Here is a 144,179-nt window from a genome sequence, read left to right as displayed (position 1 = left end):
GGCTATTTCTGCAAGTCTACCCTGTTGGACCATCCTCACTTCACGCCTCCCACTCCCAGCCCTCCACGACCCAGCCACTCACCACACATACCACATCCTCTATGCCCCCAGTCAACCTGGAGACCGGGACCCAAGGTAACTCAACAGTGACCCCCAGTGGCCTTGAGAACCAATACAGGCCCTGCCCCTTTCAGGTTGACAGTGGTTCTCAGCCTTCCCAATGCTACAACCCTTTAACACAGTTCCTCATGTTGTGGTGACCCCCCAACCACAAAATTATTTTTGTTGCTACTTCATAATCCCTTAACTGTAAATTAATGGTCATGATGTAGCCAGGTAGTGATGGCGCACGCCTTTAATCCCAGCACTCGTGAGGCAAAGGCAAGCAGACTGCTGAGTTTGAGGCCAACTTGGTTTACAGAGTGGGTTCCAGGGCAGCCAGATCTACACAGAGAAACCCTGTCTCAAAAACACAAAAGCAACAACCAAAAACAAAATTAATGTAAGTATGTGTTTCTAATGGTCTTAGGCGACCCTGGGAAAGGGTCGTTTGACCCCTAAAGGGGTCGAGACACATTTGACAAACACTGGGATAGGACGGTCCTGGAACTCTAGGACTGACTTCTCTTGTGGAGGGCTTGGAGCCTCAGTTTACCTACTGAATCACTGAGAGCCATAGCAGGGTAACTGAATGCCTCAGTAGTTGTAAGGTTTATTATTTGGTATTTCTACGTTACTGCCACGTTATAACCCAGCCTTTTCTACTTTTGAAACTGGCCTTGAAGTCACTCAGCAGCTCAGGTAGGCCTTAGACATGATATCCTCCTGCCTCAGAATCCTGAGGAGTTTGGATGACAGACCAGGGCCACCACAGCTGTGAAATAGCATCCGGTCAGTATGAATGCAGAGGGATTCGAGAGTTTCCAGACTCTCCTCAGGCCGATGGGAGCCTGACTGCGGACTAAGTGACTGCTCTTTCTGCTTTGTGAGTTATTTCTGGTCCAAGCATCTTAGCGCATGCGCGTCCACACACGTACACGCTCCGGCATGCGATACTTGTGGTCAGACAATTGAAGTTGCTCATATTCCGAGCATCTGGAAACGTTTAAAAGCATCGCATCGTATGCGCTAGCAGTACCCAGCCAGACGCGTAACTTCCTGTGGTGTGGCGCATCCCTCCAGGCCGGCCACAGCCTTGCGACACCAGGCACAGGCTGGCTTCAGGATTTTCCACTAGACAAGCCACTTCCCTGGCGGCCAGCTCAGAGATCTCCCTACTCTCCGAGTCTTGGTTCAGGTCTGTGGAGAACTGCCAAAAGCCTTGGGAAACCCAAGATGTCTGGGTTGAAGGCAGAGGGAGTCCCTCCACTGTCTCCCCACGCTCTTCATCAGTGTCTCGAAGGTGGTTTCTAAACCTCTAAGTTTCAATGTGTGATTAGGCATCGGAAAACAATGGGCCAGCGAGAACTGGCCAGGCCCACTCGGATTGGAAGCACAGGGATGAGGGGACAGCCTTCCTGAACCTGTCAGGGCTTAGGTGTCAAGAAAATGGACTGGAAGAATTGACTGCAGAATCTAAGCTCCTAGGCCTGCAGGAGCCGGTGCCTGAGGCTGGGAGGTGCTGGGTCCTCACATCAGCTGGAGGGAGGGACAGGTAAGGAGTGAGAGGAGCCAGGACAAACCTGAGCCCTGAGGCTAAGCCCTTAAAACCTCCCTGGTCTCCTGCCATCACCCCTGAAAGTGACGTCTGTGTCACAGGGACCTAGAGAACCTGATAAAGGATTGCAAGAGCTGTGGACCACAGACTCCCAGCTGTCCTTGCCAATTCGTAAGCCAGCCATAGAATGCCCAGGTGGACAAGCCGCACCTCACCTCCCCTGGAAGGTTCCCTTGCCCCATGTCAACCAGAACTACGCAGGGAAGAGACTCCTGGGAATCCCAACCCCACTGAATCCACATCATCCAAATCCTCCAGTTAGTACCTTGAACAGTAAATGGTGGACAGTGGGTTGGGACACCTGGCTTCTTAACTTTCCCTTTAAATGTCCACATGGTGCTCATGCAGTCGGAGAGGCCAGAAAACCTAGACGGAAATGACCGTGGGGTCTACGGCAAGTACCTCACGCTCTCCGAGGCTGCACAGCATCACCTATAAAATGGCATGAAAACTGCCTGCTCCAGGAGGTGCTGATGAGGCCCAGTGAGCGACAGAACACAGGCAAGCATGCGCAAGGCCCTGGGTTTGAATCCCAGCACTGCAGGGACAAAACAAATGACCAAACAAGACCCCACTGCCTGGGGACAAGATTTGTAAGTCTAGCACAGAGATGGTGCCATAGGCCTCCAATAATTCAAACAGCAATTTGTCATGACGTAAGGTAGCGTTGTTTTCAAGCTGAGGGGCCGGGGAGATAAGGTGGCTTGGTGAGCAAAATGCTTGCCGCAAAATTATGAGTACCTGAGTTCGAATCTCTACCATCTACAGAAAAAAGTCAGGTGCAGTGGCATGTACCTATAACTCCAGAGCTGGGAGGCGTGGACAGGAGAATCCTAGAATTTGCTGGCCGGCCAGCCTTGCCAATTAGTGAGCTCCAGGCTTGGTGAGAGATACACTATGGTTGTTTGAATGTAACTGGCCCCCATAAGTTTATAGGGAGTGGCACTATTAGGAGGTGTAGCTTGATTGGAGTAGGTATGGCCCTGTTGAAGGAAGTGTGTCACTGGAAGCAGGTAGGTTTTGAATTCTCATATATGCTCAAGCTACACCCAGTGTCTCAGACCACTTCCTGTTGCCTGCTGGATTGAGGTGTAGCTCCCTTTCCACTCTCAGCTCCTTCTCCAGCACCATGTCTGCCTGCACGCCCCCATGACCTGCCATGATGATAATGGGCTAAACCTGTAAAACTATAAGTCACTCAGTTAAGTGTCTTTCTTTATAGGAGATGCTGTGGTCATGGTTATCTCTTCACAGCAATAGAAATCCTGAGGCAGACACTGCCCCAGATGAAACAAAGTGGTGAGTGAGAGAGGAGAACATGCCATTGACACCTGGCCTCTACATATGTGCATCACAGGGATATACAGTTCCCGTTCACACCTGCATGCCAGAAATGAATGTGTGGGTATGCTAGAGCACCCGTAAAGCTGTGAGCCCCATTAGTTGGATTTCTTATCAGATGGCCAACACGGATGAATGTGTGCATGCGTGCACGGGTGATGTCTCTGTCCCTAGGGACCAGACAGTACGGGCAGGACCACTCTGGGTAAAATATAAGTCCTGTGAATTTTAGTAGTAGGGATGGGTACCTGCCTTTCTGAACCCAGTACCACTTGCCATGTCTGTCTCCCCTTGCATGGTGGATGTTCTGGAACTTCTATGATCAGTGAGTTTGTGTTCAGAGCTGTTGCCCTCTCTGCTCTCTTCCTGATAACGTGAAGCCACAGCGGCTTCTCCACAGGCTCGTTCTAAAGGTTCACACCACATCTGTCTGTCTCCCGAGAGCTGTGTCAAATTGACAAAACAACCAGGACTGCCATGACAGCCGGCTTCCATGATAATCCTGGCCATCCTTCCTGCTGGTATCTGTCCAGAACAGGGACGACCAGCTGAGAGAGTGGCAGTCAAAGGGTGAAGTCACAGCTCTCGTTACTTCTTGTTCTCTCTGGTCACCTACTATGAAGCTGTATTCCATGTCAAGGATGAGTAGGTACTAAAGGTACCAAGGCAGGTAGTCACATGAATCAGGGATTAGGATAGAGGCCCAAGCAGCCAGAATAGGCAAAGGGGGCAGACGCAAGAGAGAAGGCCAGAGAGGGGACAAGGTGCTGTACCTGGAGGTCCAGGAAATGGCAGAAGAGAGGACAGTCACAGAGGACCATGGTCCAGTTCATGTAGTGATGGTCACAGACCTCACCGAGTAGGACAGACACAAAGCCCATCCCATTTGGATAGATAAAGATAAACTGAGGCCCAGGGAGATAGCATGGGTTGCTCAAGGGCATGGAATCAGCCTGTGATGGGACAGTTGGAGTTGGGTGTCATGGGACTATTTCCTCTGAGGAGTCAGAGCCCCATGAGGCCCTAGGTCTGAACAAGGACCTGAGGTGTCCACAGTAGACATCAGTGTGTGTATTTCAGGGATTAGATGGGGCACTGAGCATGTCTGATGTTCCAGGTTGCCATACAGAACAGGCCCAGGATTCTGAGAGCAGAGGTCAGCCGGGGATGCCTGGCCCCCAGCAACATAGGAATAGCCGAGACCCACTTGGCAGCCAAGCGTGGCAGCCTTGGTCTTTGCTGCCCGTAGACACACACATGAGTCACCACAGGCAGCCTGGTATGCTCTGCCTGGGACATGTCGTTCCTCAGGGACCACAGTCTATAGCCCCATCATGACTTGTGGTCATCCAGACCCAGCGAGTGGAAAAATGCAGCGGGCTGAGGGAGGTCCTCCTGGCACAATGGCATGCTACCCACATTCACTCTGGGCCTCCTGCCAACCTCATGGGATCCAGAATGGTGGGTTTTTTAAAAGCCAGCGAAGCATCCTAGGGCAACCCGAGGCCCTGGCAGGAGAGTTCTACTGTCTCTCTTCAGGCTACAAAAACAGAGATATTGGGTGACATTTGGATGCGTTCTTGGTGCCAGATATGGTACTCTGATGCTCCAGCTGTCACATGTGATCTTAACCATGATGTCTCTGTGTTAGTCCACTTTCCTAGTGGGGAAACTGAGGCACCATGGAATTAAATAACATGACCACCATTAGGAAAGCAGATCCCCAATGATTTTCTCTATAGCCCTGAAACCTAGACAGGCCCTGAATTTATGATCCTTCTGCCTCGGCCTCCCAAACAGTTGGTATTACATTCCTGAGAGTCCAGGCCCACCGGTGGCTTTCACAGAGTGTGTCATGGCTCCGAGGTGCAGTGGGGTTACTTCAGCATGGTGCCCCCTTCCTTCAGGGCTCTCTTGATCTAGAGACCAACTCCTGTCAGAGTATTAGAACAAAAGCTGAGGGTGAAGGCGCAAAGGCAGGAGTTACTCTGGGTCACAGTTGCAGAGGTTTGCGGGTTCTACCGTGAGAGGCTGTGATGAGGACAACGTCTATGACAGAGCGCCGAGGGGCAAAGCCGCTCACCTGGTGGTAGACAGGAAGCAGAGACAGGAAGGGCCGGGAACATGATCCTTCCAAAGCTCCCAACTTCCTCCAGCCAGGCCTGCCTCCTAAGAAACCCCTAGGCAGGAACTCATCAATAGATGGAGTCAGGGGTGAGCTCAGAGATTCCATGATCCAATCACCCCATGACATCCCCATAGTGCCCCCAGCCAGACATCAAGACTTCAACACAAGCCTTTTAGGGCCTTGCTTCTGTTGTATGAGTTTTCCCTGGAGGAATTAAAACAAGGATGTACTTACTAGACTGGATACCAGTGGCAGCCCAAGTCCAAGTCCCCAACTAGCTCTGGAAACACTGGCCTCCCCAGTGAGAGGTCACTTGGAGGGGGATCAGTGACCCCTGGAAAACCCCATCATCAGAAAGCCTAACCCCAACATGGGTGACGACTTTCCTGCAGCTTCATGGACAGAACCCCACTTGCCCAACACCCACATTCACTTAACCATCCATGCTCCATGTGGTCTACACCTCCCAGGACCGTGAGACCATGAGGCCACATGCAGCTCGGACAGAAACTCATACAGCTGGGACAGAGATAGAAGAATGAGCGATTGGGATCACCAGTGGGGGGGTCTACTGACCCTCTCCTGTGAGGGACGGTCACCCAGGCAGGTCTGAAGGGTCCCTTCTGGGAAGTCCAGGCTGCTGTGACAAAGGTGGCAATGTCTGTCATGCCCAGAATCGGCTGTCTACAACTCCATATGCAAACACAGACATGAAGGCTAGTTGTCTCGTCCCGTTTTGAAAACAGAATCCTGATTTTATTCACTTTGTGTTATGCATTGCTAAAAGTGCAGAACACCAGCCTTGTTTGCAGTTGGGGGGTCAGCGAGGTGGAGAGGAAGTCACCAGAGGGGGGTCTTGGAAAAGCCCTCTGGAGAGCGTCCCTTGTTGGTGGGAGCTCAGCCCTCATGTTCCTTCTTCCGCCTGGAATGTCACAATGATGGCTGGACAGTGAGGTACAACATTCATCTGGGGCCGTGATTTGTCATTGAGTATGGAGATTCCATGTGGAGCAGAGGTTTCGGGCATTAATGACATCACAGTCATGCCGTGTCGGGACTAAACTGCCTTCTACAGGCAAGGAAATCAGCTCTTGACTTTTTTAGCAAGTACTTGGGTTTCCAGTGTCTTCTGCCAAAATCAAACTCTGCTGTGCAGAGGACCACATGGTGAGGAAGTCCTGTCCCCCCACCCTCCCCTTCACCCCCAGGCTGTAGGGCCCAAGGAAGGAGCTAGGTCTCTTTCTGTCAGGTCTGGCGTTGACTCTGCCCTGGGAGACCCGTGGAGCCTGAAGAAGCATACCTGGACCTTCCTCCTGTGGATAGAAAGAGAAATAAAATGAATAATTTAATGTTACTGTACTTGGGGGAATTTGTTATTCACGCTTAGCTAGCCAACACAGAAAGGCAGGACTAGCCTATGTCATCAGAGAACACGGAAAGAACAGGGGTGATGTCTCTGGACCTCCTTGCGTCTCACAGACTGAATGCCCACTGGAGAATGTCTACTAGAATGTGAAGAGCAGACACATAGTAGGTGCTTAAGAAATGCACGCATCAGGCATGCAGGAAATGTCCTCTCCTGGAATGCAGTCAATGAAATATGGCAAGAGGGGAACTGTGAGCTCTCGGGGCCTAGACTCTGTCCTCAGAACCCCAGGAACCTCAACTGGCATTTCAGGGCTAAGACAAACGATGCTGATTGTAGCCTGCCCATGGTGTGCAATACAGGCCACAGAACCAGAGGAGGTCCTGGGGACAGGGACATGTGTGCATACCAGCCCAGGGACAGGGTGTGAGTGGGAAGGGAGAGATGACATTTAGAGACACCTGCCACTGTGGTCAGGGACCACATGGATGATAGTGCCTGTGTGTGTGTGTGTGTGTGTGTGTGTGTGTGTGTGAGAGAGAGAGAGAGAGAGAGAGAGAGAGAGAGAGAGAAAGAGAGAGAGAGAGAGAGAGAGAGAGAGAGAGATGAGAGATACTGGATCAGGCACCTGGAAAATCCCTTACCTCTCCGTGAGCTCATCTGGAAAATAGCATCTGTAAAACACCCCCATTGAGGTTGCTGTGGCAGTTAAATGAGATAACGCAGGAAGACACCTCCAACAAGACAAAGCAGGATGTATGCCCACGCATGACTGATACCTGTGATTTGTACGTCATGAGTGACTTCTATGTTATCTTTTGTATATGTCATCTCTATACTGTACCTGTATTATTTTGAAATCCTGGTGGCAGTCCCGGGCACCGCGGAGCACAGGGAGGTGTCTGCTCTGGAGACCGTTTCTCTCTGGTTGTCTCATGGAAAAGAAGAAACCACTCAAAGAAAGCAAGCTCAGTCTGGGTGCCCTTCTGAAGCCAGCAGCGGCTGCCAGATGGCATGGTGTTTCTGTCAAAGGCAGCCTCGGGGATGGCCTCTGCCCATTCCCACAGAGCCCGGAAACAGGACACTTCTTGAGCTGATTAAGTTGTGGCCAGAGAATCATGACATCACTTAGGGTTTTGGTGTCCGTCTCACCGCTTCAGGGGGATGAGTTCTGGGTTTGAGGAGCGGGCAGAGGCTGGTAGCATGCTTGTGGGCTGGAGTCACCACGTTGCAATCCAGCTCAGTCACTCATGTCCCTGGTATTCAAGGTCCTGACGTAGGTACTAACCCGGCTCGTATGTCTGATGTCCCATGCCAGTCACTGGGACTCAAGCTTCTGAGTGGCCAGCTCTGATGGGACTTAGCTGTAGTGTCATCCCAGGTCTCCACACCAGTGAACCTTAGCTGGGGGCAATTGGGAGTGGGAGACAATATAGTGGTGGTACATGTAGGTGGCATTGCCCTCCCCTACCAGGTGGAGGCCAAGGATTTGACAAAGTGGCTTGCATGCTCAGGAAAGGGGTCACCCCAAGTATTGTGTATACAGAGGATTCCCTTGCTCAGGCTTGTTGCGTGTCGACTGGGCACACTCTGGCACTTGCCACATTCCGGTCCCGTTGTCCCAGGAAGAGGAGGATGTGGTGCCTCCTCAAGGTCCTCTTGCAGATTCACGTTCTAGTGGAGATGACAGATTTTGAGAACTGATTGACGCTGGAGATGTAAAATAGCTGGTAGAAGGGGCATTGGATCACCTGAAACTGAAGTTACAGATAGGTGTGAGCTGCCATGTGGGTGCTGGGAATGGAACCCAGGTCCTCTGGAAGAGTAGCCAGTGCTCTTAACTGTTGAGCCATTTCTCCAGCCCCTCGGGACATTTTTGGTTGCCATGCTACATGAGAGTGTTCCTGACACCAGTCGCATTGCAGGGACACCCTGAGGTCCCTTCACCCTGTCCAGTGTGTCAGAGACATTGGGGCAGGGACACCGTGAAGCCCTTCCATCCTGTCCAGTGTGTCAGAGACATTGGGGCAGGGACACCGTGAAGCCCTTCCATCCTGTCCAGTGTGTTAGTGACATTGGGACAGAGACACTGGTGTTCAAAGAAAACAGCTTGGCGGGGGAGGGGAAGCAGATGGAGGGTTAGCCTGGGCCTTGGAAAACCTTGAGCCTTGGCTTCTGTTGATGCAGGAAGCTCCTGGGGCTTGGGTGGAAGAGGGTCAAGCCCAATTGACTTGAGCCAGTCATTCTGCAGTTGTGTGAAGGGCAGGCTGAGGGCAGGGTGGGAAGAGCAATCAGTTTGGAGGAGTGCCATGGTTGATATCTGAGGTGCATTGAAAAACTGAGTCAGGGGATTTGCTGGTGGAGAGGGGGCGAGCAACAAGAAGGACCACTGTGGGATTTAGGGTGATGCCGAAAGTTCAAGGCTCAGCTTTGTAGTGGTTGAGTAGAGGCCCCCTACTAAATATGCCCAGAGTGTGTCCCCACACCCACAATGTGGCCTTGCTAGGACAGGGGCCTATGCAGGTGTTACTGAATTAAGTTCACTCTGCCCCTGGGGTGAGCCCTCCCCACACGGGGACAATGGCAGGCATCCTTAATGAAGAGCAGATGTCATATGAAAATGGGGATGGAGGCTGAGGTGGTGACTTGATGAACTGCGGACCCCAAAGAACCCAGCTCCACCACAGTGGAGAGAAACCCATCCTGAGAGAGACCTAGTGGCTGGGTCCCTGGCACCAGACTTGTAGCCTACAGGACTCTAAGAGACTTCTGTGACTATGAGCTGCTAGGGTCATGGTCCCTCATCTGGGCAGCCCTGGTTGGGATGCAGACTCAAAAAGACAGAGCTTGTGGTAGTTTGAATATAGTTGGCCCCATTAGCTCATACAGACTGGCACTATTAGGAGGTGTGGTTTTGTTGAGTAGGTATGACCTTGTTGGAGGAAGTGTGTCACTGTGGGGCTGGGCTTTGAGGTGTCCTATGCTCAAGCTACACCAGTATCACAGTTCACTTCCTGTTGCCTGTAGATCAAGATGTGGGACTCTCAGCTCCTTCTCCAGCACCATGTCTGCCTGCAAGCCGCCATGCCCCACCATGATGATAATGGACTAAACCTCTGAAACTGTAAGTGAGCCAATTAAATGTTTTCCTTTATAAGAGTTGCCATGGTCATAGTGTCTCTTCACAGCAACAGAAACCCTAACAAAGACAGAGCTGTTGCTTATTAAGACACAGTTGAATGAAAAACAGGTTGTGGGTGGGGACAGGACCAGTCCTGTACACCGATGGGATGGGAACTAGAGGAGGAGAGGGTGACAAGTGGCCTGAAATGGTCCTTCTCCCTGGTCCTCAAGCCCTGATGTCTCAGCTTCCTCATCTGTGGTCTACAGCGCCCCCTACCCTCAGCCCGACACCTCCACACCTCTCGTGCCCACTCCCACCCAACACCTCCCCACCTCCCATGCCCACTCCCACCCAACACCTCCACATCTCCCCTGTCTACTCCCAGCCCGACACCTCCACACCTCCCCTGTCTACTCCCACCCCGACACCTCCACACCTCCCGTGCCCACTCCCACCCAACACCTCCACACCTCCCCACCTCCCATGCCCACTCCCACCCAACACCTCCACACCTCCCCACCTCCCATGCCCACTCCCACCCAACACCTCCACATCTCCCCTGTCTACTCCCAGCCCGACACCTCCACACCTCCCTTTTCTTTCCTGAGCCTTTAGCTTCAGGAACAATCTGAATTTTGTTTGCTTTGAGACATCTGTTTCCCCAATACTGAGACACACCCACAGTCCCCAAACTAAAGTGAACCCAAAGCCACAACTTTCGGATTTTGTTTTATTTGTTATTTTATTGTTTCATTTGTGACTTTTAAAATATAAATGTTCAGAATCCAGGCAGTGCCTGGCCACTAGCTGACCCCTAGTAGTGTTCACTGAAGGGTTCTCCGGAGGTCGTGGGGCCAGACATGACCTTCATCACCCTGGGCTACAAGCTCTACCCCTGGCCTGTGCCCCAGTGTCATCTGAGCCTCCTGCTAAAGTACACTGGACCACATCTCTGAGTCTCTAGGTCTAGATTGTCTAGATTAGAACTTGCTGATCTGCATTGAATGTCAGTGTTAGGGTAGGATAGGGTTAGGGTTAGTGCTGGGCTGATAGGCTATGCTACCATGCCTGGCTTTGGAGGCAGAGCCTTAGGGAGTTTCTTCTTCCGGTTGCAATGTAGTGGCGCACACTGGGGGACCATAGACTGTGTACTATTGTTCCCTTCCTCTCGGCACCATTTCGCCTATGACTTCACATCATAGGGGCCCTTCTCAGATCTGGGGTCAGCACGCAGACTAGGTGAAGGCTCAGGAGTGACTCCCAGGAGCCTCTGAAGCAATGTAGAACTCAGGTCACTGTGACAGAGCAAAGCTGCAGGTGACACTCCCCCAGGGCTACACTATGTTCCAGTACCTCTTGAATTGCTAACCCAGGCTGGGCTGGGATTTGGCAGGATCTGTCCACTCTGGTCTAGGTAGGATACTAGAATCCAGCCCACACCAGTGATGGATTTCAAAATTCAGATCCGTGATGATGATGGTGGTGGTGGTGGTGGTGGTGGTGGTAGTGGTGGTGCCTTTAATCCCAGCACTCTGAGGCAGAGGCAGGCAGATCTCTGTGAGTTCAAGGCCAGCCTGGTTTATAGAGTTGGTTCCAGGACAGGCTCCAAAGATCAGAGAAACCCTGTCTCTCGGGGGAAAAAAAATTAAAAAGTTCAAGTTCAAGGCTGACCCACTTCAGCAGTGCTGTGGCCCAGCATAGGAAGAGGCATCCCCAGGAGGGACCCTCTGGATAGAGAAGAGGTATCACAGTAGGTGACATTGTGGGTCCCAGACTTGAGTACTGCAGACACAGGGGAGCCTGACTCCATGACCCCTCATCACCCCATTCTTAGGAGGGAGCCAGGGAGTCTGGGCCATGGAGGGTGAAAGCTCGGGTGCCTGCAGCCTCTGCGGGCACTCAGCTCTGGGTCTGCAAAGCAGGGAACAAACCCTGAAGGGAAACCCCTTCCTCCAGTGTGTCTTCCCTGTCACCCACTAGGCAGAGGGAAGGGCTTGGCGGGAGAAACAGCGGGGACTCTAGATTCTCTTCTCTTGCTACACTCCTGAGGATCCAAAGGTCAGCTAGGGTCACTTGGCCGGGTCCTGCTGCCTGCAAAGACCCACACGCGCAGTGCAGACTGTTCTCGAAAGCTCACAGCCCTGCCGCCAATGGGTTCCATGGTCTCCGCTCAGTACCAGGGGCCTGTGGTTTGCAGGCAGATAGTTAAGAAAAAAAAATCAACACCAGCAATTTGAAATTTTAATTTTTTATTACAGCTAGTGGGGAAGCAGGATGTTAGTCTAGGGTTGTAACCCGCCTGGCTGATCAGTTATTCCAGGGTCCCTAAGAGGCACTATCTGAAAAAGACATGGGCAAGAGAGAGGAACGAGGCCAAACAAGATCTGTTGTCAAAGCCTCTGTTTATTAGCATAATGGCAGCAGCTTATATAGCCCTTGGATGAGGAATTTGGCTTGGAATGGGGGCAGGGAGCAGGAAAATGGGATCTTTGAGTCGGGGCAGCAATGGTCACAAGTGGACACTTGGTCACGAGTTGACACACCTAGTGTTCTCTATGCAAGCAGAATTGTTCCTTTTGTGATTCCAACCATAAACAGTTCTCTAGATAGTTGGAATGTGGGGCAGGTTCGGCTAACAGATAGCTCTCAAGATAGTTCTGGGTGAGGGGTGGGCTCTGCCAACAAACAGTTCTCAATACAGTTGGGGTGTGGGGCTCTCTGCAAACATCCCCAGGACAATGGTCCCTGCAATACTTTTTGGGGGAAATGGCTCCTGACACAGGATGCCAACCCGAGGGAAACCGGAAGAGAACAGAATACCCAGCTCAGTGCCCTGCATGGCATATTTTGTCCCACGTTTCCCAGGGGCCCCTGTGAGTTCCTCTTTCCATTGGCTGGAAAGTGAAGGAGCTGATGTGTGCACACCTGAGACCCTAACAGCCGTAGTGGGGCCCAGAACAGGGGCTGAGGGCGTGGGTGGCACCAGGCCAGGCTTGCCCCTGCCCACTTTGCCCCAGGAAGGGCTGTATTTGTTTGCATCCATTCAGTTCATCTCGCTGCCGGCTGTACCAGCAATTGTAGACCATATCCCAACATTTTCTTTGGCTCCTAGCCTCCTCTTGACGGTGAAGTTTAGCAGGGCAGCTGGGGCTCCTGGCTGGCTCCCTGGGGTCCCAGTAAAGGTATTCCGCATGAAGGAAGCCTATTTCTCTGACTTTTAAAAACAACCAGGCTTGTTCCCTCTCTAATGTATTCTTTGTTTTCAAACACAATTTAGAAAGGGCGGGACTCTTTTCCCTGGCAGAAGACGCCTATGGGCCCAGCTAAGGTCCTGACACCTTGCCTCTAGGTGGCCCTGGGTGTCTCAGCACCTCCCACAGCCCCTCACCCAGCTCTCTAAGGATTCTTCCTTCACCTCCCACCATTGGGTGCTGATGGGTGGGGACAGTACTGGGCACCCATGATGACTTTTCCAATCACCAACAGTTCATACAGCCCCTTCCAGGGTTCCAGCCCAGAAGGCCTCACTGGTTGGTAGGAAAGGACACGAGAGGGACCTAGGGTGGGAGACAGCTTGTCATATGCACCAGAACAGACATAGATGGTGGCACTTTCTGGGGCTCCAGTGGGGAGGAGACTGGTGACCTTCCTGAGAGGCCATTTCCTGACTCCCTTCAGTGTGAGCATTAGCATGCTGGCAAGGGGAGGTTGGGCTTCCCCACTAGGAACTTGAACCATAGTTCTGCTATTGACCTCCCTGAGCCTCAGTTTTCCTCCCTGTAAGTGGGGTTCATGGGAGACTATGGAAGCAAACATGCACAAATAAATGTAAAAATAAAAGCATTGAGTCCTGAACCAGGACATGCTCAACCCTGTCAGAACCCTGGGAACTGAAGGCCCTCAGGTGGCCATAGGGATCTCTGGCATGATGTATATGCCATATGTCACAGTTCTCACAGGACAAGGCAAGTCCAGGGCCTCCGAGTATGACCAACCATGACCACATTGGGTGTCAGCAGAGGCAGCTCCATAGTGGAGACAGAGAGGCCACGTATGTGAGGGACTAGGGATGTGCTATGCCAGAGTGGTGGCCACCATGCCCTTCACCTCCTTTGTGATAGACCTTTATAGAGAGGGGTCCCAGGTGTCTTGTGATGGGACAGGGGCCCTGTCCCCAAAGATTCCTGGGCTCAGTAGCTCTTAGGAGTCTCTCACCCGAGGCTGTGCCTCAGGCCCCCATCAGTACTTCTGACTCAGGCTTGTGATGTCACAGGACAGCCGTTCCAGAGGTCTGCGGTGTGCTCAGGGCAGCCACAAATCAGGGGGCTATTTTTAACCAGGAGGGAGAGGGGTGGGGGAATCAGCCCGGTGGCCTGAGAAGCTGGAAAAGCTGTGGTGTTGTTTCCCCGGGTTGCCTGCAGGGCAGGGCTTTCCTCATCATTGTCCCTGTTCTGGCCTTGTAAGGTTTTCTTGATGCAGGGGGAAATGGGGACTGGTGATAGCTCACTGGGGAAGAACACTCGCTGTGCAGGTTTGTGGAGGCCCTGAAATGTGAGCCTGTTTCCAGATGACCAAGGTCAGAGAGTGGGAACTCACCTCTAGTTCCTGCGAGGTTTTTGTGCTTCTGCCTCAAGCGAAGGTCCCACCCTGAAGTTGGTCAGAGAGTTGTGCTCTCTCAAGGTTATTGTCAACAGGTACGGCTAATATCCAAACCTTGTGCTCCAGGAATAGGGAAGTAAATCTGTGCCTACCTCAACAAAAGTCTAAGGCCGCAACTAAATTCCAGTTCCCTCCATGGAGATAACTCGGGATTCCACCCAGGGAGTGGTTTGCCTGCAGAGTGTTTTGGTCTAGGGTGTGAGTGTGACTTATTTTGTTCTAGCAACAGAATGTTTTCAATTGATTTGTTCAGTACCTTGTATCATATTAATGTAGGTTTTTTTTTCCCTTACTCCTACCTTTTTGGGTCAGGGGTATTTTAGGCAGTTGGAATTCCCTCCCGATACTATCCTGTATGTTTCTCTCTTTTATTATTTTCTTTCGCGTCTTCATATTCTTTACTAATATTTTCTAAATCCCCACGCCTCTACCCTGGCAAGAGGCATTTTTGTCGAGGCTGGTCCCCAACACTGGTTTGAGGTCCTGAGTTCAAATCCCCAGTATGCGTGTAAAAAGCTGGACATGACTGGAATTTCAGTAGTGCTGAGGATAAAGACTGGAGGATGGCTTGGGCTTACTGAATCTCCAGGTTCAGGGCAAGAGCCTGCAGGGAGGAAGAGTGTGATAGAGCGAGACAGCCTGTGGCCTCCTGTGACCTCTACATGCTTGCGCAGGTGAACATATTTATACATGTGCACATATAACAAGTTCTCTCTCTCTCTCTCTCTCTCTCTCTCTCTCTCTCTCTCTCGCTCTCGCTCTCACTCTCTCTCTTTGCTGTCTTTCTACCTCCCAAAATGGTCTGCAGCTGCATCTATCCCATTGGTCAAAGCATGCTCATGTGGACACAGCTAGAGGAGGGTGAGGCAGGTAGCTTCCCTCCCATGCCACAGTGCTGCCTCACACTGTGGAAATTCTGTCACTGTAAAGAAAGGGAGGGGACACAGGTGGAAACCAGTCACCTCCTTGCCCCAGGCAGGCAGAAGGGAGGGAATGGAGAACTCTGCTGTAGACTTGGGACTGGTAAGGAAGAGCAAGCAGCCCCTCCCGGCACAAAAGCTACAAAGTCCCATCTTCTGTCTGCCCATATACAATGGCACATTGTAGTATGCACATTCCAGGTGCAGGGCTCGATTAAAAAGCTCCGTCCTGCTGGGTGTGGTGGTGCCTGCCATTAATTCCAGCACTCAGGAGGCAGAGGCAGGCGGATCTCTGTGAGATTGAGGCCAGCCTGGAGTTCCAGGACAGCCAGGACTACAAAATGAGGTATCTTTTCTAAAAACAAAACAACAAACACCACCATCTGCTTCTCCTAGTCCTCCCTGAGACCATGAGCTAGTAATAGACACACCCCAGGGGTTCTGAGATGACTTTTGCTCCTATGGCAAAGGGGTGAGCAAGAGGTGCTTGGGTCCTTGATGTCATTGTTTAGCTCTTTCCCTTGGGAAGAGCAGATGGTATGGTCTGACAGTGAAGTGTCCTTCACACACTCCTTGTCAATGATTGATGTCCCGGAGGTAATGCCATGGGGAAGGCTGTGGGAATTAGGAGGGAGACCGGCCTCCACTATCTGATCCCACCCCTGTGCTGGTGTGAACCATGGGGCAGAACCTTCTCGATCTGTGAGGCAGAAGGACTCTTTCCTCCAATGAATTATTTTCTCAGGCATTTGGGCACAGCAAAGAAAAGACCAAGAAATACAACAGATGCCCCTCTGTGTGAGAAAAGCAAGACTTTCGTTAATCTTTGCTTGGGGAAGGCCATCTCCCTGGCCTGCCCATATACTCTCTGTCCTTGGGGCCTCTGGGAAACCTCCATGGTTGGTGTTTCTGTCACATGAATGCTGATTTTTCCTGCCCGTCTAAGGAGGGAAGAAAGAGGAGACCATGCCACTTACAAAAGCAGACAGCTGGCTCCCTTATTATAAATACACATCATAAGACAGTTGGAGGAAACAAACATTCTAACATGGAAGGATCAAAGCAGACGAACAATTTGAATTCTTCACTCTGCAATGGCAGTGACCATTTTTGGAAAAGAAGAAAAAAACCCCACAAAACCAAACCAAACCAAACCCAAAAATCCAAATGCCTTCATTCTAGTTTGTATCTCAAGGAGGATTTGGGAGATTCGAATCAATAAAACAAGAACAGGTTATTGTGCAAAAGGAACAGTTCTTGACTGTAAGAAAAATAATCACTTTAGAACTTTCCAATGAAATTTAAAGTAGATGGTGATACAATTAGTGTAATAGTCTGTCCTGTCTCTTTAAGAGACAAGTCATGCCCACTCCCTCCCTCATCTACTGAGGCAGGCAGATCTTCCTTCCAGCTTGCAGCCTGAGCCTCTTCCTTTTCCATCTCCCTCTCGTCTCTCTCTCTGCCCCTCTGCATTTCTCCCCTTCCCCTCCATAATCCACTAAATAGATATCCAACCTCACTCTGTATGGCATGCCTATCAGTCTGTCTCTTGCCCACCGCGTGGTTCTCTGCCCTGAACGTGGTCTTGTGCACCATCCCTGTCTGGAACTGACTGCTCTTGGGACCTGCTACCTACTGCTGCCTCTTGACATGCAGTGTTTCTGCTGTTGCAGCTGCTGGTGGTCCACAGCATTTTTAATTAATCCATTACAGTTAGATATCTGAAAGGCGAAGGTGAGAGGATCCCAGAGTGGAGAAGGGACAAGCCGCACTGGGAGAGGAGTGGAAAACTGAGACAGAGATGATATGATAAATCTGGGAATTCCAACCTTAGGATGTTGAGAACTTTCAGAGGAAGAATCAAGGGAGTCGATAAAATGAGTGTTTACACATGTACACACATATGCACACATGTTTGCACACATACAAACACATGTTTAAGTACATGTGCATCCCATGTCATACCTGGAGTCTTCTGCTCTCTGTTCCACCAGCTGCCAATGGTGGCCCTGTAACAATGGAGAATGGAGAGCCCCACCCCCACCCATTTGGAAGCAATCCTGTCATAAGTGGTCAACTACACAGGACTGAAAGTCTGCTTCTCACCAGATTTGCCTCAACTTCAATGCCAGGAAACAAAGAGGCCGCTTCTGTGTTCTGCAGGGAAAATATTTTCAATGAGGGTTCAAATTGAGCAAAACAACTGCTCTCACCAGACGTGGAAGAATCTGAAAATTCACAAGCCACGTACTCCGTGAGAGAGTGTTACAAGCCTGTGTACTTGTGGCCTCAAAGCCACCGTGGAAGGAGAGCAGCAGAGATACTGGTGAGTGTGCTCAGATGGCAACTCCATGGGAGAGGAAGAGGGTACGGTTCAGAGCTCGGCTGCCCCCTCCCTCGAAGATGAGGCAACCCATTTCCCTCCCACAGGTCCATCCGCCAATGAATACTATTTCCTTGGTCCTTCATGCACCTTTTTGGTTGTCAGGTTTTGAGAATCAGTCTACAGTAGTCAAAGGTTTAGCTCTGTGTCCCAGAACATCCTAGTGAGACTACAGCTGCTTGATTTATTCATGTTTACAGCTGAGGTTCTGCTCTGAGAATGAGGCAAGAGTGAGACACCCAACAGCAGCATCTGGCTTCCGTGAGCGCAGGTACACGGCATCACACACATGCATAAATGCATCAAACACACACACTCATCACACACACATGCAATGCATCACATACATGTGTGCGCACATGTGAAGAATGTGTGCCCTTTTTCTTTATTATGAGATGTTTTGTGCATATGTGTGTGTTATTGTTATCATTTTAGGAAAGTTTTTCAAAATCACATATTAATCATACACGTGCTATGGCACCTCTGGGCGACTCTGAGTTGGAGTCGAGGACTCTGGCTAAGATATTATGGTAAGGTGACAGAGAAGTCCGGAGTCACCCCTCTGCTCTCTCCCAGGGCCAGTCTGCCTGCAAGGAGCCCTTGCACTGGAGAACTCAGCAGATGTGGCATCGCAAAGGGCGCACAGGATGCCTGGACAGTGACTGGGTTTGCCTGTCCCCTCTCAGGGAACGGGGATGGTGGGCCTGAAGATGGAGGATCCTGCTGACAGTGACCTTTGCTGACACCTGTTTATCCACCTGGACTGACAGGGCCCTTCAGGTTCCTAAACACATCATGGAGATCAAGTCCCTCCAACTCTGGGGTCTTTTCCATTCTCCCACTTAGATTATTCCCTTGGTCTGTCATCCGTCTGTCTCCTGGCACCTGGTGTTGGAGGAGGGCGCCATTTGTTGGTTCCTGGCTGCTTAGTCCCGAAATAAGCACACAGAAACTGTATTAATTAAATCACTGCTTGGTCCATTAGTTCTAGCTTCTTATTGGCTAATTCTTACATATTAATTTAACCCATTTCTATTAACCTGTATATTACCACGAGGCCGTGGTCTACCAGCAAAGTTTCAGCACATCTATCTCCAGGGGTGGCTCCATGGCATCTCTCTCTGACTCTGCCTTCTTCCTCCCAGCATTCCATTTAGTTTTCTCCGCCTAGCTCTGTTCCCCTATAGTTCTGCTATAGGCCCAAAGCAGTTCCTTTATTCATTAACCAATAAAAGCAACACATAGACAGAAGGCCCTCCCACACCACTTGGAGTTTTGGCTATCACTGTAGCATGATTTATAAAAACCCAGAGACAGAAAATGGGGTTCAACCTGAAGGTCAGAAGAGCAAAACAGCAACCACTGGCTATCACCTCTACCTCAGTCCAAAATGGCGATCCTGCTTCCATGAATCTCAGAATGAGACTGTGACTGAGAGCTGTCTCCTCCTGTTTTATACTCCTCTCTAGGGCTGGGATTAAAGGCGTGCACCACTACCACGCATTTCTATGGCAAACTAGGGTGACTACTGGGATTAAAGATGTGTGTCACCACTGCCTGGTCTGTAAAGCTGATCTGTTTGGCTGTTTTACTCTCTGAACTTCAGGCAAGCTTTATTTATTAAAATATGAATGAAGTAGTACTACATGTCACCCCTGCTGCCTGCTCTGCTTGAGTCCCAGTGAGGCTCACTCCGTGTCTCTGTGGTCCTCTTCATGGGTCATACTGAGCTGCCTTCTCTATCTGGGGAACCCAGGATCCATCCCCTAATTCACTCCAGCTGCGTCTCTGTAAGGCTGAGGTCATCCACTCTGGCATAGGAGGAAAGCCCCGCTTGTTGTGTCTTTGTTTCATTCAAATGGCTGGGACGGTGACTCATCGGGCTTCTCTCTCTAAACCAGGCCACCGTTCGGGAGTCGTGGTTTTGATTAGACGCAGACCTCAGAAATATGTTCACATCACTTTGGAAACATCCTCCAATACCACAGAACTCAGCTCTGATGGAGAAAGGATAGTGAGGGGATGGAAGCCAGGGCAGGGGGCATGCTCCACCACTGCCTAGGACACAGTCCTTCTCCTGAGCTTGTCAGAGACTGCTGGCCTGGATATGATTGGGGACATCTTCCTTGTCATGCCTTAGGATACACAGGTGATCCAGGCCAGCGTTGGACTTGATGATGATGGTGATGATGATGGTGATGATGATGGTGATGATGATGGTGGTGGTGATGGTGGTGATGGTGGTGATGGTTATGATGGTTATGATGATGATGGTGATGATGGTGATGGTGATGATGATGATGGTGGTGATGGTGATTATGATGGTCATGATGGTGATGATGATGAGGATGATGATTATAATTGATGACAATGGCAGTCATCAATACCGTTCCCATCATCACCATTATCAGCATTGACCACCGTCACCAAGTGTTCCTGCTGGATCACACAGCTAGAGCTGCGTTAAGTGACCTCATTTTATTCTAAACAGCTCCTGGAGTTGCCTCTGGAGTTGGAGGTGTGAGTGGCTACATCCAGTCCTCTCAGGAGCTGTGTTCAGCCCTGAGGCAGAAGGTGTGAACCCATGGAGGGTAGGGAGGGAGAGTGGAGGCTGTGAACAGTCATGCGAGTTGAGTGTGTGGTCAGTGGTTCTGGGGAAAAGGTAGCAGGTGGTAAGCAGTTGGCTGTGTGGAGAGGAGGGTATAAAGGTGTGGCTTGAGGAGAGTGTCATTGTCTGTATCCCAGCTCCAGACTGACTATGAGTGTGACTGAGTTAGCAGATGGGGGTAGCATGGACCAAGTGTCCTAAGACCCACAGGCTACAGGACAGACCCCGGGCAGATAGTACATTTCACCTTGAGATAGACACAGAGCATCCATTCGGGTGATGAGGAGTGGGAGTCAGGGGATCTCCACAGGGAATCAGAGCTCCTGTGCTCAGGGAAGGGGGTCAGGGGTCCATTTGGCAGAGTTCACATTGAGTGGAGAGCTGAGATGAGATGGATAGAGGTGCTTTGATGGCCATACTTGTAGGGAGTGTGGCATCTGCTTCTGCTGTCTGAGTGGTGGCTTGCCCAGCCAGGCAGAAGGACTTGACTCCCCCTGCTCAGCCAGAGGATAGTTTATCATATAGCTTCAGTGACTCGTAGCTCTCTGGGAGGTGTCTGAGTGTTGACAAATTACCTGTGGTTGACCAAAGTACGGTTGAGGACCCCTCCATTTGAAAACAGAAAATACAAAATGTCCTCAAACCAGAACCACTGTGCAAAACATCCTTGTGGAAACTCCCATAGCACAAAACTTTTACACACAAAGGTACAACATATGCTCGCTGCAAATTCCCATCAGGTTGAGTGTGCAAATATGAAAAACATACACATTTTAGGTTTAGACCGAAGCCCCCTTCCTAAGAGACCTCATGAATATGCAAGTGTCCCAGATCCCCAGCAGATAGTAAAGGTATCAATGTGTGTTCGTTTCAGGGTTGCTGTTACAAGTCCCCCACCAACCAAGGTGCCTAAATTCTCCCTGCTGGAGGTGAGGAGCCCAAAAATCAAGACATCCCAAACCATGCTCCCTTCACAGAAGAATGTCTGCTTCCTTTAGCGCCCCACCAGCACGTACCCCAGCCTTTTAGCATTACATAGAGATGGACTCTAGGGAGAGCCTCGTGAGAGCTGAGCAAACACTAAGGGAACCCTCCTTTCATTCTTCATTTTGAGACCTGGTCTCACCAGGTTGCCCTGGCGGGCATTGAACTTTTCCTGTTCCTGCCTCTGTGTCAGAGGAGCTGTCATGAGAGCCTGCATCACCAGGAGCTGGCGAGAGCCTGCATCACCAGGCCTGGTCCTCACTAGCTTGTGGCTGTGGAACTCCTGTCTCTGGGTCTGTGTCCCCCTCCTCTCATAAGGCCACTTGTGGGATTTAGTTTGCCTGAATGATCAGGGATGGCCTCCCCTGAGATCATCAACTATATTACATGTCTAAAGACCCTTTTTCTAGACAAGCCACCTTTATAGGTCCCAAGTGAGTATGGGGAGCCGGGGAGTTGTCATCATCTGACCCACTTCATCGGACTTCCTGAGAACAGCACCTGTGCCCACTCATTCATTCATCCATCCATCCACCTACCTTCATTCATTCATTCACTCATCCATCCTACACATACTGATGGAACTTCTGTATTTCCCATGCACAATGGGAGGTTCTATGGGGAAGGGAGATGAGCCTGGTGAGGAAATGCAGATAGGGCTGCAGAAGAAGGCATAGAGGAACTGGAGCAGTGGGGTGGCCTCTAGTTGGGGAGGGCAGAGTCCTGCTCTCTGTGGAGGTGGCAGACAGATTGCATCCTAAGGGCTGAATAGGAGCATCCATGGTAACAGTCTGTCCTGTCCATTTCTGCATGTTGGTGCCTCATATGGGGCTCACACAAGATGTGGGTGCAACTGTCCCATGGACATGTGTGTGGAGGTGCCCCATCCCACACTACCCACAGGGCCTAGATGAACGGGAACATCAGAACAGAAATGAGTGGACAGTGGCTATTTGGATACCCTGGGCACCTAAGGGGCTGTCCCTCCTCAACTATGACTCCCTGTCACCAGAGAGATTCAGAGGCATCAGATGAAAGCCTCTGTACCTTTTAAAACAATGTGAAAATGTAGAAGCTTTAATGCAAATTTTTAAATTTTTATCTGTTTTTTAAAAGGAGGAAAGAAAAATTCACTGTGTAATAAGTAGATAGATAGACAGGGAAGAGAGAGAGAGAGAGAGAGAGAGAGAGAGAGAGAGAGAGAGAGAGAGAACACCTGCAAGGCCAGTACAGGGTAAGTAGGACCAATTCAGTCTTTGGGCAGTGGGTGGAGGATGGGGATGTGGTGTGGAGGGGTGCTCTAGGGAGAAGGAACTGGGGAGACAGAGGCTGAGGTGGCAGCTGGGAAACAGGAAACTCTGCTGTGAGTCTGAAATCAGAGCTTGGCGGGTACACGGGAAGGATGCTGGGAGTGTAGTGACAGCCTGCAACCCTGCGCATGACGAGCTGTTCCGCTGTCCGCGCAGGGTCTCCCACAGCCCTCTGTGTGCCTCACCTCTGGCTCCAATGCCATTTCTTCACCAAGTTTCCTGGGACACCTTGTTCCACTGAGATGGGACCATAGCTCAGAACAGCTCAGTAGTTTTTTCTTTCCTTCCTTTCCAGCATGTCCCTTTACTGAACAGATGTTTGCAGAGTGTCTGATCTGTGACCCACAGTGCAGGGTAGGGGGTTGGTTGATCTCTGGGGACAAGAGCATGGGGATACAGAGGGAGCTGGAGTCCAGAGAAAGATTTTCCTGGGGCTTGAGAGACAGGGCTGAGCACAGGGTTTGTGTTCCCAGCTGGCTCCTCTAGGGGGCAGTGGGACACCACTGGAAGCCTTCTTCCAGCTTCTCCGAGGCCACTTGTCACTTTTCATTTTAGAATGAAGCCTCCAAGTTCAAGTTTGGCATGAAGGAAACATCAGTACACGCAGGTAGCTGGGCCCTGGGGATGCGTCTCCCACACTGGTGCGTGCGGAAGCTCCCTGCGATGCAGGTCTGCTGCCACTGCAGAGCATAAAATCTGACAATAAACTTACTTGGGTACACTGATGTCCCAAAGACACAGGCTCTTCCTACAGCTGAGCGGGAAGGGGGTCAGGTTTCTAAGGTCCTGAAGGGCTCTAGCAGGCCTTGCCCTTCTCTCCCATTCTCTCTGCCTTGCTAAAATCTGTTAGATTATATTCCTAAAGCTCCTTCCTCCTCCAGAGACTGACTACCAAGATTCAGCTATCAAAGTATGGAAGTCCAGCGAGCAAAAGCCCACTTTGAGTTGGGTGTGGCTTTAAAGGAAGATGTGCCTCTCTCTTTAACCCCAGCACTCTGGAGGCAGAGGCAGGCAGATCTCTGTGAGTTCAAGATCAGCCTGGTCTACAGAGTGAGTTCCAGGAAATCCTGTCTTCAAAAACAAAAAAGCAAACAAAAAACAAAAAGCCCCCTTTAGTTCACATACTTAAACATGCCCAATAAAACAAAACACCTCATCCTACCATGGAGTTTTCCCTTTCACCTCTACAAACCGTTATAGGCCATGTCCGTCTCCTCTCTATTAAGAAATAGTCCTTTGTCCCTTGGGGACAAATATCCCTCCCCCTCCCTCATTTCCTCCCCTCTCTTCTTTTGTCCTCTCTCTCCTGTCTTTGTCTCTTATCCAGTGCCCTCTGTCCCTCTGGGGCAAAAGTCTCCTTTGTCTTAGGGTGTCTTGTGCCAGTGCCAGTCCTTTCTGGTCACTCTTGGGTCCTGCCAGAGTCAGGTGTTAAAAGGTCCCTGAAAACAGATCCCCTTGGCCATTTGTCTTACCTGCTCCACCCCAGGATTCGGGGGTGGGGGTCCTGGGAAAGTCCTAGGACCTAGCGTATGCTAAGCAAGTCCTCTGCCACTGAGATATCCTTATCCTTTCTTGTTTGGAGACAGGGTCTAAGTTTCTCATAATGGCCTTGCACTCTCTCTGTAGCTCAGGCTGGCTTTGAACTTTGAATCCTCCTGCCTCAGCCTCTGAGGATCTGAGATGACAGGCTGCTTCCTCCTCCTAATTCTTATATGGTTATTAAAAAAAAAAGTTCCTGGTTGTGTTTCAGGTAGACCTATGGATCCCTGAAACTCCCAGGCCACTCCCCCTATGGCAGTGTGGTTAGGGTGAGGAGCTGGTACAGCAAATTTGGTGACACTTCCCAGCTAGCTGCGTGGTCATGCATTGGGTCCCCTGAGCCACCCGTTCACCTGGGTAGTGAGAAAGGCATTTTCCTTCAGGCTGCCTATAAGCCTCAGTGGCAGGATCATGGACCAGGCAGAGCCGGTGTTAGCTGTACCTCCCTGACCACCCACTCCTGCTACCCCTTCTTCCATGGCAGGGTTGCTCATGCCCATGCCTCTGGTACCACCTGTGGATAATGGCTAGCCACCCAGCTTGTTCAAAACACAGGCTCTGGGCATCTGGATATAATTAGTCAGTATCTGTGGCTTGCATGAAAAATACATCTGTGCTTGCCACCCTCTGGACCTCAGTTTCCCGAATTATACAGGGGGCTCTTGCTATTAGGAGTCTCAGGTGGCACAGGTCTGCCACCCCAGACACTTGTAAGGCTGAGGCGGGGAAGAAAGCAAGTTCAAGGCCCATCCAGGCTATAGAGTAAGGTCAAGGCCAGCTGGAGAGCAGCGGTGGCAGCACTTGGGAAGCAGAGGCAGGTGGATCTCTGAGTTCAAGGCCAGCCTGATCTACAGAGAGTTTTCCTAGACAGGACCTTACAGAAAAACCCTGTCTCAGAAAACAAACAAAAAATTCAAATGGTGCTCGGGAGGTAGTTCACGGCTTGAGGCCCAGGGTTCAACTCCTTTAAAAAAAAATTTCCCCTCAGAGGTAGTATCAATGATGGTCTGAGCACATGTGGGCCAGAGTTACTGCCCAGGCAACAGATGGTTTAGATTCCCTTTCCAGGTGAGGCTCAAGGTTAAACGAGCTTTACCAGCCAGCAGAATCGCTAGCTACCTGCCCAGCAGCACAAGCTCTAGGGTAACCAGCTGACCATGGCTACAGGTTCAAGCGTGGAGGACTGCAGCTAGACGCGCCCTCTCATGAGGATGGGTCAGGGAGGTGGGTCTCCAGTGTGCCTGGTAATACAAGGTCTGGACTGCCCCAGGTGTTCTGAGGGAGTCAGCAGGGCTGTGAGACTCCAGGGGAGTGGTGGCCCTGGTAGGTGACAGGGCTCCTGGGATGGCCAAGGTGAGGCCTCCTGACCACACAGGTGGGTGTGCCGGGCTCTGCTCTCTATTTCACCAGCTAGCAGACTGTGGTGGAGTGATGTCTCGCCCTCCAGCCTCAGTTTCCTACCAAGAGGATCTACTGCCTAGGTCTTCTTCCCAGAGCCGGTGTGAGGATGCCATCAGTGGGGTCAAAGGGAGGTACGTGGAGGCCTTACGGTTGGGGCATGGTAGCGTCTCCCCCCCCCCCAGTACTCTCCCCCTACACTCCAGTCACACACACACACTCACCAAGAGACATCCACACACTCCCTGCTGATCTCATGAGCCGATGGACACTCCAGATCTCGGAACCTTCAAGAGAAGAGTGAGTTGGTCTGTAAATGCAAGACTTGGGGTGGGGGTTACAGTAGGTACGTTCAGGAGGCGGGGTTACTGGTGAGCTTGACCGTCCCTCCCTCAAACTCTGGGGCAGATCTGCCAACAGGGCTGTGGTTCACAGCCTGCTGGTTCTCTGTGATGGTCATGTGGGCTGACATTACCAACCTTGGCATCTCCAACCTTAGTCCTGAACCACATACTCCTCCAAACAGTCCCATGGATCAAGCACCCTGGGTGAGACCATCTCTGTTGTTGCTTTTTAGGTAAACATAGAAAGTAATGGGTTTCGTTACAGCATTTTCCTCCCCTCCCCTCTCCCTCTCCCCCTCTCGTCCTCCCCTGTTCCTCCTTTGTGGTTATCAATATCTTAAGCAGTCTGAGAAGTCCTGCTTGGAGGTCGGGGAGCGTCTTTGAGCTCATTCCCTCCAAAGACAATTGATCTACAAACTTGTTCCCTTAAACATCCACATGTGTGGTGAGACAGCCAACCCAATCAAATATTAGTATTGGTGCAACCATTGGAGCAACTGGGGGCTGGGGCTGGGGCTGGGGCTGGGGCTGGGGCTGGGGCTGGGGCTCAGCTGCTAGGGCGCTTGCTCAGCATGCATGAAGCCCTGAGTTTGCTGTCTAGTACTGCATAGCAATTGTGGGGCTACATAGTTACCATCCCAGAACTGAAAGCAAAGGATTAGGAGTTCAAGGCCATCCTTAGCTACATAGTGAGTTTGAGGTCAGCCTGGGCTGTGAGATACTAGCTCTAAAGGAAAAAAAAAATGGGAACTAAGAGGTGGGGCATTGGATGGAGCATGTTGGCGTGGCACCATGGGGTGTTTTGTAGGAAGGCAACAAGGCAATGAAGGGGATTACAACCCACACTGCTTCTTGAAGGCAGAAGCAGCTGCTTGCTTGTCCTCTGGTGGGTTGCGAGGGTTGGGGGAAGAGAGGAGCCACCGAGGGCGGGGTGGGGGTGTTGCCTGTGGGAGACAGCTCATCAGGCAGACTGTTTCTGGTGCCTTCTGATCTGTTCATTATAGGATGCAAGGTGATGATCAGGAAAGGGTGGGGCCAAGTGAGGTTGGGGAGCAGAGGTGAGTGCCTCCAGAAGACTCCAGAGCAGAGGACAAGGAGGAGTGGTCTGTAGTTCTGCAGCATGGACAGGAGTTCTCAGGCTGATGCCTCACTAGCTTCCAGGGACGTGGGCAGGAAGGGACGGTGCACTGGGAGATTTAAGCAGCTGGGGTTACGTGACAGCCCTGAAGCGTGCAGGTTTTTCTGGGAGACATAGAAGTTCAGGGAAGAATGGCGGAGGGTCAGTGCATCGCCGGCTCCAGGGGTGTGTGGTGACTGGATTTGGATGGTAGAAAAAACACTGTCAAGAGCTGGAGCTCCAAAGGGAGACGGCAGCCTGAGGTCAGTGTTGATGCCCTTTTTGTTTGTTTGTTCTTGTTTTCGAGACAAGGTTTCTCTGTAGCTTTGTAGCCTGTCCCAGAACTAGCTCTGTAGATCAGGCTTCCTCTGCCCCTCCCGAGTGCTGGGATTAAAGGTGTGCGCCACCACTGCCCGGCTTGTTCATGCATTTAGGATGTCACCTGGGACCTTGTTGGAAACAAAACTCCTCGGCCTCCCCAGACTTTCTGCTGACAATCGGAAGCCGTGGGAGTATCCTATGAGCCTCCAAGGTGGCCGTGGTGCACACTGAGCCGGGAGACCCCTGTGTAGAGCACAGGCATTCTGGATAAGAGGAAGATGAGACCTGGAGAGTCAGAGTGTGGGAGGGACCTCTCTGATGATGGTATGACCCAGCACCAAGGACAGAGATGGAGGAAGGACCCGCGTGAGAATCATTAGGGAATAAGAAGAACGGTCCAGTGAGAACAGTTTACAGTCCAGAAAGGAATAGGAGACAACTACCCCTCAGAGCCCCAGCAGCCCTGAACCACTCTGGCTGGCAGAGAGTATTCCTCAGCCCACAGATGTCCCCCCCCGTGGTCCCTGAACTGTGGGTCTACTGCCTTCTATATCAAGGGATAGTAAGTTCATGTGATCACGTGAGTTGGGAAGGGTACCTAGGCTATGCAGGTGTGCCCCGCGTGACCCAGGCTGCCCAGGTGTGCCCCGCGTGACCCAGGCTGCCTAGGTGTGCCCCCCATGACCCAGGCTGCCCAGGTGTGCCCTGTGTGACCATAAGAAGATGAAGTAGGCTGGGAGACCTGCCCCGAAGTCAGCTGTGTTAATTCCCAAGAAGCTCGAGAAAGCAGGAAAGAGTCCTCCCTGGAGGCTCTAGGAGCACCCTAACACCCTAACCTGCTGACCTTCCTTGTGAGCCCTACTTTGGACTTCTGATCTCCGGACCTGCACGACTATAAATTATTGATGCTTTAGGCACTAAGTGTCCTACAGTTGTCCCTGAGGTCTGTAAAGGTGGGAGTGTGGATGGGGTGGGGTGGGCTTGGGAGCCGATGGGGTACGATTCCAGAGAGGGGAGCATGATCTTGTTTACTGTGGGCTGTATGAGGCAGGAGACGAAAGGTGGCATTTTGGAGAGGAGAGGTGCAGAGAGTGGGGTCTAAGGATTCATGGAAGCCAGGAAGGGGAACTTGACAGCCTACTATGAACAGAATGAAAAGCAAAGAAACAGGGCGAGGCTATGAACATTGGGAGATGGGAGGCCACGGCATCCAGGATTGCGCGTTTCGGCTCTTAAAGTTCGTCCCAACCCAATCTTGGTAGGTTGGGCCTCAGGAAGGGCTGGAGTCATGCAGAAGACCCTGTGGTCCTCAGAGGCCATGGGGACCCCTAGCCTCAGGTGGAGGATAAAGGAGAGCCTGGGATAAAGGAGAGCCTGGGAGGCCATGTGCCTTGTTCTCATGCAGCCTGCAGTGGGCACTGCGGCCCCATTGATCACCTTATGGACCGTCCTCCTTGGGGAAGTTCAGTTTCACATTGTCTGGTAAACAGCAACTGGTTGCCTGCCCTTCCTTTGCCTGTCCCCTAGGCGCCATTGAGCTCCAGCAGAGAGAGCTTTACAGGCAGGAGGGCCACAGGTGACTGTATGCTGCCGGGAGCAGATGACGACTTGGCAGGTTGGGGACCCGAGGGAGTCACGTCCTTATTACTTTCTGCAGCGAAGGGAGCTGGCTCTTGCCAGAAAACAACCACTGTGTAACCAGAAATGAACACACCGAGCCCCGTGGGGCTGGGACAAGGCCTCTCTTGAGTCCACTGTTTGGTTTTGAAAAAATGGGTTAAATATTAGGAAGTTATTAATTTTCCTGTTGCGGCCTGCCTCTTGTGCACTCCAAAGCTGGTCGCAACTGCTCATTCACACACCCCATCCCCCAAGGTCCTACTGTGTGCTGGGCTTGAAGCCAAGGCAAGCATTGTCCTTCTCTCCCAGGACCCACAAGGTGAAACAGTCGACCCCGGAGTTCCCATGCACAGTGGGCTCAGCATGGTGGACTTCACATGGTACCTGGTAGTCAGGTAGGAAGAGTTGTGTGTGTCTTTTTATAAGCTCTTCCGGAATTAGGAGGGGAGCACTTCTGGCACTAAGAACACAGAAACTGAACTGGGAGATGGTGTGGTCTGAGAGTCAGGAAGGAAAGCTGCGAGGGGCAGAGATGGTGGCTGGGCATGTCTGGAATCCACGGGGAATCTCGGGCATGTTAACTAGAAATGCCTTGTGGCTAGCACCGTGAAGCCACACAGATGTACTAACATCTGGAACCGGGGAAGGGGAGCTGTGCAACCCTGTCCAAGGCGGTCCTGGAAAGCCTGCCCTCGTGTCATTAGAAGCAAAGGCCATGAGACAGACCCTTGTGGGTTTACTCTGTGGGGTGGGGAGTTGGGGGCTCGAGGGAACTTGGCAAGTCTGTCATGGAAGTTATAGTTTACTGTCCCTTCCTGAAATCTGGCTAAGGACCAGATGGCCTGGCCCTGGCAGTGCATCTGGTGGTCGTGATGCACCTGTAATTTCAGAGTATAGAACAGGCAGGAAGAAGGCATTCTTGGAGAGGCTGGGGCAGGGCAGTCTCGGGGGGCGGGGGGAGCATGTACGCATACCTCAACTTCTGAGCATTACCAGGAAGTGGGGACAGGTGGGCTGAGAGAGTGGCCTTCTGGGAGGAAAGTTTTGTCCTAACTTACTCATGTTTGTACCACAAAATGTCATGAGGCCTGTTCCTCACCGGCCTCGCCGGGGCTGTGGCCTTCACTTTCCTTTATCAGTGACTCCTGTGGTTCCAACCTTCTCACTGAGACTCAAGCCTGGCTCTGTGCTTCCCTCTGGTTTATGAGCCCAAAGGGGCTGCGCCGGTGTCCGTCCACTTTCTCCCCTAAGTCTTCTGAAGTCCCCACTGTTACCAACCCAGAGTTATGCTTCCCCTTGCTGAAAAACTGCCCCTGGCTGCTGCAAGTCACCTGAGTGACAACAGGTACTTCACATTCTGGGAGTTTTGAAAGATGGAGAGACTCATTTCTGGCTCCTATGGTCTGGTTACCAAACAACCCCAAACCTCTATTATGTTTTTCCAGACCTCACGGTAGATGAGGTCCCAGCAGCAGCTCGAGGCTCAACCGAAAACGGAGGGCTGTTGATGCTACAGGGAACTGACAGAAAATATGAGCCAGCTTCTCTCACGTTCCTGACACCCGGGAGGTGCCAACTACTGCCAGCATTTTGCAGCAGGAGAAATAGAAGAATGGGTCAAATTTATGTTTGCCAGGTGAAGTTTGCATGGAGATGATTAGTCTCAAACCCAGGACAAATGGCTAGTTGAGGTATCTATTTAACATATCGAGCTGGGAGGACTTGGCCACCGCGTTCTCCCAGTATCCTTCAGTTCCCACTTGTACCCTAAACTTCTCCAGCCCAGGGGCTGAGCTGCCCTTCCCCATATAATCCATCCATTTTGGTTATCTGGCTCTTTTTTTGGTCTACTCTTTACAGTCCTGGCCTCTTGCTCTGGCTCTCCCTTCTCCTCAGTCCCTAAGGCTCAGGATCATGCTCACTCTGGACTCTCCCAGATGTTCCTGCCTCTGGCTACGCTCTACCTTTTCACTCAGTGATGCAGAAGGCAGGTCTACTTAGAATGGGAGGATAGTCTTATCCTCGTCTTTGGCTGCTGCTGCCCTTCAGGAAAGGCACAGAAGGGCTTCAGAAGTGAGCAAAGGAAAGCCAGTTGCTCATGGTTTCAGTAAACACCATAAAGGGTAGAGCCCGCTTGCAGCGTGTGGTGCTGGTTGTGTGATGTGGAGGTGGGGGTTTCCTACCCATTCAAATCACACGAGCCATTCCCAAGAGTGCATATAAGTGGCATTGGGTAGACCCTGCCTCACAGGGTCCTACGTACAAAAATGGAATCCACACTAGCTACGTGGAGCCATGGATACTTGGATACTTCTGGAATCTGGACCCTCTGGACTGTGGGACTCTTTGGGCTTCTGATCCAAGCCACCAGAGGGCCCTGTGGCCTTTCAGGCAGGGTAGGTATTTGCAGCCACAAGGACCCATGCAAGCTCCTGTCAGGCCTCGGGACACCTGTCCACGTGGTCCTGCTGGTTGCTGGCATTGAAAGGAGCAGGGGTAGAGTCTAGAACATTCCAGGAGCAGAAAATGGTCGAGTGGAGAGGTACAGGGCCCAGGACTTTAGAGCAAAGCTCTCAAGGGTAGAAGATGTTTAATATCAAGACTCAAGAAATAGCAAATCCTTCCACGTCCCTGGAGCCCTTTAACTCTGAAAGGGGAAAAGCTGTTCTGACCAGGAAGGCAGATAGAAAGTTCTAGAACTTTCTGGAATATTTGTTTTCAGGTTTAAAAATATCCCTCCTCTCTTCTCTGGTAATTTGCAAGATGCTCAAGCAGAAAGCCCCCAAATGACTTCAGATGCTCTAGGACTTTCTGGAAGTTAGCCTAAGGCTGACTCATAAGTCTGTTTCTGCCTGTGACCCCTGGAAGATGACAGAGACTTGGGTAGAGAGGATGGGGCAGATCTGAGTTGACCTTGTGGCACTGTCACTTTGGGTAAGTGGACAGCAGGTTCCTCTTGAGATGATATTCTTTGTGCACACATGAAAACTCCCTTGCTATCTAAACCCCACTTCTGAGGCTGCTGCAACCCTGCCTCCCAGAGAAGCAGACACAGCCAGGGAAAAGTTGCTCTCAACTGTTTTATTGCTAAGCTGTCATCATACAAGCCGTATAAAAATACTTTACATATAGCAAAAATAAACTACATGAAACTGGAGATTAAAATTATTTTGCATAGGAATGCGATATATTCTGACTCCTCAAGACAGTCGGGATTTTTCCCAAACCCTGGTCTTCAGGCATCACCGGGGCAACCTCTAGGATGGTGAGACTCCCTGTGAGGGCTGAGAGGTGACAGGGGAGCAGGGGCTTCTCTGATAGGATGGCTGGGATGCTCCCACAGTGAGCTCTGGCCAACCAGAATGCTGTGGCTCCTAGTCACACAGCAACTGCACCATCAGCACCCAGTCCGACCAAAACCTGAAAGGGCGGGGGAACTTTATTCCCATCTGCCCCAGGGGCTGCCTAGAGACAGCATTAACCCTTTGACTGCCAGGACCCCTCTGTGATCCCAGAGGGGCAGCTCAGGGAAGCACCGCTCTTGCCCAACACTGGAGTTAGGTGTAAACGAACCGGGTTAAGACGAGAATGGCGGCTGTATGTCAAGGCACGGGTGAGTCGGTCAGCAGTGAAGGTGATGTCGCCTCATTTTAGCAGCGGGCAGGACTGCAGGAGAAGCTCTCGCTCTGGCTGGTTTGGGTCCATGAAGCTTGATGGCCAAAGGTGTGTCAGGTTCCTCAAGGCTGCCCTTCCCGCATTGTTCAGGAATGTCTGGCCTGGCCTGGCCACTTCTGTGTCTTTTCCGGAGTGCCTAACGAACACAGCAGCTCTCTGATAGTCTGTCAATGCAGTCTCTCTTTGGTTCTGAGTGACAATCAAAGCACATTGCTTCCAACCTCTCTGTGTGGCGGTGCCACTGCTGGCTGAGGGTTGATGGTGATGCAACAGATGACCAGACCACTGGACGTGAACGAGCTATCCCAGGTCTTGGGAGGAACCAGCTCACTTTGTCCATGGCTGTGATGTGCTGGACAAAAGGTGGCTGTCCTTTGGATGCCGCACGGGGGGTCTCCTGTGAGGACTCCACACAGTTGGTTCTGACAGCATCAGCCTGCCTTTAGGATCTTGTCAATCCATGAAAAGACAGGATTTGGTGGCTTTAAATCAAAACTACCAACTAAACCCTTTGTGTACAATTCTCAGGGACAACCCAGGCTTGAGGTCGAAGGAGTCGGTATCTTTCTCAAGAAAAAGATGCTCTCTCGTCCCAGTTCCCTCTCTCCCATCCCGAGGTCCTGATGGGGACCCAAGCCAAGCCTTTGGATTTGTTTTTCTGGAATGAGAAAACAATTCAAGAATACACCATTTCTCTTACAGAAAATCAAGATATATATGTTTAAAAAAACTTAAGAAGACATCTGACCATTTATAAATGTGTTCTAACTCCAACAGGGATGAGATATTTTGAGGGCAGATTAAAAAGCGCCAAAGTCCAGGTAAGAAAATAAAGTTTAATACCATCCTAATCTGGGTGGATATATAAACTCCCCAGCAGCTGTCTTTGTACAATCAGGCAGATGTGCGGACTTCCAAGAGTTAAGTACCACATTCAGCAAGACGAACCCGTCCGAGTGCCACACTAACGTCACTGCGGATTTCACAAGGACACATTTCTGCTTCGACCCTTCAGACTTACATACAACACACCCACCCTCACGGACTTAGATTAGACTACATCTTCCCACTCTGGGAATGGTGAATAAGCCATCACTACTATCCAAGTTTCCTTCTAGCGTCTGCGACTGACCAAACCTCCTTGATAGCTGTCTGCTGCTCGTATACTTTCTCTGTTGTGTCTGGGAACAAATGCTACTTTCTCTCCTGGTTTCCTGATCTACTTGTGTATGAGAAGGTTTCTTAGACTACTCAGCTAAGGTAGTCTAGGGGGAAGGGCACACACACAGAGGCACAGGAGTCTGAACTAAGGGAAGCCCTCTTGCACACATGCGTGCACACACACACAGGTACAGGAGTCTGAACTACAGGAAGCCCTCTTGCACACAAACACAGGTACAGGCATCTGAACTACAGGAAGCCCTCTTGCACACACACACAGGTACAGGCATCTGAACTACGGGAAGCCCTCTTGAACACACACACAGGTACAGGCGTCTGAACTACAGGAAGCCCTCTTGCACACATGCGCACACACATACACAGGTACAGGAATCTGAACTACAGGAAGCCCTCTTGCACACACACACACAGGTACAGGAGTCTGAACTACGGGAAGCCCTCTTGCATACGCACACACACACACAGGTACAGGAGTCTGAACTACGGGAAGCCCTCTTGCGCGCGCACACACACACACACACACACACGTACAGCAGTCTGAACTACGGGAAGCCCTCTTGCACACACGCACACACACACACAGGTAAGGGAGTCTGAACTACAGGAAGCCCTCTTGCACACACGCACACACACAGGTACAGGAGTCTGAACTACGGGAAGCCCTCTTGCACACACACACACACAGGTACAGGAGTCTGAACTACGGGAAGCCCTCTTGCTGACATGGTTAGAAGATGAATAGGAAGCGAGTTAGCCCTTTCTCACACCATACACAATGCAGCTGAACTGCTCACTACAATTGCAGGAAGGCACTTGGGTAAAACATTGAGATAATCCGAGGAAGGGCCCAATTCCTCATGTGCAAAAAGTGGCTCCCAGCCAGGGCAAGTAAGAACTGATCTCTAAGCCCTTGTCACCCTTCCCCAGAGAAGTGGGTATTGCTTCACAGAGGCTTCCTTTGTTCAGGAAGTGCCTCGGACCAGAGGCTTAGTGCCCAACTGCTTGTGGACATTCTGGGTTCAAAAGAGAATTCTGCTCCGGTGTATGCTTAGGGTGGCTGGAGGGAGCCCGGTGTTGCTGCTAGGGGAAAGAAAGGCTATATTAGCCAAGAAGTCACACTTTCATGCTCAAGCTAAGCCCTGGGTATGGGTCTCTGTCTGGAGAGCTAGCTGTAGCTGGCTCAGCTCCCAAGAAGATTTACCCTTGGACAGCCTTGGCAAAGCCAGAGTGTAAGAAACCCACGATGGGTATTTAGCCACTGTGGCTTGCTATTTGGGCCCTCTACCTAACAGACAGAGCCAAGAAAGTCATTGACATGCCTGCCCAGTGTGTACAAGCGGCTCTGTTGGAAGGAAGAACAAAAAAAATGAAAGCAAAAAAAAAAAATTGCACCAGGGGAGGAAGACTGTGGAGACCTGTGGCGTGAGAGCAGAGGACACCATAGGACACACGAGCCAGCCTTGATCACACGAAGGCACATGCTGGGGTCTGAGTTACGCATGCAGCTCACATGGCAGCGTCTCGGATTCCACAGTGACGTTATTTGCATCCAGGTAAGAAACAGAACAATGGGGCTATGCCAGCGCGCTCCAGCTTTGAGTTTAGGGTAGGGGGAGATTTCAGCCCCGTCGTTCTGTTTGGTGGCAGTCATGACAAACACCTGCAGGTTTTGATTGGGTTAGGTAGCTTCAGCTCTGTAACAGTCAATGCAAGGACCCAGAAGGTTCTTCCGGCTCCAGGGAGGAGGAGGCTCTGTCTGGGAGGAGGGTGGAGAAGAGCCTTTGGAAGCTTTGTTCTCAACAGGCAGCCCGAGCTGGATCCCACCAGAGGTCTGGTGCAGGCAGCAGGGTTAGGGAGTAGCTGGCTGAGAGGGCCCAGCCTGCGGACTCCTTGGTTGGCTCTTTGAAGCAGAGAAAAACAAAACAAAGGCCCAGAAGCTGGCAAACAATGTACACGGGTTATAACTTAAGGCCAGGAGTTGGAACAGGTGGTCCTGTCAGGGCAAGGCAGTTTGGCTTCGGAAAGAAGACTGAAAACAAGCAAAGCTCTGCTATGGCCCAGCTGGGGCAGAGATGAGACGCTCCGGTTTTGGCTCCTACAGAGACCTGGGGTTCTTGAGCCCAAAAGTTGGGCTCTTGGGCCATGTTCCTTTGGTTGTTCTGTCGAAACACCCTTCAAGAGAGAGAGGAGCCATGTCCGTGGGCTGGGGCTCTATCAAAGTTCCCCAGTTTTCTCCCCCAGGCCAGCTTCCGGGTCTCTGGCAAGTTCAGCTTCCTGGTGAGTTGAGAACGGGGCTTTGGTCAGCAGGCAGTGGCTTTTTCATCCAGTCACCATGGACATCAGCTTGGCTAAGCGTTGAGAGGCAGCAGGCTCCTACACCAACAGCCTTCGCTGTGCCCACACACAGTGTTCCAGTCAGAGAAGGCGGGGGGAGACAGAAGGGGTCCAAGATGGAAGGCGTCTTGCGATAATGGCTGTTCTAGGTCTGATTTCGGGGGGCAGGTCCTGAAAACTCCTTCCTGATGATTTCATTAACTAGAAAGGGGGAGACAGAATAAAACAAACACGTGAGATGTCACCCCAACCAGGCACCCAGTTAGATGCCACTTCCTGTGTTAGCCATCTTACCTATATCACTGCGCCTACCCAAGCCCCCCCCCCCCTCCCAAGCTGGCTGCTCACATGGTAGTGTGTCCCACTGTCCCCTTTCTGTCCTTTAGCTCAGGTCCTTAAGTCACTGTGTGTTGACCAAACTGCTTCTGTGCCTGTCTTGTCCTCAAAGCACTGAGTATGTGATCCTGTCACATCAGACCAAAAAGCAAAATCCCAAACTCAGGGGCCCTTAAAAAGACAGCAGGGGTGGTGGGGGAAGAGGGGTGAGGGGGACAGGGGGTGGTGGGGGCAGAGTGAGGTGGGGGTGGGTTCCACAGTCATAGCTAACTGGCTGTCCACTTGCATAAAATTTCTTTTTCTTTTCTTTTTCTTGGTTTTTAGAGACAGGGTTTCTTTGTGTAGCCTTGGCTGGCCTCAAATTCACAGAGATCCACCTGCCTCTGCCTCCCAAGTACTAGTTAAAGGCGTGTGCCACCACTGCCCAGTCAAAACTCCTTCCTTCCTTCCTTCCTTCCTTCCTTCCTTCCTTCCTCGGCACAGTGAGGGGTCCACCACCACTCAAGGACTTTGTTTCAAGGCTCCAGAAGTGGAAGGGGTCCTCGAGGGGCTTGGAAGCCAGTCACCTGCCCTGTACATATGTGGTTCCAATAGGAACTGTGGGCATAGTGCCAGCCCCTGGCATGGAGAAGCTCTTTGGCCTGTGCCAACTGGGCAGCTCATCTGAGGTGTGAGTTACTGGGATGGGGTGTGAGATCCTAGCACGGAAGATCTGGTCACGGGTTTTCCTTGGCATCCCCAGAGATAAGCTGTTCTCATCACCAGCACACACGGGAGGCTGCAGAGCCTGTCCCCAAACTAAGTGCACATCTTTGGCAACATTTATCAGCCAACCCCAGGATGGAAAGGAGATTTCTCCCCATACCCTCCTCAGTTTCTCATCTGTGCTGTTTCCTGAGCGACAGAGATCGAAATGGCGTGGAGGGCAGAGAAGCTGTGGAGATCTTCCTCATTCCAGGTTCTGCAGTCTGAGGTGCTCTGTCCTAGGGGGCCCCTGCCTAGGTGAGTCTGTGACCCCATGTCAACAGGGATGGGCATAGGTACAGTTTTTAAAAAGAATGGGCTAATCCAGGTTTGTCTCTGAGTCTCTAGCGCGGGAGTCACAGCAGCGCGGTCCCTTTAGGATCATTCTGTCTTCTCTTATACATTCAGCATGTGTGTTGGGGGTGAGGATTTGTCATGGCGTGTAAATAGGTCAGAGGGCAACCTGTAAAGTCTGTCCTCTCCCACATGTGGGTCTCAAAGACAATTCAGGTCATGGGGCTGGGCACCAAGTGCCTCTACCCGCTGAGCCATCTCGCTCTACCCGCTGAGCCATCTCGCTGCCTGTTTTCGCTTAAAACAAAATATGTTTGAGATGGGGTCTTGACATATAGTCTAGGCACTCATGACGTAGCCAAGGCTGGCCCTGAACCGACAGGCAATCCTCCTGCCTCTGTCTCCGAGTGTTGGGATCATAGGCGTGTACCACTGTGAGTGGACTTCTAAAATCTGCTGTGGGAATGTCAACTGCGGAGTGGATGACATCACCAAGCCTGGTGTATGGCAGTCAGCGCTTTTAGTGGTCATAGTCAGGAGCATGCTGGTGTACCCACAGTGCTTTGCATGAGAAGGTAGGGCTCAGTTCAGTGTTCCGCATGTGTGCTGGAATCATTGGGGGTCAGAATACCACTTCTGCTGTGACTTGATCATGAGCCTGGCTTTACTGACAGAACCGCTCTGTGCTTCAGTTTCTCAACCTATAAACTGGGTCCAAAAATATTACTGCTTCCTGGTGCTGTGAGCATGCGTACATCACCAATCAGTGACTACAGTGCCCTGGATAGAAGATGTGTGGGCCTGCAGAACAGAGCGCTAGACGTCAGGGATGTTCAAGAATGAGCCTTGGGAGACCATCGTAACGAACACTTACGAGATGGTGAATAGCTCTGTTAATGGGACCCTAGGGGCTGGACTCCTACAATCAGCTGGCTGGGAACGCATGTGCAGGTACTGTATTTGGTGTTCTGGTACCAGCTCACTCACTGGGGCCTAAAGCGGGAAGCTCAAAGAAGGATGCCAATTCCGGCTCTGCTGACACAGCACTGCCAGGGCCCAGGGAGCTGCCAGCCCTCTGGGGATGGAATGGAAGCCAAATGCAGAGGGAGGGACTAGCAGCTTCCATGAAGCTTTTCAAAGTCGGGATCCTAACGGCCTTCCTTGTTTGCTCAGCCTCCGGGGTAAGAGCAGGCAGTCAACCCCTCATGGACCTTCCCACAGCCCAGGTATGCTGAAAATAGCTAATAGATATTGCTTTGTGCACCACGGGCCCTCATACAGGGTCAGCCCCCTCCTGAGGAGTGCAGGCCTGAGAGGCTAGCCAACCTCTCGACAGCCAGGGAGATATGCTGTTGTCCTCTCTTGAGGTGCCGTGTTTCCTAACTTCAGGCAGTGGTTCCCATTACAGATCTTTACACTGAGGACTTACATAGAGGCAGCTATCATGTCAGCAACCTCTGTGGTAGTGGCTTTTCTTTCTGAAATCCTATGTAGCCCTGGTTGCAGGGGAGAAAGTTCTAGAACATACACCAACCAGATGATGGCAATTGCATCATTCTTTGTCAGGCTAAAACTTGAGCCCTGAGTTCTGAGGGGCTCTGCTCAGTCTCTCCATCCAGGTGTCCCCTTGCAGGCCACTAGGGTAGGGGACAGCCTACTACCCTTTGAAGTGAGTCCACAAGGGCCACTGTGACTATCTGCCCCTTATCTTCCCCAATTAGAAAGGAGAGTCCTGCTCAGCCCCATCACTGTCTTGTTCCTTTCCTGTCCATCTTTCTCTCTCTTTCATCTGGATTTAATTCTCCTATACCCCAAACTCCTGCTCTGGGCCAATCCCCCACCTGCTTTTCAGAGTTCCCCTGGAGGACCTTGTCATCTGTCCCTTTGAGCCACCTCACTGCCTACCACTCTCTAAGCATGCGTAGTTCCTGCTCCCACCTTCCCATTCATGCCACCAGCAAACCTCTATTCCTCTGTGTCCCCCGCCAGGCTGATGCCATCCCTGCCTCTTCTGGCCGTGCCAGCCACAACTTGGACATAGGCTCTTCTGTACCCTCCCTTCCTGGCAACTTGCTACTGCTGTTGCATCCTGTGCCCCAGACACAGGAAATACCCAGCAATGACATAATGACACAGATCGAAAAGGCTAAACACTTCGGGCTCCATGTTAGACTTGGGTAGGGCTCCCAAGGGTGACCCAGAGTTCTGAGTCTGCTCCCCCGTTTTGTCCATCCCATGATTCCTCTGTATATCTCCTTCCTCTGCCAGCTTATCTTCCCACCTTGGTCCATGTGCCTCCACACAGGCTCAACCCACTTCCAAATCTAACTTCTCGTTTGTTTTTGTTCCAACAGTACCTATTGCTTCCCTCGCACACCCCCTAGAAGTCAGTGGATCCGCAAGTCTCACAGATTGTGCTGTGCATAGGACCATAAGCACAGCTGGTATTTTGGGTGGCTAGTACTGGCCGAGAAATTTCATCTACAAGAGGATGGACCATGCAGATTTTCTGAGCATGGCAGGACTATTTAATTCCTACCTCAGCACTAGGAACATGGCTACGCTGTGGACAGGCGCTGTAGAGCCTGGAGGTCCCTTGCCGCAGCAGGCAATGGGATTTAGATTTAGATGTGAATCCAGCCCACTCTTTCAGTTTATTTAATCTGCAGCCTACATGCTGGTCAAGAAATTGTTCTGTGAGGTGTAGCATTCACCCCCTTTTGTTTCTGGAGACCCAGAATCCTCGCTGTATTTTGTGCAGGAAAAGGCCAGCTAGCGTCTGAGTTTAGTGGTCAGGTTTGAGCCAGGTGGTCTGCCAAAAGCACCATATTCTAAGAACAGGATGGGTGAGGGACAGCCCGTCACAGTGCTGCTAACCCCATTAAAGACAGGGCTAAGGATGAATGTGTCTCTAACTTCAGTGTGACCCAACGCTGCCACCAGGAAAGAGAAGATGGATAGGTTTAAAATGCATCAAAATTATAGCATCTTCCCTTAGCAGAGATAACCATTCATATATAGAGGTAATACAGCTATAATACTATGAAGCAATAAAAAATGGCAACAGACAATATTGAAAGGGCCATGCCAGGGACCAACAGGCCCTTTTGGTAAAGGACTAGATACTACTTTCAGATTTGTGGGTGTTAGGGCCTCTTTCCACTATTGAGACACCTATAGGCAAATCAACATCAATATGTCGCGATAAAACTTTATTGACAGCAGGATGGGGGCCAGATCAAGCCTCACCACCATAGTTTGCCAGTGTCCGAGAGGTAAGAGAGTAGGGTGTTTTCTCTGCCTACTTTGGGGAAGTCAGAGCCTCAACTACTATTACTTATAAATTAGTCTGGGTTTGTTTAGTGGTAACATTCTAGTAGCTAAAACCGACTTGTCAAGGAATTTGTTAAAGAAGGGACTCTCAGGGGCTCTTCCTACAGCCACCTCCACCTTAGCTGCTTACTCCAGAATGGCAACTGCAGGAAGGAACAGAGAGGCTTCACTGCTTCTCTTCCAAACCTCAACTGTTTTCTATCATCCAGCCAAACTGTAGCCAGAGAGCCCCTCTGCAGTCAGGACAGGACTGGAGCACCCCCCACCCCGGCTCTTCTGCTGTGCCCAGTCAGGAGGACATCACTTCTGCTGATGTAGGAGAAGATCTCAGGGGAGTGTCCTCTAGAGTCAAGGCCCAGTTCTGGGCTTGAAGGACTGGGCCTTTCCTGTCACTCACAGCTCAGATGTCACCTGAGGATGTAATCATGGGGCTTACTTTCTGGAGAAACGTACCTTGCATCTTTTCTCTGTCCCCTTCCTGGGCTCTGGACACCTAAGACCACTAGAGCACGCTCTAGAACATAGCCAGGCTATCTATCCAGGCCCAGTGGAAAGGACAAAATCCCTGAATTGGTCGAGGGCCAGGTCAGTGTTGGGGTCAGAGGGAGGCTGAGAGTTGGGGCATCTCCCAAGTTTCCAGGCCCAAGAAGCATGGTGCACCCTGGGCCTTCTAAGTGACTTTGCTCTCCACAGAAAACATCTATTTTTATCAGCCTGATTCCTGGGCTGTGGACAAAGCTCAGCAGGGGGTGGCTGGTACAGTGAATGCCCTTGACCTCAGCGAAGTCTGAATCCTCTTGTTGCCTGAGATGAGTACGTGGCCTTCCCAGGAAGGGTGCATTGTAGTGTATCGGGACGCCTTTATCCCTTGTCTTCAGGAAAGTGGGGACCAGGGGTCTGAACTGCCAGCTCATTGGTACACTTGCAAGCATGGCTTTTATGCACTGATTTTTTTTAACTGGGATTTTTAGTGTGACTCTGCCAAGGGCATCTGGACCTTGCCTGGGTGGTAAAGGGGCTGCTTCCACTGACAAAAAGAAGTGGGGAGCCAGCCATGGCCCAGCACCCCAGCAGTGCCAACTTAATCGCTGTCCCAGAGGGCTCAGCGGGCCAGCCGCAAAGTCAGGCTGATCACGTGGCAAGGGCACAAGAGAGTCGTCACTTCCACCTTTACCCTAGGGACTATATTGTCAGAGACAAGCTTGCCCCAACCAGTCTGATTCAGCCACCTGATCCTTCTCTGCAGCCCCAGAGGTCAAAGTCAGTTAGTCGAAGCAGACAGGAAGCCAAGCAAGGTCATCTGTGTACTAGAGAAGGCCACACACACTCTCTTGCTCAATGGGCTTCCTAGAGCTTTTACTCAATACAGAACCCCCATTCCTGAAGGGTGCAGGGTCCCCCAGAACAGCATGCAAACCCCTGCATCCACCCCCATCTCAGACTGAGAATCTTGGCACTGTCAGGAGTGGGATCTGCAAGGACAGTTGGCCAGCGAGCAGAGAGCCTTGTGGTTGGTGCTTTCTCTCTGACTTAACCATAAATTTGAGGTAAGCAAACATAGCTGGTGACCCCAGGGAGAAGTAGAAGAATCCGTTACCTTTCACTTTGATTTCTCGGATCAAAGACCAGTCACTCGGTCTCATAATATGTTTTGTATCCAGCTAAGGTGTGTGTCTATCAGTTCTGAAAAAGATGTGCAAAACCATTTTTGAGAAGAAAAGGAAAAATTACCTTTGAACTCTATCATACTTCAAATTTGTTCCTAGCTACACAACCCAGGACAGAGCTTCACCCTTGGACGAGAGTTTCTGGCCATTCTGTGTTAACTTCCTGGCCTGAATGAACCCAACAACTGGGGTCAGTACCACTGAGACGAGGGACTTTATACAAAGCGGGGGTAGTCTCTTAGGCAAAAATGCATCAGCAAAACGAGGAACTATACACGTCCCTAAGCAACACGAAGGCCTCTCACCAGCCTCTGTGGCTGTCTCAGAGAAAAAGTTGGCTCCCCCTGGAGCCTACAGAAAAGGAATCCCAGGAGGGATCCACCTACTGTGATGTAGCACCTCAGGGTTTCCATGCTTTCCTAAAGAGTTTCCCCTAAGTTAATTCTCTTCAAAGCCTCTTGCCCCTCAGAGCAATGAAGATGCCCTTTGTTTTTCAGAGAAGGAGACCTGCTGTTGTTTTTAACCCCATCTATTGTCTTTTCTCTTCCACTTGGAGTAGTTTCTTGCCACTCAAGCTATCAGAGTCCTGTCTTCCCTGTGCCCTCTGGAGGGTACACGAAGGCCTGAGCTTCCTTTGATGCAAACAACTGCGCGTCTCTGAGGTTTCTGTTGGATTGGGGGGGGGGGGGGTGCAGAACTTGAATCCACTCTCAAGGAGAGCCAGGACCTCCTGGAGCCTCATCCGAGAGGAGGGGCTTCTTTTCAGCACTACAAGCCATGCTGGAACTTCCAACTAGGGCTGAGGTGGGTCCAAGGCTGACCTGGGACTACACGGCCCATTGTTGTCGTCCATCTGTTCTCACAGTGACAGTAGGAGATGTGGGGACCCTGTCTTCCCTAGTCTCTCTAGAGACACAGAGGGCTGCTTTCTAGTGTTCAGGGAGTACCAGGCCCTGAGACAGCCCTGTCTGGCCTTTCATGTCTACACTATGATAGCTCCTCCAAAATCTAGAGCAAATGTTATCAGGCCATTCCTTCTGGTGTTAAAGACATTAACAACCTTGACAATGGCCATGTTAGGAGTTTTACCTCTGGCCAGCACCCCTGAATGGCTAGTTAGGATGTCTACTATAAAGCTCAAACTACACGGCTCAGACTCGTTTCTGGACCCTCTGTCTACCAGACCCAAAAGCCCCAATTCCCCTCATTCCCAGTGTACTGTTTCTAGTTCCATTTACTATTTTTTTCTTTTGAGACAGCGTCGCAAAGCTAAGGATAGCCTTGAACTTCTGATCTGCATACGATGAGATTACAGGCACGTACCAACAGGTCAGTATATGTGGTGCGAAACCCAGAGTTTGCAATGCAAGCACCAGCCTTGTTCCCACTGTGAGAAATGCAGATGACTATCTCCAGTAATGCTGACACCTTCTCACAGCTTATGGCCCCTGTCTACTCAAATGCTTCTGCATCTGTCCTGGAAGAGGGACTAACTGCCCTTCCACAGCCTCAGCCTCCAGCTTAGGCCCCTGCCTACCAGCGGGTGATTTCCCCTCCTCCACTTGTCGCTCCTAGAAAAAGAGCTCAGAAATACCACATGGCTAAGGGTTTCAGTGTGCCCCCATGACACCAAGCTAAGCAGCCCACAGGGGATGGTAGAGTTACCAAACTGCTTAGTGCTATAGTCGGAGTTCCTGCCTGCCCTACCTCCATGAACTGAAAAGCTGGTACACCAAAGCAGGGAAGTCTGCACCTCAAAAAGGCAGTACCCCTCACTGTGTGAGTTGGGGTGCTGCACCTCTTCCTGTTAGTGATGAGGTTTCTCACTGCTGTTGGTGGAAGCCAGAGGCAGGGCCTCTCTCAGTCTGAGACATACAGCTCAACTTGGGTCCGTGATTCCAACCTCTTACCATAACCCCCTGTGCTGGTGAAGTGCAGGCAGCCCCAACCGCAGCCTCGCAAAGGCTCCAGGTTTAATGGAATTGCTGTTCTCAGGCCAAACTATTGAGGGCAAGAGAGGGTTTGTCCCTGCCATGACCCAAGCCCTATAGTCCCCACTAACCTTTCTCTGGTAGTGATGTACTAGCTCTGGTTCCTAAGGAGCCCCTTTGGGGTTTGCACCAACCTTGCCTTCCTGGGGCTGGAAACCCTTTCACCCTACACCCCTCTCCTGACCTGCGGAGCCCTCAGTCAGGAGCCAGCCCCAGGGACTCCTATTTAGGGTTTTCCAAATCTGAAAGACCTTCAGGATGCACTGAGCAAGGATGCTAACTGCTTCTGGAAGCTTCTGGAATGAAAGCACGGTGACAGTCAAATTCTTGCATGGTCTCTCATCTGATACCGCTGTGGCATGAGCTGTGCTCAGCAATGCTACCTATCATCTCTAGAACCCTCTGGGAACTAGGACTACTATCCTGTCTCCCTGCGAGTTACACAGGAAGTAGGCTATATGGAGCCCTGTGAGGGCTCTGGGAATATGAAGATGGACATTAAGAGGCATCCTCCTCATATGCTCCAAAGCCATTGGTCCGAGACTCACTGCCCCCTCTGGGGGTCTCCTACAAGGCTACAGGAAGACAAAACAGGACACACTATTCTGCCATGAGCACTGTGATTCAACAGTCAAGAAGTGATTTGCTTAAGCTACAGTGATTACAATAAACACACGAGAAGTTGCCCAAGTCAAGGATCTGCCCTCTGGCCGGCTTCCTGACTCCTGGAGCCACAGGCACACGTGGCTAGAAGGCCCAGAACATGTTAGAAAGGTCTGTGTGTTTGTGAGTTGTGAAGCCAAAGGGAAGCAGAGGCAGGTCAAGGGGCCTGCTCAGTCTGATGGCCCTAAGGTTCCAGTAGGCCAGGGGAGGAGCCTGCTCCCAGGACACCAGCACACCCCACACCTGGATGCTTGCACATGGACTTGAAGCCCGGGAAGAAATGCCAGGAAGTGTAGCCTCTCTGTCAAATCAAGACCTAGGCTGAGTTCACCCTGCGGCCGGCTTCTGCTCCCTCAGCTCAGCAGAAAGTCTCCTGAGCAATGCCTCTCCTGTCAATCAAATGACCACACAGCTGTCTCAGCAGCAAGCCTAGCAGAAAGGCTCTGAACGGAGCCACGTGCCAACTTCCTCTCCCTTCCGCATGCTCGCTGTGGCCCACCCCAGGCTCTTCAAGAAGACGGGCCGTGAAGCAAGCCTTAACATCAAGGCTGATGCAAGATTCTGTGAACCGGAGTTCAGGAAGCAACCATCCAAACCCACAGAGCAGCCGTGACCGCAAATGAGATGAAACAACTAATTGTTTGGGAAACCGTGCATCTCAGTGGCTTGAAAGGCTTAGGCAAAGGCTACTTGGCAACTTCTGAGATTGTGTGTGCCTGCCAGGTGGGACGGAGGCCAGGGGAGGGCAGCTCAGCCCTCCCGCCGGAGGAGCAGGTGCAAACCACAGCAGCAAGCAAAGCTCTCCCACAGTCCCCATGCCCATCACAGGTCAGCGTCTCCCCTCACTGAGGGTGAGATCCCCAACTCCTGATTGGACTTCAAGAGACCTTACCATTATATACTAAGTAACTGGGTAGTTTCTGCTCCTCTCAAACTCACCTTCTAGATTCTTCTATGCCCTGCCACAAGTGCCACCACCTGCTCACAGCCGAGTCCCCAACACAGGGTGCCCTACACAGGTATCCATAGACTTCAAGTGCCGAGGTAAGCCCACCTCCTGTGCACAGACTGTGCACGGCTATGCTGCACTCGCTCCTGTGTTCTGGGCACTTAAAGTCTGCCCTTTCCCCAGATGGCTCCAGGCACACGTGCCTCCCTCCTACACTCCAGATTTATTACGTGTCTGGAAAGAAGCCCCGCAGGACCCAAGTGAGGCCTAAACCCCATCTTAAGTCTCCTCTAATGGGAGTTGTTGGCCCAGCGGTGGTACTTATGACCCAGTGGTTGCCTGGAGTGACCAGTATGGCGTACATGTGCCCTTGTCCACTCTGTCCAACCCTCCTCATGGCTACTTGCTGGGGACTGAATTCTCTCTGACCCCCAAGTTTGTACTGTGAGCTGTTAGCCCCTGTGTGAGGGCATTTGAAGATGGGGCCTATGGTCTAGGGATGAAACTAAGGGATCGAGAGCTTCCCTAGCATGCACAAGACCCTAGGTTCTGTGCCAAACCTCACCAAATACAAGATGAGGTTGACATGAGGGAACAATGCCTTCCCAAGAGCCCAGGAGCGGTCTGTATGTTTCTCTTACAGATGCAGCAGAAAGGTTTAACTGTAAACTCAGCAGAGCCCGGCACAGAGCTGTCTACACTGGTACCCTGATCTTGGGCATTCAGCCCCCAGGACTGTAAAGAGATGGATGTCTATAATCTTGTTATCCAGCCTGCCTGATGCTACAGTCTCAAGAGGCCTGTTTTGTCCAAGTCATTTCTCCATAATGTCTTGAGTCAAGCTCATAGGCAGGCATCAAGGTTAAGGGACTGCCCCGTCCAGGGCCACAGGGCTAGCCTGTGGCAAGGCTCTCAAAGAGCTGCTGTCACCTCCACATTGCCTGTGTACATCCTTGCCCATCTTCCCCTTCCTCTGTCCCTGGCATCTTTATGGGTTTCCAGGTCTCTCCAGTTAGCAGCTTCACTCTATAGCTCTCCCTCCTACTCAGCCATTACACTCGAAGGAAGGGGCTTGTAATTCAGGACAGGCATCACGGCCTGACTGTTCACAGTCAGACTGCTGTTGTCCAAATCTGCTGTGTCCCTTCATAGGCTCATCCCATGCCATGTCTATAAAGACAACAGTCATTACTAACTTCAGGCTTTGGAGGCATCAGCGATGCAGCCTCCTTACCCACAACATGGCAACCTGGGCAGAAGATGGCGGCTCTCAGTCTACATCTACCTCACACAGGTCCTCTTCCTTTGGAGGGGGAGGGGAAGAAGTACAAATCACATCCTGCCCCCACGGAGTACCAGTTGTCTCAGGCTGACCACGTGTGGAATAAGATTCTGAGTCACCCCCTGCTGCAAACCAGAGACCTCGGGAAGCTAGCCCCAGCAGCAGCCAGCCGCCAGACATACAAGGCCTCAGGTCTTCTGAGAAAAGTGCCCTGCTCCAAACTGTCCCCAGCTCTCAGGATGAGTAAACCCAGAAGTTCTGAGCCTCCAATTTCAAGTGAGGCAGAGGTGCTAGCCAGACAATGGCATGTTGCTGGGTGGGGGTGGGCGGAGTAGTTTGCACCAAGCCCTAAGGTGGTGAAGGAACTGTCTCCCTTCAACTGTGCCCTAGAAGATACACATCTGCAAGAATCAAGCAACACAGGATGGTGCTGTGGGACCTGACTCCGGCACCCTCTGACCCTAGCCACCCACACCCACCAGGCACCCTGGGTAGTGTTTTCAATAACCCAGAGCTCTGTCTGGGGCCTAAAGAAGAGCAGGGCTGTGTGTCTGGGGTGCACAAGAGATGCCACTGGGATGGGTGGCTGGCCAGTCAAGCTCACCTCTGGAGTATCTAGAGAAGCATGGCATGCGGGTCTTGTGCAGGTCCCAGGATTGGATATGTCACCCTACTTTGTCCCATACGAGACATGTTAGCAGGAACCAGTGTCACAGATACCTGGCTGTGGATGGGTCAGAGCGAGACCCTGGGCATATGGCTAGAAAGAGCCTCTGGAAGGCAGCTCCTAGCAGTACAGGGACTGTGTGGGAGAGACAGATTGTACAGGTGGCTGTGGAGGGCAGATGGAAAAATCTCTGGTATTGATGTTCAGGGCTGTCCTCCTTGGATGTGTCCTGGTCATAAGGCAGAGGACGGTGCCCTGAGCTATTCCTCTGCTGGGCAAGTTCTTTTCCTTAACTGTGTTAAAGAGTCCATGATCTAAGGTTGACCTAAAACTCAGGGGAGTTCTGGGGGCCGGAGAGCTGGCTCAATGGAGAAGAAGAAGACACAGCAGAAGACAGAAGAGAGTCAGCTGGTTCCAGGACCCACAAGAGGTCTAACAAGTCAGCACAGCTTATGCACCGCCCCCCCCCATAAAGGGTTGACACAAGTGTGTCATGGTGAGACAGAAACAGATGTAGGGGACAAGGCCCCAGGAGAACCCTGTCTGCTGTGAAGAAGCCAATGACAGGCCCATGGGGAAGAAGGACATCTTAGCAGATGGGACTATGAGTGAGTAACTCAGAAAACCATGGTTCTTGACGCCAACCCTAAGTAGAATTGTGCAGGGTGATGGGAGGGGCTCCTATGCTAGAAGGTGACTTAGTGATGCCAGGGGAGAAAGAGCCCTTCATTGGCCCTTAGGCTTGGTGAACTCAGAACGCCTGGTCGGTTATAAAAGCTCAGACTGAGGCCCAACAGTGTTGATCCTGCAGCACCGAGTGGGGCCCTGCACGTCTTTCAGTTTCAGATCAGAAACAAAAGGAAGTGACGAGCATGGAATTCAGGGAGCCATCTCTCTGGTGGAGTGAAGGGTGTGTTTAAGAAGACATGCCGAGTTCAGGCACAACACTTACCTGAAGCCCAGGAGCTGCCACTCTGATGAGGCAGACTGGGCACCATCATGGCTGAATCAGAGCCAGCCACTCACTGATTGAAACGCCCCACACCGTCCCTGCGTTAGGGGTAAAACCCAGACCCTGGAAGACTATATAGCACAACCACCTCTTACAGAGCGTGAGACGTCACAGACAGGGGCAGGGCGGGACTACGTAGAAAGTGACCAGACACCAAGCTGGCCAGAGTCTGTGCTCTGCTTGACCCAGGATGAAATGTACATCACACACACTGCAATGTAACATATAATATGCAAAATACATATCCTTGAGTATATAGCTATGTATTATAAATGTTATTATCCATAACGAGCATTTACAGAGCAACTGAAACTGAGCCCTGCATTTTATGTGATTAAAATTCTCTCACTGTTAGAAAGGACAATGGTAAAAGTGGAGAATTTTTTTTAAGTCCTTAAGTTTTAGAGACTAGGTCAGGAAAGCCAGGCTAGCCTCAGACTCCCTCTGTAAGCCAATGCTGATGCTGATCTCCTGATCCTCCTGCCTCTACCTCACCGGATCTGGGATGACAGGCACACCCCATCGCCATGTGGTGCTGAGATGAAAACCTAGAGTCTGCCCGCACTCTGCCAACTGAGCCACATCTCCAGGCTCTTTTAGGGAGTCAAGACTGAGGGGTTATAGCCAGCCAGCCTTCTCCAAACAATCAGAGGGGTCAAAGGGCAGAGGCACCCTGGGTTAAATTTGCTCTCAACGAGTATCAATAGGTAGTATGTAATTTTGGTTCTTTTTGTTCATATAGTTGATAAAACACGCAAGCCTCAGTCTACACATAGGACTCTTTCCTGCCTGATGCCTCAGGCACATTGCTAAGCAGAACAAGACAGGGTAGGAAGTCCTTATTTAGACCCAGCCGATGGCAGGGACAAAAGGACCTGCTCAAATCGGCCATTCAAACCTTAAAACATCAATTATGTTAAGGCCATGAGTTCATAATGGCTCTAAATTAGTCACACACGCACACACAACTCCAATTGATACCAGGGAAGGATGTTAATAAACCAACCTATTTTTTTTTAAAGTGGTAAATAATGGAGAAGAATCGGGGCATTCATCTTGCTTGCCCGTCTCGCTGAATTCTCCCATTGTGGGTGTAGGGAAGCTTCCCTTTCCAGCCCTTTTCCAGCTTACCGGAGAGGAAGGGTTGGCTGGATGGGAACAGAGTGTCACCCAGCGCTGATAGTCTACCAGGGGACTTGTTGGGGGAAGCATTCCCTAGCAAGCACTACTAACTTCCAGGGACAGGTCACCTGAAGTCACACCCCTCCCAGTGAGAACACACCACCGCCTGGGAGGTAGCCTTTCACACCTCTCAACTGGCATGCTACCATAAACTACTTCTAGAGGCAGAGAACCGGGCTGAACCTCCCCCACCAGAACAACAGAAGCAGAAAGAAGCTGGGCCAGGAGAAATTCCACATAGGACAAACCACCACGTTCATGTTTCTTGCAGTAAAAACGGTTAACTAAACTCTGTGATAGGCCCCTCCTTGTGAAACATTTGGGGCTCAATAGAGGAGCAATGGAGCAGTGTGGGGTAAGAAACTTAGAACACAGGCGGTCACTCTCTCGAGCTAATTCTAGTGTAATGCACGATAAAATCACAAGTGAACAAGGTGGGCTGGGAGGCGGCTCGGCGTAAATTCCTGCTGCACAAGCAAGCGGACCCTAAACCCATGTAAAGTCTGGATGTGCTGGCATACACTAATAATCCCAGTCCTAGGAAGAGAGGTGGACCCCTGGGGGTTGCCAGCCAGCCAGGTCAGTGATCTCCAGGTTCAGCGAGAGACCCTGACTTGAAAAATGTAAGGTGACAAGTGAAAGAGAAAGATTTAGTATTGACCCTCTGACCTCACAGACACAAGAGCGCTCACAATTTCCTGAAGGTCCCTCAGCCATAAGGAGGAAGGCAGCAGACTGACAGAGGCAGTGAGGACTTCCAAGATCCCCACCTGTGCAGGTGCTGCCTTAGGCAGCCACAGGAGTCAATGATGCCCCTGAAATTACATGCCTATGGGTCCCCACAGGAATGTGACCAAAGCCAGTCAGCACAGGACAGCCAGCAGATGCTGTGCTGCTAAGTAGCTCAGATGCAGGAGGCAAACGGTGGGCCTGTGGATTGGGCAAGTGGCTGCTTCTACAAGACAGTACCATGCCTGGGCCTTCCTTGCCTTTGACTCCTGACAGCTGTCAGGGAAGGGGGGCCAAAACAATGCCTCACTTCTTTAACGCTGACATCTAATCTAAATATTAAAAAACAAAACAAAACACTGTGTGTGTGGGCCAAGCAAAATTTTCAGGCTAACTGCACCCAGGGAATATCAGCGGGCCACCCCTTTCCCACATCTGAGAGCTGACAACAATTCAACACATGTGTAGGAAGACACAGAACTATTGAATCAGTTTGGGATCAGTTCATTTGTCGGTGCCCAATAAAGCTGAAAATTCAAAAGACGCCATCAACTCCCAGAAATCTGTGCACCCCGGCTGCTGGAATCTCACAGGCACTCCGCCATCCTCAGTTTGTGCAACAGAACCTCCACTTTCTCCAGGCTTTTGGAAAACCAGCAGCCAAGGAGTGTCCTTCCAGCTTTTCTGGGACAGCAGAATCAAGGGGCCACAGAAAAAACTCATTTGTTAGTCCAAAGGGCCTGCACTCAACAGTTCTGCCATAGACTCAAGCTAGGTGCCCCACACTGGATGCAATGTGACCCAGGGGCTACCTGCTCTGGCTCACCTGCCCAGAGATCTAGTTTCAGAGCAGTACAGAAGGTAAAACAGACATCAGTCCAAGCCCAACAGGCTTTGTTCGTAAGCACCAGAACAGACAACCCTCACGCCCAACCCTGAGCATCTTCCACTTCACCCAGAGACAGAGCAGACAGTGTTGATCAGCAAAGCAGGCCTGGCCCTTCCTTTATAAACGGTCTCAATGTGACTGGATCCCCAGATCAATAAAAAATTAAAGAGGTGTCAAAAACCCCATGGGAAAGAGCCAAGTTGATGGTTTAATCATTCCCCAAGACCCAAGCCCTTCTCCAGGTGCTAAAATCAAGTCCAGTGCATCCAGGGCAAGAAGCAAGTCCAACAGAAAGGTAGAGGGCAAAGCCCAAGGAACAAATCCAAACAGCACTCAATGTGATGGGAGAAAAAAAGATACAAATTCTTCACAAAAGAGGCACAGGGTGGTGCTAAGCCCCTGGGAAAACAAAACTCCACCAGCTACCCAATATGAATTTACTGGTGGAGAAGGAAGAGCGGAGAGAGTACAGAAGGAAGATTCGGCTAACTGCTGGTCAGTTCCTAGCCTTGAGGCACGAACTTGCTTTTTGGGGATGTACTTTTCCATAGAGAAGTAGGCTATAGCTAGAGTAGATATTTGAGGGAAATAGATTCATATATTACATAAACACACAACATTATTTTAGGTGTGGCCTGGGAGACGGGGGGCCCAGCACGGTCTACAGGGTGCTGGCAGGTGGCTCAGTGGATAATGTACTTGCCATGAAGATCCAGGCTGTCATTTTGGGGTGGCCCATTTGTAGCACTACACTATTAATTTGGGGTGGGTGTTAATATAGTTCAATATTTAAATACAGTGGAAAATACTCAGTTTTTACCCAATGTCTACTGCTCATGCATTTCCTATGAAGAACAAGAGCCAAACAGCTTTCAAAACAGCACTTTCGACACCCATAGATGCTTGGTCACATGCATGCACAAGCTAGGCTGTCCCCGCAGGTCACCTCCAGGCTCTGCCCAGCACAAGACCACATCCTCTCTCCCCAGGAGGGAGAAAGACAGCAAGGATGCCTGCAGATTTGGGCCCTGGTCCTTCTGCACCCACAGTCTCCTTCCTGTGGCTAAGACCCAAGGGCACGCCCATGCCCCCAAGGCCTGTGGTAGACTTGGTGGTGAGCTGGCCTGATGACCCTCAAACCACAGTTCAGCTGTGGCATCACCATGGCTCCCAGGAGGCGTCATCAATGGTGAGGGTCACAGGTGACAGTCACTGCTTCCCTGGCATTGCTCCCAAGGGTCTGCATCCAGGCACGGAAGCACAGCCACCCTGAATTCATACTAAGGAAGTGGTGGAGGTGACCTACACTCTTGTCCTATTTTGGCACTTCTAGACGCATCTCGAACAACCCAACTTGGGGAAAGATGCTCACCTCGGCTCCATCTCCTTCCTGCTGGGGATTCACCTTCTCCAACGTCAGCTGTGTCTAAAATGAATGTGCACCCCAGGGCCACACTTTGAGGTTCTCAGATTACAGACCTTGTTGGGCCCTATGAATATACTTGGTGTTATCTAAATGTGCAAACCCATGAAAACACTTAATTTACCACCCAGGTCAATGACAGTAAAAGAATCATAGGAAAAATTGTGTAAAAACTATTTCTTTCCAGAATTTTCCACTTAATATTTTGGACTGGAGTTGAGCATAAGAACCTGAACTGAAGAACAAAAATCCAAAGATAAGGGAGGTGACTATAAACTTTTGGTTGTCCTGGAAACGGCACGTGAATTTGACTCTTGCCTCCCTCACATCTGTTTCCCAAGGGCAGCCAGAGCCACCTTCTCCAAAGATATCCAGGTCACTGCTGCAGAAACCCCCCCCCCCCATCACCTGCTACACTGACTTCCAGGTCACCTTCACCTGCTGTTCCCAATCCCCCCACCCCGAAATGCTCTCCCTTCAGTCCTTCCCACGGCAGTGCTCACCTCCCTGCTGCCCGCCAGTCCCTACCTGTGTGATGTCCCTCTCATCATCATTCAACCCCCTTAGACACTGGCATCTACACTGCATCTTTCCCCGAACATAACAAAAACACTTCAAGACAAGGCTTTCTTACCCCTTCACACACACAAAGCCCAGGACAGTGCCTGGTTCAGGCAGCAGGCAGCAAATATTTCGAGGTCTGGGCATGACCAGTGGGAGATCAGAGGCCAAGGACCACTGTGGAGGACGAAGTGGGGGGACAGGGAGAGCTGGAGAGGATGGAGATGGGATGGGGGAGGGACTCGGTTACTGGACCAGCTGCCATGTGCAGCCTGAACTGCCCAGGCACAATCTAGAGCTTCAGGGGGAGAGAGTAGATCCATGACACAGGACAAAGCAGGTCAGCATTTACAGATGACATGTCAAGGGCGGTTGGATGGGACCCACTGCACCCGGAATGTTACACATTTCCCATTTTGAGGAGACTTTTGTAAGCATCTTTAAGCACCAAAGTGGGAAAAGCAGATGAGCTCTCAGCCCAAGAAGGAACAGCCCCAAACAATGAAGAACATGCAGGAATGCAGCTCAGAAGAGGGGCACAAGGCAGGACACTTGGTCATGGGCCAAGTTTGGAGACACTGGGGTGTGGCGCTCCTTGGACCCAGGGGAGAGGCTGGGCAAACTTCCAAGGTCAATGTTTGCCTCTGTGCAGAGACTCATGTCTACTGTGCTCTGCTCACACTGCCAGTGTGTGCCAGTTCTGGGTTCACTGCCTCTGGCTTCAGGGAGTGAGACCCCTTTGAATGACAACCGAAAGGAGCCCAAACCCAGTCACCCTCCGGCAGATGGAAGCATGTCTTGAGTCTGTCTGTCTGCTTTAAACCCCAAACAACAGATCAAGAACCCCACACCACAGAGGAATGTATGCAAGGTTCTGGGTGCAGGGCCAGGTCTCTCGGGAGAATCCAAAGCCCTAGCAAACAAAAGCCAAACTGCACCCACATTTTCTGAGTTCGCCCCAGAGCACAGCAGGCCACACCAAGCAGAACTTTGGGAACAAAGCAAGCCAAGCACCAAACTGGCCAATGACACCTTGCTGCTTGGGGACACATGACTCAGGCCAGGGAGACAAAGTATAGATGGAGAAATCTGAATATAGTGTTTGAGGGACCAGCGCTGGGCTGCAGGACCAGACATGCTGTGGGCCACACCTAGAGGGCTGTGGACAGACAGAGGACAGAGACCGTGGGAATGGCTCCCCTCAAAGGGCACCTCCTGGTCTTAGATTTTTTTTTTTTTTAATGTCAACCAGGACAGTCAAGGCTCTGAAAAGTCCCACAACACCCTAACCTTTTCACCTTCTAAAACCACAGAATCTTCCTACAGAGGATTCCCCACCGAGATTGGAGATGGGAGGGGGGTCACAAGCATGGTGAAGGGGTACTGAAGAAAAGCTTCCTGCAGTGAAAGCCATCTGTGCCCAAATCTGTGTCTGAGAGCGGAATCATGTTGGGGGAGGGAAGCTCACCCCAACACACCTGTGAGCCTTCCTATAGATTCCCCATAGGACCCCCAAACCCAGCTGCTTCCTCTGTGGCACAAGTCATCCCTTCTGCACATCTGTGGCAAACACGGACGGCCACCTCTGACTCACTGAGGCATCTACCTGCAGGTTCCATAACTGAGGTGACTCGCGTTCATCTTTAACGCAAGATGATGGGGAGGGGGAGGGGACATCTCTGCTCCCAGAGACCAAATCAACCCATCCACGGAGGCTGCTGGGAAACACCCGCCCTGTTCAGACACTCATCCCTAAAGCACCTTGCCTCAATGGGGTCAGTCCCCTGCCTCCACATGAAGTGAGGCCAGGTACACACTGAGGATGGTGGGAGCTGCAGCTCTGTTGAGTGCTCTTTGCCAACAGCCCTCTTTGAATCAAGCAGCGAGACTGGCTCTCACTGGGATGTCTAATATTCACAGGTAGAGCGTACAGAAGTCCCTCACCACTGCACTCAACTCCCAAGCCCCATCAATTCACAAAGCATTGCTATTGAGTTGGTCTGCCCAGGCATGCGGGGCCACGCTTTAGTAAGTGTCCCAAAAGGTCGTTGCTTTGACTTTGGTTGATAGTTCCATCACACAAAGATAGATGCTGTCGGAAGTCTCAGAACACCCAGGTAGCCTGGCTGAACAAGAATTCAAAGACTCTGAGCAAACGCAGCATAATTTCCTATCACCCACAGGTCTCCATGGTAACCGTGGCAACTGTTCTAGGGCATCCTTCCTTGCTCCCTGTTGGGTTCCTGGGAGTTAACGGTCCCAAGTTATTGTGTTTTCAGGGGTTGCTTGAACATTCCTAATCTAAAAATCCAAAATGCTCTGAAATTCCAAACTTGAGGATCAAAATGATTCCCAGAAAATTTCAAATTCTCGATTTCTCCAGATTGCAAATTTGGGAGTTAGGGAGGCAGGAATGGTATCGCAGCATTACAGGGTGTCGCCAAATACAAACCACTCTTGTTCCTGGATGTTCTGGGTGTGGGACCCTCTACCCTGTGTCAGCTGCTACTGCCCATGAACTGGATGGAGCTGGAGCTGCAGGCAGGGAGCAACTCGCCACTTAGAGTTTCTTCCTCCACTTCAGAAACCTCCCTCCAAGATTTCTGATTTTCTGGAGCCTCACAGGGAAGAGAAGGCTACTCCACCTGCCCCACCCTCTCTGCCCTCGGGCACCCTTTGCTCATCTCAGGTGAGTGTGGCCTTCCTCTGAGACTAACCCCTGTCTCAGCTGCTCTGACAAGCCATGCCTCTGTCCAGGCCATGTGCCCACAAGCTGAGGGCACCTTCACACAAAGCCTTCTTCCACCCTCTCCCTGGCCCTGCCCCCCATCAGCTGAGCTCGCCCCAACGGAAACCCATTGCTGCCCCCCATCAATGGTCTCTGTGTCCCAGCAACACGTGCCAGAGCTGCCCGCAGCCCCCATTCATGCTCCGGATAGAGCCCCTTTCAAGGCTGTGCTCCCTGCTCACTCTGCACCCCGCCCCCACACACAGAAGAGGGCCATAAAGTGGGATTTTTCCTCCACGGGAAAGAAAGAAATCTTCCTTTCTGATTTCCTGCCGTTCATCTAAATCTGGCCCCGGAAAGAGTATGGAAGTGGTGGGACAGGCCCAGTTCATGACCTCAGGGGACACTCCAGTGGCCAGAACTCCCTTCATTGGCTTTTTCTACTGCAGCGGTTGGAGGGGACACCTATGACCGCCAGCACTCACCCCAAGCTCCTGCAGTGAGCTGGTAGGTGTGTGACAACACAGGTTATCTTATATCATCCCTCAGGTTAAAATGGAGATACTAAGGCCCAAGGAGGCAGCAGGGTAGACTGGGCTGTATGGGGGGGGGGGGGGGGTCCAGGATGGGGACATGGAGGGCTCCTTCCTCAGGGACACTGAGCAAGCACAGCTTCTTACCGTCATCCAGGTAGGTCTGGTCCAGGTTCTGTTCCTGTTTGACTGTCACTCCAGTGGGCATAGCGTCCTTCTGGTCACTGACTGGGGGTCCGTTTTTGGTAGCTCTGTGGTTCAGGGCAGTCTGTGGTTGGATGACTGTGGGGTAGGAGCCTGGGCTCAGCCTCTGGCCTTGGTTGATGGGAGGTGGGCCAGGCCTGGCTGAACCAGGGCCAAAGTTCTCACAGTACATGATATGCTGAAACTCCTGGTGCCCCCCGCCACGAAGCTGCTGGTTGGTGGGTGAGTAGTGAATCACGGGCGAGGCCTGCTGGGTAGCCGAGGATGTGTGTGGCAGGGTAGAGCCCTGGCTCTGGCCCTGAGAACTAGCATGCACCAGCACAGAGCGGTGGGCATCGGCCAGGCCCAAGGGTGCTGCCAGGAGGGCCGGCTGCTGGTAGCCCAGCAGGCCTGGACTCAGGCTCTTGCTCCTCTGGTAGAGAGCTGCTGCGGGGCTCTGCTGCTGGTAGCGGGCATCTGGGGATGACAGCCCCGAGCGGAACTGTTGGCAGGGGGCCATGGTAGCCACGAGACAGGAGGGGGACTCGGCCAGCATTGGGTGCTGTGGGTAATATGGCTGGCTCCCCAGGCTTCCATGGGCAGGGCTGCAGATCAGAGAAGGGTCATACTCATCGGGCTCCGTCTTGATGGCAGGGGCTGTGGAGAGAAAAGCGCAGGGCTGCAGCAATCATGGCAACCTGTGAGTGTGTGCCGAGGAGGAGGGGCACTTTGAGGAGCCCAGTGGGTGGAAGCATGGCTGGTGTGTGGCTCACTCGCCTTGGGCCACAAGATCCCCCCTGGAATTGTCATCAGGTGAAACTCGACCTTGGCAATGCCCTTGAACTGCAGACTTTGCCAGCTGTGGATGGGTGGAGGGTGGGCTCGACTGGGTGTTGGAGTCTGTGTAGCCTCGTTCCTCAAGGTGAGAGCTGAGAGGAAAAGGCTTGCTGTGACTCCCCCGCCTCTCGAGCCATCTGTCCCCATCATCTCCCTGCAGTGTCCCCTCCTACTGGACACTGTCCCACATAGTCAGCGATGTTCAGTTGTCACTGTCGACAGGGTCTAGAGTCACCTAGGAGACACTCCTCTGGGTATGTCTATAAAGGAGTTTCTCCATGGGGGTGCGTGTGAAGACCCACCCTGAATGAGGGCAGCAGCACCCCGTGGGCTGGGTTCCTAGACTGAAGAGTCTCCTGTTTCCTGGTTGTGATGCAGTGCGACCAGCCGCGTCCCTCTCCTGCTGTCCCCACCATGAAAGGCAGTACCCCTCTAAATGTCAGAATAAAACCTTCACCCCTTAAGTTGTGTTTGTCGGGTATTGTTCACAGCAAGGAGGAAAGCAGGCCACCCCCTCCCAGCATCCTCCCTTAGCATCACCAGGTTCAGGAGACAGGGACAGCTCCATGAACGGACAAGAGGACTGTCACCAAGGGTGAGTGGGGCAGCCTCCTCAGAGTCAGGGTTTGAGGAGACGACTATGTCCACAAATGCCATGCAAAGGCCAATGTCTCAGTTCTAGACAGCTAGAGACCTTAGGGTGGACCTTACTAGGGTTCCATTCCGCCAGCCGAGCACTGACACCCAGCCCAGGGAGGCCCTGCTACCGCAGATCGGGGGAGAACGTCGGAGCGTAGAGGCGACAGCCTTCTTGCTGAGAGGACTGCTCCACGTGCAGGGTTTGTGCGAGGTTCTCTCTCTGCAGCTTTGGGGCCCATGGGAAGCCACTTCTGCTGCCGACGGCACAGCACATCAGTCCCTGTGGTGCCTCCCTCATAGGGATCTCACAAGTCTACCATGCACCCTGCTGAAGCTGAGCTGCCCAATCAGGGACAGTGGGGTTTCAGAACCAGGACTGCAGGGTCCTTCCCTGGCCTGGAGTGGGGCAGGAGCGGGCTTTCCCCCAGCTGCTGTAGTTACTAGTTAACTACTGCTGTAGTTACCTAACCTACTGGCTACCTTGGAGTTGTAACTAGAGCCACTCTATGAGGTTAGTTCCGTTTCTGCAGAATTTCACGAATGAGACCTTCTGGTCTGGGTGTGCCTCTAGTAATCCCACCCATATGGGGACAGTTAAGGACTCAGAGTTCTAGAGCAAGTCCACTTTGACCCTGAATGTGGTCAAACCTAAGACAGGGGTGAACATAGGGGACAATGAGGAATACTGAGAATTCAAGAACAATTGCAGTGGGTTTTTGATCCTATTGCACGTACTGGCTTTGTGGGAGCCTAGGCAGTTTGGATGCTCACCTTATGAGACCTGGATAGAGGTGGGCAGTCCTTGGGCTTCCCACAGGTCAGGGAACCCTGATTGCTCTTCGAGCAGATGAGGGAGGGGGACTTGATCGGGGGAGGGGGAGGGAAATGGGAAGCGGTTGCGGGGACGAGGCAGAAATCCTTAATAAATAAATAAATTTAAATAAAAAAAAACAAAATAAGACAGGGAGGAACAGCAAGAGACACTTGCTTAGCTGTCTGCTTCCAAATGCCCGTACCTACCACCAAGGAAAACACGCATGACAATGGCAGCTGGCCCCTGGCACCAGTGGGCCACACAGGGAGCTACTCTCACAAGGAAGTGCCTTCCAACACAAGAGGAAACTGAGGCTCAGAGTGGGTGAGTCACTTTCCCCAGGTAGCCCAGCCGGGAGCAGACCTTGGGACTCCTGAGTCCCTGGCCAGTGCTGTCTGTGACCTTGAAGGGTGTCAGGGAGAATGCCTCACCTGGATGGTAGGTAAAGTGTTGTGGCTGACTTCGTTTTCTCTTTCCGTTGATGACGTAGAAGTTCACTTTTACGGGTACTCGGATGTGCTTGTTCCGATACTCGGGGATCTCAACGAAAAGCATGTTCTAGAAGGAAGCAGTTGTCATGAACTTGACTGTAAACAGCACGCCACTATTCCTGCCAGGATCCCAATCAAGTCCACCCAGGCCCATCATGGCAGGCCCTCTGGCTTTGTTCCCCACATCTACAGCGAAGGGAATTTAACTTTTCATCCCAGCAAGGAAAGCTGGTCTAGCAAAGTGTGTCAGATGTCACGGTCAGAAACCAAAGGGCCTGGGGCTTCGTAAGTGGCAAGCACTCATTAAGTGTAGCTTGTACTTGTGAGTAACTGTGATGTTCAGTGTGGGGAGGAGGGAGGGAGGATGGAGGATGGAGGGAGGAAGGAGGGAGGAGGGAGAGAGGAGGGAGGGAGGAGGGAGGGACAGATGGAGGAGGAAAGGATAGAAAGGGGAGAGGGAGAAAAGAAAAAGAAGGAAAGGAAGAAGAGAAGAAAGGGAAAGAGGGAGGAAGGAAGGGAGGAATAGAGAAGAGGGAGGAAGGAGGGAAGAAGAAGAGGATGGGGGAAGGGGGAGCAGGGTACAGAAACCTCAGCAGGGACTCTGAGCTCTTGGGGCCATTTTGGGGGCTTACAGGCTGGCTCTTGTCTTTATCCACCGTGGCTTCCATCTCCCAAACCTGCTGCCCATCTGGAAAACACAAAAAACAACAGTCTTTGAAGGACCCAGAAGCCAACGACGTAAGACAGAGCTGACAAATCACATTCTCCATTGCATCACTGTAGTGAGGTGTGTCGGTGTGCCCGTGTGCCTGTGATGGGGGACAGGGAGGGAGGGAGGGAGGGAGGGAGGGAGGGAGGGAATGTATGTGTGTGAGAAAGAACATGTAGATATGAGACAGAGTTGTGTGTGAAAGAAGAGTTGTATGTAAGAGTGTGTGCATATGAGACTGTGTGTGAGAAAGTGTGTGTGTGTGCGCGCGTGTGAGTTATGTGTGTCTGAGAGAGCTGTGTGTGTGTCCAGATAGTCAAATAGTTCTCTTTGCAGGAGAGAGACATGGTGCCAGTAGGAAATTCAGGATTAAAAGAGCAAAGACTTGGAGGAACCGCAGACTCCGCCACCGTGATCTCTTTCCATCCAAACGCCCATTTCCCTTTCTTAAAATAAAATCAGTGTTCTCCCAGGCACCTGGTCACATTTGTCTATTTCCAGAAGGTCCTCAAGCCCAAGGCTGTCTCGGGAGCCTCGTGATGGTCCTGGCTTGTTACCAGCGTCCCCTCATCAGAGCACAGATGGTTTAGCTATCCCACTCTTAATCGGGACAGAACAGGTGGCCCAAGCGTGCCTGACTCATGGGTCATCAGGAGGCGAGGGAACCCCTTAGCCCACTCCATGCTACCATGTGAGTCACCATTGCAGTGAGAGGGCTCTGTTCAGCAGTGGCCTCTCCTTCTCAGGGGCAGAGGGCCCTTCATTCCCCTAATCTGAGGCCAGCAAACGGGGCCAAACAAAACTCTTGATTTTCAAATTATAGATTTCTCCCCTGACCACCTACACTGAAGCTGGGCAGTTCTCACTGAAACAAAACATTTCCGTGAGGGTTTCCAGGGTGTTTGTGGAGCACGAATGCTGAAGAATATTAAATGGTTTTATGAGAAAGGGAACATTCTCGAAGCTAGCACATGGTTGGAAAATGCTGAGTCAAAGTCCACTGGGTTCTTGACTCGGCAGAGGCTCCAGCATGCTCAGCACAGTGGGCTGCGCGACAGAGCACAGACCAACATCTGGCCTCAGAGCCCTGTCTCTTCCTGGAGCAGAGCTGCTAGTGTCTGCTGTAATCACTTAGGACCCCCAATTCTGAGGGTTAGCCAGAGAGACGTGGGCCATGAGCAGCATTTGAACTTACTCGCCTAGGAGTATGCCTCTTCCAAAGTAAAATCCAATATAACAAAACTCCTGTAACTGCTACAAAGTGGGTGTGACTGGAGGTTCTCACGGCAAAGGAAAAGAGGGAGTTCTTGGTGACAGCCAGTTCGGTCCTGGCTTTGTGGTTCAATGGTATGCAAGTTTGAACGTGGACTCTAGCAGGCCCATGAAAGGCAGGGTATGGCCACACGTGTGCCTGTCTCCCCAGTGCTGTAGGAGTGAATACAGGAGGGTCTCTGAGGGTCACTAGCCACCAGCCTAGCTCTAGGTTCAGTGAGAGACCCTAGCTCAAAACAGTAAGGTGAAATGTGATGAGCAGGACACCCAAAGTTCTCCTCTGCTGCTACGATGGTACACACAGGCATGTGTGCATGTGTGTGCGTGCACACACACATACACGCATACACGTGTATATACTCCACACTCCCAAAGTGAGATGCAAAGTGATAGAGGAGGACACCCAACATCAGACTCTGGGGATATGGAACACCCTTCTGTAAGCCAACAGCCAAGAAGAATATAGCTAGGTGGGAAACCCAAGCAAAAAGACAGGAGAAAGAAGGCAGAGTCAGAGAGATGCCAGCAGCCACTGGGGAAGCAAGATATGAGGCAACAAGTCACAAGTCTCATGGCAAAATATAGAATAGAAATGGGTTAAATTAAATTAAGTTCTAAGAGCTAGTTAATAATAAGCCTGGGCTAATAGGCCAGACAGTTTATAATTAATACAGTATGCGCTCACACATATGTGCTCACACATACACACACATGTGTATGCCACACACCCAAAGTAAGGTGGAGGACAATAGAGGAGGACACCCAACATCAACCTCTGACTTCTACATGTACACACACAGATGCAGGTGCTCACAAACAGGCACAGGCACACACACACACACACACACACACACACGCCACATACACACAGAGATAACAGAGGGAGGCGAGTACAGACATTCTTCCTGGTCTTAGATCCCTATGGAAGAGACCAGGTGACGTAGTCTTGGCTGTCTATCGACCATATTGTAAGAAAAAACAAAGAGCCATATGGGATATACAAAAAATGTCATCAGCTGGAATGACTGCCAAGGGCCAGAAGAAACCACTCCAGAGGCAGGAGAAATGGTGGCCAAAGGGACACCAAAGGCACCTGGCTGGAAGCCATCAACACACAGGCTCCACAGTGTGCAAAGAGCCAGACAGGACTAGCCCAGGGTTATCCTGTTTTTATGTCAAAGATCGACCCAAGGTCATTGACAGAGACCCAGGCTGCATAGCCAGGCTCTGTGGGTTCCAACCTTGCTCAGTGACTGCAGCCTGAATGCTGAGCTAGAAGCCCATGTGGGAAGCAGTAAGGGGGTCCCCCTCTTGCCCAGCTTCTCACTGCCTGAGCTTAATTCCATATGAGCTCACTGCTTGGAGAAGGATGTGAGAGGATGAGGCAGTAGCCAGCCGGGCTACAGAGTGACTCTCAAGAAACAGACAAAAAAGACAGAGGGGGAAGGAAGAAGCAAGTGGGGCGGACCCAGTTTCCGAGCCCATCCTTTAGAGGTGCAGACAGAATTCCTTGAAGAACTGTCAAGAAGTTGAACTAACCCTTGATATTGTGGCACAAGAAATCCTGACATGCAGAAGAGCAATGTTCACGACAGGGTATCTCATAGGCTATGTCAGATATGGTTTTTGGGTCTATAGACCCAGGAGAAAAGGGCAGAGCCCTCCCTACCCCTTGCCGATGGGCATGACTACCCAAGGAGGCAACTGCCAATAGGAGCTTGAGTACAGTCTAGAAGTGAGTCAGCTCAGCACCACCAGAAGGGGAACTAAGGCCCAGAGGAAGTTTGTGAAAAGACACAGCTATTGAACCACAGCCTCCAAATGACAGTCAAGCCCAAGCAAACAGCAAGGGAGAGGCTCCCAGAGAACCAACAGAGGAAAGTGGCCAGCTCTGAGACACTGAGAAGGGACATTTGTAGGCAGGACCTTGCAGTCACCCCTGCTGCAATGACAGATTCGCCAGCCCTCCTCAAGTCCTTCCTGCCTCCTGTGCCCAGTGACATTGCCACAGCTCTGTCATGGCCCTCAAGGTCCTGTCTATTCCAGTTCCCGCCTTGCTACTCAGGGCACCATTATTAACTAAATCTTAATGCCTGCCCTGGTCCCAGTATCCTTTGTCCCTCAGACTTCAACCTGTTCCTACATATGCTGCCCCAAAGCATGTCTGGCCTTTACCCCACTAGCTGAGTTGAGTCCCAGTCAGAGAGGGGAGAACTGGTAGGATCGGGCATCTAGACTGGGCACACTTAAGTGGCATCTCACCCCCCAGAGCTTAGGTGTCCACTCCTATCCTTAAGACTTGGGTTTCCTGTCTTAAGGGTTTCCTTGCTGCTATGCAAGGCTGGGCCCCCTGGAGCTGGCAGATGAGGGCTGTGGGACAACGAGGGTATAGGAGGAAATGCCCGCCCACTCCAGTGCACTGGCAGAGCTGTGCGGCATACTCCCTAGAACCCTCTTTGGAAATGCCCTGCAACAGTGCCAGCATCTCCTCTCTGTCCCCGGCAGCATTCAGCCCTTTTATCCCAAACTTCACAACTTCAGACCTGGCCTGAAATCTTTGCTTGCCCCAATTAGCTGTGCAGCCTTGGATAAGATGGTAAGTCTCTGTCTCCAATTTAAAACACAAGGGTTCTAGGCCATGTACATCTCCTAGTGAGCATACAGATCAAAGTATCAGGCTCCAGCACTGTGTACGCACATGGGAGATGTTCACAGGAGCTCTTATGCTGGCATATATATATATTATTTGAACATGGGCACATATCTCAACATGAGTTAAAACTGAAAATGCACACATTTTAAAGTCAGAGCTTATCAAGAATTTTCTGTTTGCAATGATAAATATATCTACCTGCAAGGCTTGGCTGGAATCTACACTGGGGTGGTGTCTCTTACATGAGACGGCAACATGACTCCCTGATGCCTTGAAGAATGGGTCTTTTTAGAGGATTGGAGAGACAACTCAGGGGTTGGGAGTACTTGCTGCTCTTGCAGAGGACCCAGGTTCCATTCCCAGCACTCACAGGGTGACTCACAACTGCCTGTGACTCCAGTTCCAGGGGACCCAACACCCTCTTCTGGCCTCTGTGAGTACTGCACACACTTGGCATGTATACACATACATAATTTAAAGATAAATATTTAATATATATAATATTTTAATGGATCTTTTCAAGCTGGGTGCCATGGCACACACCTGTAGTCTCAACCTTTGGGAAGCTGAGGTGGGAGGATGTGAGGGGAGGGCAAGGGAGGAGGGAAATGAGAAAGAGGAATGGGGAGGAAGACAAAGAAGAAAGAGGCTAGGTGCAAATGAAGACGCACCCAGCAATGACCAAAGCCAACTGAGTCAGGTTCTCTGTTCTGTCTTTTGATTCTTGTGTGCTCACTCACAGAGCCCACACTATTCGTGGCAGAATAGCTTTCAGTGGGAAGTAAAAACTGGCCACAGCCATCTTCTCTACTGAGCCCCATCACCCTGAAGGCTCACTCAGAGGCTGGGCTCAAGAGGGTGTGGTCTGCTATGGGTCTCTGGGCCACACTTTTGAGCAACCCTTGTTTCTTGTACCCACACTAACAGGCACACACGTCCTTGGGGTCATGGGGGAGGTGATGTTCTGAGTGTGGCTGAGGACTGCTGTCTTGAGGCACCGTCTTCAAAATTAACCCCAGAGACTTCCCTAAGGCTCACCTCACTCTGACCAGGTTCATCCCACTGCCAGCACTGACTGCCTGTGTGGCCCAAGTGGTCCCTAAGCCTCTATGTGCTTTAGTTTCCTCCAAGAATCGGGTTGAGTATTAAGATAGGCAGTTCAAAGAAATGCTCAACCAAAAGCTCAAGCCACCATGGATGTCACCACCACTCTACTTTAGAATTTGGGGTCTCACACTGGCCTCTAAGGAAAGAGAATTGGCTGGGTTTGGGGAGTGGGATCTTATTTGCATTCTTGGCTCAGTGAATAGAATGGTCATGGATGGAACTCACAGATAAGGTCTGGCTGAATCCATTATGGCAGCCTATAGCCAATAAAGGAAGAAAAGATGGGCAAGTGAGTGGATTGACGGGTGGGCATATGGGTTGATGTAGAGTGGATCAATGGATGATCGGATGGGTATATGGAGGGTAAACAGGAGGATGGAGACATACAGACTGTGGGTGGATGATAGGTAGATGAATGGGAAGACTATGGAAGGGTAGGGGAGTGGATAGATGATGGATGTGGGTGGGCAGATGGATGGGTGGATCAGTGTGAACATAGTGAATGATAGTGTATGGATGGGTGAGTGAGAGGTAGATGGATGGGTGTGTGGGTGGTAGGGAGATGGATGAGTGGGTGGACAGATGAACAGATGGGTGCATAGACAGATGGAAAGATGGATATGTGGATGGACAGATGGATGGGTGGGTGGAAGGATGGATGGGTGGGTGGGCTGATGGATGGATGGATGGATGGATGGGTGGATGGGTGGATGGGGTAGGTGGACAGAAGGGTAGGTAGATATCAGCTATGCCAATATTCGGCAGTCCTTAGAATAAGGTAGATATATTTTTTCTAACTAGAAAACACACCCCTATTTTACAAGAAGCACCCTGGCTCAGTATCTACAGACCAGTATATGTATCATGAGACCATCTTGTGAGTCTATAAACATGGCTGCTTAGACATAGGCAACTACAGGTATGGGGAGGGCTGGTCTGTAATCCCAGGACTTGGCAGACAGAGGCAGGAGGATGGTGGGTTCCAGAACAGGCTAACCTATATAGCTGGGCCCTGTCTCAAAAGCAAAGCCCTAAAAAGCAGGGAGCCTGGGTCCCAGCCATTCCCAGGTCACACTTCTGGCTGAGAGGACTTTATGTGTATCTGCTGTCCTGAGATGAAATAAAGGAACTTGGTCTTGGAGCAGATATTTGGGGGAACTTCCTAAGTCTAAAGGGAACAGGGCTTGGTGGCCAACACAGAGGAGGCCCTTCCAGCCTTAGTCAGAAGAGAAGGAAGAGCCAGGCATTTTGAGCAAAGGGGTTGGGGATAGAAAATCAAGGCTAAAAGGGAAGGGGGGGCGTGGGGGCTCAACTCAGCAGACATCACAGGCTTTGAGAACCCTCATTAGGAGACCTGACCAGAGTGCACAGAGGACAGAAGGGCATGAGGAGGGAGGGCTGATGGGATGGCGTGAGGATGGAGGAGATGACTAGATGGATGGAGGGATGGAAAGAGGGAAGGATGGATGAACAGACAGACAGACAGACAGACAGGACTAGCGATAATGCTTGGTTGGTAGAGTGATTGTCATGCCCAGTACTGCACAAACTGGACCCCATGGCACATGCCTGAAATCCTAGCACTCGGGAAGTAGGAAGTAAGAGGATCAAAAGTTTAAGGTCATCAGCTGCATGGTGAGTTCAAAGGCAATAGAGGCTATTTGAGACTCTGTCTTAAACAAACAAACAAACAAACAAAACAGATGGGTAGAAGGAGGAAGAAATGGGGGCAGAGAGAAGGGAAAGGGGGATGGGAGGGAGGAGGGAGAGAGAGATTGGTGTGCAGGCCTGTGACTTTATGTCTGCTGGCAGCTCAGAAGGGTTAGGGATATGGGCGGGGCTAACAGGAAGCAGCAGGCCTGGGGAAGGGGGCTGAGCCCCAACTGTCTGCCTGGAAGAGCGGGCGGTGTCATCACTCCCAGGAGGGGCCAGCCAGCTCTCACAGATGTGTAGCACTTGGACCCTGAGCTGCTGCTGCCCGGCTGGAACGTGTGTGGAGAAAATCCAAGAGTCAGTTCACTCAGGAAACCAGGCCCGAAGCATCCCCAGCTCTGCCCTCAAGCACCAAATTAATGAAGGCTGCTGAAGTCACCTCGGCCTACACTTCATGACCGTTAACCAGTGTAAAGTGGGTCCTTCCCAGACCATGGCACAGTTTGCCAGGCAGACGCACGGAGGTCAGGGATATCCTGGTGACACTGCTTGGACAGACTTATACAGATCTGCAGAGGAAGCCACTAGATGCCTACACCAAACCTCTCTCTTGACTCCCTTGGCTTGGTGGGGCACACCCCAGGCCACTATGGCAGCGCCTCTCCTATTTCCCAGTATGCACTCGCCCCTCTTCCTGTCCATGCTCTAAAGATATCTGAGCAATCTTGAAACAGTAGCCACATTATACGAAACCTCCACCAATGTCCCCCTGCACTGGGGATAAAGCTAGACTCCTCACCTTGCCTAGAGTCCCCAGAGGGGATGTCTCTTTCCAATGCTCCTCACCAAATCCATGGTCCACAGAGCCCATCCCCATCATGGTCTGAGCTCCTGGACAGACCCCTGGCCTGCCGCTTTTCCTAACAGGGTCTATGCATCCTCTGTTCCCTCCTTTAGGGCTCTTATCAGAGCCGTGTCTTCTGGAAAGTTCCTTTCTGATCTCTCTGCCCAGAGTTGCCAGATGTCACCAGTGAAAGCCGGGGTGTCCAGTCACACTCAGATTTCATAACACCAAGTTCTGCGATCTACAAGCATGCATGCTCCTCTCTTTCGCCTGCCTGGGATGCAGGGGTGAGGGCAGCTCAAGGCTTGTCTGAGGGCCACAGGAAGCAGGCATTCTGCACCCCAGCCCTTCTGCAGACTCTGTGCCCTGCTTATAAACAAGCCTGAAGTGTTACACAAACACACACACACACACACACACACACACACGGCAGGGACCTTATCTGTCATGCTGCCCTTGACACACAGTAGGTGCTTAATAAATACCCAAGGGTGGATGTGGAAGTCCTGGGGGCCAAGTGTGTACAGAAGCCCATCTTCCATAGAGGCCCCTACCCCTCCTGCAGCCTCTGTTCTCAGAGCTGAGCATCATCTATAGACAGCTCTGCAGGCTGCAGACGCCAGGCACTTTGGGAACCAGGAAACTGGGGTTTTGGGGCCCTGCCCTCCACTGCTAAGTTCTGTCACCTCAAGGAAGTCTGTGGACAGCTGTGTGACTCAGCACCCCCATCCGTAGAGGGGGAAGGGAGGGAGCTCTGCTGGGCCAGGATGCCAGAACCTAAAGGCTCTCCATGGGAAAGGGAGAGAATGTGCCAGGAGGGACGGTTCTGATAGCTAAGAAAGAGATGGGCCCTGCCTTGTAGACTCCATGTGGACAGGTCAGAATCCCCCAGGGGGGGCAGCTGCTAACTTCAGGGCACCCACTGTGTGCCTGTACCTGCAGTCTCCATCTCCTGATTTATATTAAAACACCACTGACTCCATTTTAGAGTTTGGGAAACTGAGTCCCAAGGAAACAGCAGAAGACAGAATGGGGATTTTAACCGACACTCTGAAAGCTAAGCCACTGACCAGCAGGGTGGCTCACAGAGACTACTGGCATCAAGGACAGATTTTTTGTTTGTTTGTTTGTTTGTTTGAGTTTTTTCTTTCTTAAGATGTGTTTTTCATTTTTGATGTTTTTGGACAGGCTATTATAGAGCTCAAGGAACCTAGAGTTTGCTTCATAGCTAAGGGTAACCTTGAACTTCTGATCTTCCCAACTCCACCTTCCAAGGGCTGGCATTACAGGTGTGCACCAACATGTCTGGATTAGTGATTAGCCCATGCCGGGGATGAAACCCAGTGCTTCATGTGTGCTAGGCAAGTGCTCTACCAACTCAGCCACATCCAGTTCCCTGTTTCCTAGCACTGGGATGAGAGACATGTACCACCATGGCTGGCTCTGCCAATTTCTGAAGGCACAAACCCTTCGACTCAAGTTAACCAGGAAACTCCTTCCTGTGTTGCCTCTTCCCAAGATTCCATACCGAGTGAGGATGCACAGGTAGGATCAGCTCTCCAGGAAAGTGGGAGAAGGGACAGTTTGATCCCCTGAAGAAGTTGATCTGTGCAGGGAGGCAATAGGCTCGGACACACATGCAGCTGTCTGAAAATAATGCATTTTCTGTCACCGCATAGGCTTCAGAGCTGCCGTCTGGACTATGTCTTTGGAGGGGGTTGAGAGAGGGTATGACACCGGCCTTGAGTGAGTCACCTAGGGCAAAGGTCTCCTGAGCCTTAGTCATGCCATCCAGCCTGGAGTCTAGTTTCCAGAGATCCTCCCAGCCTGGAGTCAGTATCGTCCAGAGAAGCCCACCCAGGCCCTGGGACCACACCCCAGGGGAGAAGAACAGGTGCAGAAGGGGCTGTTGATAAGGTACCTCGGATCTGCTTGTCGCATACATTCACAGAAAAATACTTTCTGAACAAAAAGGTTTCAAAATATATTTTAAGCACATACATAATTCTATTTATTAAACAAAGCCCAAATGATACAGCCTTTGGGAACCTGGGAGCAATAAAGTGAGTCACGGCTGGCTTCAGTGACTCAGTGGGGACGAGGGGATTCCACCGCCCACGCCTCCTCTTGAAAAAGAAAAAAAAAAAACAATTTGCCTTCTGGACAGGTGATGGGAGCCTCTGCCATCAGACCACGCCAAGAAATCCATCCAACAAAACAAGAAACCCGCTTCAAAAAATTTCAGTTGTGGAGCTGAGTAATTCGAGGTGGGCCTGTGTCCAGCCTACGCCCCCGCGGGACACAGAGAGCCCGGGAGTGGCTTGGCTGGGGCCAGGGGCCTGAATTAAGAAGGACTTACCAGCTGAAGAATTCCAAAACCCTGTGTCACATGGAGGAACCTTCCAAAACACTGGGTCGCGCCAGCCTTGAGAGTCACTCGGAGCCATGGTAACCCTGTCTCCTCAAGCAGACCGCTTGTGTTTTTGTGTCCTTAGATTTTTTCCTGTTTTGCAATGTTTTGCTGGGACCCCCGACTCTGCCTGAGGCCAGGGGCCAGGGGCCAGGGTTCCCAGAGAGGGCAGGAACAGCCTGCCTCCCAGCCTGACCTTCCCTGGAAGGCTATGCATCTTTTGCTTTGCAGAACACATGGGATCAGAACTGTCCTTGGTCATTCTCTTAACTTCTCTCTGACCCGACAGGAGAAATCACTCCAGAGCCCAGGCAAATAGCACTCTAGGGTTCCAGAGCTTTCCCCAGTTGAGGGCTAACCCAGGGTTCCCTGTTTGATATCTTTGAACTTCAGTCAACTTGTCTGTAAAATAGGGCTAGTAAAGACACTTTTCAAGGCTGGAGGGACAACAGAGGGGGATGGGACTTTCCTTCAGCATCACACACACACACACACACACACACACACACACACACGATGCACAGAGACTGTTCTCAAAGTCAAGAGTGCAGCAGCAAACAGCAAGGCCCTGCTCCAAAGCAACCATCAGCATCAGTCTAAGGTGGGAACCAGTGGCCAGAGACAGCAGACAGGCAAAGGAATCACTGAGTGCCACCTGGAGAACCAAGCATGTCAGTGGGACAGGACGAGATGACACCGGGTTAGGGGTTGAGCCATGAAGGTTTAAGAAAAAAACACCTCTCAAGGAAAGTGACTTCTTTGTAGTAGGAGACACCATGTGTGAAGGAACAAGGGAAGAATGTTCCAAAGCCAACAGCACATGCCAAGGTCCTGGGGCATGAAGGGGCATGGAGCATCCAAAGACAGAATGAAGAGGGATTCTCTGCAGCCAGGGGAACCAGCGAGAGAGGATCAGCTGAGATCAGAGGGATGGGCAAATGTAGAGTCTCACGGGTCCCTGCAAGTCCTATGAAGAATTAAAAATAGGACCGAAACTCATAATAATTCTTATTATGACTGCCACTATAAATAGGACCACACTTTCCAAAACACGGGGCTCTCCTAGCTCAGGCACCCCGCGGCCCCTCTCCTCACCGTTTTTCCACCTCCTCAGCTTGTCCTCTTGATGGAGTGGAAAGTGCCAAGCCCGTTTTAGCGGACAGCTATAAAAAGCATGCTGAGGCTCCCGGTGCCGATGACCAAACTCTGCTGCTAAGATTAGCCCAGCGCTGTCACCTTTCCTAATGAGAACAGCAGCTGGGATTCCCCTGCCTTGGAAAACTTCGGCCACTCCACCCTGTGTGCAGCGCCTACTGGCCAAGTGTCCATGGAGATGGACACAGGACCGGTTTTGGAAAAACCAACTCCAGTTACATGGATCTCCCTTGCAGGAGGTGAACCCCGGGGTCAAAAGAGCAGGCTCTGCACCTTGCAAATTATCAAGGTCCCCCCATCAGAGAAGAGGGGAGCCACACAGCCCTCTCAGGGAAGCCTACTTCTTGGGGGATACTCAGGGTGTCTCACTGGTGCCTGATGTCCTGAAGTTGGTGTGTAAGAGTCTCAGCAATGAAATAGAAACTGTGCCAACAGCTCAGCAGAACTCAGGGTTCTCCATCACTATGACTGGGTTCAAGTCCATACTTTGAGGAGAGAAGGGATCTTTAGAGCAAATCATCCCAGGTCTGAGCTTTTCTAGACCCTGGAGCCACACTGCCTGAATGTAAGTCTTACACCACCAAGAACCAACTGTGTGATCTTCATCACATCATCCAATGTCTCTGTGCTTACTTAGTCTCACTGTAGGCTCAGGGAAGAGTAGTTCCTTTGCAGGGCTATCATGGGAATCAGATCGGCTAACCTAGGCAAACGCTTAGAACAGAGCTTGGCTCAGGATGAGGGCTGTTGCTTCTGAACATCTCTGGCTCTCTGGGTGAGCTCATCTTTGTTCTTCCCTTACAACATGTAGTAACGAAAGGAAAGAGTGGTTTACTCAGCGTCCAATTGTGGATCAGAGCCCGTCATTTCATGGAGGTCACAGAGGCTGGAGCCTGAGACAACTGGTGGCCCAGCATCCATAATCAAGAACAGAGAGAAACAATGGCAGCCATGCTGCCTGTTTGCTTGTTTTTTCTTCACTCCTGTGCCTAAGGGATGGGGCCGCCCATAATGACTGTATCCTCCCACAGCAGGATCAGTCAGCCCCATCTAGACAATTCCTCATGAAAACTCTCTTCCTGCCAGATGGTGGTGGTGCAATCCTTTAATCCCAGCTCTCAGGAGGCAGACACAAGAGGACCTCTGAGCTCAAGGCCAGCCTGGTCTACAAAACAAGTTCTAGGACAGCTAGGGCTACACAGAGAAATGCCCTCTTTAAAAAACAAAAACAAAACAAACCACCTCTCTTCCCAGGTGACTCCAGGCTGTGACAGGTGGCACTAAAAAGTAACCATCACACAGTTTAACCTCAAACCCGGGCTTGGGACCATGCAGCTGACAGCTGCACCCCCACTCCTAAGCTTGTCCAATCCAAACTCACACACAGACAACATGTGCCTTACACAAGGCCTGTGGCCAGAGCTCTGGGGAGGCTGGAAGGCCACAAAGATCACAGGTGTCCGATGACCACAAGCTGTGCCCTCAGGGCACAGAACTCCCATGTGAACCCTTACTCCAGGGGCAGGGCTGATATGCCAGCTTACAGAGGGAGGCCAAACCACAGGCCAGAGTGGTTTACTCAGCCCTGACCTTGATCGCCAATTTATTAATAATGGCATAATTATAAGTCAGCATGCCGGGTTATATGGGGAATGTGCCATTATGATGGTTCCCATTGGTTCAACTTGACTTTCCAAGGCCAAATGCTTCTCATGGTGAGGTCAAGGTATGGATGGCTCTGGAAACCAAGAGAGCTATGCATCAGCCAACTGTTGTGGGATAATCTTTTCTACACGGTGGAGATGTGTCTCTGTTTAATATCATCTGCCAAAGCAACTTCTGATTGGTTTACTAAAGAGCTGAGCAGCCAATAGCTAGGTCAGAGTGGCTAAGTGGGACTTCTGGGGAGAAAGAGGAACAGGAGGGTGGGGGTGGAATCTCAGAGGCTGGAGATTTGCCAGCCAGATACAGAGGAAGTGGGATATACAGCACGGAGGAGAGGTAATGAGCCACATGGCAGAACGTAGACCAATATAAATGGGTTAATTAAGTTATAAGAGCTAGTTGGGAACAAGCCTAAGATATGGCTAAGTTTTCATAATTAATAAGAAGTCTCAGTGTCACTATTTGGGAGCTGGTGGTCTATGAAAAGTCTGATTATAGCCAATGCCACTCCATCAGCACTCTCTCATCCACTCAGGAAGCAGTTCATCAAAACTATTGACCCAGACACCTGGAACTCGCTGGCAGTCCCCAGCACCAGGGAATCAGTAGGATCCATCCTCCCGTCCTTTTTTAGACGTTCCTGTCAACACAGAGGCTCTGTCACCTTGGACATCAGTAACCAAACGTTTGGATCTTATTGGCTGTTCCCCCATGGTGCTTTAAAGCCACATTCGTCTTGTCAATATTCACAGCGGGCAAGGATAGCATCCTGATCCTGGAGCTGCATCCAACCCAGAGAATGTGCTGTTACCTGGGCGTTAACAGTTCCTGTTACCCACATCCACTAGGGCAGCCGATTACCTCACCGCGCTGGGATGGTTAATATTGTCTGCTTGAGAAGATCTCGAACCGACTAAGAGGCAAGCCTCCAGGGGTGTCTGTGAGGGGTGATCTAGACAAGGTTAAATGAGGCAGGAGACCCACCCTAACTGCCTGATTAAATTAAGAGGACGGAACTGAACACCAGCCTCAAGACGCCCCCAACTGTAGATGCAGTGTGGCCACTGCGCACGATGGGCTGGACCCATGAACCGTGAGCCAAAGCAGACCTTTCCTTTGGCCGTTTTTGCTAAGGGAGTCAAAGAAACTAACCTTCAGGCCCAGACCAATTAGAACCACGTCTCTACCTGGACTCGGTAAGAAGGAAATGGATAAAAATGAAATGGGCTGATAGCCTACTGTGAGACCCTACAGTAGGATGAGCCATGCCTGTTTGCAGCCAGCTGCTGAGAGACCAGGAAGCATCGGCACAGATGTTCACGCAGCAAAAAAGCACAAGTGAAAATACAGACTTAAAACTGTGTCCATGTAAGCAGAGAGACTCGGCCAGCAGAGTCCTGCAGGGAGTGGGTCAGCCCTGCCCCTGCCTCTCCCTGCTCTGTAGGAGCTCTCCAGTGGGGCGCATGGATTTGTGACAGGCAGCTGGTTGTTTACCCGGTCGGAGACTCCCTAACACTCACGTCTGTTCTTTCTCCACCTTTCTCAGTGACCTCTGCATGTTGCTGATTTGCACCAGGGTCAATTCTGCCTGTCGGGACACACTGGACAACGACTGCAAGTGTTTCAGTCCTTGGGACTAGAGCAGAGCTCAGAGCACCAGGTGGGGAGTGAGGGATTCTGGGAACACACTCTGCTCACAGAAGGCCCCACCACTCTTACCCAGCAATGGTGTCAACTGTGTCTAGGAAAGGACATGATCCTAAGCCCCTCCCACCTGGGGACAGGCTATGTTGTCACTTTTACTTTCCCCTCCTACCCCAGTGTGTCTCCTGTCCTCACAGCCACCTGGACACAGGTGCCTGGGTACATCCATCGCTCAGACCTCAAGTTTTCACAGAATTTGCTCTGCTGTCCCCTCCTGCTGCGGTGACCGCAATGGGGCTTCCTGCATCTGCTTGCTGCTCTCCCTTCCCCTCTGGAGGCTATCCTGTGAGTCATCTAGTCACAAGAGTCCAACAGAGACCTCCGTGCTACCCCTAGCCAGGCTCTGCTGCTCCGTCTAGCCCTCAAGACTGTACACTCCTAGTTACCTTGCCTTCAATAGACGAGACCCTGGTTTGTCTAAGGAGGTCAGAGTTCATCAGACCCAACGCTCACATTTCCAAAAGGGAGCTCATGTTCCAGCTCAGCCTCTTCCCACGCTGCTTCTCCTGGGCAGCAAACCTCAGTGACAGGAGTGCCCACTTCACAGTGACGTAGGCACCCCAACACCGGCCTCAAAGCAGCAACTCACTCAGTTTCTCTTCTGAGAAATAGGAAAAGGTATTTTTAAAAATGTTTGCCTATGTGCAGAAACGATATCAAAACAAAAACAAGGTTGATGAAAAGCAACAAGTTTAGTCTCCACGGAAACATCCAAGGACCAATCCAAGCATGTCACCCACATCCACGGTGACCTGTGAGGCTGTGGGTCACTGGGAAGTGAGCCAGAAGAACGGGAAGTTACACAACAGGCTGAGTGTGGTGCGAGACTCAGTTCCGTCTGGCTCAGAGAAGCAAGAGAAAGTGACTGACCTGTGGTCTTCTCCATGAACACCACCTTGGACTCAGCCGTGAAGTTCTGGCCTGTGAGGATCATCTGCTGGCCCCCATAGACCAGGCAGCTGTCCACGTCTTGTCTCTCCACCATGGGCAGCTCATGGGCAGAGCGCTGAGCTGAGGGCAAGAAGAAAAGAAACATGGTGACCTAGAGAAATCTGCTCCAGAGACGCGGCGAGAGGGCGGGAATAGAGTCCCAAGTGGGGACCTCCAAACTTCACATCCCTGAAAGAACCACACGCCACTTAGCCAGTTTGCTGTCACAGAGCACTATTTGCAGGAATCCAGGCTGCCTTCCCTGCAGGAGAGGTGGGAGCCAGACAAACCGGGTCTTCCTTCTCCTCTGTGCAGGGATAGGCCCAGCCCACCCACTCATCATGATCTCCACTGCTCAAGCTGCTTCTTCCTTCCACTTCTCAGCCCAGACTCACAGCCCGGTGTGAGCTGAGTGCACGGCCAGATGAAGCCTGTGGGCGATTCTTTTTTGTTTTTGTTTTTGTTTTTCGAGACAGGGTTTCTCTGTGGCTTTGGAGCTTGTCCTGGAACTAGCTCTTGTAGACCAGGCTGGTCTCGAACTCACAGAGATCCGCCTGCCTCTGCCTCCCGAGTGCTGGGATTAAAGGCGTGCGCCACCACTGCCCGGCTCTGTGGGCGATTCTTACTGAAAGCTGTAGATTCCAGGAGCTGACCTCGTGGCTTCCTTTCCCAGAGGTCCCCCTTCATCACTATGTTCCCACCATGTTTCTGGAACTTCTAGAACCTTCTATTTCCCCCGTCTTTCTCTCTCAGATAGATAGATGGACAGACAGACAGACAGACAGACGGTGTGTACCTGCATGTGTGTATTTTGCAGTGCTGAGGGTAGAACCCAGGCCCCCAGACGTGCTGGGTAAGTACGGTGGTACCTCTGCTACCCCCTTGCTACCTCTGAGGCATGCTCCCACCTCTGAGCTCTATGCTTCCCTGAGCTCTGCTCCCCTCCCTATGTGGGCAGCTCCTTCCTCATGACCTCAGGTCCCACTCAGCCTGGCCTCCTCTGGTAGGTTCTCTCTGGGCCACACTCCTCCTTCTTTGACCCCCACCCCACTTCCTCCGCTGCTCCGTCCTGTTGAGTCCTTCTCTGGAGAAAGGCTCACTTTCAGAGACCCTTCAGGAGCTCTCCTCAGCCCCAGGACAGAGGTGCCAGAGGTGTCTGAGTTCGGGCAGGCAGGTCTTTCCTATTTCTGTTCATCTCTATCCACAGCGAATGAAAGCTGGGGCAGGACAGGCCAGTGCTAAGCTCTCTGCCAGTACAATATGCTAAAGTGCTCCCAGCAGCCTTCGGAGGACATGAGCACAGAGTTTCTCATTCAGTCATGGACCAGTCCCCACCTGGCTGAGACGGGAACCCTTCTCAGCAGGCCCAGGCCCAGGAGCCACCCCTCAGCCCTGTGTGGAAGGCAGGATACAGGAGACAATGAATAGAGGCAGGTGTAGCACCAGCCAGGTAACAAAGGAACTCTAGCTGCAGCCAGGTCCCTCCTACTCCCTTAGGCCCCTCCCTCTCTCCACAGCCCTGCCTTCCTGGTGAGTCAGCTTGAGCTTCTGGCTCTTGTCCTAGAGTTTCAGGCTGGGCAGAAGGCCAGGTCTTCCCATGCCAGAGCCCCTGGACCTCCCCATCCCCTCCCCATCCGGAGCCGGGAGCTAGTCTGGAGCCTGAGCAGCAGCCTTGTGAGGCCCGAACTTAACCATTTCCTTCCATGTTCGAGTACAGATCACCCTCCTCCTCTGTTGCCAGGGCTGGGGAGCCTCACTGAGTAGCAGGTGCACTTAGGGACTTCCAAGACTTCCACCCACTTCCTAGTGACTTGCCCAGCTCAGCCCCATGGTCCTGATGCCTGGCTCGGTACTCAGGAGCAATACCGCACCCCGCCGCCTGTGGGCTCTGGGACATGTTGAGAAGCCTGGGATAAAACTGCTAATTCCTCCCACGTGGGTGAGCTGTTAAGCCTGTCTTTCAGTGTGGAAGCCCCTTGACTTTCTAATTGAGCTTTTGTTAAGGCCGGTTTACTAGCAGTGAAAACAGCAGCTACAGAGGTGGCTTCTCAGCCTTGCCTTTGATGGAGTAGGGGTGGGGGGGACATGGTAGGGGCTGCTGGGGCTGGGGATGCCAGCAAGAGCCACCCCTCCCATTTTACAGGTGGAAAACCTGAGTCATTGCTACTGGGGCGGCCAGCCAAGGGCTTGCAGCCAGCCAGGCCAGGGCCAGGCTGGGTGAGCTCTCTGAGGGGTGGGGGCCTTGCCATGAATCACCATGCACTGCGCAAACACACCATTTGGGGCAGCCTCTTCTCTGCAGAGCTCCAGGTCTCCTGCAGGCAGCAGCAACTACCTGGGCACATCTGCAATGCTACCATCTTCTCTCCAAAGGGGTGGTGTCTTTACCAAAAAACCGTGAAGAGAGCAAGTCAGCTTCCTGGAGGTCTCAGTGTCACAGCCAAGGTGTGACCAAGCCTTCTGAAAGGGATTGAAGGGGAAAGGCAAGCTTCTGGCTCCTCCCCAGGCCCTCTGCACACACATGTGCAGGCTGACAGAGATGCTGAGCAAAAAATCAGCCCGGCATCCCATTGCACTTCTGTAATGAAGATTCTCGGCTTTGGTGTCTCCAACTTGGGACCTGATCCTTCTTTACTGTGGGGCTTCAATCTGTGCACTACTAGAACATTCAACAGCACCCCAAATCTCTGGTCTCTTCCCACTGCATGCCAGTAGTGCCCCACCTACAAGCTATGATACTCCAAATTGTGTGCACACATGGCCGGTGTCCTCTGGAGAACGGGGGAGGGGGGCACAAAGTCACTCCTAGCTAAGAGTGACAGTTATAGAGATTTTGACTTAAGTCAGGGAGGGGGGCAGGTGTGATTATTTAAAAGACAATCCTAATGGTCCCGGGGGTCACAGTCATTATTGCTGCGGAGGATGGGGGGGTCCTGCATCTGCCACTTTTTGGCTTAATAACCCTGGGGACAAGTCATTTCAGCTCTCTGAGTCTCAGAGGCCTACTCTGTGGCTTCATAACAGTGACTGCTTCACGGGTAGCTTCATACAGATCACAGGTATAAAGTAAGCACGGTTAGAGCCCAGCTGGCAAACTCATCCCAGCCATCATGTCCAGGGTGGGTCTGTGCAGGAGCAAAAGGTGCTGTGCCCTTTCAGAATATTATCCGGCCAGAAAAGGGAGCAGAGCCCTGGCGCCTTGACGGTGCTGTCCCACATAAAGGGAATCAGGCGTGAAAGGACACATTTAGTGTTACCAGGAAGTGGCCCGTGGCAGTATGTGATAACCTCTTAATAAGCTGTAGTATATGTACTGCTGTCTGCTGTTTGGTACAATGAGTCCCTCTACGGGGTGAGCGACATTTGTTCCGCGCATGCTCAGCACGCAAGAACGTTCAGTGCTGAGCTCAGTGTGGGCTCAGGGTGCAGCTTCCCGGGAGACACCAGTGTGGTGCCGTCCATGTGTTCTGTTCACACCCACGGTCTCCGATGCTCCTCAGAGGCTCCCGAGACCCTATGGCAGGTTGGCTGACTCTAAGCACTGGGGCTTCTTAAAGGGGCCTCCCCGGATCTGCAGAGGCATAAGGTTGAGGCGGTGCTTAACGGAACTCCAGAGAAGCCCCCACCTGGTACTCCCTGGGGTCCCTGCATCTACATATCTCAGGGCGAGGCCAGAAGCGTGCATTTTACCCGTCTTCTCACATGGCTTCTCACACGTGCTTCACGTTCCACGTGGCAGAGGACATGGGGATCTCCTTCCAAGCAGTACCCCAGGCCTTGGAGAACCCCTCAACAAAGCAAAGCAGTCCAATTGGCCTCCGAAAGAGAAACCAAGGAGAGGTGAGTGGCAGCCAGAACAGCCCTCCTGAGGCCCGCAGTTCTGCCTGATGCAACTTCCACCAGCTACTACTGCTAATTGGAGCAGCATGTAGGACCAAAGAGGGCTCTCAAGAAGTCCTGGGTTTCCTGGGCTTTCTCCCAGGGGTTCCCATCAGCCCCTGAAGCTCCCGTTCAGCTATTTAAAGATTCCAAGCCATCCAAATGCTCCTGACTATAGTTCTCTCACCAAATGCTGCCTGGGTTCAAATCCATCCTTATGAATTGGCTCCATCTTGGGGACAATCCAGACCCAGGCTCCTGTTTAAGCTTCCAGGTGGCCTCAGGCCCTCGGTGCTGCTCCCTCTGGTTTCTGGCACCTCATAAATTGTCTCGGGGTCCCATATTTTTATGAGTTCTGAATTCACCAGGCATACTGGTTCACTTTCCCAAGTGCCAGGGCTGACCTGCAGCCAGGCACTGAACACCTCAAAGCTCTTGAGGGAAAATTCACGGGTCTATTCCCACGCCTACAGGATTGAGCGGCCAAGACTGCACTCTGCCCAGGAGCCTCTCTCTGGAGGGAGACAGGAAAGGCTGGCTGGGGGAAGGTGTCTCTGCAGAGCCAGGATTCTGTCAGCATGGGCCAATCACTACCACAGAGGGGACCTCAGGTCCTGGCATGTTATAAATATGTTTTTCTAGACTACGATGCACATAGCACTAAGAGATGAGGGTCCTTTGTCAGTATGAGGATGCTGCAATATGTCTACAGAGTTCCAGGTCCAGCCTGATGGCATCTACCATTGGGCCCTCAGGAAACCACTCCATCCCTCTGGGCCTTTCCATGGTACCAATGGCATTTACTCTGATTGCTAATGTCATGAGCCCAGAGAGCAGAGTGGAGGACATTGTGTCAAGGGACACACTTGAAAGGCTATGGGTGAGAGAGGCAGATGAAAAGGGTTTGGACCCAGACTGAAAGACTCAGATTGAGCCACTGGGAGAAGGACCCTGTGGAAAACACAGGCCGGAGGTGTCTCTGTCCCTCCAGCGATGGTCAACCAGCCCAAACTGGCCTCCCCTGATTATGGTACCTCAGGGCCCCCTCTTCAAATAGCAGACCTAGGCTGGGCCAGAAGGAGCGGTTATATCCACTGTTCAGTGTGACCATTCGCTACGTCTTCCCTGAAGGTTCTGCTCCAGTGGGGACCATGTGACCATGTGACCTTAGAGGTCTCAGCCTCCTCATATAGAAAGGGGACCACACTTAACCTACAGGGAGGTTCCTACCTGATCATCCCATCCACACGGCACCTGCTGGAGACCACACTCTGTTCTTTTTACTTCCTGGCCTGACCTTGATTTTTCTCTTTCCAGTGCCATGAACATTCTCAAACATCTCTATAGTCAACAAGATTCTCCCTAGAGGTTGAATGAACCCTAGGTGATGGATGGGTTCCCCAGTCACTGAGACGGTGAGGAGAGCCAGGGCTTTAGCCCCTTCCTATGTAAGCTAGGGGTGCAGTAAGCAGTCAGGCTTTCCGGACCTCAGTCTTTGAGAGGATGGGCTCCGAGGATCAGGCCTGCCTGACTCACTGGTACATGGCATCGCTCAACAAATATGTCCCAATATTCCTGGATGAGGAAGCAAGAGGCCCACGGGATGAGGCTAGGCTAGAGAGGGGCTGGCACACGCAAGTCCGTGGGCACACTGGGGACAGTCTGTCAAGGGTGGCTCTGCCTGCCTGTTCCCAGGTGGTTGGATCAGGAAAGGACGTGTGTGTGTGTGTGTGTGTATGAGAGCAGGAAAGCCACCCGGTCCAGGCTCCCAGCAGATCAGTTCTCTTGGCAACTCCTCCTCCACTCCTCCCCCAGCTGGTAACCTGGTTTCTGCTGAGTGACAGACTGTGTGACCATTGAGCTTCCCTGTGGTGACTCTTGTTTGCTGAAGTCTCATGTGCACCTGCTGTTTCCCAGGCTGTGGTCTCCCTGTGATGATGTGGCAACAGCCAGAGGCGTGGTTAAGTCTGCTTCATAAGGCTACAGGGACTGTCACAGGTGACCTGTCCACCCTGGACCATCACGGGGTGGGGGTCACAGCTGTGATTACAGTTATGCTATTATGCCATACACATTCACTTAACCATATCCCTGCAAGTGGGGATACTATACTTACTCCTATTTTACAGATAGGGAAACTGAGGCATGGACCATTAAGTAACTTTCTGAGACTGAAGGGTCAGTAAATGGCAGAGGCTGGATTTGAACCCAGGCCTTTGGGTCCTGAACAGATTCCTAACTACCATTTCAAACTCTCCTCACCCTCCTGTGGCCCTGGTGTCATTCAAAGTGACCTTATGTCACAGCTGACAAGTCTCTTGGGCAGCAGAGGCTGACAAAGGCCTGGCCTGTGTGCCCTCTCCCAGGTTGTAAATTGCTTGTTCTTTCTATACAGGGCCTCAAAGGTGACACTCGATCACCCTGCAATGGGAAATAAAATATACATATGCAAGAATGTGTGATAACCAAGGACCCAGCAGCACTGTCTCAGGACATTTACAGGAAAAACGAAAGTCTTTGTCCACCAAAGAATGCTGACATATTTACCCTAACACCCACACTGTGGGACAGGCCAGTACCCATCACTGATAACTAAGCCATTGTATTCCGACAACTGAACACCGCTCAGCCACCCGTGAGGACAAACGGTTGAGTTAAGCAACAGAAACAGGCTCAGGGGAAAAAAAAAAATACTGGGAGAAAACAGCAGAACCCCAAAGCACACAGTCTGCATGTTGATTCTCCTCTACAAAGTCACAGACCTGGGACAGGTAGCAAATCTGTGACTGCCTCTCTGTGTGGCCTGATGAGGAGCAGCAGCTGAGGGGCTGAGGGGGACCTGACAGACCCAAGTGCTCTGCATTTCGGTTGGAATGGTGCTGACGAGGGTCTCTGCCATTGCCAAGAGTCACTCAACTATATGACTCTTCTGTGTAACCTACTGTTTCATAATTATACCTCAATGGAAATGCATATGTCAAAGAGACAAGGCCACACCTCCCTCCCACTCTGCAAAAGGAGCAAAGTCAATTCTGAATTCGCGTTGCGCCCTGGGTGGGTAGGGCCTGGCGCACAATTGCTTTAGGCGTTTCCTGCAATGTGGTTGTGGGGAAGAACCCGCAGGTCCTGGAGAGAACCCACAGGTCTTGGGTAGAGCCTTAGTGGGTCACAGGCAGCTCTGCAAAGGTTGCGTGGGCCCAGCTGCAGGCACCTGCAGACACTGCCTCTCGCCTCATGACCCACTGGGAAGTTTCTGGAGGCATCGTCCCTTACTTCCTTAATGTCCTAGACCACTCCTAATGACAGGTCCCCAAAACACCTGCCTGGCCTTGCTAGAAGGACATTAGGAGTGTGGTGGTGAGTGCTCAAAGAGGGATCTGAGGCCTTCTGGGCTCAGGGACACTTTCTCCACTAGGAGGCTGTGAGTAAGGAGTTAGCTAACCACGCAGAGGGAGGGAGGGAGGAAGTTCACAAGTTCTCTATGCCCTACTTCCGACACTTGGGGGCTCCCTAAAAGTCTCTATTCTAATCCTAAATGGTGACAGAGTGTATATGTGTGTGCTTCTGTGTGCATATGTGTATGTGTGCACATATAAATGTTTATGTATTTTATGTGTGCATATGTATACATATAAAGGTTTATATTAATGTGTATACATATATATTTATGTGTGCTTGTGTGTGCATGTGTACACACATATATGTATACATGCATTTATATGTGTGAAAGTATTGCACACATACATATATGTATTTATGTGTATGCATGCATATATACATGAATATATGTATATGTGTGTATATGTATGTGCATGTATATATGAGTGCACTGTGTGCATATGTATAAATACACATGTACAAGCATGCATGTGTTATGTATGTGTATGCACATATGTGTATTAAGTATATGTGGTCTTTATACATATGTTTGTGCATTCATATCATTTATATATGTATGTGAATATACATGCATGCATGTGTTATTTGTGTGTGTATGTTATGTGTGTTATTTGTGCATGCATATGTGTGCTGTTTGTGTACGTGTGTGTGTATGCACAGGTACATGTGTTTTTGACCTACATTTGGGTCAAGCCTGAGCACCTGCCTGAGTGGAACAGTCAGCAAACAAACCAAGAGAAGGGGAGGAAGACTAAGCCCCTTGGAAACTCTGGAGCATCCGGAAGTGGAGGACTACATCAGAATGGGCTAAACAGTGCCCACCCCACCTCTAACCCAGACCCCACCTGACAACCCAGAATGGGTTTATTCGAAAGTAGGGTCTTTGCACGTGAGCAAGTTAAAAATTGGGTGAGACCAGATCTGGGGTGGGGCCTGAGCCCTTATCAATGACAGAGCTGAGGACACCAGCGGATATAGACAGGAACCCAAGGAGATGGAGGGTAGAGAGCAACTCTGAGATATGTGTGAGGTGTGGTCCTCCGACCCAGCAGTTACCCCCTGGCAGGCTTCTGGCCCCACATCTAGGAAGCAGAAATGCCTGAGGCGGAAGCTGCTGCACGGCAACAGCTCAGACAGCCCAAGGGCAAAGTCACACTTTCCCTTGCTGTGGAATCACAGCTGAGACCGCAGGGCAGTCTGGGAAGTGCCTGGATGCTGAGAAACACAGGTACCAGGCTGTGCAGCAGGGAGCTGTGGCTCCCAAGGCTGGGGTCGGCAGGAAGGACCTCAAAGGCGCAAGCCCACTGTAAGAACAGTGGCATCCGTCGGCATGTTCACAAACATGTTCTTGTTTGAACTGGGGCACGGGTTTGCCTTTCCAAAATAAATAAGTTAGCCTTGTAAATAGGGGTCAGCCCACTCTGTTTTTCTTCCCAGCTCATCCTCCCCAACAGTATAAAGTCAATTAGACAATAAATATTTATCCTCCCCACTCTGTGTCTACAGGTGTGAGTCACTAATTGTCAATATGTATTCATTATCTCCCTACAGGCTATAAACTGAGCCAATCAATCAAGCTAACAGGTATGGAGCGCCTTTGCATGGCTCTAGAATAGAACAAAGCAGGCAATAAAAACCAACAGGGGACTAGAAGTGAGGGACAGCGGCTGGCCAGCAGCTGAGGGTGGTGGCTTCACCAGAAAAACTGCATTATAAAAGCCAAAAGAAGGTATTTCACGGAACTGAAAGTTGGAACTCCAACTTTGCTACTGAGTAAAATGGTGTATCACATTACCAAGAAAGGCTGGGTCTCCTCATCTGTCAGGAAGAGGAAGATGAGTGGCTGACCCCAGTGAGGAACAGATTGCAAGGCTCAGGGTTTTCAGATGTGTTAACAATTTCGCTGAAGGCACTTGTGGTTCGCGATGCTCCTGAAGACCTCAGGGTGACATCAGACACGCTGGCTTGAGGAGCCCAGAGAAGGAGGCAGGGGACTGACAGACATCCTCTGTTCCCTACCGTGCAGCCAACCACAGTCCGGCCCTAAGGGTGAACTGCTGGCCTGAAAGAGGAGAGCCCTGTCTGCTCAACGCCTCCAAAAATCACGAAGGAGTCTGTGTTTCCTCCTAGAAAAATCCTGAGACATTCGAAACCAAACAGGATAGGGGCACTCCTGAGGACAGCGGTGAGAGGGTGGCTGTCACCCTGTGTCTCTCCTTCCCTGCTGGTGGCTCTTGTCTCCCAACTCTGATTACAGGCTCCCAGCACCCTAGCTTTGCCTGGCTGAGCCACAAGCTTCCGTGGGCCCTTTCCTGGTTCCCATTAGTACTGCCCAGGCCCTCTGACCTTGCTTCCGGCCCTGGTGGTCAGTTCTTCTGTGCTTCCTTGTACCACAAGGCCCCACGCTCTCCGTCTGTGTGTTCACAACTCAAGACCACCCAGATAAGTAGAAGCCTCTCGAAGGTTCTGCCTGGCCCTCTGAGTCTCTTGGATTTACGGCCATTTTTAATCAATTCTGCATGTGAGCGTTCTGGGAAGCCAGAGCCAGGGCTTCCTGCACGCTAAGGGCAGAGTCTACGTTTGAGCCTCGGCCTACCTTCCCCGGTTGCCGTTTCTAAGTGAGGAAACGTTTTTGTTCCAGTTAATCTTTTAGCATCGGTATTGGCCATACAGACCATGCTGCCATGTGAGAACACCGGCTGCTGTCAGTTCACGATGCCTACTGAGAAGGTCCGGGTACCCTCTGGTCCCCAGTCTCCACCGCATCCCGCTATCTGCCCTCACTCAGCCACTTCTCTCATTTCCACCATCTCCCTGGCCTCTGAAGGAAACTGACATAGATCAGCAAAGTCAGCTTTGACCACGCCCAGTAAAATAACAAATGAGATGGTCTTGAAAGCAATTTAACGTGAAACACGATTATAACATAAAATTACCTTAAAGACAGACCGGAAGAGCCAAATAAACAGTTTTTAATCCCTGAAATAATGTTTCCTTTCCTTTCCTTTCTTCTTCTTAAAAGAATGGCTAAACTTTCAAAAACATAACAGATATCTGGCTCCGTGGTGTAGACCTATAATCCCAGCTGTTCAGGAAGAGGAGGCAAGAGGATTAAGAGTTCAAATCCAGCTGGAGCAATTCAGCAAGACCAGCTCTTCATCAAAAAAAAAAAAATGTTTTAAAAGTGTTGCAGATGAGCCAGGCGATGGTGGTGCACACCTTTAACCCCAGCACTAGGGAAGCAGAGGCAGGAGGATCTCTGTGAGCTCAAGGCCATCCTGGTCTATAAAACAAGTTCCAGGATAACTAAGACTAGAAACCGTGCCTTGAAGAAAAAACAAAAACAAAAAACAATCAAACAAATTTTAAAAAAAAACTATTGATGAGGTAACTTGGTGGAAGAGCACGTGCCCAGCATGTATGAGGTTCTGGGTTCAGTCCCCAGTACTGCAGACATGTGGACACACATGCACATGTGAAGCCTGGAAGACCTCTGCCATGTGCTCAGCATCTTTCCCAAGGAAAATTCTTCAGAACTTCATGCCAGGTTTGAAATTTTTCTCTAACTTTACAACCATCTTTGGGGGCGGGGCCTTATCCCTACTAGACTCTTAAGATTCTTGGGCACAGAGAAAATCTTGCTGTTCTGTGGATGCCCAACACTTGCCATGACCCCTGACCTCGACTCCAGGGACAGGTGGAAAGCTGGAGAACCACTACTGTCTGCAAGGCTCTGGAGTTCTAGTCCTGGCCCTGCTTCTTCCGGGCACAGGCACTGAATACTCAGTCTTCTAACCTGTGAAATGGGTGTAACAGCCCCAGTCAGTGACCCAAGCCTTCACAGGGCCAGATGCTTCCCACAGCATCTGCAGGTCCACAGCTCAGAGCCAATGCTGTGCTACTGTGAGTCTCACTGAGTGGAGGGAGGGATGAAAAGAAAGAAGGGGGTGTGTGTTCCAGAAATTTAATTGCAAATGTACCCATATTTCAGAAGACCAAAGCAATATCTAAACTAAGCAAAGCCTCCAGCTCCCATTATCTGTCCTTATTTTTTATTTCCCATGAGGCCACAGAAGTCTCCACAAAAGCAAATAGAAGCAGAGACCAATACTTCCGTGGGTGCAGTTTCTGCCTCTGGTCACCACAGACCAACTAACTGTACATTCTTGCAAGTCCCATGAATTCCCGGGGACGCTCATGTACGGCCCCTTTCGCCAGAAAGACCCAGCCCTGAGGTCTGACTTACAGCACTCAATGGGGTTGGATGCTGCCTGCAGGGAGATGATGCGGCCACTGGGTTCCGGGACGTGCACGCGGAACACCAGGCGCACTCGTGTGTTCTTCCTGCCGATGTCTGTCTCGCCCTTCCGCAGCTCGATGTCGGCGTTCCGAAGCTTCAGGATGCCAGCACAGTCGATGCTGCACAGAGGGGAGACCGGGTCACTGAGCAGAAAAGATCACCCACAAACCCGCCTAAGGTGGTCACAGCAGGGAACTGCATATCCCCCTGGGTTAGTGACAACCAGAACGCTATGCCAAGAGGTTGGATTTTTAAAAAAGAATTTATTTTATTTTATTTATTTATTTTTTATTTTTTTTTTTTTTACAGAGCACTCAGAAAATCTCCTGAGTGGAGATTGTTTCTTTGGGGAAATTTTCCTCATCAATGATTTTGTTCTCAAAAGCACTGGGAAAACTCAAGTAGGCAGCTGGTAGAACTGGCCAGGGCTACTCCACAAATATCAGAGTACCAGGGTCTCTTGAATTCAGCAAACAAGAAAGCACCCTTGCTCTTTGGAAACGCCCAGCAAGATCTGTAAAAGCCAAGGGCACTGTCGACCATCTCTCGAAGGACCCAGGGCTATGGCGTGAGACAGAAGAAAGAAGGGAATGTGGACCTGTTAGCAATGGGGGACAGCATGACCAGTGCCCAGGGTCATGTACCCTACCTCCCACAGCCTTCCTGTAGGCATGAGCTTACTTCCTCATAAAAGGTTCTTTGATGCTGACATGTATGTGCCGTGTGGTGGAAATGCTACATGCATGACCTTCTGTGTTGTCACTGAAAATTTTCTTTAGGTCCCACCAGTCTTAGTCTTTGTTTTGATTTTTGAGAGAGGCTGGGCTGGGACTCAATATGTAGCGGAAGATGGTTTTACCTACAAACTCCAGAGCTTTCAGCCCCCATGCACACTCCTTAGTGCCAGTGTTACAGGTGTGGGCCACCACGCAGATGGGTGGCTCCAAGATTGGACAGGCCCAGTAGCGGCTGTGGCAGTACCCTCAGAGATGCCCCAATCCTATCACTCAGGCCCTGCTCACTTTCCCAGGAAGCCCCACCACTGCCCCAGCCTTACGTGGCCCTCATGTTGTTCTTTGGCTCCAGGGGGATTTCCAGGACCTTGGTGTTGCCCACAATCTTCTCATAGCTGGTGGTGGTAACGGTTTTGCCCGTGATTCTGTGTACTTGGTAGAAGGCATGCGGCTTAAGGATTCTCTCATCGGCTGTCCCAATGAAGATCTGAAGTCCCAGGGGCTTGTTCTCCATGTAGCCGTGGAGCTAAGGAAGGAAAAAAAAAAAAACAATCTTTTTTTTTTTCGGGGTGGAGGGCAGGTGAGACTTCTCTAGTCTGACCACCAGAGACGATCAGAGAAGTAGTACCTGGAGTGAAAGAGTGTAGGGCTGCTGTGTGACCTGGATGGGCGCATGGCCAGAAGCTGCCTTGGTGTCCACCCAGAGCAACTGCTCAAATAAGTTGTAGGGATCTCCTCTAAAATGGATGCTAAGGAGCTGGAGAGAGGGCTCAGCCGTTACGGGTGCTGGCTGTTCTTACAGAGGACCCGGGTGGGATTCCCAGCACCCATATGGAGGCTCACAACCAACTGTAATTCCAGTTCGAAGGAATCCCACGCCTTTTTCTGGCTCCCACATGCACCGGGTACATATATGGTGCACAATCGTAACACAGGCAAAATACTCATATATACGTGTGTACGCATGTGTGTCTTCTAAGCAGCCACAAGAAACAATATAGATGGGTACTTAGTCACTGGCAAAGGGCTGGGAAAATGGGAACAGAAACAACCTGCAGACCCTCCCGCCAACCACCCTCAGGATCCATTGCCAGGTAAAGGCAGTTATTGGGGCTGGATTCATGAGGGCAGGCCCTCTCTGAGTATCTGCAGGAGATTAACGGTAGCTGGGGAGGGAAGGACATTCTTCAGAGGTGTAGACACTATAAGGTGCCCTTGCTCCATGTACAGAGCACTAATGACACAGGATTGTCAAAGTAAATAAAGAGATGTGAAAGCAGGAGGGGACTAAGTGGGAAGAGAAGCAGGATGAGCTAGCGAGGGTGGATGGGATAAAAATACACTGTTTAGCTGTAAAGATGCCATGATGAAACCAACTAGTGTGTGCAATCAACACAAGCAAATAAAAATAAAATGCTAGAGAAGAACCGAGCAACCTAAGAATAGATACGATGAAAGCATAAGTCCAGTGACTGTCGAGAGAGACAGACAGACAGAGGAAAAGTAAAACTCTGGTGATTATAGAGAGATGGACAGACAGACAGAGGAAAAGTAAAACTCTGGTGATTACAGAGAGACAGACAGACAGAGGAAAAGTAAAACTCTGGTGATTACAGAGAGACAGACAGACAGACGGACGGACGGACAGACAGACAGAGGAAAGGTACAATCCCAGTGATTACAGAGAGACAGACAAACAGAGGAAAAGTAAAACTCTGGTGATTACAGAGAGACATACAGACAGGAAAAGCACAACTCTAGTGATCACCAAGAGAGGCGGTGGTGGCACATGCCTTTGATTCCAGCACTCAGGAAGCAAAGAGACAGTTGGATCTATCTCTGTGAGTTCTAGACCTGACCTGCTCTACAGAGCGAGTTCCAGGACAGCCAGGGCCGCACAGAAAAACCCTGCCTCTGGAAGGCAGAGAGAGAGAGAGAGAGGGAGAGAGGGAGAGAGAGAGAGGGAGGAAAGAGGAGGGAGAAGGAAGGGACCTGGAGACAGGTACACACAGCTCTTGTTGACAAAGATCACCAAGGTCACCTAAGAAGGTCTATAGACATAATTCACTTTTCACAGGACAATATTGCAGTTAGCATAGACTGATTTTATACTTTTCAAAAAGAAAGAGCAAGACAACAGTGCAATTGATCAAGTCAAAACTAATTAAGGACCAGAAGAAAGTGCATGCCACGCTTAATAGGCAAAACGTCAGCCTGTGAGGTAAAGACTCTTGAAGACATCCATAGAGAAGGAGGATGAGACTGGGTCCCACCTCTAACAGATGCCCTAGACTACACTGGACGGTGGTGGCACATGCCTTTAATCCCAGCACTAAAAAGGCAGAGGCAGGCAGATCTCTGAGTTTGAGTTCAAGGCCTGGTCTACAGAGCAAGTTCTAGGACAACCAGGGCTACACAGAGTAAGTCTGTCTCGAAATTTTTTTTAAAGAGCTTTGGAGTTGAAGCATACAAATTTGACAACAGACGTCCTATAACCCAGGCATGCACCCATCATTATACAACCTGAAGAGCCCCATGCAGACAGAGAACACGCTAGACTAGAGAGGTGAGCCCAGACAAGGTAACACAGCAGATCAAAAAGCATGTATTCTATGGACTGACCCCAAAAGATCTAATCTATGCTGTTAGGGGTGGGGAGTGGGGCCAGACAGAGAACCCTGTGGGCAAAGGTGCTGGCTGCCAACCCTGATTATCTGAGTTGCTCCCCAAACCCACAGCTCGCATGGTTTCCCCCCAACATTCACAAGAAAGCTGTGGTTTGTAAATAAATGTATTGTTTCACTTTTTAAGAGAAAAATGTGTAAAACCCTACAATCTATCAAACAATACAAAACATTTCTTTCTATTTACACATTCACAGATGCAAGAGAGAAGGGTGTGGACGATACTCTCCACATCGACTACACCGTGACTCCCATGAAGGAAGAGGAGGTGTCCAAGACCGCAGAGGTGACCAAAGAGGACAGTGACTTCACACCCCATGGCACAAGAAGAACATATGATTAAGTATGCACCAAATAACAAAAGACAAAGACACATGGAGCTGAGAACCTGGCCCTGAGTTCCAGCCACTTCCCAGCATCCTCTTTGATCATTCAGTCCCTCTGTCCCTATATTTGCAAACCAAAGAACCTATGACAAGGGACAAGTTCCACAGAACTTTGGTACAGTTGCCTTGGTCACTTTCCAACCAACCAACCAACCAAAACAAAAAACAAAAACAAACAAACCAACAAAACAAAGAAAGGCTTTCAGGTGATGGGCATGACCTAGAATGACCCTGCTCCGTGCGGAGCCACCAGTCACATACATCCACTATCATGGTGGACACAGCCTGGAGTCAAGCGAGTCTCAGTTGAAGGGATGCCAGGTCTAATCGGCTTGTGGGCAGGCCTATGGCGGTTATCTTTACTGTTAATGGACGTAGGAGGACTCAGCCTCCTACGGGCACCACTGTTCCTTAGGCAGGTGATTGTGGACTACGTAAGAAAGCCAGGTAGGCATGAGCCTGTGCCAGCAAGCAGTGGTCCTCCAGGTAGGCAGGAGCCTGTGCCAGCAAGCAGTGGTCCTCCAGGTAGGCATGGGCCTGTGCCAGCAAGCAGTGGTCCTCCAGGTAGGCATGGGCCTGTGCCAGCAAGCAGTGGTCCTCCAGGTAGGCATGGGCCTGTGCCAGTACGCAGTGGTCCTCCAGGTAGGCATGGGCCTGTGCCAGTACGCAGTGGTCCTCCAGGTAGGCATGGGCCTGTGCCAGTACGCAGTGGTCCTCCAGGTAGGCAGAAGCCTGTGCCAGCAAGCAGTGGTCCTCCAAGGTTTCCGCTTTAAGCTCCTGCCCTGAATTCCCTCAATAACAGGCCACGTGTGACCTGGAGGCTGAGAGAAAAAACCCTTTCTCCCCGATCTTGCTTTTGGTCAGTGCATTTATCACGGCAACAGGGTAAAGCTAGAAGTTTCGGAGTCCCACGCAGCATATGTTACATGTTTGTTCTCTGGCCACATGTGGCTAGCAGCCAACCACAGTGGACAGTGTGACCTTCAGCTTCATCCATCTTTCTAGGGCATGTCCTAATGAATGGTATGGGAACCAGGGCTCGGGCACTTCTGCTGGAAGCCGTACAGAGACAGGCTAGGCATGAGAGCTGAGCAGGAGGATGACCTGCCCTCAGGACTGACGCCCACAGTGTTGACAGGTGTGGCAGCCTCAAGCAAAGGTGAAGTCCCAGTCAAAGCCACACATCTGAAGATCACCCACTGCTCTCAGGTGGCACGGATCAAACAGGAGGAAGGCCACACCGAGAGATCACCTTCTTGTTATGAGGGATTTGTGTGGGGACCCAAGATAAGTGTGTTTCCTAATTGGCTTCCCTGGTTCACCAGAGGTGGTAAACACTGTCCGCGGTGCCAGAAGAAAGGCGGGCAGGGCGGCAGTGAGCATTCATGCCGAGCTGCTTCCTCTTCCCGTGACAAGAGCAGAAGTGTGCCCGGGAAGGGACACATGGGGAACAGCTGGAGGGCATGTGCTAATCAAGGCCAGCCACTCCATCCCCTCCCTTGTTGGCACTCCAAACCAAGCTGCCATTGCCTTGCCTCTCATTTGGGCGACTGTCAACACACTGCTTGCCTCTTCTGGTCTTTCAGAGAGTGGTTGAGTAATCTTTTAAAAATGCAAATCAGATCCGGGCACTCCCCTGCTTACAACCCTCCGAGGACTTCCTGTGGCCTCAGACTGAAGTGCCAACTTAGCTGCCACCGCCTGAAGTCACTGAATTCCCCCCAAACCCAGCCTCAGTCCAGCCCCTGCCTTGCCTCTCCATCCTGCCAGGCTTTTGATTTCTCCCTTAGCTTCAGCATACCAGGATGGATCATTTTGACCTCAGGGCCTTTGCACAAGTCACTGTCTCTGTCTGGATGCACATTTTCACCTCTTTTCCAGATAAACCACAAGTCGTACCTATGCCCAGGACTCATTCAGCCTTGTGAGAAGCAACCATCTAACGCCCAGGGATCTCAGAAGCCAGTTGGGCACCACAGGTGTCTCCAGCCTTGACAGGAAGAGTTTCACAAGAAAATTAACACATGTTAAATGGAAAGGTATATTTGAGTATATATGTGTATATGTGCGCATGTGTGTGCATGCATGTGTATATGTACATTTGTGAGTATGTGTGTTTATAAGTGGGTGCTACTATACCCTCATTTTATTTTTCATGGGTCCTGGGGATCAAATCCAGGTCTTGTATGCAAAGCAAGCACTGTACCTGCTAAGCCGTTTCTTGGGTACCTGAGAGAAGCTTTTCTCTCTTTTTTTTAAGAACCAGATATTGTGTACTTCTTATCATGTCCCCTAAACAATGTCCCCATTTAGTCACATGCTCAACGTCCATTCATCTCCCCATGTGGCTCACATACTGGAGGCTGTGTTCCACAGTAGTGGGGACCTCAGACGCCTTGTCCTGATGGCTACTGTGTATGTGGTGGTGGAGCTTTTCACCTTCAGCAATGACATGGCAGCTCCTGGTGCCACCTCCCTCACACCAAACATGGCACTCAGTGGCTCACAGCTTTTCCCTGTGGCAGCTCCTAAAGGAGCCAGCCCAGCCCAACCCAAGGAAATGAGGCATTGCACTGGATGACGGTCACTCTGCGTGTGTTTGCAGGAGCTGTTGGTGGAACAGGGCTGGGGGAAAGCAGTGATCCTGCTGTAGATGAAAGTGACATTGAAAGGCCTCCCCACAATCCTGGGGAGCAGGAGCCGCATGTGAGTGGAGTGTGGGGGTGTCCTCCACTATTGCACATCAAGACTGGCTCTTGTATAATCCAGGCTGGCTCTGCAGCCGAGGCTGGCTTTGAACTCTTAATCCCCCTGTCTCTACCTGCCAAGTGCTGGGAAGGCAAGCATGTGCCACCACACCCAGCCTCTTGGCAACTTTAAACGTACAATGTTTTATCAATCAGTGACCACTGTTCATTGGAGCCTAGAGTACTCTTGCCTCAGTGGAGATGTGTGCCCTTCTGGGCCTTTCTCCTAGTTACATGGATCCACATTTGGGGGGTTGTGTTTTGCATATCATTTCATCTAACGATACAGCGTGCTCGTTCTCTCTCATCAGAGGATCTTGTTTTATGAGGCACCAAATGGCTGTGTAGAGAAGACGTCTCCTAGCAGGCGAATCAAAATGCGAAGTGATTGTGAAGAGCCCGGGCATTAGGGACACGGACTCCACCGGGCCCCCAGCTCAGCCACACAGCATGTGCAGAACCAGGGTGTAGCTGGAGCCTGCGCCTTCCATTGCTGCCCAGCATCAAGAGCAGATAAGAGCACACACTGTCAGGCTGAGGAAAGATCCACGCTCAAGTCCAGAGTCCCCCGTCAAGGGCCTTCGTATTGCTTTTGCGGTGCCATCGGGCTGAGACATTGCAGCCGGTGCTGGCGGCCATCGAGGACCACATCTGTGCTGGGAGCTGGGTGATTCAGCCCTGAAGCGAGGGGTTGGTTTTCAAACTGGCGACCGGCCAAAGGAACTGGTTTGAATTTGCCTCAAATCAAACGTGAACAACGTTAAGTAGCGTTTTGTGTGTATGTTGAATCGGGACTATTAGGAAAATGGTATCATCCTCAAAGCTTGCACGCAGGAGGAGGAGAGGCACCCCCAGGCTTCGGCCATGGGGCCTGTGGGCAGGACGTGACCCCACAACACAGACAGACCCCACTTCTGAACTTCATTCTGGATATGAAAGTTGAAGCTCTTATCTGCCACCCTAACCCTACTCCACCCTCAGCTCACATGCACACGCTGGAGTGGACAGACAGGCAGGCAGGCAGGCAGGCAGGCAGATACACACACACACACATATACTTACACACATGCATGCACACGCTGGAGTGGACAGACAGGCAGGCAGGCTGGCAGGCAGATACACACACACACATATACTCACACGCATGCACACCAGGCACTCTTCCCTCTTCCTCCAACCTCCCAACAAACCCTACATGCTCAATTAATGAAGCCTCTTCTTCTTCACCCCCATTGGATCACCTCAAGAGTCCTGCCCATCTAGTTTCCTAAATGCCACTCAAATCAGCCACCCTGTTCTCGATCAAAGGAGCTGCCTGGCCACCCTCTTTCCATGTCAGCTACCCCATGGTGGCTAGAATGGTTTTCACTACCTCAGGACAGAGCCTCCTGCTGCTCCACTTGAATCTCTAGAGAGCAGATGTCTCACTTTCTAAGTCGTAGCTTGCAGAGCTCCATAATCTTGCTGCGTATAAGCATGAGGACCTGAGTGTGATGCCAAGAATTTATTGTTTAAAAAAAATCCAGGTGTAGTGATGAGCACTGGAAACCCCAGTGCCAGAGACAGAGAAATGGGCAGATCCCCGGGATGCTCAGGGTCAGCTCTCTTAATTCAGGTGTAGTGATGAGCACTGGAGACCCCAGTGCCAGAGACGGAGAAATGGGCAGATCCCCGGGATGCTCAGGGTCAGCTCTCGTAGCTTAATCAGCGAGATCCGGTCCAATGAAAGAACCTGTTTCTAACAGCAACCTGAAGGGTACCACTTCACTGTGTCCTCAGGCTTAAATGCTCACCTGACTACATAGGAACACACACATGCAGACACACACACATGCACACACGCACACATGGGGGGCGGGGGGCAGAAGCCAAGTCTTCATCGGAAGAGGGTTGTGGGACCCTCTCCCTCACACCCTCCCTCCTTCCCCACAGCCATAGTGATCTTGGAACAAGTCAGGCACACTCCCGCCCAGAGGTTACTCCATGGTAACCTCTCCCTCTGCTGAGCTGGCTGTCCCTCGCTACTCTCAACCCCACCCCACAGGGCACCACACCCTCAGCACTCTCTACCCACCTGCTTGGCATCACCTCACCCACCACCCACCTACATCTATCACCACTCCACAAGGCAGGGTGTGTTCATTTCATCTCCTCCTCTCCCCCACGAGGAGATTGTCCTCAAGGATGGCAGCTTAGCTGTCCCATGGGATCCTCCTCAACATGTCTCCCCCTCAGCGGTCAGGTGTGGCCAGGACAGCAGGAGGGGGCAGGTGGTGGCCATTGACTGCTGCTTCCCCTGCCCCTCCTTTTCCACAAACAACAACTGGCCTAGCCAGAGCTACCACTGTGTCCCACAATGCATCTCTCTCAGCATGGACAGGACCGGGCTGGTTGGACAGCTGGTACCTGACCTGCCCTGTTCCCCGCAGGAGTGACAGCATACCCAGAATACAATGGAAACAGGAACCATGTCCACCCCAATCCACAATGGGTGCCCCAACCATGGACGTGCTGAGGCTGGCGGGAGACCTCAGGGACTGGTGGCCCCAAGAAGGCCAGGAATGTGACAAAGAGAACGAGATTGTCTGCACAGGCTTGAGAACAGTCCCTGTCAGCTTCTCTTCACATTCTAAATTGAGAGTCAAGTCACTCTACATCTCTCACACTAGCGGAAATTAGAAGCAGATTCCACTGCGCAGTGAGCATAGGCGGGGGCTGGAGGCCGAGGCGGCGAGATCTGCTTCCCATCACCACGTCCACAATCAGTGGGGACCCTAAGTAGGGTCTGTGAGTGTCATGGGGCTCAAGCCAGAGGCTGTTCCCCTGTTCCAGTGCTCACAGTTCCCTGGAGCCTCTGGATGCAGCCCCAGATTGGGAGGGGAGCACCTCTAGACCCTTGACCAGCTGTCCTCCGTGCCAAGAGGTGGCTTATCCTGCAAGCCTCCTGGAAACCAACCTCTGGGTGCCCTTGGGTTTGTGCTGTTTGGAAACCAGAACCATGTTCTTCCTGGCTGCTTTGGGTGCCTGAGCCTCCCCTCGCGTAAAGCCCATGGGGGTTCAGGAAGCGTTAGCTCTTGGGTAGCCATCCGAATCAGTTTATGTCAAGCACCTGACTGCCAGAGTGTTGAGGTTGGAAGGTCAGTTTCCATCTCCTGGCCTCAGTTTCTCCATCTGTGAGGAGGGCTGATCAAAGGGCTCAGGGAAGAGCTGGTAAGGTCTGTAGGAAGCTCCTACCCAACACACAACACATGTGCTGTTCTGCTCAAACCCCTCCACCGATGGCTGGGAGACTGTGGGCTATCTGATCTCATCTTCTCTGTTCTCTGTGAACTTGAAGATTGTCCCTTAGTTCTAAAACACAGTGATCTTCAGTTGCATTTGGAAGAGATTCCAAGCCCTGGGTGCAGCCTATAGAAAGAAGCCTGTATGACCCAGTCTTGGCAGCCATCCCCAGCTTCAGCTCCCCATGTCCTGGACCAGCCACATGATCTCTTCGAGGATCCTTCAACAGGTTGAGTCTCTCTTGCCTTGGGGCCTTTGTACATATTCTTCCCACAGCCTGGTGTCTTCCCCACCCCTTTCCTCCATCCATCATCACTCAGAGTTCACCCAAATCCAGAGATCCCTTGCTCCCTTTCTGCTGCTGTGATAAAAACACTCTGACGGAAAGCAACACAGGAGAGGAAAGGATTCATAGGCTTCCATAGCTCACCACCGCAGGAAGTCAAGGCAGGAACCCGCAGGCAGAACCCTGTTTGCTAGTTCACACAGCATTGCATCTGTCCAAGGAACTCACTCACAGTCAAGGAAGTACAGCAGAAACCATGGAGGACGTCGCTGGCTAGCTCACAGCCCTGTTTCTGCTTCAGGACCACCTACCTAGGGTGTGGTGCCTCCTACATCAGTTAAGCATTAAGGCAATGGCCAGCAGATACACCCACGGGCCTGTCTGATCTAGACAATGCCTCAACGGAAGTTCTCCCCTCAGAAGACTCTAAGCTGTGCCAAGTTACCAGCTAAAGCTAAGCAGAGCATAGAGCCTGCTCTGAGGAGCCCCGCTAAAGCAGAGGGTGTCGGCATCTCAAGGCTTAGCCCCTTCCTGACAGTAGCAACTGTTCATCATGCGTTCGCTCACTTCCCTAGAATAGAAGCTTGTCCATCTCGACGCCCCAGCGCCTTGAGTAGCATCTGGCACATGGAGACATGCACCAGGCAACCGCTGAATAACTGAGCAGATGGGTCCTATGTGGAGCCATGTCCCGGGACTGCGGTGGCTATTCTTGACGAATACAGGGAGTGACTCATCTTCCCAAAGCCCTGAGAAAAGAGGCTTATTCACGTCTGGGAGAGTCCCCACGTTTTCAGACTCTAACTAAATTCCCTGCTCCTCAGGCCAGTCTGCAGGAATGTGTCTCCCGGTGAAAGAGACGTATCATACCAAGCCAATTACACCAGGAGTCAGGAGAGGAGTCAAACTTGAGACTGGAAAAATGAAGTTTACAACCTTGAGCCTGAGTTGAAAAGACAGCAATTTGGCAGCCTCGTGGAAGTGGTGAGGGAAAGGGGATGCCAAGTTATGCCCGTGGCCCACATGGTCACCAGACAGCCAGACAGGTGGGGGACGCACCCTTCAATTGCAGCTCTCTACTGATCTCTTGCGTAGGCTTGGCATGGAGGAACAAGGTGACAACTGTCTGCATAGGCTGCCTGGGCTCTGAAAATCCAAGAAGAATGCATCCCAGGAGGGGAAACTGAGGAATGAAGACAGCTTTCAGAACCCACGAAAGCCAGGCATGGTGGCCCACGCCCATGATCACAGCACTCTGGGAATCCAAGGCAGGAGTTCAAAATCAACCCGGGCTACACAGCAAGACCCTTTCTCAATCTCTTCCCCTTCAAAGAGACAGAAAGAAAACGCCATGCAATTATTCAAGCACGCTCTAATGAAAAGGACTAGTACCTGCAGGGTATCCTGTGACAGCTGTACCCCCACCCCAATGCCAGAGCCCCTCCCCCAGCCCCCACATAAACGCTTCACCAAAGACGGGCCATCTGGGCGAGCCATAAGAGCTGGCCTATCATCTTTCATTGCAATGAAAGCTGGAAGATTCTTCCCAAACTGCTGGAGCAGCAGAGGGCAAAACTTATGAAATGCAAGCCAGGGCTGAACTAACTGGCACCCCCCGACACACACACACTAAGGTGAGCTGTCCCCCATCCCTGCCCCCTGCCCATACCAAATGACCTGGCAGGTCTCTCTGGAGCCGGACCAAGAATTCTGACTCACTTTTGCCACAGGAGGGGGGAAGAAAGGCAGACGTGATGTGTAACTTTCTGTACTCTATTTTAGGATTTTAAGATCCAATTTCTTGGGTTGCAAAGGGTGGGTTTTTGGAGGGCTCAGCACAGGGCACGGCTCCTCACTGGAGCTGGCTAGACAGGCTTGTGTTGAAGACCTGGCAAGGCGGGGCCACTGGAAGATCAACAGATCGCATCAGCCTGGAACAAGGAGCTGCTTCTTATACAGCCCTGTGGCCTGGCGCTCATTCACCAGGGATGGAGGCTGGGGTCTGGCCGGCGTGAGTCACCACCCCACTGCAGGCAGCTTAGTTCATTCACTCGCTCCTTCATTCAGCGGAGGCCGGCAGAGAGAGAGGGGACCGCCATGCTGCAGGGTGATTCACACGGCGTTTGGGGACAGAAGGCACCTGGGTCCATTTTATGCTGAGATTCTTGTTGCTCCGTGGTCTGGGAAGTTCATGGCCAAGTGGCCATCAAGTCCCATTTCTGACTGCTAATCCCCAGCAGAAGGTGATGGGCAATTGGGCTAGGAGAGACAGGGAATCTCCACTCCAGAATAACTCAGCCTTGCCTAAGAGATCTTCATGGATCCCAGCGGGAGGAATCCCTTCATCAAAATGGTATTTCATAACAGTACAGCATCGAAGGTCCAGCATCCCGCATGGAGCTCTGTGGAGTACCTTAAAGCCATGGGAGATGGGGGAGCATATTATCATATCTACACTTAGGGCCTGGGAAGACTTCTCTGCCTCATCACTGGGGACCAACCGCCCTCTTAGATGTTCAGCAGCATCATGCATTTCTTGACACATTAGGTGCCAATGAATCTTTCCCTACTATGATAAAGTATCTCGAGATGCTGCCAATGTCCTTTGGGGGATAAAATCGTTCTAGTAAGAGCTTTGTGGGGGGACGGGCAGGAGACTCTGGGAAACCACAGCCATAGTCCATCGACAGGCAGAGTCCTTATGCTAGACTGCCCACCTTCTCCCTGACTTGGCCACCCCACCACTCTCTAGTCCTGCTGTACCAGTCCCACTGATAATCTCTCTGCCTCTTTCCATCCACAAGATGGAAAGCCTCCACAGCCTCCAGAGGGATCTTCTTAAAGTGAAGGAGATCGTGTGATTCCCCCCACTTAAAACTGGCCAATGGCTGTCTTGTAAATAGAGAATCCAGTTCAAATCCCAGGCCCCTCGAAGCACTGCTAGTGGTGCCTCTCTCCAGCTCTGCCCACCACTGTTCCTTCTCCATTCCTCCCAAAGGCAGCTGCATGCATCTCCTGGCTATTTCTAAAACACCTCGCCGCCCTGCCTCAGGGCCTTTGCACCCACAGTGCCTACAGTACCTACTATCTGGAAGATGCCTGCCTGCACCAACCCCAGTCTGACTTCTTGTTGTCATTCAGATATCTTCCTGAACAACCACATCCCCGGAGGGGACTCTCCAAAGGACCACAAGAGAAAACCCCCCTTCGTGTTTTCTAAAATCCTGCAATGAACGCACTTCCCTTTGTCATAAGAAAAACTGAAAAGCAACCCAGGCGTCTCACACACTCTTGGGCCGCAACCTCAAGAGCCTCGAATCTTTATCCTGTGGGTCCCCAGCCTCACTCCACCTGCAAAGCACAGAGGGAAGAGAACCCTTCTCCCTATGGGCTGTAGAGATGAGGCGGCCAGGGCTCAGCTCTGATTCTCCTTGACTAACGTACTGCACCGTGGCGGGCAGGGAGGAACTGTAAGCATTGCAGGGAAAGTAGGGGGATGGGGTGTCCTCCTGTGCACAGGGAGACTCTCCAAGGTCACAGTGGCCATACATCACCAGATTTTCCCCTGCACCTATCCTTCTGCATGCTTAACAAGCCCCCCCCCCCCCCCGACTTGGATCTGTGGAAAAACAGTAAAACTTTGGTCTAAAAAAGGCAAGGCCTTCTGTACCTTTAAGATCGTGACTGTGCTGGTCAGCACTAAGCACATCTTCACTGCTCTTTCTCCCTGACAGCAGGATTCTGTGAAACCCAGATGGCCGTGACTGAGCTCAGAACCTGCACTGCCCAGCTTTCTTTGCGAATGAAGGCGGCGGAGTCACACTAGATGAAGCCACTTAGCAGACTTACATGTGACTTGTCAAGGGCTCCTGAGTGGAACCCTCTGCTCTGCCTCCCTTCCATGACTTGGACGATTAAGTGCAGTGGCTCCAGCTGCGGCAGCCGCTTTGGTGCTGGAACAGGATTCCTGACAGCTTCGTTGTACATTGGACTGCCCAGATCTAGACTTCCTACCTCACTCAGGCATCTAACCAGCAGTTATTTGGAGTTTCTGACCGATGCAGCTAAACCTAAGCCCAGCCAAAAGACCCATCCCCATGGCAACATGCCCTCCAGGCTGAGGAGACAGCCAAGGTGCTCAGAGCATATATGTGAGTGTTGTCTCTCCATGGACCAGCAATGCCTGTACACACACCTGCTCTCCGAAGGGCTTTTGATTTCATTTTGCTTTTGAGAAAGAGTCTCATGTAGCCCAGGCTGGCCTCAAACTCACTAGATAGCCCAGGATGACTTTGAACCCCTAATCCTTCTGCCTCTACCTCCCAATTGCCATGATTACAGGTGTATGGAATACCACCCTGGTTTCAGCAGTGCTGGGGATGGAACCCAGGGCCTCCAGCATGCTAGGCCAGGTCTCTACCAACTGTGCCACAAGCCCACAAAGGGAGTTTTTAAATTGCTACCTCTAAAAAGCCAGACCTGACAGTCCCCCCAGAGCATGCTGCCATGAACAGCATTACAGGCCTGTGCCCAGAACCACAGCGGGAACCAACCCCATCACCCCTGCTGTCTTACTAGAACTCTTCCCACAGGGGTGGGACAGGGGAAGAAGGTGGCTGTCTGACCCTCACGGGGGTGACAGTGGTTCTCACTGGAAATAAAATCCATGCTTACTTTCTGTCTGGTTTCCGAATTGCTTTTTCCTGGTCCTACAGTGCCAAGCCTGGCAGCTTCACGATGATTTAAAATTCAAGGCAGCTACTGTTTGCTCAGCAGTGTCTCGCCAACAGAAGGGCCGTGCTGGGGGGAAATGTGTACAATGGCGGTGGGGTCTGTAATTAACCATAATAACAGCGGCAGCTCGTCACATCCTGAGGGCCTGGTCAAGGCTACCTACCCCACTAGGGACACTATCAGTTTACATGAGAAGCAACTGAGGCACAGAGAGGGTGTGCAATTTGCTCAAGATCACACAGCTAGGAAAACAGTGACCAGGCTTTGAACCAGACCGGCCTAGCTCCACACCCCATTCAATGACTGGTACCTTGGCACCAGGGTCAAAGTTCACCCACAAACAGCCAGGACCTGGACTCCCAGATGTCAGTCAATCTCCAGCCATTATGGTCTTTTGCTGGGGTATTCATTTTTCAATATTTAACACTTGTTTTCTATCTTTACTTACAGAAATTATTTCAAAATATATTTCTGCCTCTACTGTGAGCAGGATAATGAGTCACAAATCAAAACTGTCCATAAAACAGAGGTGCCAAGGCCAGCGAGATGGCTCACCAGGTAAAAGATCTTGCAGCCAAGCCTGAAGCCCTGAGTTCTAGCCCCAGAACACAAAAGATAGAAAGAGAGAACCACCTCCTATAGGCTATTCTCTGACCTCCACACATGTGCTGAGCCATGTGGGCACTCCCACAAACATATATGCATATGCACATGTGCGCAAAATAAGCAAAAAAAAGGAACACTTACTTTTTAAAGCAATGATAAAGGTGCCACGGGTTATGATGGGTACAAAGGTTGACTGACAAACTAACATTGGCTCTACCCAGTTTGTAGAACACAAAGTTGCATGCCTGTCTGAGAAGGTGCTGCATCCTAGTCTATCTGGGGTTGCAGAGCTACACGGTGGGAGGTCACTGTCACCGAGAGAGTTAAGAAACCTGCCCAGCTTGTATCTCACACTGGGGTGCTTGGTGAACCTGTGCAGAGGGCTAGAGCTCTGCCGCTGAGCCGTGGGCTGTAAGAAGAGGGAACGCGTGGTACACCATGGGCTGGAGGAGGGGTAGGAGGGGCTAGAAGAAGAACCGCATCTAACAAAACAGTTAATGCTCCTTTCAGAAATTGCCAGGGTATTCCTCCCAGCCGTTTGTCTGCCAGGGGTCCCCCCTCTGCTGTAGGATGTGTCCGTGGGGGTGGACACTGAGGGTTGGGGCAGGGGAAGGGCTGAGATGTGGAGGAGCTTGCCCGCTCCTGTGGGGCTTGTTACCAACGACAAGCCATTCCTCTGCCCGTGGAGCAGGAAGGGGAGCATGACAGCCACTGTTGTCTCTGATCACACCATTCCTCTGTGACAGAGATCGACTCCGCAGTACAGAGATGGTGAAACACAGAAGGGGACTCAACGTATCCGGCCAGGGGACACAGCTTGACAGATGCTCAGTCTCCTCGCCCCTCCTCACAGAGCATGCGGAGGGACCTAGGATAGTCTGACCCCTTCTCTGTTTGCCACGTTAGTGTCCCCAGTCTTCCTAACACCTGTACCCACCACCGCACAGTGAGCACTTGGCAGAAGAGAAGGGCAAAGGGGAGAGAAAGCAAACATAAAAGGCAGACGTGGTGACTCACATCTGCAGTCCCGGGACTGGGGTGGAAGAGCTGAAACAGGAGGATTGGTGCAAGTTCAAGGCCAGCCTGAGCTACAGCACAAGACCCAGTCTGAAAAGAATAGAAAGGTGGCTACTTTTACCAAGACACCCAGGTCAGTGCTCCTTATAGTCCCCACCCCCAGGAGCCCAGGGCTGGCTCTCACTCCCTTCAGTAATCCCCAGTGCAGACACAGAAGGGTGGATCAGTCCACAGCCCTGAGCACGGGACAATGAGAGGGTGAGTGTGCGTGAGTGAGCCCTGGCGTGTGGCAGGCACCGGAGACACAGTCATCCATCACCCTTCTTGTTGAAAAGTGGGAAAACAAACAACAGAACCAGGCTGACCCCGCTAACGAGAACCAAACACAAAGCCTAGCACAGAGCTTTCCTCTCCCTGCGTTTCCCTTTTCCCTTTTCCGGCCGGGAACCAGCCACGGGCCAAGATAAGGGGCTGTGGTAGCAGAGGGGTTCAAAGACACCGCGGCTTTCAGAGGCACCCAGAGCCCAAGGGCCAGGCCCGGAGCTTGGAAGAGCTTTAAACTCACTAAAATCACGCAACCCAGGGAGGAAGCGGCTGGCCGGAGGGCGAGCGGCTTCCTTAGGAGGCTTGCTTTTAACTGGCTCCAAGTGGCATCCGCACTGTCAGCCGCCTGTCAAGGCCAGGGAGCGCCTTTCATGTCCTCCCCCACACCCCGTCCTCCGCAGTGCCTAGCGCACGGCATCTGTGCTGGAGGTTGCAGCCTGGCATTCTGGTCACACAGGATGTGGACTGTTGGGCCTCTGGTAACCCACTCCCCATTTCTCTAAAGTCACTGAATTCATCTGGCCCCAGCTTTGTCACCTGGACACCAGAGGAGACCCTAATAGGAGCATAGCCCACCCCACATACATACCCCAACTGTGAAACGGGGCACAGGCTGCAGCGTGTCACACGAGTCCAATGAGGAGAAGCATAGTGTTCTGTTCACAGGGCGACCAGGATTCAGTGCACCCATGCAGACCTGGCTTTTAGAGCTAATGCCAGCCCACCAAAGGTGCTCGACACACACTATCTTTCACAACCACTCTACTCTGACATGGGTCACTGTGGTGTCAATCATATCAGAGATGCAAAACTGAGAATCAAGTCAGAAACATGGCTCTGACTTTGCAGATGGGGACCTGAGAGGATCTTGGGGGAATGTGGTATTTCTCTTGTCCTGCGAGGATGCCCCACTGCCAGAGCTCAGGCTGGGCAGACAGAGCAATGGTCACCAAGCCCAATGCCACCACCAACCAGAAGGCTAGCAGGCTGCTTCTCCAGGGGGAAGCAGCGTCCAAGACTTTTCTGTCACCCGTGCTGATCTCAGCCCCTGCCCCCGGGCAGGAAGCTCCCCACTATGCAGTAGGGTAGGAGGTTGGCACAGAGGGGACCCAGGATACACTGCATCTCGCTGCTGTCACTGTCAGGCCCAATCCGCATCTCAGCCCGAAGATTCATAAGGCTGGGAAACACCAGCCACACCGCTGGACTGCAAGTATCTGGGAATAACACAGACACTGCCTTGTGGGCTGCGGGGACGGCTAGCAGGGACAGCTCTTACAGAGAGTTCCAAGAACTCAGTCATCTTCATCCCCAGCACTGTCACTGATTCAAGCAATCCAGCTGTCAAAGGCAAGTCCAGGCATTGTTGCCGCAGCAGCTCCTTCCGCATGCTCAGTTTGGGGATTTTCCTTTTCCTTGGCAGTGGAAATCAACCCCCAAGAGCATCCCCTCTGCTGCTAGCTTTTTCACTAGACTACCCATGTGAGCTCACTCACCCCATTTCTGCCTCAAGTAACCCGCAAGCTCCCTGCATGCAGCTGACCACTGGGAAATGCTTGTCTGACTATGAATGTTGCTGTCCCAACCTGGCCTGGATGAGAGGACTCTGGAGGGCAGGGAGGGTGGCATCATGGTCCTCTGCAGCTTGGCTGGAGTCTGAGACAGGGTAAAGAGTCTCCCACTGAGAAGCATCACTCCAGCCCAGCTCCAACAGGGAATGGGAGCTGCCCGAGCCAATATCCACAGCCAGGTCCCCAACAAGTAGTCATATCAGCTTCCTCCTTGGCTGCTGTGCTTCCCAAGGCTCAGCACCCTACAAACCACTTCCTAGGGTCCAAGGCTGTGCACCCAGGCCAATCCTGCCCTCAATGAGAAACCTGACAAACCCACCGGAAATAGATCCAAATAGAAATCATAACAGAGAACAAGGCCACAGCCAAGATGGTGCGCGTGTGTGAGACTTGCTTTGGGAATACTCAGACTTTTCTTTTTTTTCTTTTCTTTTTTTTTTTTTTTGATTTTTTAAAAATATTCTATTACTGTGTAGTCCAGGCTAACCTCAAACTCACAGTAATCCTCCTGCCTCCCATGTACTGGATGGGAGTTGAGTGCACTGAGCCAGTACACTATGAGGCTGTACTGTCTCCTCCCCAAGATTCCTGCTGACTTGGCCTTCGTCCTTCTTGGACCCTGCTCACCAGCCCACAATCCTATTCCCTATGGACAGTCGCTTTATTCTGCCCTGTGCTCACAGAGGAAAAGAGGGAAGTGGGGAGGAGAGGGTGCCTCAGAGCAGGAAGGAGAGATGAGATGGGGCAGCCTGCTCACTTGGCACAATGAACAAGCCTGCTCCCTTGTTTGGGACCCCAACCCGAGCCCAGCCCTAAAAGCATTAGTTGAAAGTTAAAGTTAGCCACACGCAACATCGAAGCCCCAAGGGGAGCTCAGTCTCAAAGACAATGCTCTCTTTGACTGTGAACCGCAAGGGAACACCCACGGCATACTTCTCGATTAAAAAAGGAAAGTGAAAAAGAAGGTTTTCTTCCGTCTTCTTCATCTTATAAAAACTGACTTGTGCTTACTTCACGAAGCCACAACTTCTGTTACCCTCAGGCCAGCCCAAGGCACGCTGGCCGTGGAGACGAGGGCCCTGGAAAGCCTGGGTACGGCCTGGTAACCCAAAGTGCCCTCTGTGAATCATCGCTGCTTCCTTCCTCCGCTTCCTTCAGCACAGGAAAGCCACCGAGGGGCAGCCAGCCTCACACGCCCGCCCGCTGCCCAACACCCAGGGCATGGTGCATCTGAGAGACCCAGGCAGGCGGAGCTCTCCAGGGTCCCAAAGAAACAATGGGAACCCTCACTGCTGGTTCACACAGCAGGTTAAACACCTACTATATGACAGGCGGAGAGATGATGGGTGGGTGGGAGCAGGATGGGTGGGCAGAAGGAAGGACCAGACTGTAAAGAAGTTAAACACAAACAAAGACACAGAGGGTGACGGGGGAAAGAGCTGCTGCTGACAGAGGGAGCAGATGAGGCAGCCACCGAATGGTGCAGACAAGGACTGGGGCAGGTGTCTCCATCTCTGCCTCTAATTCCTGCTGGTTGCATGGTGACATGAAGTTGTATAGCAGTTGGCTTCCTCATCTACACAGATTCAAATACACACTATTTCGTGCCTCTGAAGTAATCACACAACATGATCACCGCTAGCCAGTCTCCACCTTTGTACCAACCGAAATACCTTTCTGCACACGTCTAGGAGGCACCAGGCAGAGCACGGCCTTAACAGTTCACAAACAGGCAAGACTTCTGCAAGACAACCAACCCGTGCAACTGCAAACTCAATGGCACACACACGCACACTGAGAGGTTTCCTGGGCTGCTGGGAACTTGTTCTTCCAGTGGCTTATAAAAATCTGAAATGTCACATCCAAATTCACAAGGAAACCAAAACCCTAGGTCAATCCCAGAGATAGGCAAGGGCTCCTACCTCTGCTCTGATATCCAAGGTGGACCAAGCAGTGGTCGCAGAGGCCTTGTGCTGAGTTACTCCTTTTCCATAGGGCTTTCTTTGAAGATGATGGCACCAATCACTCCCTCCCTACTCTGCAATTCTAACTAAATGTCACCTTGGCAGGAAGTTGCTAAGCAGCAGCATCCTCAGCATCCCACAGTCACCCCTCCCCCTCTTTCTGCTTTTTTTCTTTTTTCACCCCATCAGACTGTAGATTGTATATCTCCCTCCATCAGAAGTAAAGGTCTGCTTGATCCATCCTCCCCCACCCCTCTCTTTCTTCTGCTGAGGACAAGATCAGACATTCTTCAGGTTCTGCAGACCACGCTGTCTCCGTCAATCTCTGTCATGATGTTATTTAAGCGAGGGGGCATCGCTGTGTGCCAATACAACTTTATTTGGAAAGGCAAGTGGGGACCATGCTTGGCTACATGATCTGAAGAGCTCTCCTCCAGAAGGACACATCCCAGGCTCTGACATGCACGTGGACACTTGGGGACCATGGGCTCTCTTCTCTGCAGCCTGCACCTCTCCCAGGCTCTCAGGGAATGCCTACTGTGAGCATATGGAGAATCTAGCACAAGGCTGGGGACATGCCCAGGACCTAATCAATACTCGCTAAGTAGCAGAAGCTGCCAAGAAAACAGTCCTTGCCCTGCACCGCGGGGAGTTGCTACACTGCACCCACACACCACCCTCTGGCAACCCTGTGTCCCTGTGCCACTTTCTCGTGGACAAAGAAGAGGTAAGCAGATTGTGGTAGGCAGGGGTATGTGGACGGCTTAGGTGGCATGGCTCGGCTTGGGAACAGGTGGAGGCTGTTTTTCCTGAATGTTCCTGGTGCAGGTGGCAAGCATAGCTCCACCATGACTGTCAGATGCAAAGATGGGATCCCAGCAGAGGCCCTGAAGTGTCAAGGGATGTGAAGCCTCCAGAACTCCTGCTGAGTCCTCTGGACACCTTGATGCTGCTGCTGCTGCTGCTGCTGCTGCTGCTGCTGCTGCTGCTGCTGCTGCTGCCTCTGATAATGATGGTAAAGACAATGGATTCAACCTCAGGGCAGGGAATGTTCTAGAAGGTGATGACCAAGGCCTCTGGAAGAGAAGGCAGTCACCCAGGTTGCAGGGGAGGCTCTGTCTTGTACGGCACCCTCAGTTCTGAGATTGCCACCATAGACAAGCACACGCAGTGTGTCCCCATAGGAACCAGAGTAGCCTATACTTAGCCCTGTGCAACGCTAGGCTCTTTCTCTCCAACTAGCTGTTGGGGAAACCGAGGCCACAGATTCTCCTCCTTGTCACACCACAGTGGGCTGAGAACACTATAGACAAGTCCCATATGTGTTGAGGCTCAGGTCTGTGGTTACTGTTTGAAACTGGGACAGCATTACCACTGGAGAGGTGGAAACTTCAGAGCCAAGAGCAGGCTGTGTAGAGTCCCCGTGTTCTTTTCCCAGGCCTGGACATGCTGGGAGCATCCTGCCACCCACACCCAGGAGCCTGCATTGCCCTGAGGTTCGATTGTCCCACTATGCTGGTTGGTGTCTGTCAACCTGATATAAACCTAGACGTACCTGGGAAAAGGGACTCTAGAGAAAACACCTCCATCAGATTAGCCCCTAGCCGTGTTTGTCTAAGGGGAATTTCCTTGACTAATGATTGACATGGGAGGGTCACTGTGGGTGGGGCCACCACTGCGCAGGTGGTCCTGAGTGACACAAGAAAGGAGCTGAGCGAGCCATGGAGAGCAAGACAGTCGGCAGAGTTGCTTCATGGCGTCTGTTTCAGAGCCTGCCTTCAGGTGTCTGCCCTGAGCTTCGTCAATGATGGGCTATAATCTGTGAACTGAGATCACACACACACTCACACACACTCACACACACACACTCCCCGTGCTGGTCTGGGCCAGTATTGTATCACAGCAGTGTAAACCTAACTGAGACACCCACCTACACTTGGGAGCAGTCTCTGGCCAGGTCACCCAACCCAGGCAGAGAAGGAAGCGGGAAGCAGGGGGGCAGCAGCCTCCATCCAGCCTGTACTCTAACATCCTGGCAAGGACCAAGTAGGAGTGGATTGAAGTAGTTTCTTTACTGGACTTTTCGAATACCGAAGTCCTGGAAAATTATCTCTGGGGCTTTACAGATTTCTATTTCTTCTTTGTGGTCTAAGAAGTTCACTCTTGGGCTTCTGAGCCAAACCACCCAGGGTTCAGCTTGTAGCTCACCCACTTCCTGTGTGACCGTGGGCACTTTACCTAACCTTTCTGTACCTTCAAGGCCTACCTTGACATACCAAGAGGCTTCTACCCATCTACACAGCAGGAGGTCTCTGAGCAATGCCCAGCTTTACTGGTCAAAGACTATCTCCTCCCCACAGGGTCATCAAATACCCCGAGAAAGCTTGGGTAAAGCAGAGAGCCGGGTGATAACCTAGGAAAGCATGTTCAAACACAGGGCAACTGGAAGACAGCCATCAGTAGCACCCACCAGTTAGGATGGGTGCCTGTAGTCCTTCGTGTTTCCCTGTGTACGACAAGAAAAAAATGAGGTCTGGGGACAGAGACCAGTGACACTGCACCCGCTAACCACAGGGGAGGCCCCGGGTTCAAGCCCCACACCAACAAAGCAGGGTGGGGGGCGGGGTAAGGAACATATGCATGCACACATATGTACATAGTTATAAAGAATACATTCACATATGTGTACAAGCATCTATGCAGGTACAGGTCCATGCATATGGATGGTTACATATAAAACATACCACTTCTGTGTATGTTTATGCCCATGTATATACGCTCACAATCCCCTCCTAGCCTACACAGGTGTGGGGATCACCAAGAGCCAAGCTTCCCCACAGGCAAGATTCCAAATTCAACACCCTTAAGTTGAGGCTGCATGTCCCCTGACTCCCTGAGGCTGGGTTGTTATCCAGGCCTGGAACGGTGACGGCAGTGTCACCACAACACAGAGCACAACCTAGTACAGGCCTCACTGTGGTACCTCTGAATCACGTGTACAGTGTAGGGCAACGTCCACGTGAGACCCAGCTCTAGTAGCTTTATCCTCACAGGATGCCATGAAGGGAAAGTGGGGGACACAGCAAGGTATCTGGAACCACTTGACAAGCGCCTGTATCATGCTGTGTTATCAGTCTCTACAAGGACCCTGTGAGGACACTGTTAGCGTCACCCCAAGGAGACCAGCGTCATCAGAGAGAGCAGACTCCCGAGAGCTCCGGCATCCTCATCTGTATGACAGCTGCCGGGCTGGGGTGTGGTGCGGACAGGGTGCCACCAGCCGGGGTGAGGCCCTGGCCCATTGTGCTGTTCCCGATAAGGCACTCCATGGGGAAGTCCCTCCGAGCTCTACTGATTTCCTCAGTAATAGACAAGAGATGGCAAATCCTGCCTGAACCAATACACACATGGAAACCTGCTAGGCTCTGACAGGGACTCCAAGGGAGCATTTGTGACATTCTGACATGTGTGCATATGTGTGATGTGTGTGTATATATGTATGTGCAGATGTGTGTGCTTACATATGCGCATGTATGCATATGTGTGGTGTGTGTATGTGTGTGCAGATGTGTGTGCTTTCATATGCACATGTGTGCATACGTGTGGTGTGTGTATGTGTGTGTACACATGTATGGGTGTGTGTGTGTGTGTGTGCGCATGCTCCACGCCCCTGAGTGCAAGTGGCGCACTCCACAGCAGGGTATGTAATCTCCCTCCACCACAGTCTACCTTGCTGTCTTGAGACAGCTCCTCACTGAATCAGGAGTTCACTGATTTGGCTGGGCTGGCTAGACAGCAAGCTCCCAGGATCCTTCTGTCCCTGTTGCCCTATGCTCAAGCTGCAGGCATGGGCAGCTATCCCCAGCTTCTTACACAGCCACTGGGGATTTGAACTCAGGTCTTTGTGTCTGCAGAATGTGTTCTTTCTTACCACCGAGCCAGTGGTCACTCTCTTTGAAGAGCTACTAAACCAGAGGCTCCTTTCCCACAGGCTCCCCAGGGACCCCACATAGGGATGCCAGAGGTGAGGGCAGAGCCTGACACCCAACTTCTGGTACAATGCCCACTACCACAGCCAACAAAGCACCCCTGCAAGCTGCTGTAGGAGAACCTTCTAGAAATCTGTTCAGTCCACTCATGTCAGCCCCTCTCCCAACTGGAGCTCACACAAGTAACCAGATGCCACTCCATGTTTCTTTTCTGTGCCCAGGTCATTTCACAGTCACCTGGGAGCAGCAGGCACCATGTGGGTGACAGGTGAGACTAACTGCCAGGTACCATGTGAACAACAGGTGAGGAGACTAACAGGCACCACGTGGATAACTGACAGGTGAGGATACTGACAGGCACCACGTGGATAACTGACAGGTGAGGATACTGACAGGCACCATGTGGATGACTGACAGGTACCACGTGGATGACTGACAGGTGAGGAAACTAACAGGCACCACGTGGGTGACAGGTAAGGATACTGACAGACACCACGTAGATGATTGACAGGTACCACGTGGATGACTGACAGGTACCACGTGGATGACTGACAGGTGAGGAAACTAACAGGCACCACGTGGGTGACAGGTGAGCAGGCTGATGACAACGGCCAAGTCAAAGCCAAGGCCAGGCTTTGGGGCTCCTTGGCTTGGGTTTTAAGTTCCCTTCACTTCCCAGAGCTTCCTACAAGCTGGGACTGAGTCTCCTCGACCTGGTAAGGGTAGAATCTGATCCTCTGTGCCACCAGAACAGCCAGACACAGGGGGTCAAGCAGCCCTCAGAAAAGCCGAGCTGTGTCCTAGCCCTGTCTCACCGAATCTGAGGCTCACTGATTCCACTAATCTGTCCAGCAAGCCTCGGGGACCTTCTTGTCTCTGCCCAGCCCAGGGAACTGGGGTCACAAACATGCACAATCACCCTGTTTCCTGTAGGCACTGGAGATCCAATTCGGGCCTTCACGCTTAGGTGGCAAACACTTTACCAATAAGCCATCTTCCAGCCTTCACCCGTCTTGCATGTGTGCGCACGTGCGTGCGTGCATGTGTGTGTGTGTGTGTGTGTGTGTGTGTGTGTGTGTGTGTGTGCGCGCGCGCGCACGTGCACGCATGTGCTACTGAGAACCAAGCTAAGGGCCTCCTGTCCTCCAGGCATGCACTCTTAACACTGAGCTGCACACCCGCCCCATGTCCTGACAGTTCCTGACAAGTCTAAAAGATGAAGTCCCCCGTAAGTTACACCCAGCACCCCCAGAGCCAGCAGAGGCAGAACCCTTGACCTACACACCCTGTCCCCTTTCTCCTCCCAGTTAACCCCACAGCCCCAGGTTTCTGACCACGCATGCCCACATCCAGCCATCACCAGAGCCTGGCTGACACCAGGCCGGTTGCCTGAGTGCCGTGGCCCAGTTTTGCTGCCTGTAAAATGAGTATAGTAACCCTACCACCTATGCTCCAGGGTGTCACCGCAGACTAAATAGGTCACTGAGGAGAGCTCACAGTGTCACTCCTGGGACAGCACATGTGCTCACTGAAAGCCTGAGACCCTCACCTCCTACTTCCTCCCTTTGGGAAGCAATGGTTTCTCTAACATGCTGGGGGTCTCTACGCTCTGCCTAGATGTGAAAGAAATGTCTCACAGGGACATTGTCTTCTAAGAGAGACGCAAGGCACAACCCTCCTCCCTGAGTGTTTTCTTTTTGGGGGAGAGGAGGTTCAGCCCATGCCATGGCTCCATCACTGTAGTATCTGCAGCTGGACCCTGCTGTCTCTCTTCTGCTCACCTTAGATGTGTCATCCTGGGGTCACCACAACCACAGCAGTCCCCAGGCAGGTCACACAGCCACAGGCAGCCCACGGATGCCCTTGACTGTGCAATCTATAAAGTTTTGACTAAACTACTAATGCCACACAAGGGGCCAGGTACAGAGGAGAGGACAGAGGCAGGATGATACAGGGGTGGCGTCTCACAGGGACTCAGCATTCGCAAGCTGCCCCACCCCGCCTCGCCCCGCCCTTCTGATAAAAAGTCTCATACAAGCTGCCTCCCACGTACACAGAAAATGAAGAGGAGTCTACATGGACGGACAGGATGACCTCACCTTACACAGTCGGATGGCAAACAAGGATCTCAGCTAGTTAGCCCAACCAGGAAGAAGTGCCATGGGATGCATGTGGGGGTCACAGGACAGTCACTGGAACTCAGGCTGTCAGGCTTAGCCACAAGCCCCTGCCAAGCCATCTCACCAGCCCTCACTTTTCTTTTTATTGGGTTTGTCATTTGGGTCATCTCTGTGGGGACAGAGATTAAGAAGCTTATGAACAAATAGTCCCCAGCCACCTCGGGGCAACCCACCCCCAGGCTCTACTTCTTCTGGAGTCTCAGTCAGGGGAGCCCATCCACTCCTCTCTCCCATACAGCTGAACCCCTACCCCCACACCCAGGGTTCCATGAGCCTCCGCAGATTCTACCCACACACCAATTCTACCCTGACAAATGACCATCAGCAGGACCCACTTCCTGTCACACATCTAAAAAGGAAGCTGGGAGTCCTGAGCTCAAAAATTTATCACAGAAGACCACACAGAGGACTGCCTGAGGGGCGCTATGCCCCAGCCTCACCAGGAAGGGGAACCCAGCTGGCTTTTCTCCCCTCTCCTGTAGGGATTCAGAGTGAGTGACAGACTGAAATTCCACAGCCTGACAGGAGGAGCCACCTGGACAGGAGTCTTAGCCCACAAAACTGAGACGAGGGGGCAGCCAGGTTAGATGGCAAAGTTCTGAGAGGGCCCCGTGCGTTCTCCAGAATTCTTGAATCTGCATCCGAATGTGGTAGGGTTGCAGGTGTGCCCACCACGTCCATTTACGCCGTGCTGAGGCTGGAGCCCCGGGCTTCCTGCCTGCAAAGTGAGCGACCCCACCGAAGGAGCCACCTCCCCAGCCATAAAGACTCCCAGCTAAAATCTGCTTCCCATGCTAAAACCCGGGGTGTCCCACACTTCATTTTACAGTGAACACAGTCTAATCAATAAAGTTTTAAAGAATAATCCACCTAGTATCTTTTGAAGAAAATGAACAGACTCCAGCCTCTGTAAGCTTGGGCTTACAGAGTCATGTTGGGCTTTCAGAGTCACAGGGCCAGAAGAGGTATGTGAACTTTGGGTGCAGAATGGCAAGCTTCCTCTGGACTCAATATCCAGCCCCCTCCCTTTCTGGAACTTTCCATGGCCCAGCCCTGGATGAGTGGTGTAAAAGCCCTGTTGAGCCCTGGAGTACAGGCCTCTGTGATCCCGGAAGAGAGAAGAGGTTTCCTCTATCTCTCTCTTGATCCCAACCACTATCATATCTGCTCCTATTTCTGAGGCCAAGCTGACTTCTCACATGGCCTCCCAGCCACAAGCCTCAGCCAACCGAACTCAGTGGTGGCATGATTCTCCGGCCAGAGTCAGCCAGAATCTTCAGGGGAGCAGGACTTGGGCTCCAGTGAGCTGGCAAGAGGATCAGAGCTGACTGACGTCACAGTAGGTGTTGCCATGAGGAGAGAATGTAGCCAGGGGCATGGGCACCAGCTGTCTCTGGGAGTGGGAAGTCAGGCTGAGCCAGCCACGGACATGCGGGTGACAAGAAAGCCCTTGAAGCAACTAAACAGCAACGACCTTGCCCAGGTTTTGAGACCTCACCCTGACACAGATAGAATGGGGTCTCCTGCATGGTGTTTCCAAATCGTCCATCTTTGTGTCAAGTGTTGCTGTGTGTCTGTCAAACTCAGAACCCAGAACCTTGCCTGGCCCGTAGCAGATGCTCAGTAAACATACATTAAGTGACCAGTACATGTGCCAACATGCACAGAGCCCTTTGAAGGGGTCACCCAACTCCCTTCTTCCTCTCAGCTCCTGCTCCACATGGGCAGTGAGAACCTGAGTTTTCTGTCTTCTTCCTGCCCACCCCCACTCCCAGCCCCTCCCACTACGGCCTGGGCCCCTTGTGTCCCAGCTGCACCAGCCTCTCTGTCCCTCTCAAGTGCCCTTCCTCCTGGGCTCCTGGGCACAAGCTGTCCCCAACCCCCAGTGTCCTGTGTACTCAGCCCCAGCCCCTTCCTCAGAGAACTCCATTGACCTCTGCCCCCTCCGCAGCCACTCCTGTTTTACAGTCTTCCCCTCACAAAAGAAGCACACGACTCCTTGCTCTTCCTGGATTCAGAGCCACGCCAGCAGATGGAACCCCCACCCCTATCCCCAGCCGATAGGACAGACTTTAGCCTCCCTGGCTGCTACAGCTGGAATCCATGGGAGAGATGTCAGAGAGAAGGCAGTCTCTTGTGAACCTCAAGGCCGTGGCCAAGGGCTGTGCAAACACAGGGGTGACTGTGATGGGGACAGCTGCAGCTGGAGTCCATGGGAGAGATGTCAGAGAGAAGGCAGTCTCTTGTGAACCTCAAGGCCCTGGCCAAGGGCTGTGCAAACACAGGGGTGACTGTGATGGGGACAGCCAGGATCTTAAGAGGCCGCAAGTGGAATATGACTGGCAACTTAGCTCTCCCGCTCACCCAGTGGAGCGAATGCTGGGAGGAAGAAGGGAACGGGCATCCTCAGTACTCCCCCAGCCACTTAGGGTCCAAAGCCATGCTTACCCAGGTCCACCAGAAGCAGATTGCCCGTAGTAGATCCCAGGCAGTGAGACACAACAGAGGCTTTCCCAAAGATGCCCCCCGAACCAGCCAGCTGTGCAGTCACAACACATGTCCAGCCAGGACTTGGGCTGACCACCTTTAGAGGCAGATGACAGAACCCAGTCCACACCAGTCTGTACTGGCACCATGTCAGAGCAGAAGTAACAACACAAGCTATAAAGGGGGAGGTAGGCTAAGGGTCTGAGGACAGGAAGAAACTGACCCTAGGGCTGCCAGGTCAGAGCACAGGCTGTGTCAGGATTTTTCTTTCTTTTTCCCCCCTTTTCTTCTTGGCACGTAATAGATTAGTCGTACAGAACAATGGGTTCCATTGTGGCTTTGTCCTATCTGTGTATCAAGGGCTTTGATCAGCCAGGAGTCCCGAACTAGGGGAACACACCCAGTGCACTTGGGGAGAACTTTAGCATTTGGGGGTTCTGTTTGTCTGGTCTCTACTCCTGATTTCTAATTTCTAAGGAAGTTTCATCTTTAAAAAAAAAAATACGAGGTCTGCCTCTGTAGCCTTGGCTGGCCTGGAACTCACAGAGATCCACCTGCCTCTGCCTCCTGAACAACCAAGCTTAGCAAAAATATGCATTCTCAAGAATCCCCTCCCCTCAAGGGTGCTAATGAACACCCTGTCCAGGTCTCTACCACACAGTAGCTCTCCTATAAGATAGATACAAATAACCAGTAACTTAATTCTGGTTAGCTGAACTGTGTGGGTTCACCAGTCAGAACCTAGACACCTATGATACTTCCTCATTAACCCAGATTGTACAATTTGAAGAATATTTCTATTCAACTACTTTGGAGGGGGGAGGAATATCAATCACACTTCTGTCCTTGAACAAATCTCTTGTTTATCTGCAAGTCACAGAAATAAAGAATGTTGATCAGGAAAAAGCAAGCAGAAATACTCGTAGTTCTAACAGCTCTGCCAAGTCCTAGCAATCTCTCCATCAGAAAGAAAAGGAAGGACCATCTTCCAGATGGACATCGTGTTTCCTCACCCTGCTCTGGAGACCTCCCCGCCTCCAGACTGCGATTCACCAATAGGCTCTCAACACTCACAACATCACACATCTTTCTCCCTCCGAGGAGTAAGGAAATGAGATATCCTTGGCCTCACAAACAGCAGCAAGGCAGAGTGACGTCTCCTGGTGACAAGTGTAGGGCACAGAAGTAAGAGAGTTTGAGTCCATACCTGCACCACAGGGTGGCCTCCTGTTGGGGCTTTGACAGCACCACGGCTGCCCTCCGTCTCATAGTGGGCCCGGTGATGGGGCTTGGGCTGGACCTCGATCCGCAGCTCATAGGAGCCTGACTGATTGGAGAGTGGCCACTCTAGTGGAGGAAGGGATGCAGTCACAGGGATGCTGCAGGGAAAACAGACTGGGTCACAAGAATGTACAGTCTAATCAGTCCATCTGTACACTAAATATAAATGGCCCCCTTTCTGGAAACTGTGCCTAGGGGTGGAAGAATAAAATGCTGAGGGCCAGAAATTGCTTAGTCACAATGAGGGAGGTCTTCACAAGCCAGAGGACCTCTGCTTACTCTCGTTCTCATCTAATGAAGACAGCGTAGCTGGCTTCCTGGGGGATGAAGCTAATTTCAGTTTGTGTTGGTTCCTGATGTTTCCAATGACTGTTATGGCTTCTCCTCTAGGAATCATGGAAAACCCAACATTAACCTCTCAAAACATCCCTCTGCCAGAACACTTCCTTTTCCAAAGGGCAAAGGGCATGTCACCGCTTCATCACAGGCTTAAGTACTTCTCTCTTAAGTATAGTCTGCTACAGTCAAGTGGCAAACAGATCAGCAGATAGTGAGAGTTTCTATATTTGATTATCTTGATTAGCAGTGCATTTGGGGGTGAGTTCAGGTTCACTCACAAACACTAATTGATGAGCCACTGAGCAATGGGTTCTAGAAGCCAAGAGAGGAATCTAGCTTGGGTATGCATGAACCAAACCACGTGAACCCAATGTGAAGTGAAAAGGGACAATCAATATCTTGACTAGGGTTCCATACCCAAGTTCAAATTCCAGCTCCAACACCTACTCCCCTATAACTCCCTAGACCTCAGTTTTCCTCAACTGTGAAGTGGGCATACTGAAATCCTATGAGGATCATAGTATCAGAGTAGTCAATGACCATTAGCACTAATGGTTTTCCTTGAAAAATGCACATGCGTGTATAGGCATACACACCATACACATACATATACATGCATGTACACACATGTACATGCATATACACATGTACATGTGCACACACTATACCATATACAGAGATATACATATACACATACCACACATATCCTTATACACACAGGTACATACTCACACACACCACACACACACATGGACATGTACACAATGCACACAGACACCCATGCCACACACATGCACAGACACATACCACATATATACATATGTACACATGTGCATACACACACCACCACACATGTATGTACATGGACATATAAATACACATGCCATGCTCATATATACATACATACCACCTGTACATGGGGTACACATACACATTATATATACATATATATCACATGTACAGAAACATATACCATACCATACACATACACACACATATATACTATACATGCACACCAAAACACACATACATGCACACATCACACACATACACATCATTTTCTATGGACTCTCTGATTTGGCTGTGGTGTCACATACAGAGATCAAACTTGAGGGCAGGCCTTAAGTTTCATTTTCCTGGAGTCTCAACACTGACCAGTATATACAATAGCTACTCGACATGGCTTAGAATTATGTTGTTAAAGTGTCAACCAAGGTCTTGAAATTCTGCCCAAAACCGTCCTTCTGTGCCTCAGAAAACATAAAATGTTACCTAAGATCACAGAGTGAGACACAGATTGGGCTCCGACTCAAGTCCCCTGGCTCCAAGCCTAGGATGGCTCGCATCTCCACACTGCTCTTGTCTTACCCACTTCTAAATGTGCCTGAGAAAGTCTCCATGGAGTGACTTAGAGCCAGCCTGACATTGGGTAGGATCTCAGAAAATATTAAATGGGAAGGTGAGATAGATGTCAGGGTGGCTGGATGGATGGATAGGTTGGTGGATGGATGGAGAGGTGGATGGATGGACAGACGGACAGATGGACGGATGGAGAGGTCGGTGGATGATGAGATGGATGGATGGATAGAGAAATGGATGGATGGATGGATGGATGGATGGATGGAGAGGTCGGTGGATGGATGGATGGATGGATGGGTGGATGGATGGGTGGGTAGGCAGTTTCATTTCAAAGACTGACACATTCAAAGGTTCTCTGAAATGGCACACGCATGGGTTCTGAGGACACACCCTGATGTGCACTTACATCTTTCCCGCTCAGGGCAGCCTGTGAGGCGCTGACAAGCACAGCCAGGTTTCACCCACTCAATTCAATGCAATGCTCTATCAGGGAAGTTTCCGTTTGCTAAAGCAAGTACTGTGTGGGTAGCACAAGGGTGATGGTGACAGCTAGGCCATCTGCGCTTCAGCTGTCACAGAGGGCAGAGAGAAAAGGAAGCACATGTCCCCCTCAGTCACCTCTTTCTCCTCAGCACCCAAATAAACTTTTTAAAATGCCAAATAACACCAAGCCAGGTTCACACGAGGAAGAAAAGGGATGCTACACAGAGTTCTGCTGGCACATAGCAGGCCTCCTTGGACATTGGTGGTTACCGATGTCATCATTGCCACTCCATGAGATTAATCTCCTGGCACATGCCTGTCAGCAAAGAAGTCCATCCTAAAGGTCCCCTCATCAGCAGAGAAGTCCGTCAAAGCTAAAGGTCCCCTCAGCAGCAGAGAAGTCCGTCAAAGCTAAAGGTCCCCTCATCAGCAGAGAAGCCCTTTCTAAAGGTTCCCTGTAAAAACTCGAGAGTCAACTTGAGCTCTGGAATCCCCCAAGAGACAGGCCACTAGGTGTGCCCAGGTGATCTTGATGAGATTAAGGTGGGAAGATTCACCCACTGTGAGAGGCACCACTCCTAGGCTGGGATCCTGAACTGTATAAAAAGGAAAAAGCACGTTGAACACAAACATCTGTCTCTCTCTGCTTCCTGACTGTAGTTTTTTATGTGCCTTGATCAGCAGCTTCAAGCTCTTCCCACTTTCACTTTCCCACCGCAATGGGCGGCACCCTCAACCTGTGGGCCAGAGTAGACCCTTAAGTTGCCTTTGTTGGGGTGTCTTAGGGCAGCAGCGGGGAAAGAACACGATGACAGCAACTGTCCCTCTTCGGAGTGCTCACTCTGAACAGGCTCTAAGCCAGGACACTGAAGTGTGTTGTTTTATCTAATTCTTAAAAACAGTCACTATGAGGTAGGCGCTACTATTATCCTTATCTCTCAGGAAATGAACAAAGTCCCAAAGAAGGGCTCAGTAAACGGGGCTGGGGTGGGGAATCCTGATTGATTAGTGATGCCTGCTCTGGGAACAGTCGAATTATAATTGTTTATCAGTGTCTGTCACAGGCACAGCAGACGGTAGCACAACGCTCACACACACACACACACACACACACACACACACACACAGAGGCAATGGGCAATGGGTGGCAGAGCCAGGACACACATTCAGTCCTCACATGTCCTCACACGTCCCAAAGCCTCTGCCCCTGTGAGCCACACTCATTGCTTTGGCCTGCCTGGTTTTTAAGCTATTTGAGGATTGAGCCCTGTGCGATTTATTGTTCTTTGGGGCTCCTCGTCTCTGAGGAAAATGCAAAGGCAACACAGATGTCCTTACACATAGCTCCTCTGAGAATAAGGAAGGGGTGTTCCACACTGGGGTCCACACTGCTCTATGAGGGAATCCAGCACATAGTAGGGACTTTATACGTACTTACTGAGTGAAAACGATGTGCCCTAGGGGACAGCCATCAAGCACTTAGTACAATAAACCCCACAACCACCTGCTGTAGCAGAGACACCCATGGGCAAACTGAAGCTTAGGGAAGTTAACGTCCTTCTCGGTACTTACAGCCAGCAAGTGTCTAAGCCAGGATTTAAATGAAACCCGTGTGACTAAATTCCATGTAAATATCAAGAAAGCCAACAATTAGAGGGCGCTTGGGCACACACTGTTCTCAAAGCCCCACTCACCTGCAGATGGGAATGGCTGGCACCAGCTGCTTGGGCCAGCTGGGTGGTACCAGCAGGATGGACTCAGGAGCGGAATTCCTCCTTTCCTCCTGCTCACATGGCCCCAGGAACTCCACAGTTGGGTAGATGTGACGGGCCAGGCCCGCCTTGGACGGGGCGGTGGACACGGGAGTCGGGTCAGGACTGGTCTTCCATATCTTGGAGGGGATCCCGCAGGGCGAGTCAGTGGCCAGGCTGTTGAGGGCTTCCATGAGAACACCAGAGCCAGCCGTGGGAGGGTACCCAGCGGACTCAGCGGAGATGCCGTCGTCCTGGGGTGCCACGTGAGGCGAGGGCTGTGGCGAGGGGCTCCGGGAGCGCTGGGGTGAGGATGTGGGCAGAGGGGCAACCAAGGCCTCTGCGCACGAATGCCTCCGCTTGGCACCGGGTGAGGAGGAGCGGGATGCCGGACGGGGCACGGGCGAGTGTCGGCCCAGGCAGCTGTCCTCGGCGGCGTGGCTGGTTCGAGGTGACATTATTGGAGAGGTTCTGGGGGAATAATGAGTAGGGATGTTTTGAAACTGGAGACACACATCGTCGGTCCCGGCGTTATTGGGCGAGACGCAGGGCGAGGTGTAGGGGGAGAAGGTGTCAGAAATGAAGCTGGCAGAGGAGCCGCTGCTAGCGGGGCTCAAGCAAAGCGGCTCGCGGTAGGCCTCAAAGCCGGGCACGGGCAGTGTGAACCTCGGGCTGGCAGCCATGCCGGCCAGGGCCAGGGCCGGCTGCTCGGAGGGTAAGCCGGCATCTCTCCCACGGAGGGCCCCCCCTGCCTGCATCAGTTCGTGGGATGGAGTGATCTCGATCCGAGGGCTCGGGCCCGAAGCCCCTGCTGGCTTGGCGGGACTCAGAAAGTTCTGGAACCCTATCCTATCCGGCTCTCCAAACCGGCTGGGGGGCTCGCCAGAGAAACTGGCGAGGGGGTTGACTGGCTTGAGGCCATAGTCCTGGACATCATCCGGGTATGCGATTCCAGAGGGTGAGCTGATGGCCTTATGTGCGTTCTGTTCTTCTGGAAAGAGAAGGGGGGAGGGGGGTCTTTAAGCCTCTAAAGCAGAACTGGGGTACAGAGTTACAGTCACGGGTGGGCATGGTCTTCTGTCACTAGCTGGTCTTAATACCCCACCATGGAAAACCCTGAGCTTGCCACAGGTAAAATGAAGCCTCTGTGTCCCAAATTCCCTCAGGAGAGTCCAGAATGACAGGCCCCATGACACCAACTGTGTAGCTGGCTGGAGTGTGGACAACAAACTGGCCTAGCAGCCAGCGTCCACGGTCAGACCTCAGATCACCCCTCAGAAGTGCATTTTAGGGGCTGGAGAGCTGGTTCACTTGCAAACTACCAGCCACGAGAGTATGAGAACCCAAGTTTGATCCCTAGACCCTACATAAAGTCAAGCATGGCAGTGCACGTCTGTAACCCCAGCACTAGAGAGGCAGACATGGGGATCCCCAGAGCTCAGTGGCCCAGTAGTGCAGCCAAATCAACAAACTCCAGGGGGAGACCCTGTCATAAGAAATAAGGAGACCATTTGAGGAAGACATCAATATCTGGCCTCCATATGCATGTACACATATGTACGGGCACACCCATGTACACCGTGCACACCTGCATGAATGTGTCTCTGCACACAGGCACAGTGAACATTGTTAAAGTGAATTTAGTATCTCCCATTGCTCACAGCAGCACAGACCCACAGCTGAACCAGGGCTGCAATGACCTCGTCATGTCACATGTATGATACGGCAAGACATGTATAATGCAGAAGGCAACAGGGCCTCTAGGGTCCATGGAGTCTATGTCTGAGATGTCCACACCCAAGTGCGAGAGGCTTTTTAGAACCAGGGTTCCCTGCTCTTTCATATCCCTTTATAGATGTGGCCCAGGAGGGGACAAGAGTCCCCAAAGACATGGAATTTGAAGACTCACAATTCCTTCAGAGGAGCCCCTTGAACCCTAAAAGTCAGGATCACAGCTACAGGGTCCCCAAACTGTTAATAGGAGGGAATACAGAGCGACCTAAACACCTCTTTCGCATCAGGAGCCATCTTGGGTTTCTCTGTCCCATCTCAAGGGCCCACCACTGATGAGAGTGTCACTCCAGCAGAACACATTACCCAGTCACCTCACTCTGTCCCTTGATGTCCAAGCCTGACCCCCTACATTCTTTGCTAGGGAATTCTGCAGAGCCACCAAGAGATGGCAGTCCCCACCGCCCCTCATTGACTCTTCCCCCAAGCCTCCCCCTTCTCCATCAGTAACGGGGGCAGCCTTGGCTCCTCCACTCTCATGCCTTCTAACTCAGCCACCAACAAACCCTGACCTCTGACCTGCCAACACACAGCCTCAGTATTCCTGGTAACGCACGTCCATCTTGAGCCAAGCCCCCTCTTCTACCTCAGTCTCACCAAGTCCCCTCTGTCCAATATCCACTCTAGAAACTGCCCTTCAGTGTTTCCTCTGGCCCTTTAGATAGGGCCTCAGGTCATCATGGGCCAGTCTGTCCCTGTCACCAGCCGGTCTCATCACTCCACCTGTGCCCAATGCCCCCCAAACAGCTCAGCACCGGCCCCACTGACCTCTTTTCCAGAACTAGCCGCTCAGAGTCCTTGAGAGAGCTGTCTCCTCTCCCTTCAAGATCTTCCTAGGAATGTTCCCCTTATTCTGTGTATCTGCTCTGCCGGCACCTCCACAGACTGCCCTCCTAAAGATCGTCTCCAGCCTCTTCTCCTTCGCACCCACTGCTGGCTCCCATCGCTTTGGATACATATGTGTTTAGTGAGCCTGTCCTGCTAAACCAGGGCCAAGCAAAACACACCCCAAGGGCCCACATTTTGTCTGCTGATAAAACCACCATGTCTATTCGCATAGGGCCTAGCTAGGGCTTGCCTCTTCACCGGAACAGCAGAGCTGAGAGTTTTGGCAGGGTCTATATGAACCACAAATCTTAAAATATTTACTCTCTGGCCCTTTATGGAAGTTGGTACTTCTCTTGACTCTAAGCTCTGCCGAGGTCGGGTCCACATCTTACTGTGGGTTAGTATTGTTTGCCTGGCACCCACCACTGCGCCTGGCACTTACAGGCCTCCACACATGTGCAAAGTGACTGAATACCTAAAAGAATCATGCCCAGGGTCCCACAAGCCAGGAGTCTCCTGCTCTGGGGAGCTAGGGTAGCCACCCTGGTGACTCTTGACATTTCTGGACCTTTTCTGGGCCACAACAGAGGGAGTGTATTCCAACTTAGCTGAACTGACCTCAGAATGCCCAGATGGTACTGCCATTCCAGGTGAGTGCTCCCATTCCAGATGAGTACTCCCATTCCAGATGAGTGCTCCCAAAGGGCTGTCCACCACTAATAACATGAGGACTTGGGCCAGCATGGTTGGGGTCTGTCTGTCCACCCTTAACCTCTCCTCTCTTGAGCTCCAGGCAAGGCAGGGTTTGGAAGAGACCACCTGCTTCCTTCTGGCCTTAGGACTTTGCAGTTTTCTGTTCCCTCTGTTTCAATAGCTCCATTCACCCATCTCTGTGGCACTAAAACCCACCCATTCCTGCAGGTTCTGCCACTGTCCCTATTCTCCCACAGCTCACTCTTCCCAGGGGTGCCCGCTCTAACCCCATATGTCTCCCAGTTCTGGGGAAGTAACTGTGGCATCAGCTACTGACCAGCAAGTCTGCCGGTCTCCTAATCAGAGATGCCATGAAGTACATCGAGCCTCTGCTTCATGGGAGCTGGGATAAGGTGGGCCCTCGGCAGAGAGGAAGGCATCCCCATAAAAGCCACCTGGGACACTGACGGCACTCCTTCAAAATGTCACTGCCCAACCCACGAGGCAGATGATGTCATCTCTAGGGAGGGGTGACTGAGTAGGTAACATCCATCAAAATCCCAGATGCATCCCAGAGTCCTTAACACCATTCTCAAAACTGTATCCTATGCAGACACTTCTATTTCTGGGAGAGGGATAAGGGGTAGGTTAGTGTCTGCAGCTCTGGGGCTGGGGGAGGCTCTGGCTCATCCCAACAGTGACCAGGAAAAGTCCCCCTGCACCAGACAGCAGTGACCACTGAGATTCAGTATCAAAGAAAGAGCAAGGTGAACATAAGGTGGGGAGGGGCACATCTGTGGCGGGTGGGCACGCACACGCAGAAGCCGGAGGAAGACATCAGGTGACCTGCTCTGTCACCCTCCACATTGTTCCCTTTGAGACAGGTTCTCCCACTGAACTTTGAACTCATCTGGTGGCCACCAAGCCCCAGTGATACTCCTATTTCTACCAAGCAGCACTGAGGTTGCAGGAGCGTGGAGCCATACCCCACTCTTTTATGTGGGTACTGGGATCTGAACTCCGGTCCTCACGCTTACCTACTGAGCCATCTCCCCAGCCCTGCAAAAAGGAAACTTTTTGATTTGTGTATTATGCGGAGAAAACAAACTTAAATTTCCCAAACATAATTAGCTTCTGTGGGGCAGGTGGCAGGGGTAGAGATGACATGGAACATAACACGTGACAGCGAAACTCTGCTGACACGGAGGGAAACAGAACCTAGCCCTGCTCTGCCACTGACTGGCTAGTGGCAGAAGAAAAGTCCCCACCCACTCCAGGCCCTGCGGCCTCGCTTAGAATGGGGGAAGAGCACATCTGACTCCCTCACGGCTTTGCTTTCTCTAGCTTGGGTCTGCAGGGCCAGAGTTCATGCAATGCACAGTCAGGGTGAAGGTGCATCTGAACCTGAACTGGCACTGCGTGTGCACATGCACACACCCCTTCCTGGCAGACAGCACACAGTACAGATGTCTAACCTATGGGCCAATTGGCATCAAATCCATGTTCAGCGATATTCTGATGAGCCCATTCCCTTCAAGCTGACCAAACCGGGAACTGTCCTGCACAGAGATCCCAAGTCATATTAGAATTCTCTGCCTCAAAAACACAGCTCAGGATACTGTGAACAATCCAGACACACATCATGGGGTATGGTAGTGCCCATAATCCTAGCGCTCGAAGGCTGAGACAGGAGAAATACTGTGAGTCCAGAGACAACCTGCTCTACAGAGTAGGATCTTGTCTCAAGAAACACACAGACACAGACACACACACGCACACACACACACGCATGTGCGCATACAGACACACACTGCCCAGGAGCTCCGAGGAGCAACTGGCTACGCTGAGCCTAGTATCGCAGTGTTTACACTGGTTTAATCCATCCTGGTGGCAATTTCCTTCCCGCCCCCCTTCTTTTCTCTCCCCAAGTCTATAAATGTTTAACAGCAAGCGCGGGCGTGAGGGTAATGAATAGCCTTTGCCTTCTCTGGGATTTGACAGCAAATCTCACAAATGGCAAGTCATTAACATCTTTCTGTGAGTAGCTGGGATCCCCACTCTTGGGTTCTTTGGAAACAGCCCATGTGCCTGGCTGGGTCTCACTGCTCTCTCCTGCCCAGCGCCCAGATGGAAGCCAGCGTATCTTAGAACCACACCTTGCTGCCAATTTTCTCAGGAGGGTTTCCGTAAACTTCTTTGCATGATCTTGGCTGTAGGTGGCATTGTCAATATGTATTATGTACTTACTATGTTTGCTCAACTCCACTCTGTTTTTAACACGTAGTGTGTGTGTGTGTGTGTGTGTGTGTGTGTGTGTGTGTGTGTGTGAATGTGCGTGCAGGTGTTTACAGAGGCCAGAAGGAGGGCATCAGAGCTCTCTGAAGCTGGAGTTAGAAATGGTTGTGAGCTAGCTGACATGAATGCTCTGAGCCTCTGAAAGAACAGCATGTGCTCTTAACCACTGAGCCATTTATCCAACTCCACGTCACAACTTTTATTTTGAAAGGAATGTTTGCACCATTCTGGGAGGCTGAGGCAGGGGCATCGCCTAGTTCAGGACCTGTCTCAACTACAGAATGAGTTCAAGGCAGGTATGGACAATTTAATGAGACCCTATGTCAAAATTAAAAGTGTAAAGAAGACTTGGGGGGGGCGGCTCAGGGATGGAGCACTTGCCCACTATATGTGAGGCTGTTTAATCTGCAGTACTGCATACCTGGCCCCCAAAAGGGGACCATATTCAAGCAGGCCACCTAGGCAAAGGCTCTGAGCCTGCATTTCGCCTCCACCCTCCCACGAGCTTTTTCCTTGACGTATAATTTGTGTGGCAGGCAGAGATGGCTGGGTTCTGTCAAACGCTAAACATCTTGTTTTGCCAGCACCATCAGGACAGCATGGTGTTCTGTGACCCTGCAAAGTGTGCCCATGTGACGGGGTGCAGGCGTCAGAAGGGGAGCCTATGGGTAAGAAAGGCTCTCAAGACTTAGCAACACACCACTAAAACGCCATTCCTCCCAGCTCAAAGAGAAAGCAGCATCTAGAGGGAGACAGCATGGGGCTGCAGAGGTGGCTCATGGTCAGAAACACTGGCTGCTCTTCCACAGGACCCAGGTTTCATTCCCAGCACCCACATGGCAACACACAACCATCTGTAACTCCAGTTCCAGCGGATCTGGCACTCTCTTCTGATCTCCGAGGGCACCAGGCACACACATAGTGCACAGGCAAAACATAAAACAATTTTTTTTTTAAAGAGGCCACAGCTCTCTCTATGTGCCATGCACTCATAGTGGGCTACCTCTATGCCACCTGCCATGAGAGATGCCTGGCCTATGTCAGTCCTCAAAGGAAGGAGGAAGGCGGGAGCCATGACTGCTCTGGGTCTTCTATCTTGTCCTTTCCCCAACACACACACACACAGACACACACAGACCACACACACAGAGACCACACACATATACACACACAGACACACACACACAGAGACCACACAGACACATACACACAGAGACCACACAGACACATACACACAGACACATACAGAGACTACACATATACATAGAGATAGAGAGAGAGAGAGAGAGAGAGAGAGAGAGGCAGACAGACAGACAGACAGACAGACACCGCATTCAAAGTTACCCTTGTCCAAAATTCCCTTCCATGCTTCCAGCTCCCTTCTCCTGGGCCACTGTCTATCAAGACAGAGGTGCCTGACTAGCCAGACTGAACTACAGTAGCTTCTAAGCTCAATCCTAAAGAGCCCTATGCAGAGAGCCAGTAACAGATTGTCCCTCCACTCCAAGAAGGTGAGCTTTTTGAAGTCTATTATTATTATTATTATTATTATTTAAAAAAAATGCAGGACTGGGGTAGCTAAAGTACTGGGAATGGGCCCACCACTGGAGCTAGCACGTGGCATGCATTTAACCCTCACATCTACACGAGTGGCCTGGACAGCTGCTCGCCTTCCACAGAGGAGGAAATGGGGCACAGAGAGCTGATTTCACCTACCCAGAGTCCTTAGCGGGATCCGATGGAGCATACCCACCATGGGCTGGGGATTCTGGATCTACTACAACATAAGGATACTCTGTTGCAGGGGCTGGTGTGGAGCTGAGCAGTTGCCCCACCCACCCCAATAGCTGGCCACCCAACTGTCCCCTTGCCTTGCAAGGCCAACTGAAGCTGAGGCCCGGGGGCTCTGGGCTTTGCACCTCTGACGCACACTTCCTGCGCTCAGCAGAGGCAGTCTGCCTGAAGCCTGGCCTGTAGGCCACACCCTGAGACCTGAGGAAGCCACCTCCGGGAGGAGTATGCCTTGCTCATTCTGGTTCCTCTGACTCCTTACAGCTTCTGCTAGCCATTTGGTCTACTGACACCTGAATCTGTCTCTCACCAGGTCCCTGGAGCTCACTCAACACCTGGGCGCTGAGAGGACTTGGGGAGCCTCGGTCAATTTTCCGGGAACTGCCAGGGGCCAGGTCAGCCTACCAGGAGTGAGAGCTACTCACAGAGAATTCGGCACCCCTTAGTTTTTGGAGGGTCACACGGTGTCCAAAGGACCCAGGACCCAGCCTCACACCCCTGACATGAGACCCGAGTACACTCTGTTCTCACAGGTAACACACGGGGCAGCTCGTCTACGCCACACAAAGCCCCATGCATGTGTACAACAGACACTGGGGAAGTATTGTAGGCAGCAGCTCTGGCTTCACCTGCTATGGTTTCCCTATTCGATTGACAGCGTCACTCACGCTAGCCCCAAGCTCTTCAAAAGCATTTTGTAAAAGAGGAAGGAATTTTATAAAAACAAAACGGACTGGTCAGCACTTCAAGAATTCTCTTGGCCTCCCAGACAGCACTGACCTCTGGAAGTGTGTGAAACAGCTAGAGAAAGCCTCCAGCACTCTCCCTCCGGGGACTGGTGCCCCTCACCCCATCCCGCAGCTGCCTGGGAGTGCAGCCACCGACCTTGCCAAAGTCTCAGTGACTCAGTAAGCTCCTTGTCATAACAGAAGTATTAAGAGTCAACACACCTGTGCCATTTGCTCTCTATCAAAGACCACCACACACAATCAGCATAGATCAGTGGGGGTTTCTCACAAGAACACTAGGAAACAGGTAATACAGCTTTCCCCATTTTACAAATGGGGAAAATGAGGTTCAGAGAGGGTGAGTAATCGGCCCAAAGTCACACTGCTTTTAAGCTGCAGAGCCAAGACAGTCTGAGGTAACCTGGCCCTTCACCCACCCCCACAACCACTGCTGAGCACCACTTCTCGTGAAAGAGACTATTTCTGGAATAGTGACATCTTAACTATGACACAGAGAAGTGAGGGGCCCCAGGACAGAACCTGCTGAGGGCCATTGTTGGCCTAACAACCTAAGATCCCAACTCTTTTCTTCTAGAATGTTCTCAGTCCTTCTGTCTGCCCCAGGAGAGAGTTAAAACCACACTGTAGCCACTCAGTGGTCTCCAGCTGCCACTCCACTTCGTTTCCTGCCAGCTGCTCATTCAAGAATGGACCATGGTCAAGGCCAGGTTGCCACTCACTGCCAGGTTGCTGTCCAAAGAGAAACCTTTGGGAAAAAAAAAGGAAACCAGGGTACACTATAGTCTCAGAATTTGGGACTCTGAGGCAGGAGGGTTTCTCAGAGTTTAAGACATTGGGTTACATATTGAACTCCAGGTCAACCTGTGACCCTGCCCCAAAATAAAATCATACATACATCACACACACACATACAACACACAAACATACACACCCACACAGACACACACTAAAGATACACACCCCATACACTCCATACATACCACACACACACCACACATACAACATATACCACACACATACAACACACATACACATACATCTCACACAGACACATACTGACACACAATACACACATGCACACATATACACAGACACGCCACACATACCACACACAGGCACACACACACAGATACACCATACACACACACAGCACAGACACACCCACAGACACACACCACACACAGACACACACACCACACACATTCCATATACACCACACACACCATACAGATATCCACCTCACACATACTTCATACACACACATACCACACTCACATCTCACACGGACACATACGCACACACAGATACACGCACACACAGACACACCACACACACACAGACACCACACACTCACACATACACACCCATACACATACCACACACCACGCATACAACATACATCACCCATACAACACACACACACAGACAGAGAGAGGGAGGGGGAGGAAAGAACGCCGTGAAAACAATCTTTGAAGTGTCTAAAAAGTCCAGGCAGGCTTTTAGGAAGTGAAATAGAAATGACAAAAATAGAAACCTCACTAGGGAGCCTATAGGAAGTGCCTGGGGGGAGGGGACATAGCCCACAACAGGATGGGCTGCAGATCTGGGGGTCCCTGCCCAGACTATTCCAACCCACCCCTTCATGAGCTCACATCTGAGGTCTAGCTCTGTGGCATCACAGCCTGTCGCCATGGTAGTGCCCAGATACCACAGCCAGGCAGCACAGACTGGCAGCAAGGAGAGGGAACAGAGGCCTGTGGCTCCCCTAAACTCCTGCACATGCGGCTGCAGGAGCCCCACAGCAGGGCAGGAAGGCAGCGGATTTCCCATCTGGCTGCCTTCACAGTCTACAGGGAGAAGCATTTGCAAGAGTCACCAATGGTCTCTAAGTAATGAAGGGGACTCTCAATTTCCCCCACATCCCCAAGTCTCGGGCCCCCTCCCTCTCCACACACAGAGGGCAGTGGTGACAGGATTCCCCAAAAATGAGTCATGTGTGTAAAGGAGAAGATCCAGGTTGTCACGCCCCTTTATTCAGAGGTGACACACACAGACGGGCCCTGAAAGTTGAGAAATTCCACCCAGATCAGTGGGTCCAAGAACACCAGAGAAGGCGAGGGGACGTTTACCTCTTGTCTCGCCAGCATGGAGGTGCTGGCACAGGCTTCCTGGCACCCTCTCATCTTTTCTGACCTTGTCCCAGAGAAGACAGCTGTCTGCCTTCACCAGACAGACAGAGGCAGCTTCGGGAGCTCCTCCGGCAGTCTGCCACCAAGCCAGGCGCCAACAAGGACGCTGACATAGGAGAGGATGGTCCCAGAGCAAGGAGGCTAGCAAAGCAGCAGCTGGCAGGATGCTTGTAAAAACATGGTGTCCTGGGCTGCTTTGGAAGATGGCTGGCATGTGTGCCCTGTACGACTCAAGGCCTCCCTCAAGCAGAGGGCCAGGGGCCATTTGGCAGTTGAGGTATTTGGGGGTCCTCCTGTCTTCAGGAATCCTAGTCACCTTCCCGCTTGCCGTCTTTCTGATAGCTGGCATCCACCACGTCATCAGCCTGCATGTCTTCCCTTTTAGGCACTTATAACAAGCGAGGAGGCTGTTATTACCAACACCTTACTGCAAGGGACAGGGAAACTTGAGGTTCAGGTGCAGGGAATCCCCCAAGGTCACACACGCAAAAAATAGACATTGCTGATGCCGTAACACTCCATAATACTGAAGCTACCACACACACACGCACACACCCATACACACGCACACATACCCATACACACGCACACACACCCATACACACGCACACACACCCATACACACACACGCATTCACACACGCGCGCGCACACCCATACACACAGGCGTGCACACACGCACGCACACACACGCACACACACACGCACTGCCTCAATTCTGTTACTCAGTGTCAAGACTAGGGTTCTCCTGTATGGCTCAGTAGGTTTCTTTCTCAGAAGTGGGGGGGGCAGGGGTACTGCTTCATATCAATACCCCTCCATTTCCTGACCAGCCACCCTCCTTCCACGTGTCCTGGAGAGCAAGCCTGCGATCTGGAGAGCTGGTGAAAGAGCTTCCTCAGCAAAAGGAGAAGGGAAGATCTGGTCAGAAGAATTCACCAAAAATAGCCTTTAGATAATCCTCCCCCAGAAACGGGACTCGCCATGACACGGCCCACCCACTCCGTGGCAGCCAGGCAGGAAGGGCTGAGGTTAGACAGCCATAGGCTTCCCTGCAGCCTCTGCCCACCCTAGCCTCCTCCAGGAGCTGAGCCCCCTCACTCATTCCCGGTCCCTCAAAAGCCTGACCCCTGCAAGTAAAGCTTCCGCTAGGTGACCATGAAACCATGGAACTCAACCAGAGACTCAAGCACTAATACCTTACTGACAGGATGTGTCTTATTTATGCCCCCCCCATGCAATATGGGTGCCATGTTTCCAGAGGTGGGCATGCCTAATCAGCCCCCCTGCCCTGCTGCCACACACCCACACCTGGTCATTAAGACATTCCTCCCAATCCACCCAGCAGAGGTGACATCACCCCTGTGGATTTCAGACCTGCAGCCCACCGGCTGAGGATTAGGCAGGCAAACACCCCTTTCCCTAGGCCTTTAGCTTGACTGCTCAAGCATTTCAGTTAAGGGGCTCCCCTCTCAGGGAGCGGCCCCCTTTGCAGGCATCCCCCAGCAGCTCTGTTTTGATAAGGCCCTGGCAAATCCCGTGCTTTGCCGGCCGCTTTCCTGCCTTTGCTCAGGCAGAGCTCAATTAAAATTCACAGGGAAAGGCTGGCTGGGAGAAATGTACTTTATTAACCGAAACAGGCCCTCTTCCAAATCCTTAGATTAGAAGGCAGGCTGGGCCCCATTGCCCGCTCAGGAAAAGGAACTCTCCCCGCTCTGCCTCCAGCTCAGCCTGCTAAAAGGCAGCGAGAAAACACATTAAAAGTCCAGGGCACAGGGCTTTGGAAGTAAATGCCAAGGGATATGGAGCCGGCTCAGTTGGTAAAGTGCTTGCAGGGCTGAGCCCAGCATCTGCAATAAAAAAAAAAAAAGCCAGGCATGGTAGAAGTGCATTCTCATAATCCCAGCTCTGGGGAAGAGAAACCAGGCAGAGCCTGGGGTTTGCTGAGCAGCCAGACCAGCTAAACTGGTGTGTCTCAGGTCAGTGAGAGACCCTGCCTCAAAAATAAATAAATTATTAAACAGTCAGCAGCTCAGGAAAGTTAGCCTCTGACCTTCATGGGTGGGCTCACACATACGTATACACACAAGCAAACACACATGCAAAGGCATGCATATACACACAAACTACATGCCGATCTATAAGAAACAGAGAAACATGCCCCCCTCCCCAAAAAAATCACAGGGGTGAGACATCTAGCAATATCCAGGGCATAGAGGGGTGGGGTGGTGGGGGGACCTTATTTCCTTTATTTCTTTAATAGATAAACATGAAGAAAATTGGCTGGGGCTGGAAAAATGGCTCAGTACTTAAGAGCACTGGCTGCTCTTCCAGAGGACCCAGGTTCAATTCCCGGCACCCACATAGCAGTTCACACCTGTCTGTACCTCCAGTTCCAGAGGAGCTGACACCCATGGCAAAACACCAATGCCAGTAAGATAAAAATAAATAAATAAATAAATTTATTTATTTAAAAAAAAGGAAATTGGTAGGAATTTTCAAAGGGCGAAGGGAGCAATGGTCAAGTCAACCACTCCCAATACAAGGGCCTTCAGGGATGGATACAAACAAGTTAACAGCAAAAGCCTGGGAAACAAACGGTGAGGCCTGAATGGTGGGTAGCTGATGTTAACTATTTTAGGTTAGCATCAGGCCTGTGCATTGACTGTCTGCGCTCTTGCCTTCTCTGTCTGTAGATCCAACAGCTGTGCATCAGAAATGTTGGGGCTACAACACCTGGGGCCTGGGGATGTGACTCAGCTACAGTGTGGCCCTAGCATGCAGAGGCCCTGGGTTTCATCAGCAATTTTTCATAAACCATGTGTGGGATAAGCTTGGCTCTAAATTTGACACACCTGGGAAGAGGGCCTTCTATCGAAATTCTGCCTCCATCAGATTGGTCTGCGGGCAGGCTTTTGGGGCATTTTCTTGATTGCTAATAGATGTGGGAGGCCTGGTCCACGGTGGGAGGGGCCACCTCTAGATGGGTGGGCCTGGGCTGTACATGAAGAGCAGCCAAGCAGGACCAAGGAAGGGAGCCCTCATTGCTCCCAGGCTTCTGGCCCAGCCTCCTGACTTCCCTCAGTGATAGACAGGGACTGGGACTTGCAAGTCAAACAATCCCTTCCTCCCCGAATTGCTTCTGGTCAGCATTTTATCACAGCAACAAAAGCAAACTAGAACACTGGTTTTGAAGTACATCCCCGCGTGCCAGGACTTGGGAGACGGTGGCAAGAGAACCCTAGGTTCAAAGCCATCCTCAAACACTTCAAGGCCAACCTGGGCTACATAAGGCCCTGTTTCAAAAACAAACAAAACAAAACAAAAAACTGTACTGAACCTGGGAAACATCACTTTACTTTTTAAAAAGAATTTCCTTTAAAACAATTTTGTATTATTTTAGAATTGTGCATTTATGTCCACACATGTGTACATGACACACATACACACGTGTGCCAGAGCACACATGCGGAGGTGAGAGAACAGCCTGCAGGAGTCAGTTTTCTCTTTCTCCCATGTGTTTCCTGGGATTGATTCAGGGTGGCCGGCTTGGTAGCAAGCACCTTATCCACTGAGTCATCCTACGGGTACCATTCTTAATTTATTATTAAATTTATTACTAGCATGTGTGCTCTGATATGCACATGGAGGTCAAAGGACAACTGAGGGGAGTCATTTAGCACGTGAGTCCTGGGGATGGAGCTCATGTTGCCAGCAAGGGGCCACCTTTCTCCACCGCACCATCTCGCTGGCCCCACAGACACTATTTTTTAATCATTACTGAAGTCAGGGGTGTGAGCACTCTACACAAGAGTTTTAATATTGGGGGGCCCCGGAGTCCAGTGCCCTGAGGTTCCCCAAGAGCAGTCATCTGACTTTTCTCGGGGTCCACGTCTTTGACACCTGATCTATAAAATACTAGATGAATTAATTATACTTAAAGCCACTGCGGGGAGATGCCCGGGATGGAGGTGCAGATGAGGCGGCTTTGCATTAGCAACATGCCAGCCCATTGCACCATCGCCCCTACTTTTGCATATTTGGGAGAAAGCTTAGTGCCAAAAGGTCAGAGGGCAAGTGAAAGAGTTTCCCTCAGCTCCAGGTGAAGGAGCAGGCAGCCTTATCCATCCCAGAACAGCCCAGGTTCCAGGCCTTCCTGATGCTCTGACTCAGTCTGGAAGCCGTCAGCAAAACCCTAGCTGTAAGGGTGCAGCAGCCAGGGAAGTGAGCTGGCCACAGCACTCTGGGAGCCTGAGGCTATTTCCTGTGCTGGGGGAGGGAGGAAGTCCTCTCTAGGGGAAAGCCACAGGGTACCTATCATGGAGCTGCGTTTTCAGGGCTGTTCCATTCTGGGCCTGGCTCACCAGACAACACCTGGGAGCAGCCTGCATCACCCAGAACGAGGCCTCCAGAACTTTCCAGCCACAGAACGTGAACAACTAAGGAAGTGTTTGCAGCCAGCAGGGTTCCAGGACTGAGTGGAGTGGACAGGGGACTTAGAGTCAGAACCAAACAGACCTCTGGCTTAGCTGACTTGCTCAGGCACCAGGCACGGGGTGGAGCCCGGCAGCCAACAGACACCACACCCCTCATGGCCCATCTGTTCTTCTGATTCAGGACACATCAAGGCCCAAGGAAAAGGCTCTTTCCCCAGGAGCCAACACACTTAGGACACCCCGATTTGTCAGGGACCATCCACAGTCACAAAGCCTGGGCCACTGGACCTCTCTGAACCCTCACTTCTGCCCCAGTGGGGCCCTTTGTCCTCATCAGCCCACAGCACAGATAAGAAACATGAGCCAGGAACCAAAGTCATGTGACCTCCAGCAGCCCTCGAAGGAACCTTAGCAACTTTGCATCGATCTGATCCATGAGCCCTGATCTGCTTGCCGCAGGCCTGCAGTTCCGCTCAGCCCAGTCTCCAGACAGCCCACAAGTCAAACCAAGGCTTTCGAGTTTTACACATGATGCTCTGACTTGCACAGTCAGCGGGAAGGACGACTCAGGTGCCTCCAGGAAGCATGCATGGCGGGGAAAGAAGCAAAAACAGAGACTGGGGGATGTGGCTCGAATCTGTAAGGCACTGGCCTAGCTTGCACAAATCTCAGGGTTCCGCCCCTAGCACCTCGTAATCTGGGTGTCATGGTACATGCCTAAAATCCCAGAACTTGGGAAGTGGGAACAGAAGCATCGGGAGTTCAAGGTCATCCTTGGCTGCAGAGAGAGTGTGAGGCCAACCTGGGCTAAATGAGACAAGAAAGGAAGGAGAGAAGAGAGAAAGGAGATGATGTGTGGCAGGGGAGCAAACGCCCCTTATGTCCTGTACTTTGTCCAGTTCTATTTTGCTGATGTATAGGCCCGAGAGAGGAGCACTGACCGTCCCACTTCTACAGGTCATCACATTTAGGAGCTGCCACGTGTGGGGCCTGTCGGAGTCAGTTGGAGGTTGCGGCTCTGGGGTGTCTGGAGACACTCTGGCTGGGTGCTATAAAGCTGAACAAAGACTCGGGGACCCCAGGTGCCCCGACTCCAGAGAGGCCTGGCACTGCCAGCATGTGAGCTACATTTCTTGCACTTGGCTCACCGCTTCTGGGGCTGGCGAGCCCTGAGGACAAATGAGAGCAGCTGATGGCAGGGCTGTATGGTGCCTCTGCTCCAGATCAGCATTAATGACAGCGACTGTGAGCTTTGCAAGCTAGGATGACGGGGGCCACTCCAGCCCCGCTTCCTCTCTGATCAGGCCTCTCTGATCACTTTTCCTGGGGCACCTGGAGACCTTATTTGTCTAAAGTAGGCTCATTAAGACTTGTCCTTAACGTGACACAAAGGGCAACATCTCTGAATGTCATGTGTGTCCAGCAAGCCAGCTTACTTAGTATACAGGCCTATTTTTAGTAGTACCCAAAAAAGCCTGTTACTATATCACAGCACCTCATTTGTCCCCATTTGTTTACCGGGCTGTGTCCCATGCTGGCTCCGGAGTAGCCAGACAAAAGCAGGGACCAGGTCTCTTTCATCTCCAGATCACACCGGGCCTGGCACAGAACCAGCATGCCATGTGTTTGCTGGAAGGATGAGGTTTTCATTGTCCCCTGCAAATGGGCTGCTGAGAGCAGGTGTTCTCAAGCTGAAACGTAGGTGACGTCAGGGACCAGTCCATGACTCCCTCGAGAAATGGTGTAAAAAGCTCATGGCAGTGGGAGTTGGGGGAGGCAGTGCCCTGGGGCACACCTGTGAATGGTGTGTGTGTGTGTGTGTGTGTGTGTACTCTGTGCCCAGGACATATTTGTGTTCACAGAGCCACTTCATGAGTACGTATGTGTGACTGTGTGGTGTCTGTGGTTTTCATCATGTTTTCAGAGAGTGTGGACCCAGCAGTGTAAGAAGGGTGGAAACAGACTGAAAAGCAGCAAGCAATAGTAAGGGGCCTCTCTGCTTGACCTCAGGAAAGTCAAGGCTGGTTCCGTACACTTGAGCCAAAAGGGAGTCAGAAGAGGAAATGCATCAGACCCACTGAGGCAAACTAATAGTGAGCCACCAGCATTTCTGTCCCCAACCCAGCACACAGGGGATCTGATACTTCTGGAGATGACCATGGACTCCTGGGGAATTCCAGGTTAGAAGGGGGAAGAACCCACTGAACCTCAAGAATGCCCAGGGCACTCTCACAGAAGGGGCCACCAACAGGGTGTGATCGGCAGCCACCAGGATCCTAGAACCCTTAATCCTATTCTCTACATGGGATAAACTTGGACAGCTCATCCACCAGAAGAGAAATGAGAGCGCTCTTAACACATCTCCGGGCAAATAAATTTGGAAACGCAGCTGGACAAAGTGCATAGTTTCTTGGATACGGTTTACCAAAACTGACTCCCGTAGAAACAGCGAACATAAATAGGGCTGGTGAGATGCCTCTGCAGGTAAAGGGCCTGCCACCAAACCCAGCCACTGAATTCGGTCCCTGAAACCCGTGTGATGGAGGAAGAGAACTGACTCCCACCGGTTCCTCAGCATAGGAAGGAGAGAGACCTAAGGCCAGCTGCACACGCAAGAGAATCACGGGAAAGCATCACCTTGGAATAGGGAAAGACCTTCATATGCAATCAAACTGATATTGCCACCACAAGAAATACTGGGAATGATGAATGCACTTATATATTTACACTTAGATGACCTCTTACTATATAAACCAATATGCAGCAGGTTTAAGAATAAGCTCATATTTTCTCATAGACACTCACATGCCTTTTATGCCAATCAAGTCCCATTCCTAATAAAACTCCCAGGGAAACAGGGATGGATACCTTCTGAGCATAATAAACGCATACATCTGAAGCCTACACGAGCATTTGAGGTCCTCCTACCATGGTCAAAAGCAAGGCAAAGGGGACTGGAGAAGCTGGTTCATTGGTTAAAAGTGTCTGTTCTTCCAGAGGACCAGAGTTCAGTTCTCATCTACACTGGGTGGCTCACAACCAACTGTAACTCTATCTCCAGATGCCAACGCCCTCTTCTGGCCTCTACAGACAACTGCAAGCACATGGTGCACACACCCACACATAGCTACATACACACACACACATAGTTAAAAATAAGTTTTTTAAAGAGACAAAGATGATTGGGTGGTGGTGGTGCACACTTTTAATTCCAGCACTGAGGAGGCAGACAGGAGGCAGATCTCTGTGAGTTCAAGACCAATCTAGTCTACACAGTGAGTTCCAAGACAGCCAAGCATAGCTAAAGCTACATAGAGAAACCTTGTCTTGAAAACAGAGAGAGACCTACAATCTCCACTTTGATGGAATCTTTCATTTTAGGTATCAGCCAATGCATTCAGAAAGACGATAAGAGGGGCCTGTTTAGGGATACTAGCATGGGCAGAACTGGGTCTCGCCTGGGGTAGCTCCAAGATAGAACATGGTAACTGCTTAGAAAATTAGTTGGATGAGTGACAGAAGAACGGCTCGTGCTGACCGTGAAAGGAAAGGTTTAGTAAATGCTAGAAACAAAACCCGCAGTGGTTAATTTCAGTGGATTAGTTCACCCAAAGTGCACCGCGGAATAGAACTACTATTTTAGCCACTTACAAACAAGCAAACTAGGGTCCAGAAAGAGGTTAAATGGCTTGCCCTAGCCCACTCCTCCTGTCTTCAGTCCCTTGCTTGCCGTGGCCCGTGGACCAAGTGCCTCCCACGCAGGGGAGGAGAGAAAGGCCTCCCAAACGGTAAATCAGCACCTAGGCTCAGACTTCAGCTCTGCCATCGACCGGCTCTGCTTTTTCCAGAAACTTACTCCACCTCTCTAGGCCTTCGAGTTCTCCTCTGTAAACTGGGAGTCAAAAACCATGCCTGCCTGCTAGGGTGAGAGGTATATCCCATGGACCAAGCCAAAGATCTGACCTCCCAAAACGTCCCTGTGTGCCTTCACCTGTTTTCATCAGCATCCATCTCGTTGTTGACCCTTTTCCTCCTGTGGATTTTACCAGGCTCGTGGCCAGCTGACTCAAGGCATATCATTAGAACCAGAGCCTAGTATCAAGATGAAGGTCAGCTTAGGTCTCAGGGACTCCCACTATGAAGGAACGGAAAGGGGAGACCCCCAGAGGTGACCCCACGGCTGTCGTTACAGTCCCTTCTGTGACGCTTGCCCCCCCCCCCCACACACACACAGAGGCCTCACCTTCCCAACAGATTCCCAGAGCATCACTCGCCGCACCTGAGCAAGGGCCTCACCTAGTGACTTTCCTACGAACGCAATCTGGAAAGGGGTCACCAGGAAGAAGCTCACAGGCCTTTCCCCTGCAGGGAAGGTCGGGTCAACAGCAATGAATCGGGCTGATAGTATGTCCCCTTGACATAAGAAGAGAATGGCCCCACACTCCCGTGATCTCCCTAACACCTCTAGCCTGATCTAACCAGGCTACATCATAACCAGAAAAACATCAGAAAAAACCCAAGTTAAAACACGGTGGCATCAGCCTGTGACCCTGGAAGATGCTGTGGCAAGGAAGCTGTCTAGTTCCAGGACAGCCCAAGTTACATGATACCCTGCCGCAGACATAAATTAAACAGGCTGTATATAACATATCTATAGTACCTATTTCTAACACAGTACTTCAAGGCTGTTACACACACACACACACACTGGAAAAGCACAGACTTTTCTTCATGACCAAGCATCAGTAACAAGTACATATGCCCTGTTAATGCCCCAGGCCCATAATAAGAGGGAAGTGGGCTACTGAGTTACTATCATAGTACTTCTATAAATGAGAAACTGGAACCCCCAAAATAAAGTTTATTATTAAAACAACAACAACACAGGTTACTAGGCTTTCCCATGGTCATTAAGCTGCCCATCTGCTGGCCACTCGCCCTACTTGCCAAGAAAAACTATAAAAAGCACCTCCCACCAGATTTGGCTTGGAAACTATTTCCCCGGAAATCCTCACCCTCCACCCTTACCTCAGAGAGAGAGAGAGAGAGAGAGAGAGAGAGAGAGAGAAAGAGAGAAAGAGAGAGAGAGAGAGAAACTGTGAGCCTGAGAGAGGTGTGTGAATTCCCCACCAGATGTGACTTTAATCTTAATGAACAGAGACCACGGATACGTGTGGATGGCTTAGATTCCTAATTGTCTTTTCAGTGGAAAGCCGTCTAAAACATCAACACTGCCTCTTCCACTATAGTTAGCACCTGTAGCCAAAACACACAAAATTGTCACCAAGCAGGTCTCTTCCCAAAGGTTGCCCGCGAGGACCCTGCTGGAAGAAAGGTTAATGCCACCACGACTCTCAATATCTTCCAGCCAGCATCGCAGCCCTTCCTACGCACCAGGCACCAGATGCCAGCAAGCCTGGAGCCATCGGGGCATCTGGAAGCTGCCAGCAGGCTTGCTCCTGGGCCTGCCACAAGCACGGGCTGAGCTGCTAAAATCAGGAAACCTGGTTAGGTTCTTGTTTGCTCCCAGACAAGCTTTCTAACTAGAAACCATGAGGCTGGGCGAAGAGCCTCCTCCTGCTTCTGACAGAATGTTGCTGATAGGGGCATTTGGCCAACCCCCAGCAACAGAGGCCAAATGAAGGTGCGGGCTGAACTTAGGCAAAAACAACCTGTGTCCTCCTCACCTAGGTGCCCCCCATCCACTACAGCATGGGTGAGGGGCTGGTGGAAGATCACTTAATAAGTGCGCTGGTCCACCTGCGGTGACTGTAAACTCAGAGAGGAAATGGGCCAGCCTCCTGACACCCAAGGCAAACCACCCTCTAGCATGAGACACACAGCCTCTTCCTTAGTTTCAACACAAAGTCCCCAACAACCGGCTCCCAGGATGCCACAGGGCCACTGTCTCACAGCCTCAGGGGTAAGATCTTCAGACTCTAGCAGCCTCCCTGACATCCTTGGGCAGACGCCCCTCCACCAACTCTACTCTCAGAGGGCAAAGACAGCACTTCCACTACCTCTGGGGTGTCCTGGAGACCTGACCATCCTTTGTTATGCTAACAGCGACCCTCAGGGGGAACTGAAAACCGCCCCCTCAGGGTGGTTGCAGCCACTCTCTCTGGCTAACCTCCCTGTCACCAGGGCAGGGGCAGTCCCTGCTGCAAACTCCTGAAGAAAGCCGTGCACCGGGTCCCCAGGCCCAAGTCCCCGCCAGGGCTCGAGGGCCAGGCGGGGGGAGCCTCCACCGACCTTCGATGGGTTTCAGATAGTCATAATCGAAGAGGATGGAAAAGTCCAGCTCGTCCTGGGGACTGCCCCCAGGCTCGTGGCCTGGGCCGTCCCCACCGTCGGGGTCGGGCTGCGGCTCCGGGGCGTCCATGGCTGGGGCAGCTGGGCTGCGGGGCCTGATAGGGTCGCGGTGAGGGGAGGAGGCTCGCGCGGACCGGAGTCACCGTGTCTGGGGCGCACGCCGGGGCCGGGGATGACTCGCGGCGCAGTGGGTCCTGGACGCGTCCGGGGAGCGGGTGACGGCGCGAGCTTCCTGCTCAAGGCACCTGTTGCAGCCTGGAGGGGGCGGGGGGCGGGACGGCGGTGGCTGGCGGGCGGGGCGCCGCCCAGACGGGGAGGGGCACAGCCCGGTCTGGCCTGAGCGACAGGCCCAGGCAACTTCTGCTTCACCTGCCACTGTCTGACCCAGGGTCCCGCCAGAAGCTGCTGCTCGCGAGCTCTACCTTAGGGACCACTCGCTGAGCCTTTCCTGGTTCCTCTCCTTCGCGGGGGAGGAACGCCCTGTCTTCTCTGGCATGCCCACAGCTGTGGTGCTGTTCCAAGTCTCTGATTTGCAAGCCCCGACCTCAATTGACCAGGCCTGAGCCATCTACCCGCTGCCACCTGGCGTATAGAGCCACTGTAGCCCTATTGGGGCAGATAAGGGACAAAGATCAGGACCCTTTTTGACCACCGGGAGAGGACTCGGTACCAAGGGGAAGTGACACGCGAAGAGTTTGATTGATGATGATCTGGGGACCCTGTCCTGACAGTGAGAACAGGAAGTGGTCTGATGTGTGGGAGGTAGGGCTGACAGGTAACTCATACATCCGCCTGATGAAAACTGTAGATTACCTGGCTCCTCCCCATGGCTTTTGGTGCCATAAATCTGGGTTCAAGCCCAGGAATATTGGATCAAGCCCCCAAGATAAAGATGTGAAAGCTGCTGAATACAGCAGAACCCAGGGCCACCCTCCAGGGAGCCTCTCAGCTTATAACCTCTCAAACTGAGAAAGTAGGTAGCAGAGCAGAACCGGGCAGTGGTCCCCTGTGCCCCTGGCTGGTTTCAGCCACCAGAACAGCTTTATAAAGGCCAAATCTTTACATGGGGCCACATGTGAGGGGGTGATTAAGACTTCAGGAAATCAAAAGATGAGAAGTCGGGGGGATGGGGAGGGCGCTAAGGTCCTGGTCACAACCCAGGCTTGAGGAATGACTAGACTGCTGCAGCATGGAC

General features: G+C 51.6%; 1 protein-coding gene across 1 annotated transcript; it reads right to left on the bottom strand.

Moving 5' to 3' along the window:
• Positions 1-31,970: 31,970 nt before the first annotated feature.
• Nfatc2 (nuclear factor of activated T cells 2) lies at positions 31,971-143,123 on the bottom strand. The gene is made up of 11 exons (XM_041670442.1): positions 142,925-143,123; positions 121,845-122,892; positions 117,896-118,067; positions 88,755-88,957; positions 87,644-87,816; positions 76,060-76,200; positions 60,650-60,705; positions 59,958-60,084; positions 57,201-57,893; positions 35,129-36,271; positions 31,971-33,212 (listed from the first exon to the last, which is right to left on the bottom strand). Exons 1-10 carry the CDS (start codon positions 143,052-143,054, stop codon positions 36,216-36,218), a joined length of 2,799 nt encoding a protein of 932 aa, XP_041526376.1. The 5' UTR covers positions 143,055-143,123; the 3' UTR covers positions 31,971-33,212; positions 35,129-36,215.
• Between the last annotated feature and the right edge of the window lie 1,056 nt (positions 143,124-144,179).

This window comes from Microtus oregoni, unplaced genomic scaffold (genome assembly GCF_018167655.1).
Source record: "Microtus oregoni isolate MIOR12 unplaced genomic scaffold, Mior012 000020F_ref0000438, whole genome shotgun sequence".
Classification (NCBI taxonomy): Eukaryota; Metazoa; Chordata; class Mammalia; order Rodentia; family Cricetidae; genus Microtus; species Microtus oregoni.
Note: the sequence above shows the minus strand (reverse complement) of the source record. Positions and strands in the feature narration are given on the sequence as shown.

Excerpts from the sequence above, each read along its gene's own strand:
- Nfatc2 (XM_041670442.1), bottom strand. The coding sequence starts at position 143,054 with ATGGACGCCCCGGAGCCGCAGCCCGACCCCGACGGTGGGGACGGCCCA. Across the intron at positions 118,068-121,844 it reads CCAGCCATTCCCATCTGCAG|CATCCCTGTGACTGCATCCC; the intron begins GTGAGTGGGGCT and ends TTTTCCCTGCAG. Across the intron at positions 60,706-76,059 it reads GTTCATGGAGAAGACCACAG|ATGGGCAGCAGGTTTGGGAG; the intron begins GTCAGTCACTTT and ends TGTGTTTTCCAG.